At 40.5% G+C, this 144,179-nt stretch overlaps 1 protein-coding gene across 1 annotated transcript; it reads right to left on the reverse strand.

Annotated features, from left to right (window-relative positions):
• Positions 1–11,204: 11,204 nt before the first annotated feature.
• GIPC2 (GIPC PDZ domain containing family member 2) lies at positions 11,205–98,597 on the reverse strand (the record flags this gene model as incomplete). The annotated part of the gene is made up of 6 exons (XM_082652806.1): positions 11,205–11,617; positions 33,800–33,881; positions 39,247–39,353; positions 59,253–59,433; positions 69,215–69,400; positions 98,358–98,597. 6 exons carry the CDS (start codon positions 98,595–98,597, stop codon positions 11,478–11,480), a joined length of 936 nt encoding a protein of 311 aa, XP_082508932.1. The 3' UTR covers positions 11,205–11,477.
• Positions 98,598–144,179: the final 45,582 nt, after the last annotated feature.

Genomic DNA, 144,179 nt, shown 5'->3' on the forward strand with positions numbered 1-144,179 from the left:
AGCATCCATGCTATTCCTGGAACCAATTACTAATCTCTAGAGATTAAGAAATCCTTATTATCAAAACAACATGAAGAATTTGGACATTTAGGGGACTTCCCTGGTGGCTCAGTGGTTAAGAATCCGTCTGCCAATGCAGGGGACATGGGTTCCATTCCTGGTCCAGGAAGATCCCACATGCCATGGAGCAACTAAGCCTGTGTGCCACAACTACTGAGCCTGCGTGTCTGGAGCCTGTGCTCTGCAACAAGAGAAGCCACCGTAATGAGAAGCCCGCGCACCGCAACGAAGACCCAACGCAGCCAAAAATAAAATAAATTTTTAAAAAAGAATTTGGACATTTAAAATAAGATCAATGCTTACAGCAGGGCTTTTCAGTAGGTCTAGTAAAGGGAAATTTTCTAGAAGCCCCTGATTTCTTTCAACTTCCCATTTGCTTTTATATCTCTGCTATTCCCTGTGAGCCTCTGTTATACCATGACCAGTTATAAAGCCCAGAGAAAACAATTCGAGTTGAGGGTGTTGATTTGTGATTCAGCTGCTTCTCTCACGGGCAACTCTACCTCATACAGCAGCAGGAAATCAGTCATATATACCCTGGACCTGAATTGACAGGTATGACTGATAAGAAAGCAATTCTATATTATCATAATGATAGGAAACTATTTCAATTCCAACTTTAAAAACTCTTGTTTCTAACAAATGTCATTTAACTATAGTTAATGAGTCTTTCAAGAATATCAGATGATAATAGAGCTAATATATAATAAGAAGGAAATATCCTATGATAAGACCAAAGGACTTGATTTACCTCAAAAGTATTGGTAAATTATTTAAATGTGAAAAAATCAGAGAGAAGAAAAGTTAGTTCAAGTGATAGCTGTTGAAATAGTAACATATGGATCAATGTCTAGCCAGAATTCTATCTCAATGGAAACAAGGTTTTCAGTGATGTGAATCACCCACATGATATTAAGTACTAAGTCCAAAGAAGCTCAGTTTGTTTTATTTATTCATGCAAAGAACAAATAAATTCACAATTAACTGTTTGCTTGAAACTTATTTAAAAGTTTTGAAGCATGAATGAGGTTTTTAAAGTTTTTAATGTACCTATTTAATTTTATGTTTGGTATGAAGCCATCTATAACTTTCACAGGATATTAACCATAATTATCTCTGCAGCATTTCAGTGCTCAGTCATTTCTTTGCCTCTCAGGTCTAGAGGACCATTGGTTGGTTTTGTAGAATTAGTCATTCACTCTGAATACTCTCTGAAACCGCATGATATAATCCCCAAGAGTCAGAGGAGAAGCTATCTGGCTATCAAAGACACTTTAGCTGTCAAGGGGCTATGCTTCTTTGGATCACAGAGAGCTCAAAAATGAGACCCTGGACAAGTCAGAATGGATACAACAAAAATATAACAAATACGTGATTTGCTATTCAGGTTCACATAAGAGGAAGATAGACTCAAGGTAGCAACTAAGGCAGGCAATGCCACATAATGGACAGCCAAGATAAAATTTTAAGTTGCCTAGTGAATTCTGCCATATAGGACAAGGAGATAGTGGGAGTTTTATCAGTGAAATAAGCATTAGATTACCTGGAGGAATCTTTGTGGAAGCTAATGAATTTATATTTAAAGATTAAGCCAAGGTTATTAACAATGTTCATCAAGAAAATCAAAAAGGATAGCCACAGACATACTCCTTGGAATTTCAAAATAATCACTCTTGAAAATGCCACCTGTCTCTATTTCAGTCAGTATACCTTCCCACTTCAGAATTTCCTTGGATCTCATTTCAATAAAAATTCAATAAACATATCTAAATTACACATGAATATGTAATCCCCTGGAAGGAACATGGTTGATTTAATTTTTTAAATCACCACAGTTACAAATAGTCTTACTTTCAGTTTAATATTGAGGGAAGCCTTACAGATATTCCCTACTCATCAACTCATAAGTTAATATGTTGAAATTGACCACTCATGTATAGAAAAGAATTGAGTAGGGAATATGTTCAGGGAATTTATAATCATCTGTATAAACTCACCCCTTTGGCATATAAATTGAGTTTTAGTCCAGAAATAAGCCTTCTGAAGCAATATAACTTACCAATTCATTTCTCAGAACTGAAGTATCTTTGAGTCTTAAAAATGGTTAATGATACGATTCCATGCTCCATGAAACCTCAAATGCTAATGACATTTTCAAAGAGTAAGTGGCATGCAGAGCATTTGATAACAAGCTGCTACTTTTTTTTTAATTTGTTTCATCCTATTAAAAACAAGCTTGAAGAACACAGCAATCACCCCTTAATAGTTTACTGAAACATAAACAATAATGACTCCAGAAGCAAAATACCCACAGCCCAAGTCAAAACAACTAAACCATGAAATCACTTGAACTAGAAGAAGCTTTGAAGGATTTCTAAGGCAAGTCCTTATTCTCCAAAAAAATGCTCAGGTCCTTTCTTTCCTTAATCTTTTTTTTTTTTTCAGTCAAACTAGCAAGTGATTATTATGCCAGTGACTATAAAAAAAATCCAGACTTATTACTAATTATAATTTTTAACCTAAAGAACCATTACAATCCTTCAGCATATGGTTTCTAACCTAAAAATCTGTCACTTAGACATTTAAGTCTACTTCTTAGCCTGACCTCTGCATAGCTGCACCCTTACTCAGGCTGACGAGAGCAGTTAACTGGATCTATAACCTTGTTCCCCAAGTGTTGATCCCCTCTACATCTTTCTTCAGTTGAGTGACTCAGAACATTGCTCTGGTAAAGTATTAACAGGATCAATTTTACAGAGAGCTCAGGACTTAAACTCAAAACTAGGTTCAAATCCTGCCACTAACCAAATATATGTCCTAGAGCAAGTTATTTAATTGCTTTAGACCTGTTTCTTCATCTTTAAAATGGGGCTAATCTTTACCTACCTTGCGGGGTTGCTGAGAATTAGGTGAGGTGATCCATTTCCTGCGGCTGGACACACAGTAGGCACTCAACACACATTTGTTGAAATTCCTCATCAATAATTACTTTTTTAGTGCTTGATATATACGAGGCTCCATGATAAGTGCTGGGGATACAACTATGAGAGAGACGTTAACAATCCCACCCCCAAGAAGCTGACATTAAGGTGGGGAACATAGAATAAAAACAACCTAATAAAATAATCACAGATAATGATGTGTTGTGATGGAAACAAACAAGGGCTGAGATCAAGAATACGGAGAATAAGGGGAGGGAGAAGGTCAAAAAAGCCTTTTCCAAAGAAGTGGCATTTAAACAAACAACAGAAAGATGACAAGGACATAGCCATGCAAATAGGAGGAAGGGTGTTCAAGGCAGAGAAAATAGCAAGTGAAAAAGATCTGAGAAAGGTAAGAGCTTGGAAGTCAAAAGAAAGTTTAATGTAACCAGAGCACAGAACTAGGGGGAGTATGGCAATGGGGTGGGCAGGGCTTAGGGGGCCACTGTATGGAGCTTGAAAGGGAGTGATGTGATCCCATTAACACGCCATTTGCCGGTGTCCCAGCCAGGGGTCACATGCTAGTTCAGGTCAGCCTCCCAAGTACAGAAGCAAGGATTCCCCCACGCATCACCAGGTGTCCAAGAGACCATCTCTCTTTTCTAAAGCTTATGTGTCCTTTTTAAAAAAAGAGCCTGGGGGGACTTCCCTGGCAGTCCAGTGGTTAAGACTCCACGCTTCCACTGAAGGGGGCATGGGTTCGATCCCTGGTTGGAGAACTAATATCCAGCATGCCACGTGGTATGGCATGAAATGAAATGAAAAAAATAAAATAAATACAATGCCTGGGAATAGGGCAGCCACAAGAATAAGCCAGAGGTTCTAGCAGATAGGGGGACATTCCTGCTGTACAACAACAGGCAAGACTGCTGACAAACAATATCCTCACCGAACACTGATGACAGAAACAAATAGGGGATGGGAAGAGCTGTTCTATGAAGGCTGGTGCTCTCTGGTCAACGACTCAAGCTTCCTCACAGGTCTTGGGTGTTCAAACACCACCCCTCACTATGGGCCTTACTCCCTCTGTGCCATGATGAAAGATCAGGGATCTTTTGAAGACTTTTGTTCCTGTTGGTCTAAACACTCCATCTAACCATGATGTGCCTGAAGGAAAACAAGGTACCAATCTCCTCTGTTTGGGCCTTTAAAGACATTTCTCTCTCTCTCTGTGCCCTTCCTACACACACACACACAGTTTAGCCTTCACAGCCTTTAGTCTACACCTAAGAGATTTCTTCATTTTGCCTCCTTCCTCCTATTTCTTTCACAGTAGACTCTGTGGGCCCTTTAGTAGAAGCTGACTCATCCAAAAAGTAGTGTCCCTTCCCTCAAAGACAGAAAAGAGCTTAATATCAAACACTTCCAGAGAAGAAAAAATGAGGCGCTGACACTTTCATTTTAAAAGATGCTGAACACTCATGCCCTGCAGTAAATGTTTTCAGGGTACTCTTGTTACCGGGCAGCGCAGAGCCTGTTGCAGCAGCCACAGGAGAAATGACATGTGAATGAAATAGGTGACAGTGAAACTGGAAAGAAGTGGATGTATTCAGGAGGCATTTTAGGAAATACAACAAAAAGGACTTGCTGCTGAATTAGACACAGTAGGTAAAAGAGCAGTGAGGTGAATTATGAGCCACTCCCTGTCACAGAAATTGAAGAAAATAAGACTTCTGAGAAAAATCTAATGTTTCATGCTAGACATGTTAAGGTTTTGACACACCAAGTGGAGATGTCAAGGAAGCAGTTGAATATCTGCGTACAGAGCTCAGAAGAGAGGCCCAAACTGGTGATACAGATTTTGGGGTTGAAAATATAAAGATGTTTAAAGATACAGGATCAGATGAGTCTCCTAAGAAGAGGGTAGAATAGGGGATAGGAACCCAGGCCTGAGGCCTGAGGAGCACCATGGATGGAGGTTAGGTAGAGAAGAAAGAGCAAGGAATGGAAGGTGTGAAGAGGGAAGGACATTGCAGGAAGATGGCTACGATGTTCCCATTATCCTGTTATCCTAAATTTTCCCATGGTTTTGACTCCATTCCTTAAGTTTGTAAGATTTTATTTCTTCATTTTTCTCCAGCGCCATTGCAAAAGACGAAGTTTTCCTCTTGTTTTATGGGGAAGAAAATCTTTGGTTTATCTCATTTTTATATTTCTGTTTACTTTTCTGTTAAAATAAGATGAAATTCTGATATGTGTTGCAACATGGTTGAATCTTGAAATCATTTTCCTGAGATAACCCAGACATAAAAGGATAAATATTGTATAACTCCATTTATATGAGATACCTAGAGCAGGAAAATTCATAGAGACAGAAAGTAGAAGTTTCCAGGGGCTGGGCAGAGAGAGGAATGGGGAGTTGTTCTTTAATGGATATAGAGCTTCTGCTTGGATGATGAAAAAGTTCTGGAAATAGGGCTTCTCTGGTGGCGCAGTGGTGGAGAGTCCGCTTGCCGATGCAGGGGACACAGGTTCGTGCCCTGGTCCGGGAGTATCCCACATGCCGCGGAGCGGCTGGGCCCGTGAGCCATGGCCGCTGAGCCTGTGCGTCTGGAGCCTGTGCTCCGCAACGGGAGAGGCCACAACAGTGAGTGGCCCGCGTACCGCAAAAAAAAAAAAAAAAAAAAAGTTCTGGAAATAGATAGAGGTAATGATTGCACAACATTGTGAATGTACCTAATGCCACAAAACTGTACACTTAAAAATGGTTAAAATAGTAAATTTTGTTATATATATATATATATATACACTATAAATATATATAACATAAGTATTGTATATTATATATATGCAATATAAATAAAAAATTTTAAATAAACGAATCAAATTATTTTTACAAGAACTTATCTGAACAAGGGGGTAGAAATTCTAACTTCTAGAGAAAACACTTTTTCAAAGCCAAATTAATTCATTGGATGTATAACTTTTTTAATCATAAATATTATTTCTCACTTATTTTTAGATGACACATAAGATAAGGAAGCATGAATTACATTCTGCATTCTACCCTCTGCATAAAGGGACCTCAATAAGAGAAAAATTTATACAAGGAGAATTCAAGCAGCATTTTTACAAGATTAGCTTTTCCATAATCAAAACCACAGCATCCACTGAACTTACTCTAATTGAGAGAGGTCAGTCTTCTTATCACACATGTCAATTCCATTCTCCTAAAAGCGAAAATGTTTAGAAACCATTGTTTCAGAGGATCTTTATCTACAAAACTAGAAGAGGATAAAAAACCTAATAAGGGTAAGATAAATAGCCAATATTTACTTGTATCAACAGTAAGCATCAAACACTGCATGTAAACTGAGGCAAAACCATCACATGGGTTAACCAATAGTGTGCCACTTGGGGAGTCTATTTCTCTAAGATAACAAATTCTTCTAGCATACCAAGTAACGTTTAGAAAATTGCCCGCTTAACAAAATGCCTATTGTCATTTACGGCTTTTTTGCATACTACATCACATGCATTTGAGCACTTATCTGATTGCATTAGAGATCTCTTTTATACCTCTGTTTACCTTGATAGATCCTGAGTGCTCGAGTGTATCTATTGTTCCACCCTAGACTAGGCCAGCACCTTCAGAGAGCTCACAGTCAAGGTCCCTGATTCATTTCCATTTAGAACCATTTGGAGGAGGTGTCAAAATGCAGATTCCTGGGCCCCACCACCAGTACATGGAATTAGCACATTTGTAAGGATTTCTAACAGCTCTGATAGGGCCTTCAAACTATCAAGGAGATAATGAACCCAAAAGGCATAACTACCGAAGAGCTAGGGGCTGATGTCTTTTACTTACACTATTGTTTGGAAATTACTGCCATAAAAATTGGTTGAATAAAGGAGAAAGTGTCACCCTGGGTAAACCTCCATCTTATAACAGGAACAGCTTCTGACTGTTTTGTCTTAAGAGTATTGTAGCAGTGCCTATCTCGTGTATTTTTACTGAATCAAAGCAAATAATTTGGGGATTTTAAAACTAAGAGACCATGAGGTTATACCTTGTTACAAAATATGTTGAGAAAAAGATATACCAAGGTATGTTAAAAACACAAAGGCCTGGACAATCACATGTGTTATTCCCATTATTTATTTAGACAAAACTAAAAAGTCTGACATTTAAAACCCCAAATTTTTATTGTTTTCACGATAAAAACATTCATCACTTTTTTTTCCATGAAAACGATTTTTTATTTGAGTTCTATTTTAAATATAAGAAATATAAAGTTATGATAGCTTTACAAATAATTTACTTTTTGATCAATACATGAAGATGTATACATTATAAGTAGAAATACAGTAAATATTACATTTTTAAACAATGTATCAAAATATAATTTGTAATTTCACATATTAATAAATTTCCAAATTCAATCTCAAAAATACATTTTAAAGTATAAGCTATGATTTTTACAAAAGAGAAAAAAACTTCTTTATGAAAAAGTAGAATATTTTACCTGTATATAGTCAATGCTATATGCATGGCACAAACAGTTCAAAATACAAAACGTTTACTTAAAACTATCTTTCAGAAATTTTTTTTTTAATTTTTCTTCCTATAGCTTGAAAATATCTATGGCTATACGTAAGTCTCATAGAGATGTAATGTCTCCGATGAAATAAAGATGTCATACTCAACTTTTGTTCGCCCTCCTAGCAGATAATAACCGTGAATCATTTCTTAGAACTGGGTTTTCAGGTAATAGGTAGGGACAGGCTGTGCCAGTGGTACACTTCTCAATCTTAGAAATAGTTTATAACCATGATACATTACTCCGATATCTCTTTCAGTCTGTGTCAAGAAGATAATAAATGTGCATTTTACACAGAGCACTAATACGAGGGACTGTGAGTTGAATAGCATCTCCTATCTCTCTCTATTCACTCACAGCTTGAGTAAAACACTCAACTGTCTTTTTAACCTATTACTTCCTCCAGGTAACGGTACGCTATTGGTATCCATATGTTTTAGACGTATCACAGAGTGAAATGGTAATTATATGGTCACTCTTTTACATCTCTGGCAGATAACTGTACTCTATTTAGAAAAGTCATTACTTTGAAAAAAAACACCATTTGCAGGTGAAATTCATTTTGCTACTATGCTAGGAAGGCAATGATAACTGAAGGAACCAGGAAGGCGCTCTCTAGACTTGATGGAGGTCTAGCAACATGGACCCAAATAAAGTGCGCTTTACTTGGAAAATGTCTATTTGTTAAAGTTATGGGGGGAAATACTGCAAATTAAACATCATGTGGAAAAATTATCTCTATTTAGCTAATTATCTGTCACATTATACTATTGGCTATAGCAGCCCCAAGCAGAGGTTAACTGATTACAGCTTTTATAGTTGAATTCTTTCTTTAAATTATTTATTTATTTTTGGCTGTGTTGGGTCTTCGTTGCTGCATGCGGGCTTTCTCTAGTTGCGGCGAGTGGGGGCTACTCTTTGTTGGGGTATGTGGGCTTCCTATTGCAGTGGCTTCTCTTGTGGAGCACGGGCTCTAGTCATGCAGGCTCAGTAGTTGTGGCGCACAGGCTTAGTTGCTCCACAGCATGTGGGATCTTCCTGGACCAGGGCTCGAACCCGTGTCCCCTGCAGTGGCAGGTGGATTCTTAACCACTGCACCACCAGGGAAGCCCTATTAGTTGAATTCTTAAAGAGTTTCACATCATATAATTATATAATTGTATTTTTGAAACATCACAGAAACCCAAAATGTACCCATTTGTAGTCACCAGAATGTGTAGACCTGCTGGGAGCCAAGCTGTGCTCAAGACCCCATTGAACCCAACGTTCACTCATCCTTTGCATTCTTTGCACAAAGAAAACAGAGTGTGCTCTTAGTGGCCACTGAAAGATGCTGTTTTGCATGAAAGGAAATCAAGAATAAAATAATCAAAATCTTAAAAAGAATGAAACAATCATCCTCCACTTGGAGAAAAAAAAGTTCTTAGAGAACAAGAGAAAACAACAGAGGCCTTCTGAAAATGTTTAGTGTTGCCAATAAAATGGCACAGTTAAAAAAAAAGACTTCGTCTCATTGTAGCAGTAGAAGGGTAGCTCCCACTTGTAGACTGTGACATCCAAAAAGAAACCCTGTTCCTTTTGTGCACTGAGAGTTTTACCAAAAGGCACAAAGTTCACAAAGAGATATATTTTCAGGTAAGAGAACAGAGTGAAGAAACTTACTTTGTTATCAGTTTATCAGTAGAGGTAACAGAGAAAGACATTTCAAGAAAAAAGAAAACTGTTAGTAGTAAAACACCTGTGCCCAGCTGACACCCTTTATGCTCATTTGATGCTAACAAGCAAGTTACAGTTGCAGCTGTACATGGCCGTCAGTACCTTACACATCAAAACTCTAGAAAGATCATGGTAACCACTTTGTGAATATGAGATTGCACAAATCACAGGGAATTTGCACCAAGTGTCAGTGTTCATCCGTATCCAGAAGGAAAGGAGGATCAGACAGCCATCAATAATAAACAATGACTCATCATTTCAAATCTAACATCTAGTGCCAAAAATTTTATTTTTTGCTTCAACCGAAATATTTCTGTGGGCCTCTTAAGTCATCCAATAACTTTCCTATCCTATGAGAAGTGATATTAAGAATTAGTATGGGGGCTTCCCTGGTGGCGCAGTGGTTGAGAGTCCGCCTGCCGATGCAGGGGACACGGATTCGTGCCCTGGTCCGGCAGGATCCCACGTGCCGCGGAGCGGCTGGCCCGTGAGCCATGGCCGCTGAGCCTGCGCGTCCGGAGCCTGTGCTCCGCAACGGGAGAGGCCACAGCAGTGAGAGGACCACGTACCAAAAAAAAAAAAAAAAAAAAAAGAGTTAGTATGTATTTGGGGACCTCTGAAAGAAATTCACTAAACAAGTAGCAACAAATTACTACAGCCTGGGCTGAATGCTATTTCCAAATGATGGGCAAGGGCAATAAGACAATCCACATTCCATAAACTGCTTTTGTTACATGTTAATGACTGAAACAGTTTCTGTGCAGGTTTCAGATTAATGAGACAAAGAATACCAAGATTCATAGAATTAAATTTATGTGAAAAAGAGAGCGGAACGCAGCAAAAGTGAAGTTGCACCAGAAAACAAGAGTTATCTAAGCATCAACCCAGCATGAAAAGGGAATTACTTCTGATTTCCTAGAATACACCCCTCACAGGTTATTATTTCTGATTACCACGGCAGCATGCAGCATTTTCCATCTAACATTTTAGAAGAACACTTGGTCACACCATGCTCTGCCTTATTAAATGATCTATGTTGAAACCATTCATTTCCATTTCTCTTACATCTGTAAAATGTCAAGTTAAGAGTGATAAAACAGTCATTTACCCTCAATTTTCTCAATAATGTAAGGTTTCAGAGAGAGTGCATTAGAACTCTAAAATAATAAGCTAATATATTTTCTCAATTTTCCCTTCCTCCTGCATTTTTACTAGGGGGAAATCTACTGCTTATAGTATCTCCTTTTAAGTTCAGGAGGCTTAAAAGTGTTGCTCTTCCAAAAAAAAAAAAAGTGTTGCTCTTTAATCCTCAAAAATGTTCCCAAACATAGTTATTTTCTGAGTAAACATCTTTCAAAAGAAAAGTTCTACAGAGACTATAAAAACTTTCCCTGGAATGCTTCTAAAGGGTAACATAACAGTAGGTATGGATGGAAAAGAAATAGTGTTGTAAGAACTGCTAAAAAAAGAAAAATCAAATATAAGTGGTTTCTACTGTATCTGCCTCTTTTTCACCTTCTTCTACATGTGCAAATACATACACAACACAATAGATTTCAACAAGTTTAAGAAGCAAGGAAGCAATTACAAAGAAGCAAAAAATAAAAGTCAATCAATCCTTGTTTCACAAAGAGAGTAAGTAAGCCATAGACATCAACAGGCTATAGGAATCTTCCTCTCCTTATTCAGTGGATTTAAAAAAAAATGTTTCTAGACCTCTAGTAGGCATAATGCGTATTTCATGTCCTGAACATATCCTGTTCAAGCTAGTATAACAAAATGAAGATGCTATGAGGCAAATTATACTCCAATCCTCGTTTTCACTGCATTAAGATTTTGCAAAAGAACTACAAAGAGATTGCAATCAACTACTTATACGTAGAAAACAAAACATGGCTGTCAATGGGGACCAAAATAACCTATCTAGAAATACTCTCTAAAACTAACTTTAAAAAGCTTTTAAATGAGTATTAAATTTGATCACATTTTAGGAAATTTATCTTAAGCATACTACATACGCAACTGCATTAAAAAGTGCCCAGAAATCAAAATTATATTTCAAAAGAATGTATTCATACACATAAAACAAGCCAGAGTCCATAACAGTGTCTAAAAGCAGATTTTAACTTTTTTTTTTTTTTCATTCCTCCAGAGACGATCATTCACATCCTAATCATCCTCATTTGGCATCACCAATGACTCCCCAAACATCAAAGACAAACTCATCTGGGAACGCAAAGTCTCCAAGGGTTTCATCAAGTGCCACAGCAAATTCATCCGGATTACCTTTGTCCTTTCCAGCTTCAAACATTGTAGTAGCTATCAAAAATAATTTTTAAAGATTAATTAGCATCAGAAGACTGAGAAAAATGACACCAAGGCAAAATACTTTCTAAAAGTAACATGCATAAGTCTATTCCCATAGATATTCTAGAAGGAGATGCATGTCTATGTGCACCAAAATCCATGGGCAATAGGTTCATAGGCAGTATTATTCACAACAGCCCCAACCCAGGAAGACCCCAGGTATCTATCAGTAGGAAACTAAATAAACATAGTATAATCATACAATGAACTTATACACAGCAATGAAAGTGAAAAAACCACAGCTAATATACCAGAACATTCTCAAATCTCCGAAATGTGACATTAAGCAAAAGAAGCCGGACACAAAGGAATCATACTATATTATTCCATTTACATAAAGATAAAAAAAACTGGCAAAACAAATTTATGGCTAAGTTGGGAAAGTGGTTACTTTTGGAGAGGAGGGAACAGGCAATAATTGGGAGAAAGCATAAAGAGGGCTTTTGAGTACTGGCAGAGTTTTATTTCTTGACATGAGTGGCGGTTAAATAAGTGTTCACATTGTGAGAATTTTGTGTAGTATACTTATAACTTGTTCATTTTTCTGTATGCATGTGTATTTAGCATTAAAGAGTTTAAATAATAAAAGTCATTCATTCATTCAAAAAACTTTTTAATAAAAGGAACATGCATAGATACATACTTCTAGTACAAATTAAAATAAGTTACTCTCTATCATTACACATCAAGGTAGCAAAGATGTTTCAAACAATCTGTCTTTGGCACCCTGGTTTGCATCTTCTACCCCTGTCTTCTCCTCCATCTTGGAGCTCATCACGTGGGAGCCTCTGGTGTCCCTATGGGGGAGCAAGGGCTCCTGTGGCTAAGCCTGACGGGAGACCCAGAGTACATCTGCTCCCCACCCCCCATAGTCACTAGCTTTCTCCGTCCCCTCTTCCACTCCCCACCCCCAACTATAAAAAAGACAAAGGATAACAGTTTGCAACGGGGCAATCAAGCTAGGGAGAAGGGGAGGAAATCTGTCTCCTCGTGGAATCAAGGAAACTTTTTTTGAGCCCCTTTCCAGTTTGGGATAGAAAGCAAAGATGGTGCCCTTGTTCTGTTTTTCTAATAAGTTGCCTGGATCCCATATTTTATGTCTGGGGAACCAGCATCTTCAGGAGTACACATTCCCCTGGGACTTGTCCCTCCTGGCTGGGAGCTCATAAGGTTCAGCTGGGTTTTTTCTCAGCCCCCTATAAGCACTAGCTACCAGGAAGAGACAGTGTGGATGTGATGTGGGACTTGGGTGAAAAAAACCCAGGTAAAACGGAAACACCAAAGCCCAGCCTCTTTTTTCCCTCCCAAGTTAAGGTTAAACAAATCAAAGGTTGTATGACTTCTCTGAATGAGCCAAGAGGTCTGGTCTTTCCAGCTAAAATCCACTAGGGCTCTGGAGAGCATTTAAGAACTGTTCCTCACCTCGAACAGCTTAGTACTAACACAGGTAGGCTAAGGGGAAGGCAGGAGATGTGGCCAATAGAAGGGCACCACAATCAGAGCAGAAGTGGGATGTGGATGGGGTGACCTGGGGCAGGAGTCAAAGCCCTAGTTAAGGTGAGGAGGGCTTCCACATAGCTGGACAGGTTGGTGTAGGGTGGAGAGCCCAGGTGTGGTAAGGAGGGCATGGGGTGGGGGAGAAGAGGACAGCAGGCACACTGATGAGAGATTGGTTACATACAAGGGCATGCATCACATACATGTATATACACTGAATAATGGGAACCACGGTTTGTCACTGTCAGAGAAAGATAAATTGGAAAAGGGAGAAAACTAGAATGATTGCTGCTAAATTAGAATTGTAGAGATCAGTGAAATATTTTTTTTTTCAAAAGAGAGATTAAAAACTATAGAGGTAAAGACATGAACACAGGGCTTCCGTGGTGGCACAGTGGTTAAGAATCCACCTGCCAATGCAGGGGACACAGGTTCAAGCCCTGGTCCAGGAAGATCCCACATGCTGCGGAGCAACTGAGCCTGTGCACCACAACTACTAAGCCTGCGTACTGAGCTGCAACTACTGAAGCCCATGAGCCTAGAGCCCGTGCTCCACAACAAGAGAAGCCACCGCAATGAGAAGCCTGCACACCACAATGAGGAGTAGCCCCCACTCGTCACAACTAGAGAAAGCCCGCATACAGCAACGAAGACCCAACGCAGCCAAAAATAAATAATAAAATAATAAAATAAAATAAAATAAAAAGACATGAATACACACATTCCTCAATCCACTGTGGGGACCTGGGAGCAGTGACACCCCAATAGCAATGAGCACACAAAACACCCAGATCTTGTTTCCCAAATATCATTTTCCACTAAAAAGAATCAGAGTTCCTCAGAGAAATGGCTGATTCCAGGGCTGGAGGAGGAAAAGTACAATATGAACTAAGAATAACTTCTGCCAGAAAGTAAGAAAGTCTCAAAAAAAAAAGGTAGGAACATGTGAAAAGACATAGAAGTCAGAGTGGAATAATGCCCACTGACCGAATGAGGGACAATTTGAGCATCAGAATAAGTAGTGATGGTCATAGATTATAATCCTATTGAACAAAACAGCAAACCATGAATCCATAATGAAATGATTGGTTGACTGACAAATAGATGGATGAAAGGTTGGTTGGTTGATTCATGAGGAACAGGATATTTACATAGCCTCAAAATATCTCCTCACCAAATACTTATTATGAAGAGAATAACTTGACAGTGGAGAAGCTTAGTAAATATCACCTAAACAAGTCATCAAGATAAACAATATCATAAACAGAACAAATCAAAATCCCGCGCCTCCAGATAAGATGTAATGAAAAGAACACAGCACCACATTTGTGATATCTCTGCCAGAGGTGTAACCTGAATGTTATTATGGAAAAATAATCCAAAAATGAGGAACATTCTGCAAAATAACTGGTTTGTTCCCTCCAAAAGTGTCAAGGTCATGAAAATCAGGAGTGGAAATGCTCCAAACTGACACAAGTAAAAGTAACACATGATTTTGAACATGCTCTTTTGCTGCAATGGATATTAAGGCACTTGGTGAAACAAAAAACAGGATATGATTAGATGTTAGTAATGTATCAATGTTGATTTCATGATTTGGACAGTTATATCAGGGTTACACAAGAGAATACCTTTGTTTATAGGGAATACGCACTAAAGTATTTGGGGGCAATTGTATATCATTAATTTATTCTCAAATGGTTCAAGAGAAAAAAATTTTGTACTGTATAACTTTTCTCTAAGTTAGAGATTGCCTAAAAAATATATTTTAAGCAGTAAAAAGTGAGGAAAATTGAATCTCCTCATTATCATCTCCCTGTCTCTCACGTTGCCCCAGGCTTCAGCCATGACCCAAAAGCTCCTCAATTTACCATTAACCTAGAAGCAAACTTCAAAAGGGAGGAAGGTCCAGCTGCAGCTGGACCTTCTTCTCCAGCCCAAGGGCCTGTCAAGTTTACTAAAACTTTTATATATATATATGTGTATATATATATATATATATATATATATATATATATTTTAGTGATATGCCAAGGCTGGCCAGGATATAGTGAAGCAAACACTCAAATATACTGGTGTCGACTTTGTAAATTTGGCTTTTGAAAAACAATTTGGCAACAAGTACCAATCTTGAAAAATGTTCACATCCTTTGATCTACTAATATTTCCACTTCTGTGAATCTATACATTTTTTCTCCCAGCTTTATTAAGATAAAATTGATATATATCACTGCATAGGTTTAAGGTACACAGCATAATGATTTGGCTTATATATATATCATGAAATGATTACCACAATAAGTTTAGTGAACAACCAGCATCTCACATAGACACCAAAAGATATTTTTTTTCCTTGTAATGAGCTCTTCAAATTTACTCTCTTAACTTTCATATACACCATACAGCAGTGTTAGCTAGAGTCATCATGTGTACATTACATCCCTAGTACTTATTTATCTTATAACTGAAAGTTTGTATCTTTTGACCACCCTAATCCAATTCCCCTCCCTCTCACCCCCTACTTCTGGTAACCACAAATCTGATCTTTTTCTATGAGTTTGGTTTTTTGGTGTTCTGTTCTTAGATTCCACATGTAAGTGAGATCATACTGTATTTGTCTTTCTCAGACTTATTTCACTTAGCATAATGCCCTCAAGTCTCATCCATGTTGTCACAAATGGCAGGATTTCCTTTTTATGGCTGAATAATATTCCACTGTATATATATCTCAACTTCTGTATTCATTCATCTGCCAGTAGATACTTAGGTTATTTCCTAAGTCTATTTTCTTAGGCTATTGCGAATATGCTGCTATGAACACAGGGGTGCAGATATCTCTTCAACATAGTGTCTTCTTTCCTTCACACAAGAGAATCTACACTTTTTTTTTTAAATCTTAAAAACAGAAAAGAATTTAGAAGAACATTTTTATTTTTAAAAAACCTAAGATGTAGGAACTTTTTTTTTATTTAATAAGATACAGGATCATTAAGTGACCTCTAGTATGATGAAATATATTAGATGAAATATTTGATGAAATATTTTGAAGTAATTTTAAACAATGTTTATAACTTTGTAATAACTTGAGAAAATCTTTTTAATATTTACTGAAAAGGCAGTACATAAATTTTATATTACAATCACACTATGTTTTTTACAAAAATCTCTACATAGGATGGATAAAGGGAGAAGTGTATGTTAAAGCAATTATAATCAAATATTAACGGTAGAATCTAGGTAACAGGTATGAAGTACTAAAAAGTCTTTCAACCGTACTATATGTTTGAAAATCACCATAATAAAATATTAGGGAGAGAAACTTCTACACAGACAATGAAAGAAAAAAATTATTTTTTAAGGAGATGTTGGGGGTAGGAGTTTATTAATTAATTTATTTATTTTTGCTGTGTTGGGTCTCGTTTCTGTGCGAGGGCTTTCTCTAGTTGTGGCAAGCGGGGGCCACTCTTCATCGCAGTGCACGGGCCTCTCACTCTCGCGGTCTCTGTTGTTGCGGAGCACAGGCTCCAGACGCTCAGGCTCAGTAGTTGTGGCTCACGGGCCTAGTTGCTCCGCGGCATGTGGGATCCTCCCAGACCAGAGCTCGAACCCGTGTCCCCTGCATTAGCAGGCAGATTCTCAACCACTGCGCCACCAGGGAAGCCCGAAAGAAAATTTTAAATACAGTAGGTACATTCAAATTGGAGAGAAAGTTTTTGTTTTGTTTTTTTTAGCTAGGGCCTGTTCAATGCAGTAAAACTATGGCTGACTTACAACTCTGTGCCCTCATGGGTACCAGCTATATTTTGGAAATTATTTCCTAAGCCACTGAGAAACACTGTAATGCTCTAATGTCTATAAGTAATGCTTCTCTTTCAACAGCCATAGTATCATAGTCAAGAAAGGAGGAAAGCGGCCCTAAAAGCGCATTTCCACAGTGAGATAAGAAACCAAGTGTTCAGGAAATGGGACTCTACTGATGTTCTGTGTCCCTCCTCTCCTTAGGTAGGCTTGCCTTGGAGGTCTTAGCCACAAGCCCAGCTTAACCATGGCTGCTGCAGAGAAGTCCCAAACCTTCACTTCCATCCCTGACTTCTCTCACAAGTTCCAAATACCCCTTTCTGAATAAGGGGTGCACAAGTCTCCTAGCTTGTATTCTGTTAGCATCTCAACCAGCATGTCCAGAAACCAAACATCATGTCCCCTTCCGAAAAAACCACTACTCCCCTTCCCGTTGCCACCACTGTCATCAGTAGTACAATCACTGTCCCTGTTACTTTCTCTTCTTGCCTGTGTACCAAACACTGCCTCCCCTTGATTCTACCCCTGCAACCTCTCCAGCCTTGATTTCACTCGCACTGCCACCATGCTATTTCCTTAATCTCCAAGTGTAGTCAGCGAACCATCTCCCATAGGTACATTAGATTTCTCTTCCTAAAGCACAGCTCTGATCCTATTAGGTAATAAGACAAAAGGACCAGGAAGCTCCTTTCCACCTCTGAGACTGTCTGTGTCACTTGCATATATGAAAATATTCCTTTGATCTCCAACGCATATCTTAAAAACTCTAAACCCTGTCTGTCATTCTGATCCGAAGTACCCCTCGTTCCCACATGGCTTACTCCTGCACTAACGTTGTACCCTTAGAAATCTGACAACTCAAAAAGCCGTCTGTCCTCCTTCCTACCTTTGCCCAGGATAGCCTGCTCCTAATCACCAGCTCCACCATCAAAATCCTTTCTCGGGCTTCCCTGGTGGCGCAGTGGTTGAGAGTCCGCCTGCCGATGCAGGGGACATGGGTTCGTGCCCCGGTCTGGGAAGATCCCACATGCCGCGGAGCGGCTAGGCCTGTGAGCCATGGCCGCTGAGCCTGCGCGTCCGGAGCCTGTGCTCCGCAACGGGAGAGGCCACAACAGTGAGAGGCCCATGTACTATAAAAATAAATAAATAAATAAATAAATCCTTTCTCTCCTTCAAGGCTCCTTCCTCCATGAAATCCTGTGTCCCCAACTGGAAGTGACATCTGCATTCCCTAAAGCCTTCTACCAGTGCTCTTCATACTTGAGTATGCAAACATATTGGCTGAGATCTCGGCAAAGTGCAGATTCCGGTCCAGTAGCTCTGCAGCAAAGCCTGAGAATCTGCATTTCCAACAACCCCCAGGTAATGCCAGTCCCCAGACCACACTCTGAGGCATAAGGCCTTACGGTGCACATTTAACATTGTTCTGTGTTGTCATTATTTTCATCTACATATTGCCTCTATCAGAGAATAAACTCCCAACAGATCTTGAATAGCTTACTCAGTCTTTTATGCCCAGGGAAAACTAGTTCAGTGTCTTATGTACAGTAAATGCTGGTAGCTGGGTAGGTCCAGAAAGAGTCCTTGTAATTACACTTAAATAATTTTTGTACCCGCACAGTTAGCATGCACTCAAGAAAGTGAAGCCCAGAACTCTGATCCTGTAGCCAGGATGTGAAAGAAGAGCAGCCAAAACTTTTGCAAAAGTAGGACTCAAGTTCAGAAGTTTGCTTAGACTCCAATTCTAAATAGTTCTCATAGGGCCTACAGACAGCATTTATTGAGACAGTTACCTAAAGATCATACTGACATGAGGGTGATATTTCTTCTTTGAGGAAGAAATAAGATGCACACAAATAAAAGATATGAGAAAACCTACAGACAATTCAGAAGCAGAAATTAACAGTGCAGATGACTGATGCTCTTAAATGCTGGAGGAAACGGTGACCAGGATCAGATGTTCACTAATGGACACTGAATCAAACAACCTCCCTCCATCCCTCCCTCCCTCCCTCCCTCCCTCTCCCTCTCTCTCCCTCTCTCTCCCTCCCTCCCTCTCTCTCTCCCTCTCTCTCTCTCTCTCTCTCTCTCTCTCTCTCTATCTCTCTCTCTCTCTCTCTCACACACACACACACACACACACACATTGGCTGAAAGAAACAACTTGGTGCATGTTTTTTGGCACCTCAGGAAGTCAGCAGTACTGGCTAGCACCCTGAGCCCAGGAACAATATATCCTGGACCTGGCCGACTCTGACTCGCAATCTCTGGTTTGGGTTCCTTAGTCACAAATTGAGAAAAATGATGGCTTAAGATGCCCAGACAATAACCTTACAGTCCAAACTATATAATCTCACTCATGCTGGCACAGCAGAGAAGAAAACCTCCAATACACTAAACACAGCCCCAGAACTGCTCAGACCTCCTATATGTTTCTACCTCTACTACACCACTACCATTATTACTGGCAATAATTGTTAGTAATCATTGCTAAGAATGATAATAGCTATACCTATTATTTATGATGTGATAGAAACTTTATATATATTTAATTTAATGCCTTGCCAACCCAGTAAGGTTGTTTTTTATCATACCCTTTTACAAAGATACAGAAATTATGATTCAAAGTTAAATAATTTGCCCAAGGGCTAAAGCTTCAAAAATGATATTAGGACTCCATACTCCCTGTGAATTCACTATTTTTGTGCCTCTTAACAGACATTCGATCAATAAACATTTACCAAGGATTTACTCTGGGAGAGGCACTGTGGTAGGAGCTGAGATTAAAAACTGAGTAAGTTATCTCCCTTCAAGGAAACACGGGTCTTGTAGAAGCAACAAAAGTACCAATTAGGCAGCTTCATAGTTATGCTGGAAATACTGTATGTAATACAGTGCTCCAGAGATCTTTCCAAAATCCATAACTTGCTTATGTATTTTAAAAGAAATTAAGAATGGAGCATGCTCTGAACATGTTATGAATTGCTAACTCATAAAGTATAAACATAGATTTTAAATATTTTTTACAGGAGAAATAAATGGTATTATTGTATCCGTTTTGGTGAAAGATTGAACCTCTGATTTAAGACAAAAGCAAAAGAGGGCTTCTCTGGTGGCTCAGTGGTTAAGAATCCACCTGTCAATGCAGGGGACACGGGTTCAAGCCCTGGTCCAGGAAGATCCCACATGCCACACAGCAACTAAGCCCGTGCGCCACAACTACTAAGCCTGCGCTCTAGAGCCCACGAGCCACAACTACTGAGCCCACGTGCCACAGCTACTGAAACCTGTGCGCTCAGAGCCCGTGCTCCGCAACAAGAGAAGCCACGGCAATGAGAAGCCTGCAGACCGCAAGGAAGAGTAGCCCCTGCTCATCGCAACTAGAGAAAGCCTGTGCGCAGCAACAAAGACCCAACGCAGCCAAAAATAAGTAAATAAATAAATTTATGAAAAAAAAGAGAAAAGCAAAAGAAACTTTAGCAAAATGAAATACTTTTTAAAAAGTTTTATTACATTAACATAGTGACAGCTACTAAAATGCTTTTAATATGTTAACTATAATAGATCTGCAGTATGCCGCAATAATATTCAGCACCTGAATACAACCTGGCAAAAAATATTCCACTAAAATGTAGAATTGTTACACCACATATAGCAGCTAAGTGCTGACATCTAGTGGCCATACTGAGAATATCTTTATATTATTACCACTACTAAACAACTTTCACATCATTATTAATGAAAAACTTATATTGGTGATACAGGTCAATCTGTATTTTCCACTAAGTTTTTAAATACTTAAACATAACTTTTAGCTATAAGGTACTACTGAAGGTGAAAAATCTTGGTATCAAAGACCCAGAATTAAATCTCAGTCCTTGTTAGCTGACTGGGCAAGTTACCAAACATCTCTGAATCTGCTTGTCTCAAATCTATAAAATGGCACATAGCAGGGTTTAGATAAAGGTTAGTGACCACCATTGTTAATTTAACCATTAAATCTGTAACTGTACCTCTTTCTACGTAAAGTCTTTAACACCTACTTTCCCTAAGACTTTTCATAAATGTCGACCCATTTCAAGCAACTCACACATTAGTCAAACATCAAAAAATACAGGCAATACAGAATGTTTAAGAAAAATCTATTTCCAAAATTTCATTGGCTTTATCTGAGAAGGATGACTTTCACTGTTTTGAATTCAGTGAAAAAAGAAATCATCCTAGGAAAAATGTAATAACCTCTAAATAACATTATCATATACATTTAAAAGACCTATAAAAGATTTTACAGGAAAACTCTACTGAGAAACTATCATTCAAATTTCCTTTCCACATATTTCTGGATCTTTTTTTTTAAGGATTTTCATTTCTACTTTTAAAATGATAAACTTCATTAGCAATAACATTAATTTTTTAACATCTTTATTGGAGTATAATTGCTTTACAATGTTGTGTTAGTTTCTGCTGTATAACAAAGTGAATCAGCTATATGTATATATATCCCCATATCCCCTCCCTCTTGCGTCTCTCTCCCTCCCACCCTCCCTATCCCACCCCTCTAGGTGGTCACAAAGCTCCGAGATTATCTCCCTGTGCTATGTGGCTGCTTCCCACTAGCTATCAATTTTACATTTGGTAGTGTATATGTCAATGCTACTATCTCTCTCTGTCCCAGCTTACCCTTCCCCCGCCCCATGCCCTCAGGTCCATTCTCTATGTCTGCGTCTTTATTACTGTCCTGCCCCTAGGTTCTTCAGAACCTTTTTCTTTTTTTTCTTTTTTTTTTTTTTTTTGCGGTACGCAGGCCTCTCACTGTTGTGGCCTCTCCCATTGCAGAGCACAGGCTCCGGACGCGCAGGCTCAGCGGCCATGGCTCATGGGCGCAGCCGCTCCGCGGCATGTGGGATCCTCCCAGACCGGGGCACGAACCCGTGTCCCCTGCATCGGCAGGTGGACTCTCAACCACTGCGCCACCAGGGAAGCCCCCCTTTTTCTTTTTTTTTAGATTTCATATATATGTTTTAGCATATAGTATTTTCTCTTTCTGGCTTAACTTCACTCTGTATGACAGACTCTAGGTCCATCCACCTCACTACAAATAACTCAATTTCATTTCTTTTTATGGCTGAGTAATATTCCATTGTATATATGTGCCACATCTTCTTTATCCATTCAACTATTGATGAACACTTAGGTTGCCTCCATGTACGACCTATTCTAAATAGTGCTGCAATGAACACTGTGGTACATGACTCTTTTTGAATTATGGTTTTCTCAGGGTATATGCCCAGTAGTGGGATTGCTGGGTCATACAGTAGTTATATTTTTAGTTTTTTAAGGAATCGCCATACTGTTCTCCATAGTGACTGTATCAATTTACATTCCCACCAACAGTGCAAGAGGGTTCTCTTTTCTCCACACCCTCTCCAGCAGTTATTGTTTGTAGATTTTTTAATGATGATCATTCTGACTGGTGTGAGGTGATACCTCAATTGTAGTTTTGATTTGCATTTCTCTAATGATTAGTGATGTTGATCATCCTTTCATGTGTTTGTTGGCAATCTGTATATCTTCTTTGGAGAAATGTCTATTTACGTCTTCTGCCCATTTTCGGATTGGTTTATTTGTTTTTTTGATATTGAGCCGCATGAAATGCTTGTATATTTTGGAGATTAATCCTTTGTCAGTTGCTTCATTTGCAAGTATTTACTCCCATTCTGAGGGTTGTTTTTTCATCTTGCTTATGGTTTCCTTTGCTGTGCAAAAGCCTTTAAGTTTCATTAGATCCCATTTGTTTATTTCTGTTTTAATTTCCATTTCTCTAGGAGGTGGGTCAAAAAGGATCTTGCTGTGACTTATGTCATAGAGCATTCTGCTTACGTTTTCCTAAGAGTTTTATAGTGTCTGGCCTTACATTTAGGTCTTTAATCCATTTTCTGTTTATTTTTGTGTATGGTGTTAGGGAGGGTTCTAATCTCACTTTTTTTTTTTTTTTTTTTTTTTTTTTTTTTTGCGGTACGCAGGCCTCTCGCTGTTGCGGCCTCTCCCGTTGCGGAGCACAGGCTCCAGACACGCAGGCTCCGGACGCACAGGCTCAGCGGCCATGACTCACGGGCCCAGCCGCTCCACGGCATGTGGGATCTTCCCAGACCGGGGCACGAACCCGTATCCCCTGCATTGGCAGGTGGACTTCCAACCACTGCACCACCAGGGAAGCCCTAATCTCATTCTTTTACATGTACCTGTCCAGTTTTCCCAGCACCACTTAAGAGGCTGTCTTTTCTCCATTGTGTATTCTTGCCTCCTTTATCAAAAATAAGGTGACCATATGTGGGTGGGTTTCTCTCTGGGCTTTCTATCCTATTCCATTGATCTATATTTCTGTTTCTGTGCAAGTACCATACTGTCTTGATTACTGTAGCTTTGTAGTATAGTCTGAAGTCCAGAAGCCTGATTCCTCCAGCTCCGTTTTTCTTTCTCAAGATTGCTTTGGCTATTTGGGGTCTTTTGTGTTTCCATACAAATTGTGAAATTTTTTGTTCTAGTTCTGTGAAAAATGCCACTGGTCATTTGATAGGGATTGCATTGAGTCTCTAGACTGCTTTGAGTAGTAGAGTCATTTCCACAATGTTGATTCTTCCAATCCAAGAACACGGTATATCACTCCATCTGTTTGTATCATCTTTAATTTCTTTCATCAGTGTCTTATAGTTTTCTGCATACTGTTCTTTTGTCTCCTTAGGTAGGTTTATTGCTAGGTATTTTGCTCTTTTTGTCGCAATGGCAAATGGGAGTGTTTTCTTAATTTCTCTTTCAGATTTTTCATCATTAGTGTATAGGAATGCATAAGATTTCTGTGCATTAATTGTGTATCCTACTACTTTACCAAATTCATTGATTAGCTCTAGTAGTTTTCTGGTAGCGTCTTTAGGATTCTCTATGTATAGTATCATGTCATCTTCAAACACTGACAGCTTTAATTCTTTTGCGATTTGAATTCCTTTTATTTCTTTTTCTTCTCTGATTGCTGTGGCTAAAACTTCCAAGACTATGTTGAATAATAGTGGTGAGAGTGGGCAAACTTGTCTTGTTCTTGATTTTAGAGGAAATGGTTTCAGGTTTTCACCACTGAGAACAATGTTGGCTGTGGGTTTCTCACATATGGTCTTTATTATGTTGAGGTAAGTTCCCTCTATGCCTACTTTCTGGAGGGTTTTTATCATAAATTGCTGTTGAATTTAGTTGAAAGCTTTTTCTGCATCTATTGAGATGATAATAGGGTTTTTATCCTTCAGTTTTTTAATATGGTATATCACATTGAATGATTTGGGTATATTGAAGAATCCTTGCATTCCTGGGATACACCCCACTTGATCATGGTGTTTTGATCCTTTTAATGTGCTGTTGGATTCTGTTTGCTAGTATTTTGTTGAGGATTTTTGCATCTATGTTCATCAGTGATATTGGCCTGTAATTTTTTTCTTTGTGACATATTTGTCTGGTTTTGGTATCAGGGTGATGGTGGCCTCATAGAATGAGTTTGGGAGTGTTCCTCCCTCTGCTATATTTTGGAAGAGTTTGAGAAAGATAGGTGTTAGCTCTTCTCTAAATATTTGAAAGAATTCGCCTGTGAAGCCATCTGGTCCTGGCCTTTTGTATGTTGGAAGATTTTTAATCACAGTTTCAATTTCAGTGCTTGTGATTGGTCTGTTTATGTTTTCTATTTCTTCCTGGTTCAGTCTCAGAAGGTTGTGCTTTTCTAAAAATTTGTCCATTTCTTCCAGGTTGCCCATTTTATTGGCATATAGCTGCTTGTAGTAATCCCTCATGATTCTTTGTATTTCAGCAGTGTCAGTTGTTACTTCTCCTTTTTTATTTCTAATTCTGTCGATTTGAGTCTTCTCCCTTTTTTTCTTGATGAGTCTGGCTAATGGTTTATCAATTTTGTTTATCTTCTCAAAGAACCAGCTTTTAGCTTTACTGATCTTTGATATTGTTTCCTTCATTTCTTTTTCATTTACTTCTGATCTGATCTTTATGATTTCTTTCCTTCTGCTAACTGGGGTATTTTTGTTCTTCTTTCTCTAATTGCTTTAGGTGTAAGGTTAGGTTGTTTATTTGAGATCTTTCTTTAGGTAGGATTGTATTGCTATAAACTTCCCTTTTAGAACTGCTTTTGTTACATCCCATAGGTTTTGGGTCATTGTGTTTTCATTGTAATTTTTTCAGGTATTTTTTTATTTCCTCTTTGATATCTTCAGTGACCTTTTGGTTATTTAGTAGCATATTGTTAGCCTCCATGTGCTTGTATTTTTTACAGTTTTTTCCTGTAATTGATATCCAGTCTCATAGCGTTGTGTTCAGAAAAGATACTTGATATGATTTCAATTTTCTTAAATTTATCAAGGCTTGATTTGTGACCTAAGATATGATCTATCCTGGAGAATGTTCCATGAGTCCTTGAGAAGAAAGTGTATTCTGTTGTTTTTGGATGGAATGTCCTACAAATATTAATTAAGTCCATCTTCTTTAATGTGTCATTTAAAGCTTGTGTTTCCTTATTTATTTTCCTTTTGGATAATCTGTCCATTGGTGAAAGTGGGGTGTTAAAGTACCCTACTATGATTGTGTTACTGTCAATTTCCCGTTTTATGGCTGTTAGCATTCGTCTTATGTATTCAGGTGCTCCTATGTTGGGTACATAAATATTTACAACTGTTATATCTTCTTCTTGGATTGATCCCTTGATCATTATGTAGTGTCCTTCTTTGTCTCTTGTAGTAGTCTTTGTTTTAAAGTCTATTTTGTCTGATATGAGAATTGCTACCCCAGCTTTCTTTGCATTTCCATTTGTATGGAATATCTTTTTCCATCCCCTCACTTTCAGTCTGTATGTGTCCCTGGGTCTGAAGTGGATCTCTTACAGACAGCATATATACAGGTCTTGTTTTTGTATCCTTCAGCCAGTCTATGTCTTTTGGCTGGAGCATTTAATCAATTCACATTTAAGGTAATTATCAATATGTGTGTTCCTATTACCCTTTTGTTCATTGTTTTGGGTTTGTTTTTGTAGGTCATTTCCTTTTCTTGTGTTTCCTGCCTAGAGAAGTCTCTTTAGCATTTGTTGTACAGCTGGTTTCTTGGTGCTGAATTCTCTTATCTTTTGCTTGTCTGTAAAGGTTTTAATTTCTCCGTTGAATCTGAATGAGATCCTTGCTGGGTAGAGTAATCTTGGGTGTAGGTTTTTCCTTTTCATCACTTTAAATATGTCTTGCTACTTCCTTCTGGTTTGCAGAGTTTCTGCTGAAAGATCAACTGTTAACCTTATGGGAACTCCCTTGTATGTTATTTGCTGCTTTTCCCTTGCTGCTTTTAATATTTTTCTTTGTATTTAATTTTTGATAGTTTGATTAATATGTGTCTTGGTGTGTTTCTCCTTGGATTTATCCTGTATGGGACTCTCTGAACTTTCTGGACTTGATTGACTATTTCCTTTCCCATGTTAGGGAAGTTTTCAACTATAATCTCTACAAATATTTTCTCAGATCCTTTCTTTTCCTCTTCTTCTTCTGGGACCCCTATAATTCGAATGTTGGTGCATTTAATGTTTTCCCACAAGTCTCTGAGACTGTCCTCAATTCTTTTCATTCTTTTTTCTTTATTCTGCTCTGCAGTAGTTATTTCCACTATTTTATCTTCCAGGTCACTTATCCATTCTTCTGCCACAGTTATTCTGCTACTGATTCCTTCTAGTGAATTTTTAATTTCATTTATTGTGTTGTTCATCACTGTTTGCTTGCTCTTTAGTTCTTCTAAGTCCTTGTTAAACGTTTCTTGTATTTTCTCCATTCTATTTCCAAGATTTTGGATCATCTTTACTATCATTATTCTGAATTCTTTTTCAGGTAGACTGCCTATTTCCTCTTCATTTGTTTGGTTTGGCGGGTTTTTTACCTTGCTCCTTCATCTGCTGCATATTTCTCTCTCTTCTCATTTTGCTTAACTTACTGTGTTTGAGGTCTCCTTTTCACAGGCTGCACGTTCATAGTTCTCATTGTTTTTGGTGTCTGCCCCCAGTGGGTAAGGTTGGTTCAGTGGCTTGTGTAGGCTTCCTGACGGAGGCACTGGTGCCTGTATTCTGGTGGGTGGGGCTGGATCTTGTCTTTCTTTTGGGCAGGGTTGCATCCAGTTTTGGGTGTCTTGACTTAGTATGATTTTAGGTAGCCTCTCTGCCAATGGGTGGGGTTGTGTTGCTGTCTTGCTAGTTGTTTGGCATGGGGCATCCAGCACTGGAGCTTGCTGGCTGTTGGTGGAATTAGGTCTTAGTGTTGAGAAGGAGATCTCTGGGAGAGCTCTCGCTGACTGATATTATGTGAGGCTGGAAGGGTTCTGGTGGTCCAATGTCCTCAACTCGGCTCTCCCACCGCACAAGCTCAGGCCTGACACCAGGCCGGAGCACCAAGACCCTGTCAGCCACATGGCTCAGAAGAAAAGGGAGAAATAAAGAAAGAAAATAAAAATAAAATAAAATAATTAAAATTTAAAAATTAAAATAAAAAAATTTAAAAGTAATTAGAAAAAGAAGAGAGCAACCAAACCAATAAACAAATCCACCAATGATAACAAGTGCCAAAACCTATACTAAGATAAACATAAAAATCAGAAACAAGTCAGTTGCAGACAGCAAACCCCAAGTCTACAGCTGCTCCCAAAGTCCACCGCTTCAGTTCTGGGTTGATTCGTTGTCTATTCAGGTATTCCACAGATGCAGGGTACATCAAGTTGACTGTGGAGATTTAATCCACTGCTCCTGATGCTGCACAGAGAAATTTCCCTTTCTCTTCTTTGTTCACACAGCTCCTGGGGTTCAGCTTTGGTTTTGGCCCCACTTCTGCGTGCAGGTCGCCCTCAGGCTTCTGTTTCCACCCATACAGGAGGGGGTTAAAGAAGCGGCTGATTAGGGGTCTCTGGTTCACTCAGGCCAGGGGGACGGAGGGGTACAGTAGTTATAATTGGAATGCAGCGCGAGCCTGTGGCAGCAGAGGCCACCATGATGTTGCAACAACCTGAGGTGCACTGTGTGTTCTCCCAGGGCAGTTGTCCCTGGATCACAGGACCCTGGCAGTGGCAGGCTGCACAGGCTCCCGGGAGGGGAGGTGTGGATAGTGACCTGTGCTCGCACACAGGCTTCTTGGTGGCGGCAGCAGCAGCCTTAGCGTTTCATGCCCGTCTCTGGGGTCTGCGCTGATAGCCGTGGCTCGCGCGCATCTCTGGAGCTTGTTTAGGCAGTTCTCTGCCTTCTGTGGGCAGACAGGGAAGGAATCCCCTTCTCCTCGCACACCCTGAAACAATGGTCTCTTGCCTCTTAGGCAGGTCCAGACTTTTTCCCAGACTCCCTTCCTGCTAGCTATGGTGCACTAGCCCCCTTCAGGCTGTGTTCACACAGTCAACCCCAGTCCTCTCCCTGGGATCTGACCTCCAGAGCCTGAGCCTCAGCTCCCAGCCCCCACCTGCCCCAGTGTGTAAGCAGACAAGCCTCTCGGGCTGGCGAGTGCTGGTCAGCACTGATCCTCTGTGCAGGAATCTCTCCGCTTCGCCCTCCACACCCCTGTTGCTGTGCTCTCCTCTGTGGCTCCGAATCTTCCCCCCCACCCACCGCCCCCCCCCCCCCGTCTCCACCAGTAAAAGGTCTTCCTAGTGTGTGGAAACCTTTCCTCCTTCACATCTCCCTCCCAGAGTTGCAGGTTCCATTCTTATTCTTTTGCCTCTGTTTTTTCTTTTTTCTTTTGCCCTACCCAGGTACGTGGGGAGTTTCTTGCCTTTTGGGAAGTCTGAAGTCTTCTGCCAGCATTCAGTAAGTGCTCTTGAAGAGTTGTTCCACATGTAGACGTATTTTTGATGTATTTTGGGGGAGGAAGATGATCTCCAAGTGTTACGCCTCTGCCATCTTGAAGGTCCCCCCCCCACCTCTGGATCTCTTTATAAATTAGAAATCCTAAAATTCTGAAGTTGCTGGGATGATCTCCAAACTCCTAAGTTGGTATCTTCAGAAAATAGTGTAGTTCCGTATACAATTTACACAATGGCCTTAAATATTCATGAAGAAACTTATATGACACAACTTTCCTTTAAGTTAGGTCAATCCCATCTAGGGTCTTACAGGACTCAAAATCTTCCAGAAACCATTTTCCCCATTGGGTAACATTCCAAGGCAAGCCACGTCGGCTGGCATTGGGTTGGTTGTGAAATAGTTCACAACTTTACAACCAAATGAAGCACTATCCCCTTCAGGGTTACTTCTACATAAACCCATTTGAATTGTTTTCCATTTTCAAATGGTAAATACATCCCAATCCTTTTTTGAGGATAGTGTTTTGGGTTTTAGTCATTTTATTGCCATATTACTTTTTAAGTTTTCTAACAAAAACATATTAACTCGAATATAACGTGATATCAATGTAATTTGCATTAAGACAACATTTCTGAAAGCTAAGAAATGCTTGGAACACAAACAAGTAAATATATTCATTTGTCTGTTGAATCAGTGTCATATTTGTGAGTCATATTTCATGCTAATCAGATCTGAATAATGAGAGAAATTCCTAATTCAACAATGGTTCACATTCTCAAAATAATTACTTTCCTTAAACTTTACCTCCCTAGGTGACTAATCACGTTGCTAATCATGTATAATAATAATGATTTTTATGCCATTGGAGGAATTTGATTAATTAACTTTATAAAGGGATTACTAGTTAATTTACAAGGAATTTGTGAGGAATGTTTAGTGCTCTGAATTTGTCAGAGTGAAAGAAAATTGATCTTTAAAGAACTTTATTGGGCTTCCCTGTTGTCACAGTGGTTAAGAATCTGCCTGTGACTGATTCACTTTGTTATAAAGCAGAAACTAACACACCATTGTAAAGCAATTATACCCCAATAAAGATGTTAAAAAAAAAAAAAAAAAGAATCTTCCTGCCACTGCAGGGCACATGGGTTCGAGCCCTGGTCCAGGAAGATCCCACATGCCGTGAAGCAACGAAGTCCACGTGCCACAACTACTGAGCCTGCGCTCTAGAGCCCACGAGCCACAACTACTGAAGCCCACGTGCCACAACTACTGAAGCCTGCACGCCTAGAGCCTGTGCCCAGCAACGAGAGAAGCCATCGCAATGAGAAGCCTGTGCACCGCAATGAAGAGTAACCCCCCACTCGCCACAACTAGAAAAAAGCTGCGCGCAGCAACGAAGACCCAACACAGCCAAAAATTTAATTAAATAAATCTATAAAAAAAGAACTCTCTTAATTCATTTATAATTACTTGTACCATTGCCCAGCACTCTTCCCTGTATATCTGTATATTTTAATAACAAAAGATTTATTATTAAATATGATTTATTTAATTATGCCCAATTTATACTTAAGTAGCTATAAGACCTATGCCCAAAATTAAGTTCTAAAATTAAGCACTGCTTTAAGTTCTCACCTTTGAAAAGTATGATTCTCCTAAAGCTCAAGATCCAGCAACTGATACCCTAGTTCCTGAATCTTATAATATTTATACAGTATACAATTTTAAAACTTCTCAATTGAATAGAGATATTTCATATTACTTTCCTAACAAATACTACCTGAGTTTAAGAGCACTACCATCTCTAAATCCCCTTTACTCTCATTTGCAAGTTCATTTGCATAACTGCCACAGGCCCACATCATTTATGCAAATCTCTTTATTTTTCCAAATACAAACAGTTGGGAGAAACATTTTAAAACACTTGCTTTCTATAGGATCATCTCAGCTTTAACTTCGTGTCGTGTGTAGCAAGGATCTATTATGTGCAAATTTTATATTTCTCTTAAAGGAGCTAGAAAAGAGTATCACTTTTTTCAATTACAGACATCATCTGCACAGCCAACATAAACATTTTATTTTTAAAGTTCAGATAGGCTAGAAAAAAATAAGAATAAACTCTGTAAGGAAAAAGGAAAATGAGTAGAAGTAGAAAAGGAAGAATGAGTTTTAAATACTTCTAGCTAATGTAAAGTAAAATACTTTCCCTGGTAGCAAGTAAATAAAATAGTCCCAGTCTTTGACTTTAAAAAATTTATTAAGTACCTGATACAAATTCACCCATGCCCACACACAGATGCATGCAGGCACACACCCCACCACTAGCATGCCCATTCACTCTTTCCCCACCCAGCATCCACCTGCCCTTCTTAAGGGAACAGTTATCATCTTGCTTCTACACTGGAGGGACCAGGCCCTGCACAATCTCAGCCCCTGTATTTCAGAGTCACTCTCTGTTGCATAGGTAGAGCATCTGACCCAGACCTAACCACCTCCCTGGCCTCTGTGACTAGTTCACTTGAGACAATCAGAGACGATCCTGAACATTTTGTTTGAATGACTTGGAAAAGGCCCTCCCTCTCTCCCACCGTGCTTGCCACCAAGAAGATGTAGAGGGTGGAGCCATGGCTGTCATTTGGGTTCTATGAGGGAGGGCCTGAAGCTGCCAGGGGATACCATGGAGATCTGAAATGAAGCCAGAATTGAGAGAAGAGAAACCACATCCTGATGACAGCATGAGAACGCCACTTCTAACCATTTTTGAAGCCAAGATCTACCTCTGGAATTTTCAGCTATAAGAACCAGAACATTTCCCTGGCTTAACATTCCCTTAAGCCAGTTGGAATTAGATTTGTTGAGTTTTGTTTTGTTTCATTTGTTATTTGCAATTGATAGAGTCTTAACTGAGAGATCAAGATACTGACATCCTAATGATGACATAAGAAATACACAGAGAGCTTCCCTGGTGGTGCAGTGGTTAAGAATCCACCTGCTAATGCAGGGGACATGGGTTCAAGCCCTGGTCCGGGAAGATCCCACATGCTGTGGAGCAACTAAGCCCGTGTGCCACAACTACTGAGTCTGTGCTCTAGAGGCCATGAGCCACAACTACTGAAGCCCGCACGCCTAGAGCCCATGCTCCACAACAAGAGAAGCCACCACAATGAGACACCTGCACACTGCAACAAAGAGCAGCCCTGCTCACTGCAACTAGAGAAGCCCGTATGCAGCAACGAAGACCCATCACAGCCAAAAATAAAATAAATAATTTTTTTAAAAAATAAAATAAACAAATACACAGAAATTCAACTGCTCAAATGCCCTTGTTCGTCACATGCCAAGTGTGTCTGCTTTCTTCATATTTGATTCATTGTTCACAAGGTTTCAGTATTCTTATTAAATGGGGCACAACTTTAATACTGTAACAAATACACAATTTGTCCATTAAATCTGATGTATTCAATACTTTTCATATGTATCATTTACTAAATTTTTATATATATTTTAATATATGTATATATTATGAAATCATCACCACAGTAAGTCTAGTTAACATTTATCATCATATATATTTTTTAAATCCATAAAACTGCTTATGTAGGAAATATTATTTATAGGTTAAAAACTGAAGTTTAAAACAGCCTATACAACTCAATACCAAAAAAACAAACAACCCAATCAAAAAATGGGCAGAAAACCTAAATAGGCATTTCTCCAAAGAAGACGTACAGATGGTCAACAGGCACATGAAGAGATGCTCAACATCACTAATTATTAGAGAAATGCAAATCAAAATTACAATGAGTTATCACCTCACATCAGTCAGAATGGCCATCATCAAAAAGTCTACAAATAATAGGGGACTTCCTTGGCAGTCCAGTGGTTAAGACTCTGTGCTCCCAAAGCAAGGGGCATGGTTTCAATCCCTGGTCAGAAAACTAAGATTCCACATGCTGCAGAGCACAGCCAAAAAGAAAGTCTACAAATAATAAGTGCTGGAGAGGGTGTGGAGAAAAAGGAGCCCTCCTACACTGTTGGTGGGAATGTAAATTGGTGCAGCCACTTGGAAAACAGTGTGGAGGTTCCTTAAAAAACTAAATATAGAGCTACCATATGATCCTGCAATCCCACTACGGGGCATATACTGGAAAATATGAAAACTCTAATTCAAAAAGATACACGCACACCAATGTTCACAGCAGCACTATTTACAATAGCCAAGACACGGAAGCAATGTAAGTGTCCATTGGCAGATGAATGGACAAAGAAGATGTGATAGATACAGATATATTACTACTCAGCCATAAAAAATGAATGAAATATTGCCATTTGCAACAACATGGGTGGAAGTAAGATAAAGAAAAATATGATATTACTTATATGCAGAATCTAAAAAATAATACAAATGAACTAATTTACAAAACAGAAACAGACTCACAGACATAGAAAACAAACTTACAGTTACCAAAGGGAAAAAGGGGGGGAGGGATAAATTAGGAGTTTGGGATTAATAGATACACACTACTATACATAAAATAGATAAACAACAAGGATTTACTATATAGCACAGGGAACTATATTCAATATCTTATAATAACCTATAATGGAAAAGAATCTGAAAAAAAAATATATATATATATATAACTAAATCACTTTGCTGTACATCTGAAACTAACACGATATTGTAAATCAACTATACTTCAATTTAAAAAAGTAGAATGAACATTTTCCTGTAAAAAAAAAAAAAAAAAAAAAACCCTGAAGTTTAGGAAAGTTGACTTGGCTTTGAGGCCTCACAACTAATAAGGGGTAAGGGCCAGGTGTTCTTTTCATTTTTATTTATCTTTATTTTCATTATGCTTTTCATCACTACACAGATACTGTTTATCTTGAAAGATATAAGTGACAATAAATGCAAGCAAGACACAAATAAGCATTAAGTTCCATCAAACTAAGACATAAGACTTTTTTAAATAGTATGATCTTACCTAAATCGATATCTCGAATTCCCATGTACAATTCAAGAAGATCATCAACCTTTCCAATCGACTTTGCTTTGGTTTCAGAGGGCTTTATCAAAGAAAAGAGAAATAAAATCATATTTTTATGTATAATCTCTTGAATGTCGAGCCATACGTAGGGGGAAATCTGATGTGGAGCCAGTTCCTGGTTGTGTACTTCAGCTAATTTGAATGGAAATATATCTAGAATGTGCACTGCAACACAATACAAATCAATATAGTAAATATTTTTGGTGTTTGTGTTAAGTATTATAGATTCAAAGAAGAAAAGCAAGAACAGTCTCCAAGCGGCTAGCTGTCTAGAAGGGAGACAGATGTGAAAATAAATAGCTATTTAACAATAATAAGGACAATTTCTAAAGGATGTCAGAGGCAAAGAGGCATCACAGGGGAAGTAAATTTAAATCTCTAAGTGTCCAGGAAGACTTCAGAAAGGTGACTTAAGAAGTGTGTTTTCAAAATGAACTGGCGTCAGATAAGCAGAAGCAGGCACCGAAAGTAGAAGGCAATATATACACAAAGTCTATGTGAGGTTGCAGAGTCTGATAAAAGCATACAGTGGGTTAAAGGACTGCAAGAAGTCCCATGAGACGGGAATCATAGCGCCAGACATGACTAGATCTTAAGGAGTCCTGTATGCCTTGAATAGGGGTTTGGTCTTTATCATGCAGGCCACATGCATTAACAGCTCACCCCAAGAGTAAAACACTCTGAACACATACCCCTATTATTTATTTTTTATTAATTTTATTGAACAGAAGTCCCCCTTCATCTGTAGTCTTGCTTTCCTCAGTTTCAGTTTCCTCAGTCAATTGAGGTCCAAAAATATTATATGGAAAATTCCAGAAATAAACAGTTCACAAGTTTTACATTGTGTGCCATTCTGAGTAGTATGATAAAATCTCACACCACCTGCTCCATCCCAGAATCCCCAACCACAGACATCACCTGCTCCTGAGATCCAACCTTCACCATCATCATGGCTAGATGATCCAGGATCACCCAAGCAGATGATCCTCCTTCTGACTTAGAGTCAGAGGGTCAGTGGTAGCCTCACACTATGTCACAATGCCTATGTCATTTACCTCTCTCCATCCCATCACACTGGCATTTTATCATCTCACATCATCACAAGAAGGGCGAGTACAGTAAAATAAGACATTTGGAGAGATCACGTTCACACAACTTTTATTACAGTGTATTTTATAATAGTTCTATTTTACTATTAGTTATTATCATCTTTTACTGTGCCCAATTTATAAGTTAAACTTTATCATAGGTATGTATGTATAGGAAAAAACATAGTATATATAAGGTTCAGTACTATCCACATCACACATTCACACATCCACTGGGGGTTTTGGAACGTGTCCACTGTGGATAAGAGGGGACTACTGTATGCAATTTTTATCAATTACACACGTGTTACCACATTAATGTATTGAGTATGTTATAAAAATAGAAATTTTATAAGATGATGAAATAATATTTTTAAATAATTGTTGTTTTATGTATTAATGGTACCAAAATATTTTTGTTCTTCCTACAAGTTTCTATGAAAAACATGATTGGATATATTTTATTATTCTTTTAAAATCTTGGTTTAATATTTGGTGAAGTCTGGTTCTGTTTAGTTTATTTCAATACTTGGTTTTAAATGGCTTCATAGCTGAAATAAAATTTGCCCAAAGATGTTAAACACTCAACTACGGGTACAAATGTTGAATTCAAGACTACACTGCAGGGCTTCCCTGGTGGCACAGTGGTTGAGAGTCCGCCTGCCAATGCAGGGCACACAGGTTCGTGCCCTGGTCCAAAAAAATCCCACAGGCCGCGGAGCGGCTGGGCCAGTGAGCCGTGGCCGCTGGGCCTGCACGTCCGGAGCCTGTGCTCCGCGACGGGAGGAGCCCCAGTGGTGGCAGGCCCGCGTACCGCAAAAAAAAAAAAAAAATGGCTACCAAGATCTTACTATTCTAAATAGCTCTTGATCTCATCACCCCCTCTTCCATTCACATTCTGATTGCCTGTGTTCAGTCCTGACTTTTTTTAACTGAGATATAATTGACATATAACATTATCTTAGTTTCAGGTGTACAACATAAAGATTTGATATGTGTATACACTGTATGGAAAATCATCACCACAATAAGTCTAGTTAACATCCATAACCACACATAGTTATTTTCTTTCCTTGTGATGAGAACTTTTAAGATCTAGTCTCTTAGCAACTTTCAAATATATAATATAGTATTATAAACTATAGTCACCATGCTGTGCAGTCTATCCTCAGGACTTGTTTATAAGTGAAAGTTTGTACCTTGACCCTCTTCACCCACCCACCCCCAACCCGCTGCCTTTGGCAACAACCAATCTGCTCCATTTCTGTATGAGGTGGGGTTTTTTTTGGGGGGGGAGGGGAGAGGAGCATATAACTGAGGTCATCCAATATTTGTCTTTCTCTGTCTGACTTATTTCACTTAGCTTAATACCCTCAAGGTCCATCCATGTTGTTACAAATGGCAGGATTTTCTTCTTTTTTATGGCTAAATAATACTCCCCTCGTCTTTTCTTATTTGCAGAAGTCTCCTAATTGGTCTCCCTGCCTGAAATCTTCAGGCTCGGGACTTCCCTGGTGGCACAGTGGTTAAGAATCCGCCTGCCAATGCAGGGGACATGGGTTCAAGCCCTGGTCCGGGAAGATCCCACATGTCGCAGAGCAACCAAGCCCATGCGCCACAACTACTGAGCCTGAGCCCTAGAGCCCACGCGCCACAACTACTGAAGCCCACGCACCACAACTACTGAAGCCCGTGCGCCTAGAGCCAGTGCTCCACAGCAAGAGAAGCCACCACAGTGAGAAGCCTGCGCACCGCCATGAAAAGTAGCCCCTGCTCGCCACAACTAGAGACAGCCCGCACACAGCAATGAAGACTCAATGCAGCCAAAAATAAAATAAAAATTAAAAAAAAAAAAGACAAATCTTCACGCTCTCAAATCCACCCTGCTCAATATCCCATCCCCCAGAACCAAGGGGTTTTTCTAAAACACAAAACTGATTTGCTGTTCCCCTTGCAATTTTTAAATAGCCCCCCCGCTCCATTATCCACAGGCCCTTCACACCCTGACCCAGGCCTCTACCTCCAGCGTCATCACCCACCACCAGGTACTTGCAGCACACTCCAGTCCCGTGGACATTTCCATTTCATGCGTAGAACACTCTTCACCCCATCTTTGACCAACTCAACCATTTCTTCTGGAGGGAACTCTCCCTGATTTCCCTTTCCCAATCCCTGACTGTAGCTGATCAGCCAGCCCCTCCTTTATGACATTAACCTTGCCCTTCTGATTTGTAATAGCTTCTTTTCCTGCCTCTCTCCTTTTAAAGGAAAAACAACATCTTTATCCATCTTTGTATCACCAGCACCTGGACTGTACCTGTCTCAACAAACACATAGTGAATAAATTGTGAGGTTTGCAGGTGGAGTATAGTTCAGTTTTCAGAAATTGTGCTAGATAATGAGGGGCTGATTTGCTTCAAATCTGTAAATCCTTTGGTGTTTCAAATTAAATGGTAGGTCATTTGTATCAAATTTAATATTAGCACCAAACTAGTTTTTTTCCCCTTTATTACGAGCTATTTTAATTGCCCTATTTAATGAAGCAGGCTATGCAAATAGGAAGGGAGTTTTAGATGTTTTTCTTGGAATGAATCTTTCCCACCTCCTCAGGCAGATCTGCAGTTATTCTTTTTCATTCCAGCACCTTCTATATAGCAGCTGCTCATAAATAAACAGATATGTATTACCCATTTTAACTGTTAGAAGAGGGCGCTCCTCCTGAAGTGACATGGAGTTTTTCCTGCCGACCCCACTTCCTTTGCAAACAGTTTGAAGGTCTGTCCTTTTCTCCTCCACTTTAAAGAACACTTGGCATCCCCTAGCTCCTTCCCACTGTCCTTCCATCCTCTTACAGATTCCTTTCTTCCACTGAGGTTTGTTCATTTGTTCAACAATAAACATTTACTGGACTTCAGCAATATGTCTGGCAGTGTGCTGGGCATTGGAAAAATAAAGACTCAGAACAACCAGATGTCACTGCCCTGGGTTTTTTCACAAATCTTGTCATATCTCACTTTCAAAATGCTTTCAGCTCTCCCAGGCCTCTCCGTTGTCACTTGCCTCCAGATCCATCTTTTCATTCACCCAGGACCAAGGCACTCGACTCGGAGTCTTCCCCTGGATTCTCCAAAACAGACAACATCCTGGGTGACTCCAACATTCAAGAGGACAACCCTGGCCTCGTGGTTCCTTGAGGGTCTGCTCCGACCAACCACACCCATGACTGACCCTGACGTCGTCCCCCAAAAGCTCTGGATCCTATGAAAACAGCCTCCTAACCATTCATCTGTCTCACTCTCTTGCTCTTCAAACAGCTGGGAGCCCTAGGACGGTAGGCACACACAGACATGCCTTCCCCCCGACCCAGCCCCCCCACCCCACGCCAAGGAGCTCCAGAGCCTCAGAGGTCTGCCTGACCTCCCCAAAGGAGGGCTTCATCACCGCTGTCTTCCTGCTGTGAGCGGACCTGCCACTTGTAACTTTGAATCCTTACCACTGCCACCCTCTTCTTCCACCCTCCTTCCCTCCATGTGTCTCTTCTCCTCGTGTTTTTCACTCAAATACTGACATTTACATAGACATAGTCAATCAGCAAAACCCTTCCTCCAGTCAAGCGTAAGTGAATCACTCACTAATTCATTAAATTCAAAGATCTGAGCTCCTCTGAAGTGTCAGGCACTGTTCTGGGTGCTGGGAATACAGCTGTGAACAGGACATGTGAGAACAAGACATGGAACTGAGAGGAGACAAGGATATAAGTCCCACTGGGTTCAGCGCCTTAAAAAAAATGAAGGGCAAGGAAGATTGGGCAGGGGGCAGGGTGGTGGGACCTGCTATTATACCAGCTGCTCAGAGGCTAAACAGGGTAGGATGTGGACAGAAACTCAAGGCGGCAAGGGAGTGAGCAGTGCCCGTAAATGGGCAGCGCATCCAGCTAGAGGTAACAGCTCATGCAAAGGTCCTGAGGCAGGGATGTATCTGGAGTGCTTGCGGACAGAGAGGAGACTCAAGTAGCTGAAGCAGAGGGAGCCAGGAGGAGAGGGGTGGAGATGAGAGCAGAGAAGAGACGCAGAGTCAGATCGTGTTGGTCACTCTGAGGACTTTAGCTTTTACTCCGAGTGACGTGGGAAGCCACTGGAGGATTTTGAACAGATTGTTCCATCTCATCTGAGTTTCGAAAGGATAACTCTGGCTGCTGAGTGAGTAGAGGGAAAGAGGGCCTTTATTTCCAGCTCTGACAAACACGAACGTCCATCCATTTCCAAGACATATAGGGATTAAATGAACATAACATACCACTTCTTCCACAGTGGCAGGACCTTTTGATCTCAGGCGAAGTGTCTCCCTTCCAGTACCAATCCTCCCTGTTGATGACTTTCCAGCTTTTGACCTGGGCTCCATGTCTATAAACATACAATGGATGGGGAAACGTACATATATTAAGAATTCCAACCAGTTGCTATAAAAGCTAATGAGTTTCCATCACAAATTTCTGTACAGTTATTGAAGAGATTTGATAAAAGCTATGCCTTCTGATAAAATTTCCCAAAACAAAATAAATTCACCTGTCATCCATTATTCTCATATGAGAGTCTCTGTGAGGTCTGCCTACAACAAGAAAAGGAAATACGTGAAATGTGCTGATCGGAAAGACTGGAAGTTATAAGGAATAAAAAATAAAACAGTCGGTTTTATTGTAAGAGTAAAGAGGTATATGTGGCAGGAAAGCAGAGGTAGGTGTGTAGCTGGACTTCATTAAGGTCGTAAAGAAGGGAAGGAGTCATGTCTTGATAGAAGACAGAGATGGAGGCACTATTATTGGAGGACCTACCTTCTGCTGGATGCTTTCAATACAAAATCCCATTTAATTCTTGGGCCAACCTATGAGGCAAGTTAGAGCCGTCATTTTACAGAAAAGGAAACTGAACTCAGTAAGGATCAGAGCTGGTATTCAAATCCAGGCCTTGTGACCCCAAAGTCTCAACAACACTTCACCACCACACCTCTTGGAAGCACAAGGGATAAATTCAGAGGTAACGGACCTCAAGAGGCTGGGAACAGGTTCCGAGGAAGGAGTTCCCCTCACAAGGCAGACGACAACAGAGAGCAAGAGTCCACGAGAAGCCGCTCCTTCCCTTCGCTGGTTTTCTACGTGTGTGTTTTGGTTTGGTTTCGGTTTTCCAGCATACCAAGAGTCACCCCCACTCCCAGACAGTAACATAAATGAGTGGAAGGGTAGGGTGGAAACTGAGGATAACTCCCAGGACGTACCCTATCGAGGCCACTCCAGTAACTGCTCTGTGAGAAGGCAGGCCCTGCACAGCCAGATCTTCTACTGGTTTTCAAAGCAGATGAACACTCAGTTTTTTGCCAACCTCCTGATTTTTAACTTTTGGCAACTAAATCAAACTTTTAAAAACAACATCATGTGCTCCGCCACAAGAGAAGCCACCACAATGAGAAGACCGCGTGCCGCAACGAAGAGTAGCCCCTGCTCGCCGCAACTAGAGAAAGCCCGGGCACAGCGAGGATGACCAAACACAGCCGAAAATAAATTAATAATAAATTAAAGACAAAAACAACGTAATGGCAAAAATAAAAAATTTGTGGATCAGATTCTAATCACAGGCCACCGATTTATAACTTCTGCAGGTATCCCGAGTCCTCTTGACTGAGGACTCTGGCAGCAGTTTGGGGCACGGATAGAGGTGGGTGTGAGGAGACGCAGCACCAAGGCTGGGAGATAACTGAGCTGCAATGTGGAGTCACAGGGCAGGCCGCAGTGTACGAGCAGGTGGTGAGGTCCATACAAAGCTCTCAAAACGTGGACGTCAAGTGGCCTGCACAAACACATCCTTCCTTAGAATCTAGGATAATTCCCACCTTCAGCAAGTCCTGTTTCACTACTGGGGATCTATTCCAAGGTGACTAAGGATTTTACATGTTAATTTTAACCTGCATTTGAGGACAGAGCCACCAAAACATAAAACACATAAGTTTTCCTCTGAGAGTGAAATTATTCAAAATAATCATGCAATAAATAGGGTAGTTCCCCTAAGCCAGAACCTCTCAATGGTGGCTGACAGTGCTCATGTTGACCACGGTGACCAGAGAGATGCTCAGGAGACCAGAGCTGTGTCAGCACGTCTGCAGCATTTGCCTTGCCAGTCACACTGTGTCCCGTCTGAGGGAAGAACAGATTAACAGGAGATGCTCACTCAGCACAGGGTTTCCAAAAGAATGCCCAACGAAAAAGATGAGGCCAGTCTGTCACCAGCACTGTCCAGGATTCTATACTACCCAGTTTGGAGTCATGTACAGACCTACAGTGGTCAAGACAGCCTCACCTTAATGATGCTAACCTCCAAGATAAACAACCTTACACCCGCCCTCCCCCTATCACACACTCTACCCACCGCGATTTCACCAAGCAACCTGCTCTGTATAATCTGTCTTCCAATATAAATTTTCTACAGGGTGGCAAATGAAGCACTCAGCTAACACATGTCTTTGGTTTACAACTACATATACATTTCTAACTGTAAAGTAATACACTGGCATTCTGACTTAACAACGAGTCTTTTGTAAGTTTGGTAAGCAAGATATAACCCTGGAAAATTGCACAAGTTATGGATACACTGAAGAAATTAAAGGTTCCTGGGATGTACGAAGCTAAGGACCCAGACTCTGGAACGTGGGAACTTCATCCAGGCTTGAGAAGTCAGCCAGCTGCCCTAGATGATGTCTCTGCTTACCTGGCTCTTACCTGCAACACCAGTAGCTAAAAGGGAAAATGAAATGTAGAACAGAAGTTTTTTTACTTGGTTTTTTTTTTAATTTTTAATTCATTTATATTTTTAATTCATTAATTAATTTATTTTTGGCTGTGTTGGGTCTTCGTTGCTGCACACAGGCTTTCTCTAGTTGCGGTGTGCATGCTTCTCATTGTGGTGGCTTCTCTTGTTGTGGAGCACGGGCTCTAGGCACGCGGGCTTCAGTAGTTGTGACGCGTGGGCTTCAGTAGTTGTGGTGTGTGGGCTCTAGAGCGCAGGCTCAGTAGTTGTGGTGCAGGGGCTTAGTTGCTCCGCGGCATGTGGGATCTTCCTGGACCAGGGCTCGAACCCGTGTCCCCTGCATTGGCAGGCAGATTCTTAACCACTGCGCCACCAGGGAAGCCTCTAGGCTTTATTTTTTAAGCAGTTTTAAGTTCATAACAAATTGAGAAGACAGAGCTCTCCCATACACCTCTTGCCTCCACATATGCATCACCTCCCCCATGATCAATACCCCTCACCACAGGGCTACATTCATTATAATCAATGAACCTACATGGACACATCATATCACCTAAAGTTCATAGTTACGTTAGGGTTCACTCCTCGTGTTGTACATTCTGTGGGTTTGGAAGAATGAATAATGACATGTATCCACCATCAGAGTATCATTCAGAGTAGTTTCATTGCCCTAAAAATCCTCTGTGCTCTGCTTGTGCACCCCAGATTTTTTTTTTAATCATTACATGCTTGTCATCTTCTCCTCAAAAGTGTTATCTCAAAACTAACCACTTGGTGGCACCAAAACAAAAGTTAAAATTTCACTTCTGGCTTAGACCAGCCTCCAGAAAGGCAGTTCCTGTGGCTAAAGAAATAGAAGCCATGTTTCTCCACAATCCTGATTCAGGGAAGTAAATCAGCCGGTTTATACATGAAAACAGGCAGGATGGCCCTGTTCAGCCTCAGAGGGAAAAAAATTTTGCTTTTTTAATGCTTGCAAAGGTTGCTAGTCTGGCCTACTTTTAGGGTGCTGGCCGGTCTAAGCTTGTCGAACCAACCAGGCCAAGCCCTAGATCAGTCACTTCACTTCTCATGAACAGGTTTTCATGAGGCCTCTCTTGGGGCTGAATGATGAGAGGGATGCAGTTCACACAGGAGATGCTGGTAATCGGCCTGCAGCTCGAAGGATTCACTAGACTCAGGGCTCCCCTCCTGTGTCACTTAGGGCACAGGACACTCAGAGCTCGGGGTACACAGCTGCTCCCACAGCTGAGTGGGATGTCACCAAGAAGCAGTCGCCTTAGTTCCAAACCCTTTTGTGGCAACCGTATTTGTTACTTTAATTACATAATTGAATTTAAAACTACATGAGCTGATGAAATAAGTGTGAAACACAGAGTTATTATTGCTAGGAAAACTAGGTTAACTGCTTTGGAAAGACTCCATAAGGGCGAGTTGCAAAAAAAAAAAAAAAGGTGTGGGCAAAATGATTCTAGGAGATTAGGAAAAATATCTTTAAACATCCAGCATTTCACATATCTGGCTTTTAGATATCAAACAGAAACCATAGATGTGCGTTCAGGTTCTGATTACTAAAGCAAGACTTCATAGAACTCCAATTTGTGTCCTCTACTCAAAGAGCTTTTTACATCTAAGGAGTTGTAAAAGAACGCATATTTATATGTTTTAAAATAAAATGTTTATATCCACTTGTGTCATTCTTTATGATACCATTTTAACTGGCATTTTCAATAAACAGACCAACCCCCAGTCCCTGCTACAACGTGAAGGTCAGGGGAGAGATGGGGAAATGGAGAAGACAGCAAGATGTCTGTCTCTAGTCCCACCCTGAGCCCCAGGGCAGGGGAAGAAGAGCACGGACAGCGGCCAAGGCCCTATCTTCAGGTGGAACACATGCAAGTGGTTTAGATCCCCAACGGACACAGGGTGACAGTGAGAAGGGTAGGCATTCTCCTGCTTCTGCACAGAACAAGATCTTGTTCTGGTCCCACAAGGGCCTGAGTTGGCCTGGAGTACAATTCATAGCAGAGGCAGAGCCATGATTTCCGTGAGAGGGGGGCACATATGGACACCTCTGTGCCCAGCAAGAGATAGACTTCAGAATCAGAGAACTTGAGTTAAAACCCAGCTCCACCATTTACAAATTGTGAGAGCTTAAGGAATAAGTTCTTATCTGAACAAGAACACTACTGAAACCAAGTGAGGCCCTGTGGGACTCCCAAGCACAGAGGCTCTTTTGTCCCGTTTCTTGTGGGCAAGGCTCCAGCCTCTATGACCTTCCCTGAGTTCCAAAGGGCAGATTCCAACAGTTGTTAATCAAGGGAGAAGCAGCCATGAAACCACCTGAGGCCAGATTAAAGGGACCAGAGAAGCTCATCAAGATTAGCCGACCACCTGAGCTGAGATTAAGGGCGTGCAGGCCCTGCTCAACCCTAATCTTGTCACAGACCCTCACCTTTGAACCACTGTTATAAAACCCTCATCAAATCCTCCCAGGTTGGGACACATAGTTTTTCAAGGCAGAAGCCCGGTGTGTCTCCCTTTGCCTGGCAAAGTAATAAAGCTATCCTTTTCTACTTCACCCAGAACTCTGTCTCCAAGATTTGATTCGCACCCGTGTACAGAGAGGCCGATCTCTCGGTAACACTACCTACATAGGATGTTGTCTTAAGCATTCAAATGGCTGCCGTATGAAAGGTGCTTTGCCCAGTGGTCTGGCTCATACACAGAGAGCTGCTACTGCTGTTGGACTTGCTTCTGCTGACACGGTCCACACTGGACAGACAGCCATCTGCTCGTCCCATGCTCTCCCCAACAAAACCATTTGCACTGGTTTTCCCAGGATGAGAAACATGCAGAAGTCTCTCTTCAAATGTTCAGAAAACTGTCACTTCAAATACAAAGGTCTCCTTTTTATTCTACCTTCTATAGAACTGTGATTTTTTCCCCCTTCCATTTACAGGGGAGTAGAAACAACAGATGACCCATTACCCTACTCAGATTCGCCAAAGTGGCTGAGTTTAAGCCCAGCTCCTCGGGGGGATGGGGGCACTCAGCAGTGGGGGCCCTCCAGTGTCCATCTCATTGGACCTCTGACCCCCATTCAAAACGTCCTGTTAGAGTTACATGACACCGTGTGGGCAAGAGGGCAGACACATCAACACTCCAACCCGGAAACTTAGAGTCCCCTCCCCTAACCACCCGTGTAGGTGAACTAAGCTACTTCACCAAATTCACTAATCCATTTCTATAATTTCCACCTCTGCAGTTCGACAGCATCAAAAATGGTGGCCATATGGCAACTCGGGCAGGACTTTGCAGGATGTGTATACCAATGACTTTCAGCACTGCAGGCCCAGAAATGCTTTCTTCCAGTGTTCCCAGAACTGACCTGGGTCTTAGGGATTGATTCACACTAACCAAATTCACAAGAATAGACGTCATTCATCAATGTATTAATCATAGGGAGGGATGGTATCAAAGGTCCAAGTGGGCTCCCATGCTTCATTCTCATGAACCCAAAACTTCCTGGGGAAAATGTCCAAGCAGAGACCCAGCCATGAAGGTCTAAGACAGCAAGGCTACGTGGGAAAAGGGGAAGGGATCATGCTCCAGGCCATGAGTTCCAAGACTCCAAAAGCAAGGAGTGGAGAGTTGATGTTTTACAGTCCCTCCCAACTGGGTGACTCTCAGTTTACCACGCCTCTACCCCTCTTGGGAATAATTCACTTGAAACTTTCTTCCCATTGGGTACCTGAGAAGTTTAGTGTGCATGGATGATACCAGAGAAAAGGACTTGGGCACAAAGGATAACTCTCACAGTCCAAGGCTGCAAACAGGTAGTTCAGTGACATGTGGTCCACAGACATGTTTGTGAAGTGTGCAACGTTTTCAGATTTTTTAAATTAGTTGCCAACTTTTAAAATTTGGGTGATTTCTCATCAAAATTCAAATTTTAAGTTTCTCTTGGAGACTGACGCATGCCTACAAAACAGTAATAATTAGGGTCGACAACTTTACTTTGGGGTTTGCAGCTCTCTGCCCTCATTTTCAGACAATCTCTCAAGGTATAGAATTTCTCACTACATATGGCTATAAAGCGTTATATGCTGTTTCATATACTAGTGTTATTCTTAGACTGCAGTCTTATTTCAAAGGAATAAATATACATACATACATCTATACTATAATTCATCTAGGAGCAAAAACATAGATCATCTGGGAAAATTAAAGGTAACTTTTTTAACTGATCATTTAATATGTCCCAGGTACTAGAAATTCTGATAAGTTCTTTTATTTAATCTTCACAACACTATTACAAGGTAGGTATTACTCTAATTTTACAACTAAACTTACAGTTGAGGCTTGAAGAAGTAAGATGATTTCATCAAGGTCATAGACAACTGGTAAGTGGTAGAGCTGGTCTACCCCAGAGCCACTGCCTGATTTTATATTCTATTAAAGATTATGAGTTGCCATTGGTAACAGACATTAGTTGGCTGTCTTCTCAGTACCCAGTGGTCATGAGGATCACTGTGGTACAGGGGAAGCTGATTGCTCCCAGTTTCAGGAATGGGACACACGAATGGGCCAAGCTAACTGATCCCCTTCATCACAGTGATTGTTTCAGAGGTGGACATGGGAACAAAGGTAAGTCAGAAAAAAATCTAAGGACTTTTGCTAGAAATTCTGAGGCAAGGACACTCTCTTTTTCTGTTCTATGTAAATAAGGAAGCACATGGTCCCAGCCATTGCTGATCACCATCTTGGGATACGTTAAGGATGGATGGATGATGAAGATGATGTCTCAGGCAGCAGAGCACAAAGGAAGGGCAAGAAACAGGGTCCTGATCACATTGTACGGGCCCTACATAGAGCTTTGCTAATGCCGGCATCACTCACGGACGGTTGATTTATAAGCTTCCCTTTTCTGCATTAGCCAGGGTCATAAGGTTTTCCACTGTTTCCAAGTGAAAGATACCTCACAGATACAGAATTGTGTCTGAGCAATGAAGTAACCCTTCTAAAGAGACCTTCCAATGCTTGGACATACATAAATGACACTGTCCATAAACAGCTGGTGTGCTCACTTCCCTACCTCGACCCCCGACACTCCCTCCTTCCCTCCCTCCCTCCCTCCCTCTCTCCCTCCCTCCCTCTCTCTCTCTCTCTCTCCCCCCACCCCTCTCTCAGAGTAGCTGATATAAAATCTAGCTTTGCCCCAGAATTTAAAACTTGAACTATTCATTCCCTTTTTCTATGTCTCCTTCCTCTCTCCAACACTCTTCAGACTTCTTTAGAATAGCTATGCTGTTTTTTTTTGTTTTGATCGAGCTGGTAGGGTGCTGGGGTGGATACGAAGGAAAAGTAGATAAGTGGATGCCACATACACAAGGTGGCTATCGGATCAAAAGGGCTGGCAACACATGACCCAATCCACCCAAAAAAAAAAAAAAAAAAGGCTACACAAAGTTGCTCTTAACTGTTCCTTTAATGAGACTGAACAGTGTAAGACAAGTGTCAGAAGGGAAATAACTATGCCCAAAATCATCTTGTTCTCTAGGTAAGGTGTCATTTGAGAAAAACTCAACCCTATTTTCATAACTCCCTGAAATTACAGGCAAAAGTTAATGTGCATCTCTGGGATAATTTTAATCCAGAGGGGACTGTGTCACCAAAAATATTACAAACCTCGGGACTCTAATACGAGGAAGTTAAAAGGATGGCTAAAGTATTTTTATCCTTTTATACTTATTTTATTCCATAGTATGATTTTATGGGAATTCAAAAATCAAAAATTGTTCACTTTTATTCATGGTTTATTACACATATTTTTCCTCCACCTGTTAAAAAGTTTAGTAGTTACAAAAACAATCCTGCCAGGCTTCCCTGGTGGCACGGTGGTTAAGAATCCGCCCGCCAATGCAGGAGACAAGGGTTCGAGCCCTGCTCAGGGAAGATCCCACGTGCCGCGGAGCAGCTAAGCCCGTGCGCCACAACTACTCAGCCTGCGCTCTAGAGCCCGTGAGCCACAACTACTGAGCCCGAGTGCCACAACTACTGAAGACTGCGCGCCTAGAGCCCGTGCTCCACAACAAGAGAAGCCACCCAATGAGAAGCCCGAGCACCGCAACAAAGAGTAGCCGCTGCTCTCCACAACTAGGGAAAGCCCGCGCGCAGCAACAAAGACCCAAGGCAGCCAAAACTAAACATAAATAAATAAATAAAATAAAATAAAATGTCTAGTTCATATTAAAAAAAACTACAGGGGGCTTCCCTGGTGGCGCAGTGGTTGGGAGTCCGCCTTCCGATGCGGGGGACGAGGGTTCGTGCCCCGGTCCGGGAGGATCCCGCGTGCCGCGGAGCGGCTGGGCCCGTGAGCCATGGCCCACTGGGCCTGCGCGTCTGGAGCCTGTGCTCCGCAACGAGAGAGGCCGCAACAGTGAGAGGCCCGCATAACGCAAAAAAAAAAAACCAAAAAACACACAATCCTGTCAATTTAAAAAGTTGATACAATATAATCTACCACATTTCTAACATGGAACCATTTAAGATAATGTTAAAGAAAGCTGTTTAAAATAAGTATGATCATACAGTTAAAAATTATAAAGCTACTAAAAGTGGAATGATTCCGTTTCTCTACTTCCTAGACTAGGAATGCTAGACTTTTTTTAAAATAATTGTTTTCTGGTTATAAAAGTTAATATTTTGTATTTAAAACGTGAGAAACACAAGAAACCTAAAGAAACAAGTCATTCATAAACACACCACCAGAGATAACTGTTAACATTTCAATATACATATACAGCAAGTCACTTCTACATGTAAAGATAGTTTTTTACAAAAAACGGGATATTACTGTACATTGTTTTGTAATCTGTCTTTTCACTTAATATATCAAGCATTTTCCCATACACAAAGGGAACTGTTTATCTGCTTACATTTTTCTGAAGGCATACTCTGACAGTTTTGAGTATAATTTGTCAGATCCATTGTCTTACAATTACATGACACTTCCCATTATACAATGGGAAGAATGTGTATTATTAGAAATGTGTATTATTAGAAAAAGAGCAATTAGACCAATAAGTTATATTATCTTCACACTGTTCTACCATATTAAGGAAGCCACTTCCATGTTAGCATCAGTTTTGACCCCTTCATCCTATGTGGCTATTTTAATGATCAAGCTTACAGACAGCTGAGAACTATTATCTACCTTCCACTCATGGTTGTTATTAATTCCAAAGGCTCCTTAAACATTGTAGTTCTAAGAGAAATCAATCACTGTTTAGGGTAAGTGACATGGGAAATACAGATTACAGAGCTTTCAGTATTATAGATTATAATAATTTTACCTTTCTTAGATTAAAAACATGAGCATTTAATAAGTTTTCCCTTAGAGAGAGTTTATAGCTAGAGTAGAAAAGAGTGAATATTTAGCCTAGGTCTTTATCCAACTGAGTCTTTACACTGAAAACACATTTATCGGTTACACCCAGCATTCATCTAACACATTGCCACACCCCACAAAAGAGAACTTGGCTCTTCATTTATCTTCTTCCATAGTATTTTTGTGGTAAATGCCAAACCAATGTCTAGCTAGATATAAGAAAGGCAGAACAAACTCTATGACATGAAAAGATGATTAAGTGGCATGTTCTAGCCCCCAAATTTGTCACTGTGAGTGCTTTAAACCTTTGCCAAAACATACATGAGAGTGCCACTGTCACATAAAATGCAATACATCTAAAATTAAACTTCTCTCCCTTTCTCCCAAACCATTACTACATCCAATGGCCCCATTTCCAACGATCACTTTTATCACAGGCTCCAACGATAGAAACCTGGGGTTACATCTGCTTCTTCCAAACCTTCTCTCTCCCTCTTTTAGCTAAAGTGCATCAACCCATCTCTAACCTCTAGTTGTGCCTCTGCAGTATTACTCAGGCTTTCTTCTTTCATGCAAATTCCCACTGCTGCCTCCAATCCCAGCCCTTATTATTTCCTCCTGGACTACTGCAGCAGCTTCTGACGTGGTTTCTCCTCCAATCAAATACAGCCAACATTCCTCCTCCGGGCTTAACTCCCCAGAGTCTATTTCATCATTTCATTCTTCAGTTCTAATATCTCCATGATTCCCTATTATCCTCTCCGACAAGCTCAGGTTCCCCCCCTAGTTTTCAGAGGTCTTCTTAACATGGCCTGGAGCTGTTTTTGCAGCCTGATTTGCTGCAGTCCCTCCAAGACTCTTTTCCACAGGAAATCCTCCTTCCTTGTCTGTACTTCCCCTGCCATCCTGCAAGGCCAAGTTCAAGTGCAATCTTCTTCAGGAATCCTTCTCACCTACTCATATCTTTCCCCATTTAAACACCCACTTAAATGTCTGTAGTGGATTTAAATTTTTGCTCCACAGTTCTGGAGAAAAGAAATGTCAGGTTGAATCTGACTGGGAGCCCCTCACTCCACAGGTTTGGTGAGAAACTGAGTCTTGGTTTTTGCTTTGGGAGTCTCCCCTTCTCGGGATCCAGAGGGCTGATATGGTGCTCAGTCCAACATAGATCCTACTCTGAAGCTTGACCTCCAAGTCAGTGTGTCCAAGCCCAGGGCACAGGAGCTCTTTCACCTCAGATGGCAAGGTCACAGCTCTCACAGCCCTGATATCCCTTTGCAACTCTATCAGGAGTCCTATCACTTCTCATGGGGAGTTACATGGGAATGGGACACTGGTCCTTGATACTGGTGGGACATGCTATATAAGCCATCTGTCCCATGGCTTATCACTTTGGGAAAATTCCTTCGCAATCTTACCACTGCTCCCAGCCTCCCTCCCTCTCAGCTTCAGGACCCTTCTCCGTCATGGACAAATCAGCTCTCAGCTGAACTGCCCTTCGTTTAAATCTACATTACAGCACATATCATATGGTTTGCATTATAGTCTAAGAGGCAGTAACACATACTGTTAAGCGCAGAAGCCTCAGGAGCAAACAGGAATGGAGTACTATGACCTCAGGGAGGTATTCAACTGCCCAAAGCCTCAGTTTACTTATCTAGAAAACCTTCATAGGAATGACACAAGGATTGAATCAGGCCAGAATAGAAGTCCTAGTAGCAATGACTTACATTTATGCAGCACTGTGTGCCAAGCACTATTCTAAGTGCTTTACCTATATTAACACATTCAATCCCCACAACACTTTATGGATAAGTAAACAGGCACAGAAGGGAGTAAGTAAGCAGTCCAAGATCACATAGGAAGTAAGCAGCAGAGGTAGGAATTCAACCCAAGCAGTGTGGCTCAGAATCTATGCCTTTAACCATTATACCATATTGCTTCTAATAAGCAATTGCTTCAAATGGTAGCTATTACGGTTATTGGTAAACTACCTGATTCTTTTTTTTGGGGGGTGGGGTGGGTTCACGGGCCTCTCACTGTTGTGGCCTCTCCCGTTGCGGAGCACAGGCTTCGGACGCACAGGCTCAGCGGCTAGGCCATGGGATCTTCCCGGACCGGGGCACGAACCCGTGTCCCCTGCATCGGCAGGCGAACTCTCAACCACTACGCCACCAGGGAAGCCCAAACTACCTGATTCTTAATATATCTGCCTCCTTATGTAAACTGCAAGCTCCTTGAGGACAGTAAACATGCTGACTCATCCATTACAGCTGTTAGGGGCTGGCTCTGGAGGCTCACTGCAGGGGTTAGAAGCCTACCTCCCGCGTTCACTAGCTAACTCTAAAATCTTGGACAGATTGATTAACTTTTTAGAATGGCTGTAAGGATTAAATTATTTCCGACTTAGAAAGTACTTAGAAAAGTGAACGGCAGCTATGACAATGACATACTGATATAGTTCATTATTTGATATGAGATGTGATTTACCATCTGTCTTTCCACGATCCGGAAGAGTGCCAGAGTTCTCAACAAATATTTGCTAATCACCAACTCACCCACATTGTTTGTCTTGCTTCATGTGGGGTTCATCCTGTTTCTAAAATTACTCCTTAAAGAAAGGGCTACACCTTCAAGATAGTATCAGTAGTAATAATAGCAGCTAACTTCCACCAAAGACTTATATGCACCAGGGACTGTTCTGATTGTTTTTGTGTTTAATCATTTAATCCTCACAATGGCCCAATGTGGTCGATATTATTATCTTTACTTTTTGTGTGAGGAAACCAAAGCACAGAAAGGTTAATTTACCCAATGTCACATTAACACACAGCCCATATGTGGCAGAGTCTACGTACTTAACTACTTACACTTTGTTGTCCCTTTTGTAACTTTTTTCATATTCCACAGGATATTTAGTAGAATTCAGTATATATAAAAGTACCGGACTTCCCTGGTGGCACAGTGGTTAAGAATCCACCTGCCAATGCAGGGGACATGGGTTCGAACCCTGGTCCGTGAAGATCCCACATGCCACGGAGCAACTAAGCCCGTGCGCCACAGCTACTGAGCCTGTGCTCTAGAGCCCGTGTGCCACAACTACTGAAGCCCAAGAGCCTAGAGCCCATGCTCCACAACAAGAGAAGCCACCGCAATGAGAAGCCCGCGCACCGCAACAAAGAGTAGCCCCAGCTCGCCGCAACTAGAGAAAGCCCAGGCGCAGTAATGAAGACCCAACGCAGCCAAAAATAATTAAGAAAGAAAAAAAAAGTACCAAAAGCACTGTTGCTTGAAAAGTGTTCACTCAAAATAGCATGAATAGTAGAGAGTATTTTTTTAATGTTTGAAGTGTCTATCTAAGAAGTCATAATACTTAAAAGCCAAAGTTTCTCTTAATAGCAAATAGACTTAGTCTTTGAAAATGAGCACATTAGTTAAGCTGAATCACGAAGATGAGGTACAAGTTTTCCAGCTGTGAATGACTCAAGGGAATCGGACGTACTTCACATACTGAACATCCTATTCTGATGGGCACATAGCACAGAAATGAGGTCTCTAAAAGAAGACATAGCCCAGAGATCTGTAACAAAATCTAACCCCAAAACAACGACTATCGATGCTTTAGGAGGCCAACATTCTTTCAACTCCCTTTGTTTTCAAAACACTTTACTGATACATTTCATACCTCCTTCCACAAACCTCTTTCCATAAAGTGGAACAATTACAAATTAAAGAAATTCTCCAGGATAAGTTAAGTGGAGACTCATCTAAATAAAATCAAGGCCTCATAACATTTAATAATTAAAAGGCCTCGTAAGAAAACAAACCAGTTGAACTAGTCTGATCCTTCAGCCAGTTAAATGGAAGAATGAATTTTCACAGCCCTGGGAAAATCTAGGTTTACAGGGCAAACTCTGAAGGGTTGAGCTCATTGTGGAGACATGTTCCTTTTCACTGGCTAAAGAGAAAAGGAAGTGAGCCATGCCCTAAAAAAATTACCACTAGAGACATTCCAGCCGATACTTGATAAGAACTGGGAAGGCTGCCATCAACTCATGGCTAGAAGATGGAAAATTTGGATTGGAATGCAGCTGACCAGGAGAAACCATGTTAGGTATGAATAAGATTTCCCATTAAATTACAAGTTTTCAACAAGGGGGTCATTTAAACCAGTCGTTTTCAAATGTTTTTGTTTTTTGTTTTCTGTGGTTTTTTTGCTGTGACACAGTGACAAATATATATAATACATTATATCATGACATATATTACATATCTGAGACACCCATATGCATACACAGAAACATTGAAACTGAAACAATGCTTACCCTTACTAGGCACAAAGCACTGTGAAATTTTCAGTTCTATTCTACTTTGTGCTCCGAACACACTAGTTGAGACCTACTGGCTGAAAAACAGCTATTTAAACCAGCAGAGGAGATTCTGAGGGTATGTTTTATAATAGTGTTTATTCCTCCCTCAGAGTCCCATAGCCAACTTAAGAAAGCTGCGATGGCGCGTCTGCTCTTGGGACAAGTGACTTGTTCCTTGAGTGCTTGGGTAAAGGCCACCCAGAAGCTGGCTCTTCCAAGTCCAGCCATTCCTCACTGTGCTGACTCCTTCTCTTTCTATCCCTTGAATGTTGGGGTTCCCCCAGGGCTCTGTTTTTGGCCTTTTTCTCTTATTACTCTGAGTAACTGGATCTACTTCCATGGCTTCAAGTTACTCAGAAATCCCATTCCCTAGGCCCCAATTCTAAATGCCCATCTACGTCTAACGCATTTCCAACTGAACTGTCCCACAGATTTCAAACTTGTAAGGCCAAAATGGTACTGTAAGTACAATCTCTCTTCCCTGTCTCCTCGCCCAAATCTTTCTTTTCCAGTTTTCCTCCTCTCAAGGAAGAGCACCACACACAATCCACAGATCTGTGGATGATCATTTGCAACTTCTTTTCCTATACCTCAACATCCAATGCGTTACCAATTTTACCTTCTTAATATTCAGTGGTATGCAGGTAAATGTTTAACAGTCACCTTTCCAGGTTAAAAAAAAAAAAAAAAAAAAAAGCCCTGCCTTGCAGCACTTCTCTATTTCTGTGACGCAAATACCACACCAGAGCCAATTTCAAGCAACCGACTTGATGCCACTGAACATGGAATTGAAAAGAGACGGGCACTAATGGCTCCAGCGCACCACCATCTAATCCTCAGAACCATTTCTTATCTCCATGCCTACTGGCACTGTCTCCGGATTTCATCTTGCTTCTCCTCAACACAATAGAGTTTTTATTGACTTCCTGACCTTTTACTCATACCCTACCTCTGTGACATAGTCTCCAAAATACCTCTCTAAAATCCAGGTCTCATTATGCTTCTCCCCTGCCTAAACCCCTTCAGTGGTTCTCCACTGTCCACTCTTTATCTATATACATAAGGCCCTTGATAATTTGGTGCCCACTGACTCTCGGGCTTTGTCTCTTGCCACACCACAACCTATAACCTCTATTCCAATCACACCCACATACATCGTATTCTAAGGTATATCATACTGCTTCATGCTTCTGCACCTTTGTTTGTTCTATTCCTACTCCCTAGGACAACCTTCCCTGATTCGTTCCTTGAGTAAGCCTCTTAGGATTCAGCTCAAACTCCTTCTCCAGGAAGCTTTTCCTAAACTCCTTGGTTGGTTTGATGTATCCCACTTTTAGACCTCCAGTACATTCTATCACCTCTAACACCCTTTATTGAAATTTTTTCATATCCATCTCTTCTCACTAGACATGAGTTGTTTTTCTTTTCTTTTCTTCTTTTTTTTTTTTTTTTTTTTTGGCTGTGTTGGGTCTTTGCTGCTGCACTGGCTTTCTCTAGTTGCAGCGAGCGGGGGCTACTCTTCGTTGCAGTGTGCAGGCTTCTCATTGTGGTGGCTTCTCTTGTTGCAGAGCACGGGCCTCAGTAGTTGTGGCACACAGGCTTCAGTAGTTGTGGCTTGCAGGCTCTAGAGGGCAAGCTCAGTAGTTGTGGCACACAGGCTTAGTTGCTCCGCAGCATGTGGGATCTTCCCGGACCAGGGATTGAACCCGTGTCCCCTGCACTGGCAGGTGGACTCTTAACCACTGCGCCACCAGGGAAGTCCCTAGACATGCATTTCTTGAAGGCAAGAACTGGATCTTATTTATGGAATACCAAGTATGTAGTATGGTGATGGAACACAGTTGTTTCTCGATGAACAGTGACTCTTATCCCAGCAACTAACACCCTAAGACCAGTATATACTAATTACTCAAATATTCATTGAATGAAAACATATTGGTAAGTTCTTGCCATCTGCCCAAGGCCAAAGGACTGCTAAGACACCCAACCTATACCTTCTATATTGTCACGAAGTCCAAGATCTACTGCCATAGTCAAAGAACTTGCACTATATTTTCTTTTTTTGCTTCTTGGCCTCTGTATTAGTTTCCTGGGGCTGCCATAACAAAGGACCACATGGCTTCAACAACAAAAACTTATTTTCCTACAGTTATGGGGGCTAGACGTCTGTTACCAGGGTTACTTTCTTCTGAGGCCTCTCTCCTTGGCTTGCAGTTCACGTTCACAAGGCATTCGCCTCCTACATGTCTCCATGTCCAATTTTTCTCTTCTTGTAAATACACCAGTCATATTGGACCAGGGGGCCACCCTAATGACGTCATTTTAACTTAGTTACCTCTTTGAAGATCCTATCTCCAAATATTGTCACATTCTGAGGTACTGGAGATTAGGACTTCAACATACAAATTTTAGGGGGACACAATTCAGTCCATAACAGCTTCCTGCTAGACTGTGAGCTTCTCAAGAGGCAGGAGCTATAACTTAGTCTTTTTTTCTTAGTATCTGCTAGGCATAGCAGAGTACCTGGAACACAGCAGATTCTCAAATTATTTGTGGGATACATAAATGAAGGACCTTCAAGGAGTGTAGTCCAAATCTACGGAGTGAGGTCCCTTCCAAATGTGGTGGCCAGCACCAAGAAGAATATGGCTTTAGCCTTTCCCTGAAAGAAAGTTAGATACTGTCATGGTCTCCAGATAGCCCACTGCCAAACAGCCATCTATATAGCACCCAAAACTTAGTAGAATAATAAAATCCTTAAGACTAGACACCCAAAGCCAGTTGACAATACCCTCCTCCCTCCAGACTCATTCTGATACACCAGACTAACAGCATCATGCATGGATAGAGTCAGATTCAAAGTCAAGAGAAAACAAACACTTCTCTACCTAAAGAACAAGACGTAAAAGCTTAGAGAAATGGTTAAATGGACATCTGCCTTTTCCTACCCAAAAGGAAACTTCCTCCCCTTCACTGTTCTGTGTGATTTTGGTGGGCCTGTCAATTATGTAGTCTGCCTTCCCCACTATCAAGACAGACACATGACCTAATAAGTACCCCCCTCCCAGGAATTTGAATCCTAAGTGGGGTAACATGAAGACAGGAAATAACTGGAGGAAGTCAATTAAGCCAGTACCATGAAGGGCTCCTTGTTCACACATCCCTGAAACAGCCTCAGTTCCTACCTTTCCAAGACTTGATTGAACTTTCTTTGTTTCTGAGACCTACTTGATAGTCTTTCCCAAAAATGTCTTTTCCTTAAATTAGATAGTGCTTATTCCGTAGCTCTCAAAGAATCTTGACACATATAGTGGCCCCTAGAAGTGGAGTGTGGATAGTGGTGGGTGTAAAATATGGAAATAAAACAGGCAGTACGGATTCCCTCATCAGCGGTTAAGAAGTTGTGTTCATCATACCTGCTATGCCAGCACAAAGCAGCCAACTACATTATTCCCTCCTATATTTTGGGACACAGTCCACATGCCTCCCCAGGCTAAATCTTTGGGAAGCTGATAGGAAAATCTCAAGATACTGGATTGTGTGGCTATTTCTGACAGCTTTTGGTTAAGTCCAAGAAATGACTTAGGCCATCTTGGCTGAAGCTATCTGAATGCAAAGAAGAGAATTCTGCCTCATGTAGACTGGCCCTTTCTCCTGGTAGGAATCCATGATGACAGAGTCAGATCATGAAGGACTTTAAATTTGAATCAATGAATCAATGAAAATGCTAGAAAAACACAGGAAGGAAGGAAACATAGCAAAAGATAAGATGGGGATGGAGAGAATGGGGCCAAGACTGGTCCCCCAAGTACCTCCTGATGTATATTCCCTCCCTGGCAAAGAGCTAAGTGCTGGAATAAGGCCACAGGGTAAGGAACAAGCTAGCATTGCCTTTATCCTAGAGTCAAAAAGACAGGCACCAAAATTAAGGGCTGAAGGGTGGAAAGAGAAGCAAGGCCTACTTCTAAGAGAAATCCCCGGGCTAGGGCCCAGAGGCAAACCTTGATCTACAGAGTGAAAAATGCATATACACCAGCAGGTGTTACATTGAGTTAAGCTGCCATTGAAACCATGGAAAATAAAAACTTGTCACTGCCCCAAAATCAATCTCCAGGTATCCTAACTCATACCACCAGAATGTGAGCTGCCTGAAATAATATACCCCCATTAGGAAACTCCTTTTCAAATTTGTCCATGGAATTCATATGAAGCAAAAGAGCAGGTTCAGCCAATGCAGACACATAAGGCAGTGAAGTACACCAACCGTCCGTACATGTATCTCAAATACTGAAGGAAAAAAATCTAATCATGGAGCAATAATACCCAAATACAATGACCTCTGTAACATCCAAGACTATTACCAACCTAACATCCAAGTTAAGGTGTACCAGCAACTTTCTACAAAAGAACACAGGGACCACACAATTTATATGCAGACAAGGAAAAACAGGAAGAGATCGACTCTGGAAAACAGATTCTATGGTAGAAATAAATGTAGAAAGAAATTATATTTCTTGAGCTGTACTAAGAGAATAATTTTGATTTACAAAGAGTCTAAATCAGATACTGTTTATCTCAAACTGCCTACATCCTATCAGTTTATATGCTGTGATACCTGGGAAGTTGGTTACCAAATAAAGCCATTTCAAAAGGGGCTGCTGGATAGAACTCTGCGTGATGGCCCACCTTCCTCTGTGGGAAGTGAGCTCAGATGCTGTGATGTACCATGCAGAACCACGGTATCTGCAGCAGTGGTTCCTAGAATGGTCCCTCCAGGAGCACTACTGGCATAAGGCATCCTTTTCTTACATCTTCTTGGAACTCTGTCACCCACAAGCAATACCACCTACACTGCATTTCTATTAAATGGCACAGAATTGCTTGGAAGCAGAGAAAGTGTTTCAATTTCGTATGGCTAGGATCTGCCCCTTACTTGCTTAGGGTGGGGAAATATAATTGCCCAGACCCACTGCATTCACTCATCATTGTCATTAACTGCCCTGAGAAAAGCCATTAGAGACAAACTATAAGGAATATTTATGCTTTGTGAGCAAAGGAAAGAACATAAGGTGGGTGGAGTCACAGATGAGCAAGGGCAGGCTGAGAATGATTCTGCTGAAGATATTTTAACACTGATGAACACTAGGCCATCATTTGGCTTATTAAAATAGTTCTGGGTAGTGAGAGAGAAGCTGGCACATTTTCCTGTAGATGAGATAGCCCTAGGGGTTTGAACAGCAGTTGGAACACAGCTGCCATGGCTAAAACCAAGCAAGTACAGATGTCACACCAAAGTAGAAGCAATTTCATACCATTCCACACTGCCAAGTTTAAAATGCCAATGGAGGAAGAGTATTGAAGGAAGTCTTTAAAATAGACCAAATAACTACTTTAAATACCAATTCTGTGTGTAACTAAAATTTTTGCTATTGAGGTCCATGAGTGACAGATACCACTGTTCAGAGAGCTCAGTCAAAAATCTCCCTGCTCGGCAAGATGAACGCAATACAAGGTGCTGTTCTTCAAGCTTGGAGCAAATTGAGTCACTATACATGACACTTTATAACTCCAAAATGTCTTTTTAAGAAAATGTCCTTCTAGGTAATCTTTTTCTCCTTCAATGGTTGTTTTCCTTATAAGTAGAGCTTATCTATCACTTCCTATGTTCTTAACTGATATACAAAAGCACATGGTACCATATCACAGTACTCATTTCCCTGAGAAAGATAAACCAAACCGACTTACCAAAGGCCTTCTTAGGTTCTATTAACTTCAAGGTAAAGAGTTCCTCTTTTTTTAATTCCTTTAACTTCTTAGCAACATCAAAGTGACGCCACCCAAGGATAGTTTCTCCATTGATGGCTTCAATGTGATCCCCCACACAGATTGTTTTAACTGAGTCAATTATGCTGCCATCTTTAATTCTCTGAAAGAAAATGAAGGGTAATACTTAATATAAAATAGCACTGTGTAACATTACTTATCGTGCTCTTGAGACATTACATACAATATACTGACACATCAACAAGGCAGTTTAATGTTCAGTTAAAGACAGAAGCCCAAACAACAAAGACAACCATCCTACTCCCAACCATTCTTTTTTTTTTTTTTTTTTTTTTTTTTTTGCGGTACGGGGGCCTCTCACTGTTGTGGCCTCTCCCATTGCGGAGCACAGGCTCCAGACGCACAGGCTCAGCGGCCATGGCTCGCGGGCCCAGCCGCTCCGGGGCATGTGGGATCCTCCCGGACCGGGGCACGAACCCGTGTCCCCTGCATCGGCAGGCGGACTCTCAACCGCTGCGCCACCAGGGAAGCCCCCCAACCATTCTTATTTATCATTCAGAATTCAGCTTCCATCACAGTCACCACCTCCTCTGAGTAGCTTTTCCTGACACCTCCCAGCCCACTCCAAGACTAGGTAAGGTGCCACTCTCATGTAGTACTTTCTGCTACATAAGTTGAGCTCTAAGCTAGGTACTTTACATTCGCCATCTCAATTAATTTTAACAAACTTTATGAGAGTCTCATGTCTCGATCAGAAGATCAAGGAATTTGCCAAGTTCAACAAACCATACTGCAATTGTTCATTTATCTCTCAGTCTCCACTACTGAACTGTAATATCCTTGGGGACAGAGATGGTCTTCTTCACCACTGCCCTTTGCCTAGCACAACATCTGCACAGAAAAGTCCCTCCGTAAATGATTGTTGAATCATTTCAACATGAGGCCCATTACATCAGAATAAAGCTTGAGCTTCTTCTACCAGCTACAGTTTTTTAAACCTTAGTTACAAATGCAAGACAAGAATTGGTAGTTAAGAATATTGATACTTGGGCTTCCCTGGTGGCGCAGTGGTTGAGAGTCCGCCTGCCGATACAGGGGACGCGGGTTCGTGCCCCGGTCCGGGAAGATCCCACATGCCACGGAGCGGCTGGGCCCATGAGCCATGGCCGCTGAGCCTGCGCGTCCGGAGCCTGTGCTCCGCAACGGGAGAGGCCACAACAGTGAGAGGCCCGCGTACTGCAAAAAAAAAAAAAAAAAAAAGAATATTGATACTTAAGAGACAGGTGTGGTTACCAGTTGTGGAGCCAATGAGAAGGATGTTATACCATCGCTTTTCATTCATATATCTTAGGTGAGGAGAACTTAGGACCCAAGGAGAAATATCAAATTGGTCTTTCCTAACTCTATCATAGGTATGTACAATATATCAGTAGCACAGAGTTTCAAGATGAGGTGTAAGACTCCCTAACATAATCCTAAGAATTTCTGAAAAGATTTTAGGGACGGAAGCTCCAGAAAGCTCTGCACAGGTAACAGCCGCACAGAGGATGTACAAATTCTTCAACAGTGGTGAGGAACACGGCAAAATGCAGGCCACAGTCTGCCTCGGGCATCACAAATCCTTTGTGAGAATGACAGGCTGGAAATATTAGGGGCTGCTGCTATTGTGTAACTGAAGTGTGTGTATTCCCCACTCTTGCCAGGTGGAGTAACAACATCTTCTGAGGCAGCAGGGGATTGATTACTGCGTCCACGAGTTGAGAGACAAACCGATCTCAAGTACCCCAACATCTCCATAATACTGTCATAAGAAAAAACAAGTTGTAGAAGACTAACCTAGAAAGGTTGGGCATTTTTAATTTTTAAATTGTATTACAATTTTAAATTATACCAAAACTTACAGTGGGTTTCTTTTTCACCCCCCCCCCAATTTTAAGAACACTGATATGTTCATTGTAATAACTGTTAACAGGCTTTATGCAAATGACACAATAATGCTTATTCACACGGAGATTATTGTCATTACAGGTAGTTAATTTTAAAGGAAAAAAACCAGAAATTTCATAATCTAAGTGACAATGTTTTTTTAGTAAGTCCATATTTGACACATAAACTAGAGAAACAAACAAGGGTAACAAACACTGTACTGAGTGGTAACAAACCACTCAGTACACCTGGAGTTTTCAAACTGTCATAGAAACATAAGTGAGATTAAACAAAAGATTAGAGTTTAAAGAAACAAAGCAAAAAAATGTAATATTCTGTCATCTAACCTTTCTTAAGTCACTAGAGAATATGAAAATCTATAACTCTGACTTTCTTCATTTTTATTCTAAGTTGTTTCTTGATACATTCTGAACCTATTTTTTCCTTTGATCAACTATACCATACAAATTTCAGTTCCACATATTTTTAGTTTAAGACTTACTGTTGTAATTTTATTAAAAATAAGCACTATATAAAACTAAATGAAAGACTTTAAAGACATGTATGAATCTTACCAGTAAATTAAATGGCAGAGTAACAGAAATCTAGGGTCACCAGGACCTATGAGTAGCCACAGGTCACAGGAAAGGTGCCCAGAGAGAGGGAGGAAGGGCAATTACCAGAAGTCAGCAGGTAGCAAGGTGAGAATCCAGGTGGGCAAGAGAAAAGTCAATGCATATGTAATCATCAGGGCCAGTGGATAAGAATCTGGGATGAAGAGAGAGGAAAATCGACATAAGAAACTTGGAGAAAGGCACCATAGGTGAACCAGATATAGAAGCAAAGTGGGAGACACTGATGATATATTTTGTGGGTGACCTGAGCCTTAGCTTCCTAAATAGATAGAATAAAGAATGAGGTAGCGGGCTTCCCTGGTGGCGCAGTGGTTGAGAGTCCGCCTGCCGATGCATGGGACACGGGTTCGTGCCCCGGTCCGGGAAGATCCCACATGCCGCGGAGCGGCTGGGCCTGTGAGCCGTGGCCGCTAAGCCTGCGCATCCGGAGCCTGTGCTCCGCAATGGGAGAGGCCGCAACAGTGAGAGGCCCGCATACCGCAAAAAAAAAAAAAAAAAAGAATGAGGTAGCAACTGAAACAAGTTTCTGCAATTTAATATACTTTAATAATCATACCATAACTTGATATAGATTAATAATATTGCTAAAAGTGCTACTCGGGCACAAAGGACCAGCAAGAAAAAAGAGGCATTAATTCTATATTTATATTTACTGAGTTACTTAATATCATTCTCTTAAACACTTAGAACTTTCTCTCATCTGGCTTTGGAGCTTGATGCTGCAAAATGTGAAGACAACATTAAATATTTTTTGGAAGGTAGGATTTACAATATTATTAAACTTAGAGGTTCCCAAACATTTCAGACCGTTATTATATTAACTTCTATTAACTCATCCCATATAGTTACAAAATTCTATCTTCTCATCACAAATCCGCAGAACTCTAGGGTGGCATCCCACCATCCTCAAAGTCTTAAGCATTGACTCGAGGTTGTTTGAGCCGACCCTGCCCACATGGTCAGCAACTCTGAGTCTCTGCTGCTGACCCTCCAAACACTGTCCTCAAACCTTGTTCATAATAATAAACATGCAGACAACAATTGTAAATAGCTATTTCATTTAGTCCTAACACACCTGGGAGGGGAAATATTTAATATTCCTTTAGTGAATGAAGAAATCAAAGCACAGTGATGACATGGCTTAACCAAAATAACACAGCTAATAAATAAGAAAACTGGTTTTCAAAGAGAGGTGGTATAATTATGAGACATCATGCTCTTTCCTCAAAACACTCCCAATCAAACAGATCTAACTAACCCAAATGTCTGGTTAAGAAAGAAAGAAAGTCACATGAATAATTCAAGATCTTCTGACTCAAGACCGGAGTTTGGGGTTGTAGTTATCCAAGATGATCTATCACCTTGATAATCATTTTACGATACTAAGTGTATCAAATCAATACATTGTACACCTTAAATTTACACCATGTTATATGTCAACTATACCTCAATAAAGCTGGAAAAAGGTGACCTATCACCTTTGAACTTTTTTTTTTTTTTTTACAAACTCCACCCTCCTACTTTACTTTTTCTTACCTCTACTAAAGCTGTTCTTCATCTATATCATGGCCTCCAGATCTCAAATATTACCTCTTTTCTCAGATCACCACTTCTATTCTTGCTTTACATGCCTCTTCTCAGAGATCCTAGCTTCCATCCCAGAACTGCCCCCGCCCCCGCCCCCCGAGTCCCTTAATCTTGTACAATTATTAGTTCTGGATAAATAATCAAAATATTAGAAATATATGAGTACCATATTTCTCAAAGGATCATGCTAAAATGTGATTTAGTTCTAGGAAAGTAAAAGTATCCCAAAGTATACAGATTTCTATAAGATATTCTGAAAATGACAGTTCTGTGGTTATTTATAAGTTACTTCAATTCTAAATCAACTTAGGTTTTCATTTCTTAATTGCATAGTATAAGCCCTTATTTTTATTTTGAATCTATAAGTATTCTCTTCTGTTAAACTAGGGAAAAGGAAACAAGAGTTCGGAGGTCAAATCTGGCCTACCACTTGTTTTTATACGACCCATGAGTTATGAATGGTTTTACCTTTTTTAATGGTTGGGAAAAAATAAAAGAATATCTGTGACATGTGAAAATTATACAAAATTCAGATTACAGTGTCCATAAAGAAGATTTTACTAAAAGACATCTATGCTCATAGTTTAAGTATTGTATATAACTTCTGTGCTACAACGTTGAGTTGAGTAGTTGCAACAAAGATTGTATGACCCTAAAATTTAATGAAGCCTAAAATATTCACTACCTGGCCCTTTATAGAAAATGTACGCCAACTCTGGTCTTGAACTATTTTAGGAATTTGTAGAGTTTGTTGTAAGTATACTCTGATTTTTCTGATTAAGTTATTTATATATATTTTCCTGGGAAATGTTAAGACTTGGGTACAAAAGTTATACATGTTTAAGTCTGCTGTCTTTCCACCTGAAGAGGCTTATCAGTGAGAACCATGTGGTACTAGTAAATACATTTCTCTGCCATCGATCTCATCTCCTAAGTATGTGATGATTTGTTGTTGTTGCTATTTATTAAGTTATTAGCTATCAATTATAAGTACTATCAAACATTTCAGAGGTGTCATCAGTTTATACCCAAATAATCCTATAAAGTAGGTGCTAATATTCCATTTGAGAGAAGGCACAGAAATGACTTTAATGACTTGTCCAAGGTCACACAGCAAGTAAATAAATGGTTGAAGCAAGACCAAAAGCAGGCCTGATTCTAAAGCCCGTGGTCCTATACACCACTGCACTGCCTTCCTAATCATGGACTCCTTCCTCCTCACCCTTGTCTGAATCCCCACAACACTGTTCTCTTACATCAACCTTCACTGATTTGCAGCCACTGCTAAAAGCATATCAAGTACTCATTTCAGCAGCACATACACTAAAATTGGAACCATACAGAGAAGATTAGCATAGTCCCCAAACAAGGATGACATGCGAACTCTTGGAACATTACATTTTTTCTGCTTATCTTGGCAAAAACACTGGAAGAGTGAGCCAGAAATTAACAAAATTGATTACTTTAAGGAGTGGGGAAAATGAGTAAATGGGGATCACAGAAGGAGCGACATCTCTGAATACATCTTTTATTATAGTTTTAACTTTTGAAACCATTTTACATACTCAGAAAATTAAATCAACATGAGAGGAAAAACTCAAACTCAATTTGAATAGAAGCAAATGGATTCAACAGTATTTCAAATGAATAAAATTCATGGGGTGGGTGGGGGAGGGTTCCCTGGTGGCACAGTCGTTGAGAGTCCGCCTGCCGATGCAGGGGACACGGGTTCGTGCCCCGGTCCGGGAGGATCCCACATGCCCCGGAGCGGCTGGGCCTGCGAGCCATAGCCGCTGAGCCTGCGCGTCCGGAGCCTGTGCTCCGCAACGGGAGAGGCCACAACAGTGAGAGGCCCGCGTACAGAAGAAGAAAAAAAAAAAAATCATGGGGTGGGGGAAGGAGGGGCAAGTGAGAACCTATTCCAAGTTAACTTCTGAAGAGAATACTTTGTGTACATACATTTAAAGACAAAAAAATGCATAGAAATCTTGAACTCTTAATAGATTTTTCAGAGTACAAATACAGCAATTCTGAAACTATTTTATGTATATTGTAGAAATAAGGAAATAAGTAAATATTTCAATAATCTTGAGAGCAAATATTTTAGTGGGGAAGCCAAGGTAGCACCTTGTGGGGCAGGATTAGATTGGAGGCATAATTATGAAATCATAATTCCTAAAATACATGTTTTCTAACCCTTTCTGTGGTAACTGAAAGGACCTAGGAACACTGACACTCAGGTAGCAATGAATGCATGCGACCAGCTCAGATCTTGATTTTGAAATACCCATCCTCACTAAAAAAGAGAGCTCCTTGAAGAATGGTTGATTCCAAGCCTGGGGAAAACAAGATAAAAGATGATCGTAGAACATCTTGTTGTACCAGAAAGGAAGGAATTGCTCAATAAAATAATGGGAGGCAGGTCAAAAGGATACAGGAGCCAGCTGAAAAGGACTCCTGCAGGACAAATCTCAGGAAACTGGAGTATCAAAATAAATGATGGTAATGGACTCACTGAATAAGAAATTGACAACTAATAAGGACCTACTGTATAGCACAGGGAACTCTTCTCAATACTCTGTAATGACCTACATGGGAAAAGAATCTAAAAAAGAGTAGATTTATGTATATGTATCTGATTCACTTTGCTGTACAGCAGAAACTAACACAACATTGTATAATCAACTATATTCCAATAAAAATTAATTTAAAAATCATGTGTTCATTGCTAATAGATAATAAATAAGTGGAGTGCTTTATTATAATAGAATGTTTTAAAAATATATATAGGAAATGATGGAATTAGAAACACCACCATTTTGCAACCATTAAAGACCGAGTCAGGCAAGACTCATCAATAGATGCTAAGTGTGTGGGGTGTGACTAAGAGAACAAGATATATACATAATCTCAAAGTATCTCTCCACAAATTATTAATTACAAAGGAAAATATAACTTTGCAGTGAATAAGACTGGCAGCCACTACCTTACACAAGGGAAAAAATTAACATCATGAATAGTGAGACAAACCAATAAAATGCATCTTCTGAGGTAATACACTGAGAAGGACACAACATCACTTATCTAATTTTCCTGCCAAAAATGCGTAATAACCGGTTTCACAACATAAAGAGACATCAGAAAAGTCCAAATTGAGGGATATTCTATAAAAGGCTGAGGAACTATTCTAGAGTAAAGATGACTAAAAAGACATGATAACTAAATGAAATACATGATCCTGTATTGGACTTATTCCAGGATAAAAATGCATTACGAGGACAACTGATAAAATTGCAATATGGACATTAGATTAGTTTGACAGTATTGTATCGCTGTTAGGTTTTCTGAATTTCATAATTGTACTGTAGGTATACTAAAGAGAATATCTTTGTTCTTAGAAACTACATTCTGAAGTATTACTGGATAAAGAGACATAATACATGCACTCCACTTTTTCCAATGGTTCAGGAAAAATTACATATATGTATATGTGTGTTTAAGAGAATAAAGCAAATGTGGCAAATGGTAAAACTTTTTTGAGTAAAGGGTATCATGTGAGTTCTTTGTTATTACACTCTTTCAGTAAGTCTGAAATCATGCCCTCCACAATTTTTAAAACATCATATCAACCTTGTACACAGTATGATATTCATTTCTTTTCTAAGTTGAACTGTAAGTTGGAGGTTTGGCTTAGGCTCCACTTTCTCTTTGACACCATGTTCTCTGTCCCCACAGGGCTAGTGACTAGTAATCTGAGGCAGGCACATGTCTGAAGGGACATAAAAAAATAGAAACACAAGCTCTGGACATCAGAGGCTAAGATCTAAAAAATCCATGCGTGTTTGCAAAACTTCCAAGCCCTTCCCTTGCAAAACTTCCAAGCCCTTCCCTGCTGACATTAGAATGGCATTACTCCATGTACCTCATGTCCTGAGCTTCCCCCAGATAATCCCACATGACTTTCCCAACTCACGGATTTTCCATTTGGTCACCCGCTCAACCTTCAGCAGAGTCATATCTTTTGCAGAGCTAAAAATAGCCATTCTATCAAGTGGGAAGTTAATTAAAGTACTATTTACAGTTAAGAAGATAACTTCCCTAAGGCTATTTTTTTCAGTGATGACAATGCATCAGCAAATCAAGGATCTGGACCAAAAAAAGGCATGAAATTTTATCACTAATTCTAAGCTCAGTGGGTAGGATTGCCAGCTCTGGAGTCAGATCGCTTGGATTCAGATCCTGAATTTGTCCAGTTGCATTAACTCTGGGCAAGCTGCTTAACCTTCCCAAACCTGTTTCTACATCTATAACAGTTGATAATAGTGCCTACCCAGAGATGAACCTCACAGACATGTTGAGCAAAAGCCAGAAACAGCAGAGTACATAATATGTGATTCCACTTGCATGAAGTTCAAAAACAAGCAAAACTATGGTGATAGAGGTCAAAATAGTGGCTACCTTTGTGGGGGAAGGGTACTGACCGAGAAGGAGCACAAGGGAGTCTTCTGGGTGAGGGAAATGAAATTTCCCTTACTCTAGGTGGTGTTTACACAGATCTGTAAACATTCGTTAAAGGTGTACATCTGTTACATCTCAACAAAAAAGTAATTAAAAAGAAAACATGATACCAAATGGAATTGTTGTGAGCATTAAAAAAAAAAAAAATCCCACCATGTGAACAGTTCCCCATATTCACAGTTCCACATCCATAGATTCAACCAACCTGGACTGCATTACACTGTAATGTTTACTATTGAAAAAAATCTGAGTGGACCCACACATTTCAAACCTGTGTTGTTAAAGAGTCAACTGTATATGTTCAGATATTTTTGAAGAGCATTTTTTTTTTTTTTTTTTGGCGGGACGCGGGCCTCTCACTGTTGTGGCCTCTCCTGTTGCAGAGCACAGGCTCCGGACACGCAGGCTTAGCGGCCATGGCTCACGAGCCTAGCTGCTCCACGGCATGTGGGATCTTCCCAGACCGGGACACAAACCCGTGTCCCCTGCATCGGCAGGCAGACTCTCAACCACTGCACCACCAGGAAAGCCCACTGAAGAGCATTTTTTTAAAGAAAATAAGGTGGCCAAAAATATGTGCTCTTGGAAATAACACAAAATCAATGGCAATCAGCATGGAAGTCACATGCTGACGAGCAACAGACCTACAAGATCCCATGAGGATAAATAGGCACCAGGGCCAGGCTTTCCTTTTCAGTAAATGCTAAATTCTAGAGGAAGTTTAATCTGAAGGAAAAAAAAAAATCAAAAAAAAAAAAAAAAAATCAAGGAAAGAGTAAACAAAAGAATGGTGTTGGGACTTCCCTGGTGGTGCAGTGGTTAAGAATCCGCCTGCCAATGCAGGCGACGCAGTTCGAGCCCTGGTCCAGGAAGATCCCACATGCTGCAGAGCAACTAAGCCCACACACGGCAATTCCTGAAGCCCCCCGCTCGCCGCAACGGAGAAGCCACCACAATAAGAGGTCCGTGCAATGCAGCAAAGAGTAGCCCCTGCTCGCCGCAACTAGAGAAAGCCCACGCGCAGCAAAGGAGACCCAACCCAGCAAAAATGAATTAAATAAAATAAATTAATTTTAAAAAAAAGAATAGTGTCTTTGAAATATTTTTTAAAGGAAACATTACCAATCCATCCATCGCTGTCGAGTCAGCTCTCACTCCAAAGATCATTTCAAACTTTCTTTGACCTGGTAGAGTTTCATATAATATAGATTATATGTTACCCTCAGTTAAGTCACACAGTTATTTTTTAAGACTTACCTTTATAAAAGCATAGCCAGCACCATTATCTGTAATGGTGAGACCAAGTGAATCCTCAGATTTATACACATTCACTTCTTTTTTGATCCCTTTCACATGGGCAAATATGAAATCTTCAAGACCTATCTGTGCTCCTAAGAGTTTTCCCATGTCAACTTTAGGTGTATTTAAAGTGCAATATAAGATCTGCAAAGAGAAAGAAATATTTTAGGTCAGTTTCCACCAGGAAAACATTCTGATCATTAGTTTATTTAATACTTGAGTGAAATAGTCCTCAATTTATGATGTAAGCAGTTATATCATTAACGTTAGGTGATATGAACTGTTTCCTATAGGCCAAGCTCTGTGTTAAGCAATTTATATCCATTATCATATTTAATCCTCACAATAGCTTTATAAATACATTATCGTCTCCATATTACCAATAAGAAAATCGAGACTTAATGAAAGTAAGCAATTTGTCTAAGGTCACAAAGATATTACTTGTCAGAGCCAGGATTCAAGCTCAGGTCTCACCAACTTCGTAGTGGTTTACACTCCTATGTTACTTGCCATTTACAATGCTGACATCGAAGGTTGTGTTCCCAAAGGTGGGGTCATGATATGTATACCACAATGAAAACACAGGCAAGACTATTTTGGAAAATTTGCTTTTTTAAATGAGGAAATTTTTATTTATTTTGCATTTTTGTGCTTAAGAAAGTAATTAGTGGGTTTCCCTGGTGGCACAGTGGTTGAGAGTCCTCCTGCCGATGCATGGGACACGGGTTCGTGCCCTGGTCCGGGAAGATCCCACATGCCGCGGAGCGGCTGGGCCTGTGAGCCATGGCCACTGAGCCTGCGCGTCCAGAGCCTGTGCTCCGCAACGGGAGAGGCCACAGCAGTGAGAGGCCCGTGTACCGCAAAAAAAAAAAAAAGAAAGAAAGTAATTAATGAATGAGGTAGTAAAACAAAAATGTCTAAAACGGACTTTGACTAGTCCAATCCCTTGGCTTTTTTTTTTTAATAAATCTATTTATTCATTTTTGGCTGCATTGGATCTTCGCTGCTGCACATGGGCTTTCTCTAGTTGCAGCGAGTGGGGGCTACTCTTTGTTGTGGTGCGCGGGCTCCTCACTGCAGTGGCTTCTCGTTGCGGAGCATGGGCTCTAGGCACACATGCTTCAGTAGTTGTGGCACGTGGGCTCAGTAGCCATGGCTCACAGGCTCTAGAGCACAGGCTCAGTAGCTGGGGCGCACAGGCTTAGCTGCTCCCCAGCATGTGGGATCTTCCCGGATCAGGGCTTGAACCTATGTCCCCTGCGTTGGCAGGCAGATTCTTAACCACTGCGCCACCAGGGAAGTCCCAATCCCTTGGCTTTAAGAAAGGGGGAACTGAGGTCTGGAGAGGCTAATGCAACTTGATCAAATTCACTTAATGGTAGAAACAGAAAGACTGAAATGGCAAGAAGTTGTGTGGAGGTTTTAAAGGGACTTCTTACGTTTACCCAGTCTTTATTTGACCTCATTTTCCTTCAAAAATACAATTCATTTTACTAAAATCTGCAATGCTACTCTTAAGTTTGCCAACTGTAATTTGGGTAATTTGTGAGGCCCAGATAAAAAATGGAAGAGGACAAGGAGGGTTAAGAACATGCCATTGGTTTCAAGATTAAGTTCGGGACTTCCTGGGTGGCACAGTGGATAGGAATCCGCCTGCCAATGCAGGGGACATGGGTCTAATTCCTGGTCCAGGAAGACCCCACATGCCAAGTGAAGCAACTAAGCCCATGTGCCACAACTACTGAACCCGAGTGCCACAACTACTGAAGCCCATGCACCTAGAGCCCACGCTCCTCAACAAGAGAAGCCACCGCAAGGAGAAGCCTGCTCACTGCAACGAAGAGTAGCCCCCGCTCACCGCAACTAGAGAAAGCCTGCATGCAGAAACGAAGACCCAATGCAGCCAAAGATAAATAAAATTAAATCTTAAAAAAAAAAGACTAAGTTCAATAAATAAATATTTATTGAGTACCTTCTACATACCAAACAAAACTTTCTTTCTTTTGGTGGTAGGGGCCCTCGGCAGTGAAAGCACAGAGTCCTAACCAGTGGACCGCCAGGTAAATCCCTAATACAGGTTTTTTATATCAAAATGGCTAAATGAAAATTTTTACCTTTTGTTATCAAGGAACATTTGCCAAAGATATAGTCAGCCTTTCCTCCATCCCTGAGACTTGCTTCAGCCCTCACTTCCAACCCTCTCCCAACCTCCCTGAGTTTCACACCATTCCTGATTCCCCTGGAACCTTGAGTTTTAATGCATCCATAAGCCTCTGGAAGCCCAGAAACTGTGCAATTACTATTTGTTAAATGGCTTTTTAAGCCCTATCAAAATATGTCTGGGGCTTCCCTGGTGGTGCAGTGGTTGAGAGTCCGCCTGCCGATGCAGGGGACACGGGTTCGTGCCCCGGTCCGGGAAGATCCCACATGCCGCGGAGCGCCTGGGCCCGTGAGCCATGGCCGCTGAGCCTGCGCGTCCAGAGCCTGTGCTCCGCAACGGGAGAGGCCACAACAGTGAGAGGCCCGCGTACCGCAAGGAAAAAAAAAAGTCTGAATTGGAACAGCTCTCCCTGCTCTACAGTTAGAGGTCCAGCATGGTTGGCAAATCCCTTATCAAATCCCAGAGGTATATAAAAGGTACTAGTGATAAAGACAAGGAAGAGGCCAAAGGGTACAGAAGAATTAACGCCTACAGGGAAGAACTACTGCCGCTGCCCTTTCCTCTTTACACCCAGGTCTGTAGTGAGCTGTTCTAACTGGTGGGCCTTTAACACAAAGGGTTGTTAACCTTTGTATCCCGGTGAAGACATAATATATTCGGCTTTATAGTTACTCTTTGCAAATACTCACTGGTGTTAAATTTTTATTATTCACGGGGGGCGGCGAGTCATTTAAGCCAATAATGGCTCCTATTTCTTATTCCAGTTGTGAAGTCAGTGGTATAATTAGTCCACTAACAAAAATCATTAATCATGGTTAGTCAGGGGGAGGTAGTATGCATAGAAAACAGCTTTTCTGGCTTCCTTTCTCAAAAAGATGGAAAGTGAGTAGAACAGTTTTCTCATTGTCGTTTTTTTCCCGTGAAAATCTGTTAATGATGCTCATAGTGGATCCCAACCACCACTAATAAGCAACTTACCAAGTAGACCTATGATCTTATTTGCAAAGCAGAAATAGAGACACAGACGTAGAGATCAAACGTTTGGATACCAACGGGGAAGGCGGGGGGGGGGGTGAATTGGGAGACTGGGATTGACATATATACACTACTGCTACTATGTATAAAATAGATAACTAATGAGAACCTACTGTATAGCACAGGGAACTCTACTCAATGCTCTGCGGTGACCTAAATGGGAAGGAAATCCAAAAGAGAGGGGATATATATGTATACGTATAACCGATTCACTTTGCTGTACGGTAGAAACTAACACAACATTGTAAAGCAATTATACTCCAATAAAAATTAATTTATAAAAAAGCAACTTACCAAGTAGACAGGAAATAAAACATTAAAACATAATGATGATAAAACAGGGTAGGGGAAAAAGCCCCAAACAGGAAATCCCACACAAACTGAACTTCTAGCTACTAAGCTACTTCCTTTCTTTCAACCTTTTCACATGCTTCACTACAGAACAAATGTAAGATTTCCTGTAGATATAACCCTTTCCCACTGTGCTTCCTCCCCTGCAGAATAACGTTCCACTCCGGGCAGCCAGAAGTTGGCAGCCCAGACATCAGGGTTTCTTTCCTGGAAGGAGTAAAGCCATGGAATAGAGCTCCACAGAAAGTTGTGTTGAAAACCGGCAGAAATGTAATGGTCCCTGGGAGGTGGAGTAAGAGCCCTCTGTAGCAGCAGGTAACTAAAGCTCCGAGACTTCAGATCAGTTCCTCAAGGGAGGATAAAAACCTATCACTCACACGATCTCAATGCCCAGACATCAGCAAATACATCTGTATGTCATAAAGTCTAGAGATTCAAATACTCCTCGTAGATACTGCATTTTGAACTGAAAAATAAGAAATGCTTTCTAAATGTTGCAAAGTTCGTGCTCATTCATCTACTCACAATCATCTATTGAACACGTGCTTTTTGTCAGGTTCTGTGCTGCACGCTGGATGTACAAAGATGACTAGGACCAGTCCTCATACACAAGGAACTCCCAGGCTGGTAGATGCTCCACTGAGGTACAGTAGGGCAACACAACCCAATTGTAATATAACAGTCCTGGATATTTAAACCAAAAAGGAACCGCAGATACATATCATGAAGCTTCCGACCTCCATTCATACATTTTCTTCAATCCAAAATCTAAAAGGCCTGCCCGCCCACCCCCAACTCTACCCCCATGCTCTTGTCTGTTGAGACTCTGCAGGAATGTGACTGCCCGGCGGAATCACTCTTTCCACTTCACTCACAACGTTTAAATCTAGCACCTCATTCGAGTGTCTGAGTCACCTTGCCTTCAACTCCAATTGGTGTAACACGTATTTGTCATCCTCACTCAGAGAGGCGAGATCTGTCATCTTTCTCCTACGATGTCTAACACAGTGCACTGCTCAGTTTTTATCCGAATGTCACTGCACATTCACTTACCTCGTTTAATAAAACCCACCTGTGTACTAGGTTTTACTAACCTCATTTTGTGGATGAGAAAATTATGACTTCATCCAATTATCACAGCTAATAAATGTTTAGTGTTAAAAGAAAGAAAAAACAATACAAGAAAAGAAACACTGAAGTGGCTATATAATCAATGTTCCTCTAACAGATACCTGGCTACAGAGATATACTAGAGAAAAGATATACTAGAGAAAAGTAGTACGACATAGTACTTAACGTCATTTTTTTATACTCTGGTGCACAAACTAAATCAAAAGAAAGTAAACTCAGGGTAAGGTAGTATATAAGGAAAATTATCTATCCATTAGGTATACCTTTCTGATGTTTTTTCATTGTAAAATGAAATACTTAACATCTTCTGGGGTATCTATATTTGATGCTTTACCACCATCATTGTTAATTTTCATAAGATTGATGGAGTTCTCATGACTATTCCACTTTCTAGAGCAGTACTACTCAATATAAATGTAACACAAGCTACATAATTTTAAATTTTCTAAAAATCACATTAACAAAAGATATAGGTGAAACTAATCTAATTTCCTCATATAATCCCATATATCCAAAATATCATTTCAACATATAATCATTTTTAAAATGAAATTGAGAGTTTACATTTTTATTAAGTCTTTTTTTCCCCAATCGCCCAATTCAGCACACCACCACCACCACCACCACCACCACCACCCCCGCCACTTTCCCCCCTTGGTGTCCATACATTTGTTCTCTACATCTGTGTCTCAATTTCTGTCCTGCAAACTGGTTCATCTGTACCGTTTTTCTAGGTTCCACATATATGCGTTAATATACGATATTTGTTTTTCTTTTTCTGACTTACTTCACTCTGTATGACAGTCTCTAGATCCATCCATGTCTCTACAAATGACCCAATTTCATGCCTTTTTATGGCTGAGTAATATTCCATTATATATATGTACCACAACTTCTTTATCCATTCATCTGTCGATGGGCATTTAGGTTGCTTCCATGACCTGGCTATTGTAAACAGTGCTGCAGTGAACATTGGGGTGCATGTGTCTTTTTGAATTATGGTTTTCTCTGGGTATATGCCCAGTAGTGGGATTGCTGGGTCATATGGTAATTCTACTTTTAGTTTTTTAAGGAACCTCCATACTGTTCTCCATAGTGGCTGTATCAGTTTATATTCCCACCAACAGTGCAAGAGGGTTCCCTTTTCTCCACACCCCCTCCAGCATTTGTTGTTGTTTTTAAGATCTGGTGTATATTTACCCTTGCATTTTATCTCAGTTTGGACTAGCGACACTTAAAGTGCTCAATATCTATATCTGGCTAGCAGCTACCATATTAGGCAGCTCTGTTCTAGAATCCCATGTCTTTAACAATTTTATACTTTGTATTTTTCCCATCTCCATAAAACTATACATGTCATTCCCTCGACCAAAAATGCCATAGCTTAAACTCAACTTCTAAACCCAGTCATATCTGTCAAAATCTTCCGCATCCAATAAAGTCTAGCTAAACTACATTTTCTAGTAACACCCTAAGCTAATGTTATTCCTTCACCTTCTATATACCTATTAAATTTCATACGTTTGTTGTGGAACTTACCATGTGCTGCTTTGTAAACTTTTAGCAGGTGAGGATTCATCTTATTGTCATATTTGTCTTATTGCGTGCCTGTCACCATGATTTATAGGAGATGTGGTTTAATGAAAGGAGAAAGCTATTGCCCTTTGAGGCCAGATTTGTTATTGTGCTGGACATAAATATCTACAGTACCCATTCCCCTTCCCCCTCAAGTTTCATTCCTCATTTTAAGCCATATGGTAGCTTGGGTAGGAGTGACCCATCCTCAGTTCCATCAGAAATGAATCATAGTTAGGTTTAAATCAGTTAATGACTAATTCATAATCCAACTTAGGCCAATAACATACAAGAAAGAATTTGTTGGGGTTTCTGGGGAAGGAATCTTCTTTTCCACAGAAGCTCCTAGAGAGGTGTCTCTGTTCCTCTGATGTGAAGTCTAACTACTGCAGCTGTCACTTCAACATTAGAAGACTGACCCTGGGGACAAAGCTGGCACATGGAGAAGGGCAGCACCTCTAGATCCAGCCTCACCTAAAGACAGTCAGTAATGGACACTGGAAGTTGTCCACCCCTTTCACCTCCTAAGGTAATCTTCCGATATCAGGTAGCTATACTTTGTGTGTGCTTTGGAGGAAAATGATTCACCTCCTGTGTTACAGGCATAAGGCTTAGACTGGTAGAAGTGGTGATTTTAGGAGTAAGCATGTGGCCCGGTCCTGGCCAACAAGACATGGGAGGAAGATGTCCAGGAAGCCTCAGGGAAGTACTTTTTCATTCCTAAGAAACAAACACAGTAAAAGACAATCCCCTCTTCCCCGGATGTTCCCTTACCTGTATGTGATCTAGAAACTTCCATCACCACCTTACTACCAACGCAGGAAGAGATCAATGCTAAGAATGCAAAGATTTCAAATGAACCTAGGTCCTTGACGTTGGTGAGTTGCTCTGTTAGCCAGCTCTGGAACCCACTATGCCTCTTTTATGTAAAATAGAAAGTTATTTGTCTTAGGCAGTTGAACTAGCTCTGTGCTACTTGCAGCTGAAAACATCCAATCTGATACACAGCCTTATCCCAGAATGTTTAGTTACACAAGCCAATAATTTCACCAACCCATTGTGGGTTGGATTTTCTGTTGCTTTCAACTAACAGATTTCTAACTGATAGAATCATTATCCTTTGTATCTTCATAATTCACAGGGGGGGGTTTGTTTTGGTTTTGGCCACACTCCACAGCTTGTGAGACCTCAGTTCCTGGACCAGGGACTAAACCCAGGCCACGGCAGTGAAAGCACCAAATCCTAACCACCAGACCACCAGGGAACTCCCCATAATTCACAGTTTAAAAGTTCTTTCTACCTACTGTCTCATTTTATCCTTAAAAAAAAAAAAGACAACTCTGAGGTCTATGGTGAATCATGTTTCTTTTAATGCACTGAAGTGATATGCATTCTTATCCTAATTTCATATCCTATCAAAAATTTCAAGCATTGGGCTTCCCTGGTGGCGCAGTGGTTGAGAGTCCGCCTGCCAATGCAGGGGACACGGGTTCGTGCCCCAGTCCGGGAAGATCCCACATGCCGCGGAGCGGCTGGGCCGGTGAGCCGTGGCCGCTGGGCCTGTGCGTCCAGAGCCTGTGCTCCGCAGCGGGAGAGGCCACAACAGTGAGAGGCCCGCGTACCGCAAAAAAAAAAAAAAAATTTCAAGCATAAACTAAAGCTCCCCTGACTTCCAGTATCAGCAAAATGGATATCTAGAGAGGAGCTATGTTATACTTGTAATGGTTGTGAAAAAGAAAGAAAAATAGAAGTAAAGGAAAGAAGGAAACAATGGGTTAAGAGGTAAGAGACCTGGATCTAGTCCCCACTTTGTGCTCTCAGTAAGCTCAGTCATTTGACCTCCTTGGTCTTCATGTACATCCTGGCATTAGTAAAGCTTGGCCTACATCACACAGCTGTTACTAAAACTCAATAAGAGACTATACATAAAAGTGCTTTTTAAACTAAAAAGCTCTAAAGGTTATTATTAGTATTATTCCTGGAATACAGGTGCTTCTTGAATAATATTTACACCTATGCTTGACAGCTTAAATTGCATTACTTTTCCTGAAAATTAGATTTTGCTCCTTTTTAATGTCATAACCAGGATGGATTTCATGTTCCCCCATAAATTACATTATCCTTCAACTTTTTTTGTTGAGTGTAACTCATGACAGTATTCTTACCCTGCACTTATATTTCAATAGCTATTTTTCAGTTCTCATCACACGGTTACGATTATTCACCCCAGAAACTCAATACGGCCAGGATGATAAGAGTCTGAACTACTGTATAGAGCCCTTAATATAAATTAATATTGCTTTTTCTCTGATGGCAGCATTATACATGCCACGAGTGTGCTAGGTGAATAGGGTTAAATAAATCATTTGTCATTAGTGCTTCAAAAGATATTCTAGCCCACAGACAGGTTGCAAATCTCTCCAAAAACACATCTAATTCATTTTTAAAACTCCAGGAAGTCCACTTCCAACCTTTTGTTTAATGCTTTCCTTAAACAGGAACTGAGTTGGCCCAAGATTCCACATGTTCCAAAGATCTCTGGAAGAAATTATGGGCTTGTGTGGCTTGCATTACAGTATTTGGAATGTGATTTTAAATATAAGCAACTAAGGACTTCCCTGGTGGCGCCGTGGTTAAGAATCCACCTACCAATGCAGGTGACACGGGTTCGAGCCCTGGTCCAGGAAGATCCCACATGCCTCGGAGCAACTAAGCCCATGCGCCACAGCTACTAAGCCTGCACTCTAGAGCCCTCAAGCCACAACCACTGAGCTCGCGTGCCACAACTACTGAAGCCCACGTGCCTCGAGCCCATGCTCCACAACAAGAGAAGCCAGCATAATGAGAAGCCCACGCACCACATCAAAGAGTAGCCCCAGCTCGCCGCAACTACAGAAAGCCCACATGCAGCAACAAAGACCCAATGCAGCCAAACATTAATTAATTAATTAATTAATTTTTAAAAATAAATATAAGCAACTAGAATAGTTATCTCCTGTGGTTATCTAAAATAACAGTGTTACTAAATATTTTAATACAACTACTTTCCTACATCTCAATCTACCAAGAACCTTGCTAACTCTTTATATTTTTCTAAAATAAGCATTATAGAAATATCAATGTCATTATAGAAAATAAAGAGAAAGTGGATAATAATAAACATAGTAATTAACTAAACCATACTTTCATCAGGAGTTAATACCACCATCTTTATACACAAGAATACCACTTGGATTATGTTTTCTTCGTTAATGACCAAGGCCCTATCTGGGTTATTCTTATTATCTAAGCCTCACAGACTGTTTCTCAAAAAGAGAAAAAAGATTTTACTTCCGTTTAGTTAATTGCCCTTAAAATAGCAGGAATTAAGAACAACCTGAAACTAAGAATAATTACTGAGGAGAAAAGATCACCCACTTACCCTGTGTGCTTGAACAGAAGGAAGTAACTCTAGGCAAGCCAGAGTGACAGAATTATATGACTCAAAACTCTTCCCAAAAGCTGAGAGTCTCATCCTACATGATTCCCCCAAATATATGGTAGATGTGTTGTATAAAGGAAATTCTAGAACTCAAACAATTCTTCAATGACATTCATGGAATGAGACACCTGTTCAGCCCTCTCAGCTCTACACAGTTTGGAGACTGGGTCCCACTTCTATCAGAGCAGTAAGTGAAGGAACTGGGGAGATAAAGGTCTGGAAAAACAAAAATAAAATAAAAATTAAGGTCTCATAAACATTAATTGATCACTTATGTGTACCAGGTATTTTCACATACTACCTCATTTAATCCTACAAAAATTCTATGTGATATTTATTACTATACCCATATACTATACAGATTAGAACATAAAGATTTAAAGAGATAAAATAGTTTGTGATTAAGTAGTATTTGGTGCTAATATAACTCCAATCCTGCTTGTCCAGTTCCAAGCTCTTTCCCCTACAACGTTGCCTCTCTGACACCTAATATCTACATAGAGACATCCAAGTTACTGATCACTTCCTAAAGCATTAGCTCAGCTAATCCATGTGCATCAGGTCATAAGGACAAGCATCACTACATGCTGTGTAGAAGAGAAAACCAGCTCAAACCCCCTTACATGATTTGTCTAAGGTCACATAGCTAGTGAATGACAGAGACAAAACTGGAATTCAGACTTTTGTGCTTTCTCTAACCCCATGATACCATAGCTGTGATGTAAATATAAATTTGGCTTTAAACTTAAAACTCCTAGAAGGCAGAGACTACAAAGTTTTTGCTCTATATGGAGCCAAATACACTGTTTATTTATTAAACCACCCACTTCTTAAAAGGAATGAAGACAGCTTACAAAAAGGAGCTATTTGTAATTGGACTTGAAAAGTCAGATGTAAGACTTCTCTGGTGGTGCAATGGTTGCAGTGGTTAAGAATTCGCCTGCCAACGCAGGGGACACAGGTTTTGATCCCTGGTCCGGGAAGATCCCACATGCCGCAGAGCAATTAAGCCCGTGCACCACAACTACTGAGCCTGAGCTCTAGAGCCCGCGAGCCACAACTACTGAGCCCGTGCACCACAACTGCTGAAGCCCACACGCCTAGAGAAGCCACTGCAATGAGAAGCCTGCACAACAAAGAGTAGCTCCCGCTCGCTGCAACTAGAGAAAGCCCGCGCACAGCAACAAAGACCCAACGCAGCCACAAATTAAATAAATAAATAAATTTAAAATAAAAAATTTTTTAAAGTCAAATGTATTAGGTGATTAGTAAATATCAAAATATTAATACATTGTTTAATTTGATTTACTGTAAAATAAGTATTTTTAAATGATTTCTTCCAGTTAATTTTAAAACTGACCATAACGCAAAGAAATGAATGTAACAAAACACAGACATTTAAGATCCATGCCTATTATCTTCCCAGTATAACACATGTAACAAATTTCTAAGATTTGTTTTTTTAAATATACATTATTTTATAAATCCAGTGCCTTTGCCTTCACCTTGTCAATGGCTACAGTCATCTAGAAAAAAAGTTTCAGTTTGGAAAAGATATAAAATTGGCAACAAGACAGATATTTAGAAACCTGATACTGTATGCTCTATTTAGACCTTCATGAGGATATCGTACAAAGCCCTGCCTCGGAACTATGTAGAACTTTCTATAAATGATTCACTTCTAAATTAGCTGTCCTGGGTCAGCAGTGGCAAGTCTTAAATAAAAGGTGAATCATCCTTTGTACTGTTCCTTCTCTGGTACAACCACATTTTTTCCCAGTGTTTTCAATGGGCAAAATAATGTGACAAAAATAATTTTATCCCCTCCTCCAAAATCAAATCACATTTTTTAATCTACCAAATGACTTCCCAGAGTAACAGAAAGAACGTTTTCCTTTGTTAATGAAATCTAATCAAAGCAACCACATAACAAAGAAAGGCAATCTCAAAGCAATTCTTGAAACAGTAAAAGGTTAAAAGAATAGAGATAGGTTTTAGTCTTGCTTTTGTGGACATTACACCGACACTAACCCGAGGAGTAAGATAAATCAAATGTGTGTAGCTATATATATCCATCCTCTTCCAAACTATAATTCAGGTCAGAGGAGATATCTGAGCTTTAGCCTGGTCTAATAATGCTGCAAGGTTACATGCCAATTTGAAAGACATCATAAATCACTGCTGTTCCCCTTGTCAGGCGCTGTCCCAAATTTTCCAGGTTTCTAAACCACGTATCTTCTTTTTTTTTTTTTAAACCACTTATCTTCTTAAAAGCGTCCTCTTGTTTGACACTTAAGATGGAAGAGAACCTCAAAAGGGAAGGAGAAACTCGATATAACAGGAGACATTTTACATCCGAGAATGCAGTAGAATGGTTTGTGAGACATAACGTTATAAATTATTATTAGTAAAGAGACCTGTGATTAAACTTTCCAGTTTACCAAATATACAAATATAAATTATATTATTTTTTAAAAAGCCATTAGATCCCCAAAGGGTCCTTAAACAAAATTCTAAAATTTGTTTGGCAGAGTGCTCATGTAGCAAGCACCCTCTTCATATTAACCAGGAAGCAGACTTATTATAACTCTTACAATGAAATGTCTACAAGGTATGTGATATTTAAAATCCACCCAAATGGCACAACATTGTAAATGAATTATATTTCAATAACTAACTAAATAAAAGCTACCCAAATAAATCATGAAAAATTGGAAAGCAAGCATGGGGAGCCACTCAGGGGTTAAGACGGGAGTGATGCAGGAGGGTGGTCTATTCCTTCCTACTCCCCAGAACAGAAATTCTGACAGAAAGAGATGAGCACTTTATGAAGAAAATGGGTCATGCAAGAAACTATCAACAACTTGAGGGAGTGAAAGATTGCAATTGATTTTTATTCTAAACTAGGACACCTGAAAGATGTTAGAAAAACATAGTGCAGAGTGACAGGGCAAGAGGGGACAAAGGAAAATGTACTATAGGGTTCCCTAGATGAGAGGTGACGAAGGGTTGGGGTGAGGGAGTGGAGGCAAACTCAGTGACCGCCTTAGACCCTTATTGATTAGAAAGCCTGAGAAGCATAGAAAAGTTCACCCATGGGTGGGGCTGGTGTGACGCAAGGGAGGTTAGCCGAGAGTCTGGAGACGGTGAAGATTCATCTAGGTTCAGGTTGTTCAATTTCAAGCCACCTCCCACCCCAGGGGTAGACAGCTCCAAGAACAGAGACCAGGAAGACACGGAGAGGAGTTGCCAGGAATAGAATCCTGTCACAGAATCGGAGACCCTTAGTCACAGCCCTGGCTGAGAGCCTCTCACCTTTGCTCCCAGGGGTTTATGACCAGCTCGGGCTCCCCACTCTCCCGAGCAGCTTCTTCCCACCCTCTGCTTGCCAACATTCCTGCCCTTCCTGCCTGTAGGACTCCTGCGACTGGAGCAGACAGAGCAGTTAGAGAAGAGGGGAGGAGGACCCAGCAGTGTCAGGAAGCTTCCCGAAGAAGCTGGCAGGGCTCCATCCTCACTCCCAAGAATGTGTCACCAAGCCAGAGCCAGGACGAGGAGTACCAGCATCTCCTGGCTCCAAGCTTAGAGCTGACGCTGTGCCTTCACTACCTGCTTCTATTTTTATGCCCACACCCTCCTCTCCCCACCCCCTCCCTAAATGCCTACCATTCAAAACTTTCCTTACTGCCTAGGAAACTGGCTTGTGTGTGGTGCGTGCTTAATTAGCAAATGTATGATAAACTTTCTCACATAGCATTTTTTTTTCTCCTTTTCTATAATTAGAGGGACTCTGGATCCTAGTTCACCGCTGCTGTCCCAGAGTAATTATTACAACCTTCCTTCTCACTCTGTGAAGTGTCTGGGCAGGAAATATAAGTTACATGGCCATCTATTTATAATGCTTCTTCTACTAAGCAGATCAAATAAGCACGTTCCCTTTTCAGGATGATAAGACTAGACAACATGGGATAAAAGGAAAAACATGATTTGCATGTTGAGGAAAGGCAGTGGTAGAGTTCTTCCTCTATCCCTTAGCATGTAAGTAATCTTCCCCAGAAGCTTCTTGGAAGTCAGTGTCCGTGACTTGAGCACAATTAAGAATCTAGGAGGGACTTCCCTTGTGGCGCAGTGGTTGGGAATCTGCCTGCCAGTGCAGGAGACACGGGTTCGAGCCCTGGTCCGGGAGGATTCCACATGCTGCGGAGCAACTAAGTCTGTGCGCCACAACTACTGAGCCTGTGCTCTGGAGCCCGTAAGCCACAACTACTGAAGCCCGTGTGCCTGGAGCCTGTGCTCCACCATGAGACAGGCTACCACAATGAGAAACCTGTGCACCGCAATGAGGAGTAGCCCCCGCTCACTGCAACTAGAGAAAGCCAGGGCGCAGCAATGAAGACACAACGCAGCCATAAATAAATAAATAAATAAATTTAAATTAAAAAAAAAAACAAACTTCATTATAAAAAAAAAGAATCTAGGAGACTCATGTACACAGTATTATATTTAAAATAAATAACCAACAAGGACTTAATGTAAAAATAATAATAATAATAAAGACATTTAAAAAATAAAAAATTTTAAAATAAAATTTGTTTTTAAATCTCCAACTAACTTTAAAAAAAAGATTCTAGGAGATTTAACAAGTGTGGGGAGAGTTGAAAATGAGCTCTAAATGTTCAGTGGGAGAATGGAGTAGAATAATAGAATTCCATGCTGAGAAAAATTCTGTCACAGATACGTCTAGAGATATGACACAAAGAAACATGGGTATTCCTAAAGAGTTATTTTTGAAATAACTCTTTTGAATATGAGTTCAAGAGAAATAAGCATTGACAAATGCAATGCAAAATAATTCTGAATAAATTTGTATATTTAATATTTCAAGTTTGAGATCTTTGACTGTGTTGACTGAAATAGTTTATTAGGTTTATACTAAACTTTATTGAAGAAGCCCTTGTCAGAAGAGTCCACGTTAGTTACTGTAACACAGAATTCCACACTGAGATAGCTTAGTTTGAGGATCATGTATAGAGATAATCTTTTAAATTTGCTTTCCTTATTTTCTGGGATTAGGCAAAAAGTAGGAGACTGAAATTGTACAGGTCTAGAATAGAAAAACTAAAAAGACAAAATTACCAAAAAAGTACTCAAAAATTGCCTAAAAAGCATCTTTTTTGAGGAAAAGAGGGAACGAGAACTAACATTTATTGAACCGTTGTTCTAGATACCTAATATGCTATTTCATTCAGTTCTCGCGACACTCCTATAAGCCAGGTATTATTTGTACATTTTCCAGGTTCAATTCCATTGTTCAATTTTCCAGGTGAGAAAGTTGAAGCCACTCGGTGGCACCTCCAAGCATCAAACTCGGGGCACACCACGCTACTCTGAAACCCATCTCCCCATCAGATTGACGTAAAGCATTGCTGTCATGCCACCCTGACTCTCCATCTATCATAGGACCCTATAAGCCTGTGAAATAGCCACAGCAACATGTGTGGCTTTGAGATATTGCAAAAGCTTGGAATCTCACTAAATTAACCAGCCATGTTTCACTTTGTATAATTACAATCCTATAATACTGATCCTAAAACTGTAAGTATAAAACAAGAGGTCTTTCTACTGCTTTTCCCTTCTTGTTGCTTTCCCATTTTGCCCCCCTTTACATCCTTAATTCACAGCTTAGAGCAAGTGATTAACCTCAAGCAAACTGGCATAAAGCAATGTTGCCAGCAGGTAGGGTGATACTGGAAAACTTTGAAATCTTGTGGGAGCTTTTTTGGTTGTTACAATGATTATGTACACCACTGGCGCTGGCAGAGATAGGGGATGAGGCAGGGATACGGTATGAACTCTAGTGCTCAGAGAGGCTCAGCCTGGTGAGCCTAATGCTGATGATTTTCAAATGTCCTACTAGAGATTCATGTTGGGAAGAGAATATATATATTCTCTTGTTTGTGTAGAACCTTATCAAGAGTTGTTCATCATTTCAGAAAATCAAGTCACTGACAGCACCGTTGTCCATGTTATTTGAATTTAACATGAAATATTTATACCATTTGCTCCTATTATTGTTACATTCATTATATAGTTCTATGAATACCTACAAATATTTAGATAACAAAAGGTAACAGAAAGGAGTCAACAACAATCAAGTGACTATTGTCTTACTTTTTTTCTTCGTTTCCTTATTCTTTTTAAATCCAAACTTATTCACTGTAAGTAGGTAAATACAAGCAACTGACTGCTTCATTATGTCTTCTGAGATAGTTTTCCCAAGTATTTGCATTGAAATCCATGTTTGTTCCTAATAGTTTTAAAAATTACGTGTATAGGTAGGTATTATTGTTTAAATTTTTATTTCAGGATAAGTAAAAGTGGTGCCACAAAATATTTGTTATTACAGGGGAACTTTGGGTCCAATAAGGTTAAGAACCACTTGTGTAAAGGAAAGAACATGGGCTTTGGAGTCAGACAAACCTAAGACAGAAGACGTCTCTTTGGACTGCATGATTTGCATACTTTACTTTTTTTTTTAAGTCTTTATGGAACTTGTTACAATATTGTTTCTATTTTATGTTTTGGTTTTTTGTCCCCAAGGCACGTGGGGTCTTAGTTCCCCGAGCAGGGATCAAACCCACACCCCCTGCGCATTGGAAGGTGAAGCCTTAACCACTGGACCGCTAGGGAAGTCCCTTGACTAGTTTACTTTTTCTTTTTTTAATTAATTTATTTTATTTTATTTACTTTTGGCTGCATTGGGTCTTCATTGCTACGCATGGGCTTTCTCTAGTTGTGGCGAGCGGGAGCTACTCTTCATTGCGGTGCGCAGGCTTCTCATTGCGGTGGCTTCTCTTTTTGCAGAGCACGGGCTCTAAGCATGTGGGCTTCAGTAGTTGTGGTGCCCGGGCTCAGCAGTTGTAGCTCGCAGGCTCAGTAGTTGTGGCACACTGGCTTAGTTGCTCCACAGCATGTGGGATCTTCCCGGGCCAGGGCTCGAACCCATGCCCCCTTCATTGGCAGGCGGATTCTTAACCACTGCACCACCAGGAAAGCCAGAGTAGTTTATTTTTGTTCTGAGCTCCAATTGCCTCATCTATCGATCACAGCCATTTCTGGGGGCTCTGTTAAGAATTGCTATTTAGGTTAAGTGGTAATGATAGGTATTCAACAATAATTCCCTTCTCAATGCTCAAGCTATGCTTCCCTCCCCCACTTACCTTTACAGAAGGCAGGAAAATTAAGATAGGAAGGGGGAAGTATAAAGAATACAGAAGGAGGGACTTCCCTGGTGGTCCAGTGGGTAAGACTCCACGCTCCCAGTGCAGGGGGCCCAGGTTTGATCCCTGGTCAGGGAACGAGATCCCACATGCATGCAGCAACTAAGAGTTCTCATGCCGCAACTAAAGATCCCATATGCCACAATGAAGACCTAACACAGCCAAAAGTAAATGAATTTTTAAAAAAGAATACAGAAGAAGAAAGGGAGTAACAAATCATGATCTGTACTTAATACCTAACTACACCCAGAACACACTGTTAGTATCAAATGTGAAAAGGTTCAGGAGGTTCAAGTTACATTCTGGCCCTGGATCATGAAGAACATGTTGTTAATGCCAATCAATCACACAAACACTACTACAAACACTACTACTTAATGCAATATATGGATATGTAAATTGTTCCAGGAATGGGTACAGAATTATCATTTCCTCAACCTTGTTACTGTGTATCCCTTTAAGACCACTTAAAGTTAACACTGTAACTTAAGAACCTGTAGAGGTTGAGATGTAGATCTGGATTTTAGCCTTTCTAGCCTTTCTTTTCTTTTTTTTTTTTTTTAAGTTGGAACTCTTCCTCTACACGTAGTTTGATTATCTCCAGGGAGATTTTTATACAATAGCAAATACACTTTCTGAATGCTGGATCTTGGGCCTGTTTAGCCACTACTAACTGGGGGTCAGATATGTTCCTAAAAGGCAAATATTCTATCACTGACAAGGTCTAAGGTCCCTTCTTCCCTTTCGCTTATCTGTAGAAGCCATAGGACCTCCCTGGTATTAGTCATGTCCAAGCTTCAACTTCATACTCCACATTTTAATCACCAAAATTTCAAAATACTCAGCATACCCCAAACAGAAAGGCTAGAGTTTCTAAGACAGTGAGAAAAAAGCAGTTTTTAGATCCCAATCCAGAGAAACAGTGACAGTCATCCACTCTTTGTTGGCTTCCTCTTTTCTTTATCTCAGCAAGTATCTAGCCCAAAGGTATTTGTTAGTTACTTTATCTGAATACGTAGTTTCAAGAAACAGCTTTAGATGCACCCCAATGTTCACAGCAGCATTATTTATAACTGCCAAGAAGTGGAAACAACTTAAGTGTCATTTAACTGGTGAATGGATAAGGAAGATGTGGTATATTCACACAATGTAATACTACTCAGCCATAAAAAATGAAATTTTGCCACTTATAGCAACCTGGATGGACCTGGAGCGTATTAAGCTAAGTGAAATAAGTCAGACAGAAAAAGACAAATACTGTATGATACACTTATATGTGGACTCTTAAAAAAGTACAACAAACTAGTCAATATAACAAAAATGAACAGACTCACAGGTATAGAGAAAGAACTAGTGGTTACCAGTAGAGAGAGGGAAAGAGGGAGGGGAAGAGTGGGATAGGGAACTAAGAGGTACAAACTACTATATATAAAATAAATAATCTACAAGGATACATTGTACAACATCAGGAATATAGCCAATATTTTACAATAACTATAAGTGGAATATAACTTAAAAATTGTGCATCACTATGTTATACACCTGAAACAATACTGTACATCAACTATACTTCAATAAAAAAATGAACACCTTTGGTTACCTTAGGTGATGGGGATTTATTATAAGGAAACACAGGGAAACAAAAGAAGCACAGGAAACCTTCTCTAAAAATTGGCTCATTGCCATTAAAGACACAGTGTCAGCTCTCCTAGCATGAAGGACATTCTGATGGCCCTCTGTGACCTTGAAAGGACCCCAGTGACTCTGTCATCCCCAGGCTTCAATGTTTTTTTCTTAGGTCCACTTCTTCGCTTCTGCTACTACCAACTGTACAGAACAGATACATGGTATGCTCCTAATCTGTTAAAAGTAGAAGGGAGGTTTACACTTACACAGATATGCATTTACTTTCACACAAACACACACTCATAAATTCACAAATTTTATTTTTCTGTAATGACGGTCAAGAAAGTGGCCCAAGCAGACGCTTCTGGGGAAAGAGGACTAGGGAACCGTGGTTCACACTTTTTTCCCCACACACAAAAAAGTGGTTATCCACTTTTTAAAATTTTTTACTATGTACATATATTATTTTTTCAATTAAAATAAAAATTGGCGGATTTCCCTGGCAGTCCAGTGGTTAAGACTCCATGCTCCCAGTGCAGGGGGTCCAGGTTCAATCCCTGGTCAGGGAACTAAGATCCCACATGCTGCACCACATGGCCAAAAAAAATAAATAAAAATAAAGACACCAATTTCCAAAAAAATTAAAATAAAAAATAAAATAAAAATTGGTTTTAAATAACATTTACTATGTAGCTCCTCTGTGGACTTCTGCTTCACAGAGAGTAATTTCTGCTAGGAAATTTAGTGAATGAATAAAACAAAACCACAAAAGCCATTTTCCCTTGGTGGTCTTTGGTCAAACATCATGGATATGCTCACTGAGAGCCAACAGGTGGAAAGAAAGAGGAGGACCTGAGAGGAAGGTTACAGTTAATAACACTGAGGAGGGGACTTCCCTGGTGGTCCACTGACTAAGACTCCACACTCCCTATGCAGGGGCCCAGGTTCGATCCCTGGTGAGGGAACTAGATCCCACATGCTAAAGATCCCACATGCTGCAACTAAAGATCCCACACATGGCAATGAAGATCCCGTGTGCTGCAACTAAGACCCAGTACGGGCACATAAATAAATAAATATTAATATTAAAAAATATATATATATATAGGACTTCCCTGGTGGCACAGTGGTTAGGACTCCACGCTCCCAATGCAGGGGGCCGGGGTTCGATTTCTGGTCAGGGAACTAGATCCCACATGCATGCCACAACTAAGGAGCCCTCGAGCCACAACTAAGGAGTCCGTCTGCCACAACAGAGACCCGGCGCAACCAAATAAATAAATATTTATAAATAAATAAATAATTTTTTTAAAAAAACAGTCTTTGATTTGAAGTCATTCTCTTTATTCTAGTTTGTTACCACACTTTCCTGTATAATTACAGTTTTGTATTTGTGGAATCAAAATTACATGCTAGGTATGTACACTGAGCAGTAAAGGTACACACGGCTCAATACTTTTGGGGCTCTGCCACAATTTTCTCAATCAAATTCCATCTCACTCTTCTTTGATCTCTGCCTACCATATCCCTACCTGCATATTTGGTATCTCTGGCAGCATCCTTCATATTCCACCTTGTATTATCAGCATATACATACTTGTTTACTCATATGCCTTAGTTTACTCTTACCACCACTCCTATACATTGTAAGTTCCATGAGATAGGCAGTTGGTAACATTTGTATGCATTTCAATACTTTTTACATAAAAATGACACTCCAATATTTTCAATTGAGTGCACAAGCTCTGGAAGACCGTTCATACCGGAAAAGACCTTGGATCTTCTCATTTAATCCAGTGGTTCCCAAAAACATATCTGCCAACAGATGACAGACCAACTGCCTAGGGACACCAGGGAAAAGTTAAATTACCAACATTTTTCAGGCCCTAGCCCAAATCTGTAGAAGCGGGGCCCAGAAACCTGCATTCTTGGAGTACTGACTCACACGCCTGAGCATAAGTAGGAGTTGTTAATTTTTAAAGGAGGCCATTAGACTGAGAGCGTTCTAATGAACTTGGCAGCCTAGGTAAGCAAACCAAAACCTAGGCCAGCAAATGCCTCAACGTTAAGAAACTTAAAGGACAACCAATCACAAACAGCCAAGTAGGTTTTCCCAAATAAGGCAACCACTTAAGCTAGACCCAATCAAATAACTTCCTCACTTTGCCTCCACATCTCCTCTAGAAAAACCTTGCCCCTAACTCCTGTCTGCTGAGCACTCCTAACCCCTTCTGGTTTGCCACTGCCCAAATCGATTTTTGCTCAAATATACTCAATTTAAATATGCCTCAGTTTATCCTTTAAAAGAATTAACAGGGAAAGAACAGGGGAAAGATTTCCAGGTAAAGAGAAGAACAACAGATAAATGTCAGAGAACCAAGAATAGTTTCATGCTCTCTACAGGCCGTGGAAGATGTCTGCCACATCCCTAATTCAAGAAGTCTCAGACGATCTGTCCTGCCCACTGTCCTCTCCAACAGGACTCCTTATCCACTGTTCATCCACCTTAGTACCACCTACACACTGGACCAGAGACGAGCCCTGACCCACAAGCCAAAGGGCCTGCCCCACCTGTCCTGTACCCTGACTCAACAACAGAGACTCACTCTCAGGGAGTTCAAGTTTGAGACAGAGTGCGCGCACGGAAAGTACAGAAGCAAAGGACTAAAAGACAGAGAGGAGGCAATAGGGGCCTTAAAGGAGCAAAGTCAAAGGATAAAAAGAGGGAATCAGTCAAGAACACAGTAAGAAGTAGGGAGACAGGTTGAGAGGAAAGGGGAAGAGCAACTGGACTTGCTCTTGGTTCTCCAGAGTCTGAAGTTACTGCTTTCACCCAGACAGCATGAGTGATGTTCCAGTTGTCCACGGAACCTGACTGCCCAGCTACAGAGGTGATCCTGGGCTTCCTCACCCCCCCATACATCCTAACAAATACACACATACACGTTGTCCAAGGTAACCTGAGTGTCTCCATCTCTTACAACCCAAGAGCCTCCCATGTCCACTCAGGATGGCTGGAGGGGTGGGAGTAGGTGAGGGACGGCAAAGGGGACACCATCTGTCTATGAGGTAGCAGAGGCTTGGGGAGGGGTTCAGACTTGATTCTAGAGTTGTTCACACACCTACTTGGGGGGGATCTCCAGCACACAAATCAACAGTCTTACCCATTTCTTATCTTCCTGAGAGCAATGAGGTCTATAAGGCAGCTGGTGAGACTATCTTCCCACTTCTCAAAATGAGTCACCGTTCTAGGGGGAATTTTTTGGTGTTTTGTTTTTTACTTGAGCTTTTCATAGAAAACAGAGGCTGATGATCATGAGGGATAGTAAGCATACATAATGATCGTAGTATATTTAGAACTTCTCAGATGGTACTGTGCAATTCCAGAAAATACCATCCTATTTAACTTAAACTAAACTTTATAAAGGAAGCATAGCAAAGGAATGGTCGATTGTGTTTCAACTTTATAAAACACCAGTCAGGGGTCATTCCCCTGCTGAAAAATACTTGGCTTACTCTTACTGCCTACAGAATAGAACCCATATAGCTTCAAGGACATTTGTAGTCTCACTACTGTTTACATCTTCAGCTTCATCTCCTACCAGATCCACCATCTACTTTTATTTATTAAACTTTTATGGGGCAACTAAGCAATCTAGCAACTCTGGAAATGAGATTTTTAAGGGAAAAAACTCTCCCAGCCCTCAGTAAGAGATAAGTAACTAAATTCAATTCAGTGTGCTAATGCTATGTTAAAATCATGCAGTACTGGGTATTAAACATATCTAGGGCTTCCCTGGTGGCGCAGTGGTTGAGAGTCCGCCTGCCGATGCAGGGGACACAGGTTCGTGCTCCGGTCCAGGAAGATCCCACGTTCCACGGAGCAGCTGGGCCTGTGAGCCAGGGCCACTGAGCCTGCGCGTCCGGAGCCTGTGCTCCGCAACGGGAGAGGCCACAGCAGTGAGAGGCCCACGTACAGCAAAAAACAAACAAACAAACAAAACGTATCTAGATTGGCAGATTCACAAGGAAGGCTTCTTGGAGGAGGTGACAGTTGAGACTGGAGAGGTAGGTAGGAGCTACCAGAACAAGGAAGTGAGAACATCATGAGAAAAGGCATAGAGGAATGAAACAGTTAAACATTCTGGAATAAAAAGGGGATTGTTAGGAGATGAGACTGGAGCAGTAGGCACGGGGCAGGACTAAAGAGGCAGGTGGGACTAGGAGACGTTGTCTGGCTTGTGGGGGTTATTTGTAAGTGCTATGGTCTGAATGTTCATGTCCCCTCCCCCAAAATTCAAATGTTGAAATCCTAGTGTTAATGGGTGGGGCCTTTGGGAATTGCTCAAATTATGAGGGTGGACCCTCACAAATGGGATTAGTGCCTTATCATAGAGGCTCCAGAAAGACCATTAGCCCCTTCCACCAGATGAGGACAGAGAAAGAAGTGCCAGCTATGGACTAGGAAATGAGCCTTCACCAGAGGTAACCATGCTGGCACATTGATCTTGGACTTCCCAGCCTCCAGAACTGTGAGTAATACGTTTTTCTTGTTTATAAACTACCAAGTTGGTGGTATTTTTTTAATAGCAGCCCAAAAGGAATATGACAGTAAGTAACAGGGAGCCTTGTAGGTTTTTGAGATTGGTATGATGAGAATCAATATTAAAATAGAGGATGCGGGACTTCCCTGGCAGTGCAGTTGTTAAGAATCCACCTGCCTATGCAGAGAACACAGGTTCGAGCCCTGGTTCGGGAAGATCCCACATGCTGCGGAACAACTAAGCCTGTGAGCCACAACTACTGAGCCTACGCTCTAGATCCCACGAGCCATAACTACTGAGCCTGCGTGCCACAATTACTGAAGCCTGCATGCCTAGAGCCCATGCTCTACAACAAAAGAAGCCACTGCAATGAAAAGGCCATGCACCACAACAAAGAGTAGCCCCTGTTCGCCACAACTAGAGAAAGACTGCACGCAGCAATGAAGACCCAACAGAGCCAAAAATAAATTAATTAATTACTTTTTTAAAAAAATAGAGGATGGGTGGAATCAGGGAAACCATATTCAGGGTACCATTTAGAATCTGCATTGTAGAAATCCAGCAGTGACAACTGTCAATGCCTTCCAGCCAAAAACCACCAGGAATTCTCATTTCTAGTTTACTGTTCCTTGCAACAAGGAGGCAGCACACCATGGAGAACCGTGGAGGAGGGTCTGAGTAAGAGGGCATTAGAAAAGATTTGGGCTTATGTTAGGTGATGTTAGGACAGCATAGGTTTGCTGTCAGGAACTGGGGACAAGTCTATGACTCAGTATCTTAATAAAACTATCTACAAGGTGGGGAAAACTGTCAAAGCTAAAACTGTAGGTGGTAAAAGGAGCAGCAGTCATTTATATCAGTCAAGACAGGGGGATAAGAACTTCCCCAGTGACACAGTGGTTAAGAATCTGCCTGCCAATGCAGGAGACACGGGTTCGAGCCCTGGTCCGGGAAGATCCCACATGCCACAAAGCAACTAAGCCCGTGCACCACAGCTACTGAGCCTGAGCTCTAGAGCCCGTGAGCCACAACTACTGAGCCCGTGTGCCTAGAGCCCATGCTCCACAACAAAGAGTAGCCCCGGCTCACTGCAACTAGAGAAAAGCCCACACGCAGCAACGAAGACCCAATACAGCCAAAAATAAATAAATAAATAAATTTATTTTTTATAAAAAGGGAATAGGGAGTGCTATAATTTGGGGTGTTTTGTTTTTTCTTTTCGTTTTTTGTTTGTTTTGTTTTTAGGGGGTGCTGTAATTTTAAATGGGATGATCAGTACCAGCCTCACTGAGAAGATGACATTAGACCAAACTTCAGGAAGAGCATTCTGGGAATTCCCTGGCTGTCCAGTGGTTAGGACTCGCACTTTCACTGCTGAGGGCTCAGGCTCAATACCTGGTCGTGGAACTAGGATCCTGAAAGCCACAAGGCGTAACCGAAAAAAAAAAAAAAAGATCATTTTGCCAAGGAGAGGATCTGGTAGAGAAGACAGCCAGTGCAAAAGCCCTAAGGCTCCAGAGCTCAAGGAACAGCCTAGAGGCCAGACTAGCTGGAGCATGTTAGAGAGGCCACAGGGCCTGTAAGCATCATTGGATTTTGGCTTTTACTCTAAGTGAGCTGAGGAGCTATCAGCCTTGAGCAGAGAGATGAGATGCAGAATATATCTCATTGGAGACAGCAACTTCTGAGTTTTGCTATAAAGGAGAAATGGGGTAATAGCATAAGAGATGGGGGCAGGTGACAAGAGAAGGTTTTTTTTTTTTTAAGAGAAATAGCATAATTGCATGCTGAACGTTTGGCTTGAAATTAAAATCACAATTCTTGACTCTTCTGCTTCCCCAGTGCACTGCTTTATTTGACTGCTCTATGTATTGAGAGAGAAGGGGCTGTACTTGCTTGATCCATTCATTCAATGAATTACTTAGTATCACAACATATACAAACTAATGTAACCAAATCGAAGTTAATAATTTCTGAAATCTATAGTTTTCAGCTTCCGGACAAGTATCTAGCTATAAAAGTGATTTCTTAATAAACTCTTTCAAATTCACTCTTTCCCCACAATCTTTCCACATAATAGAGAATTAAGAAAATATGTCATGACACAAACTACTCGTCAAACAATTACAGTAGTAAAATATTCAAAAGGCCCCTTCAACAAATTTTATGACTACAGCTCAAGAGTTTAGTAATCAACGCGTACATGAATCCTGAAATTTTTCCTTTTTTTTTTGGCTGTGCACGGCATGCGGGAGTTTAGTTCCCTGACCAGGGATCCAACCCATGCCCCCTGCAGTGGAAGCGCGGTGTGCTAACTACTGGACTGCCAGGGAAGTCTCTGAATCCTGAATATTTTAAAAGATGGTATCAAATGTTTTGTAAAACTGTCCCAGCATTTATGACTTAACTGTTCTTTTAACTGTTCTTTTAGATGAGATTTACTTTTTTTCTTTTTGCTGAATTGCTCATTTAGGTGTTTAGAAAAATGATATCAGCTGTAAGGGATTTTTGCATAATTGGCCATCTGTTTCAAGGTAATGATTACAGACTGCACCCTGCAAGTGATTCATAGGTTTCGTTAACTTCCTCCTTCAGAAACCAGGAAATAGGTGAAATCCATAATTATCAGTTTCACTACAGCATCTTTTTGAGGTAGTAAGTATTTTGGTGGTTGAGTCTGAGGGTTTACTTGAAAAGATCATTTGTTTAAAAAAGAAGTTTTGCCGGTTTGTATTTGGAATCTGAATATAGTTACCAAGAATCCCACAGCTGCTATGCAATGAACTTGGAACCAGGAAACCTTGATTCGAATCCCGACTCCGCCACACATGAGTCCAGTGACTCTGGGCAAGCTACTTGACTTCTCAGAGCCTCATGTAGCTCAACTGCAAAATGAGAAGACTCCTTGCCTCAGTGCTATGGTGAGGATGGAATGATCACCCTGTAGCCTTAAACGCCTCGCACAGCCAGGGACACATTACAGACTCCCTGCCATCAGGTCAGGCCAACTCCTTCCCTCTTTTCCTTAGCAGAAAGAGTACAGCTCTTCATACAGTGCCATTTGTATCCTTATAGCCACCTCTCTAGAGAAAAGGCAGGACTTCTGATATAGTCATATAAAGGGGGAAAATTTTTGTTTTTTTCCCACTGACATCTCAAAAGTTTATACCACTATTCCTCTTGCTGGGGGAATGGGATGAGAAATGGTATCTCACTAGTGTACATTTTATTTTAATAAATTACTCGTTTCAAAAGTAACTATTGAGGACTTCCATGGTGGCGCAGTGGTTAAGAATCCACCTGCCAATGCAGGGGACACAGGTTCAATCCCTGGTCCGGGAAGATCCCACATGCAGCAGAGCAACTAAGCCCGTGCGCCACAAATACTGAGCCTGCGCTATGGAGCCCGCGAGCCACAACTACTGAGCCCGCGTGCCACAACTACTGAAGCCCGCGCGCCTAGAGCTCGTGCTCTGCAACAAGAGAAGCCACTGCAATGAGAAGCCTGCGCCCTGCAACAAAGAGTAGCCCCCGCTCGCCACAACTAGAGAAAGCCCGCGTGCAGCAGTAAAGACCAAACGCACCCAAAAAATATTCATTCATTCATTAAAAAAGTAACTATTTAGATACTTTGACATATACTATGATGATCAATACTTTACCTTGAATATACTTAACTCTTTTTAGTCTAGATGGAAAACCTGCATTAATGTTGATTATATGCATAAACATACTAATATATATATCTAGGGTTATAAAAATGTATGAACTTTGATAAAGCACATCAAAATACCTAATGTTTATCTTGAAATTTTAATGCAAGTCAGCACATTGTAAACTTAAAATGCTGAACGTGGTTGCCAAGTTATTGCTGAGACACCCTGGAAAACTTGGGAAGCAATATAACTTCATGGAATTTGGAGCCAGAAAAAAAACCTGGGTTTAAACCCAGGCTCTGGGACTTCCCTAGTAGTCCAGTGGTTAAGACTCCGCACTTCCAATGCAGGGGGCATGGGTTTGATCCCTGGTCGGGGAACTAAGATATCACATGCCGCACAGCATGGCCAAATAAATAAATTAATTAAATAAACACAGGATCTGCCACTTACTATATGTAATTTTGAAAATTTTCTGAACCTCAAAGCATTAGTTTCCTATCTGTGAAGTAGGGATAATAATAATACTTCTCAGGGATTAAGTGGATTGAGTAAAGTCATGCATCTAGAACTCAAAATAGTATTCCATTATGATGAGGAAGACTTAATGCAAAGTAAATAAATCTGGAGTCCCTGGTTACAGGACAGATATTTAAAGTTGTCAGTTAAGAATGCTAACTAGCTCACTTAGCTTAGAAACAAGAAGATCCAAGTTTAAAATAACGGCCCAGCTTTTTTGTTGCTAGCTATGTGACCTTGGCCAAAGGCCAGACACATTGTACCTCAGCCCACTCATTTAACTGTTAGGTATTAATGATATTAGGTATTAATGATATTAGTTACAATTTGTAAAGCACTGACCATACACCAATGCAATCTGATAGGTTTACACATGCACTCCAGTCTTTACAATAACCCTTCAAGGTAGATATCCTTATCTCTATTTTACAAATGGCTGAAATTGAGAGAAGTTAAACTTGTTCAAGGCCACCCAGCTAGTAAGTGGTAGAGCCTGGATCCACAGTGGGGTTTGTCAGTCTCCAAATCCTGTCCTTAACTACCCAATGAACTCTCTGCCACCTACCTCTCTTAGAGAAGATCAAATAACATTTTTCCTGCAAGAGTGCTTTTTGAATTGAAACGTCCTATACAAACGTGAAGTATTATCTTTAATACTCTATATCAATCTAAATAATTCATAGAATGGGTCTGTGATTTGCCCCCTCAGTGCCTGGGAACCCTGAAAGAATAAAAGGTTAGCTTCAAGATCTCTTTCATCTCCTCTTGGAATTTTGTCTTGACCTCAATTTCGCTTGAACTGACCTGATAAACAACATTAAAGAATAGATAGCCAAATGCTGCTCTTTGCCACCCAAAGGCAGCTCTCTGCACTCTCAGGAGTCCAGGGCAACAAGGTCTTGTGCTTTTCCTTGAAATATGGACAAAATATTTTCTTGGACTGACTTCTCAAACCTGCATTTGCAGTTAGCTTGGGAAAGCATAAATAAAAGTGGTCACACAAATGTCCGCCTAAACTAGGGCTTTGGAAATCACCCTATAACAAACTCCAGTTCCTGGCACACATGCTATCGATCTAATAAAAGCAAATTTCAGTCCCTTTTCAAGGATATGGGGTAAAATTTAGAGGGGCTTTTCCCTCTGAAATTTTTGTCAACTAGTCCCGCATAGTTTAGTATAACTCTCTTAGTTATCCACCCTTAGAATAATAAGCTTCCCGGAAATACCAAAGCGTTGATGACATGTGACATGATATATGCGGGTCAAAATGGGGCTCGGTTTGGTATCACCCGGAAGGCACCCCCTAGCCCGCCAATCCCGGAGATGCTCAGCGTGGCCCGCTCACCCCTGCAGAGGAAGCAGGAGGGCAAAGTCCAGACAAAGTGAAGGGTGTTAATTTGCCGAGCCAGATCTCGACGCTGGGAAGGCGCCGAAGCTGCTGAATCTCGGGTTACTAGAGCATGCTCATTTACATGAGGAAGAAAGGTCGTCCCGGGTTTCCCAGAGGCCAGATAGAGACTGGAGAGTGTGACTTTCTCCAGTCCTGGGACTTACCTCTTCCCTTCCCTGTAAGGCCCTCTCGCCCCCCCTGGGGCGCTCACAGCCGCGGACCCCACCCCGCTTCCGACTTCGGGATCCGGGAAGCGCAGCTCAACCAGCCGGAGCCAATTTAAACCTGCGCGGGGCGGTGGGAGAAGCGGCGAGAGGGAGCGAGAGGCTGAGCCCCAGCCCCCGGCGCTTACCTCCGACGGCGAAATCTCAAACACGCTCGCGATCTTGGCGTAGAGCTCCTGGATGCTGGAGAAGTTCTCCACTCTGCCCGTGGCGCTGCCGTGGGCCAGCTGCGTGTGGAAAACCAGCCTGCAGGTGGGCGCCGGGAGGCTGGGTAGGCTGCCGCCAGCCGCATTAGTCTGCTCACCCTCCACCAGCCGGGAGGTCTCCTTGGTATTGAATTTCTTTTTTCTCCGCAGCCGCAGGGGCATCTTGCCTGGCCGAGGGCGGGGACCCACCTGCACTCCACGGACTGCTGCCTCCTTGGCCTGGGCCCGCGGACTTTGTGCTATGGGCCTGCCGGCTCCGGGCAGGTGCAGCCTGGGCTGGGCCAATGGCAGAGGAGCTCCCGCCAGGCCCCGCCTGCTCAGGGCCCTCCTCCACTGAGAGGAGCTGCACCTGCAACCCACCGAGCAGCCACCTGCCCTCCGGATGGATCAGGGAGAAGAAAAGTTGGACCCTGAGGAAGGGGAATGTTGCCTACCATTCCAGTTCTACAAGGATCAAGCCATCAACCATCGCAGCTGCCCCGGATGGTGTGCCCTGAGGGGAATTCAGGATGGAGAAAACAAGGAAGCATTCTGTTATTTGGATACTGGCCCTAGATAGTTAAGATGCACATCTAAGGAATCATTTCAGTGAACTCAGACTCTTGCATCTTCCCCTACATAGGAAAGCACTACAATCATTAACTTGAGACGTCTGTCCTTTGTGATTAGCAGTAATCTTTTCATGTTCCATAACACGTTTTTATCCAACAAAAACACCCATATATCCTGGCTCCTCCCTTACCTCTTCTGAGCAGTTCCTCAGAGCTATCTGAGAGGCTCTCCTCCGCTATAGTGCTCAGTAAGGTCCCCGAATGAAACAACTCAAAACGTTTAGGTTGTGCAGGTTCTTCAGTCGATAGCCCATTCCCTCCTCTCATCTCCTGGCTTCTTTCCCCTCCTTTAAAAATGGTTCAATTTCTAGGGATTTCCCTGGTGGTGCGGTGGTTAGGAATCCGCCTGCCAATGTGGGGGACTCAGGTTCTAGCCCTGGTCCGAGAGGATCCCACATGCCCTGTAGCAACTAAGTTCATGCACCACAACTGCTGAGCCTGCGCTCTAGAGCTCACAGGCCACAACTACTGAGCCCACGTGCCACGACTACTGAAGCCCGCACACCTGGAGCCATGCTCCGCAACAAGAGAAGCCACCGCAGTGAGAGGCCTTTGCACCGCAATGAAGAGTGGCCCCCACTCGCCGCAACTAGAGAAAGCCCGCGCGCAGCAATGAAGACCCAATACAGCCAAAAATAAATAATAAATAAATAAATTTTGTTTTTAAATGACTCAATTTCTATAAAAGCCTTAGGATTCTGATTCTATAGAACAACACGTCTTAGAATACAAACATGCTGGCCCTTCTGGTGATGGTCATAAACGTGTGGTCGGCACTCACACACGACTGGGCCACATGACTTCGTAACTATGTGTCTGGGCCATTGAGAATAGGAATTTAAGTGGAAGTCAATCTCCATCTTTCTTCTCTGTACCTTACACCCTGCAAGGCAGAATTGGAAGAAGTTTTGAGATTAGTGCCACATTGAATTCATAGTTAAACACCCTCAGCCATGCCCTCAGCAACTCTCAGTAATCCTTTTTACTTCTTCCTGGGCATCTTTCTCTCCCAAACGTTCAGCACTCTCCCAAGGTGATTTACTCCACCTCCGCCCTCCTTGGTCTCTGTAGAAAACCCTGTCTCTTATTCTACAGAGGAAATTGAGGCCACTCAGTGTGACTCCTGAACTCCCTCAATTCCCCACCCTTTGTCTGTAATTCCACCAACCTCCCTTCTCCAAACTCTGAAGAAATCTCTTCTTTTATTTGACCCTTGAGCTGATCTGTTCATTCCTTGAGAATCTCTATGTTTAAGCTACCTGTTGACTCTCATCTTTCATCTCCCCACCTGATACCATCCACTGATGGTCAAAAGCCCAAATCTTTTACATTGTTTTCAAGTCCTCCACCCCTCCGCCCCTGCAGTCACCTCTGCATTTTCACAGCAAAGCAAAACAGTCTTGAATTAGCTGCATTTCCTCAATTCCCCCTTTGCTCTTAGACTCACTGTGATCAGACTTTGCCCTCACTCTTCACTGAAATTGCTCTTACTATGGTCAGCACTTAATCATCAGATATGATTAATACTTTTCCGTCTTACTTCACCTTTTGGAATATCTGACTGCATTGACCATCTTATTCTTAAATCACAGCTCTGTTTTGGCTTCTACTGAAATAAAAACATACAACATGAGAGTTCTGAGTTTCAGTTTTATTTGGAGATTTACTGAGGACTATAGCCCAAGAGGCAGCATCTCAGATAGCTCTGAGGAACTGCTCAGAAGAGGTAAGAGGGAGGTCAGTATCTATGTGCTTTTGGCAAAGGGGGTACATGCACCCAAGCACACATCTCAGTAGAAGGTTAACAAATATCTTCATAAATGGTTTTAGTGCTTTTCTAAGTATGGGAAGGCACAAGAATCCAGGTTTATAAAAAATTTCTTCTGAAGATATTTAACTATTTGAAGCTTTGTTCTACCAGTTTTCCCAGAGTCTTATTCCTAATCTCTGTCCTGAACTCCTTTCAGGGTGTGTTAAAGGTCAGCAGCTGCAGTGGCTAATAACTCAATTCCACTTATGATATCAACAAATTTGAATGCATTCCTCTCTTGAAGCTTCCAAGATATCTTGAGATTCCTGCACTTGTCAGGAGATGGCCTTCATTATTCACCTGATAAGTCTGCTGGGAACCTAAGAGTTTCCAATTTCTGGAGGGATGAGGTAGAGAGAAAAGATAAAAGTTTCAATTCTGCTTACAAGGATATAATTTACCAAATTGCTGTAAGCCATAATTAGCTTAAGGGGAAATGTTTCCTTATATCTGGAAAACACAGAGTAAAAGCCAGTAACATTTCAGACAAAAAATTTTTAAAAACATAAAAATTATAACCATATTCAGTAGTTCACTCAGTCCTATGTAACTAATCCTTGATCTCTTGTTAACAGTTTTATGAAGCCATCAGGGTTTCCATTAAAATTCTTTAATTCCTTACCCAGTTCAGCTGTATGATATGAAATTTATCAGAAACCTGTACTTGTCAAACAGTCCTTTCTATGAATCTTGAAGATGAAGCTTTATTTTTTTGCAAAAACATCAATACAACAATAACTGTCTATAAATGACAAAAGATTTTAAAAGGCATAGTTAAAGATCTTATTTCAATGCAATTGACAAGGAAGCTTGGTTACTGCTGTGACATACAACATTTTAAAATAACTAGAATTATGACTGATAACATTTTGCCAGGACATACCAGATTTTTAGGAATTCCATATATTTCTAGAATACCTGTATTAATAATATTTACCCCAATATAACATAGGAAGGTTTATCACTCATTTAATGATGCTTCCCATGTAATTTAACATACCAAATAAACCTAATTAATTTAATACCTCTTTTTGGAGTTTCATGGCGGTCCAGTGGTTAAGACACTGCAGTGTCAATGCAGGGGGCACGGGTTCAATCCCTGGTCGGGGAACTAAGATACCACATGTTGCGTGGTGAGGCCAAAAGATAAATTAATTAATTAATTAATTAAAATTATTTTTTAAAAAGGGCAGACCTTCCCTGGCAGTCCAGTAAGCCTCTGCACTTCCACTGCAGGGAGCATGGATTCAATCCCTAAGATCCCGCATGCCATGCAGCGCAGCCAAAAAAATTAATTAATTAATAAATTGAAATTAAATAAAGAAAGAAAGATTTCAAAGGCAAATTCAGAAAGTTATGATACATTACTTAAAAGGTAAAGAGAGACTTCCCTGGTGGCACAGTGGTTAAGAATCTGCCTTCCAATGCAGGGGACACAGGTTCGAGCCCTGGTCCAGGAAGATTCCACATGCTGCAGAGCAACTAAGCCCGTGCGCCACAACTACTGAGCCTGCGCTCTACAGCCCATGAGCCACAACTACTGAGCCCATGCGCTGCAACTACTGAAGCCCGTGCGCCTAAAGCCTGTGCTCCACGACAAGAGAAGCCACCACAATGAGAAGACCGTGCACCGAAACAAAGAGTAGCCTCCACTCGCTGCAACTAGAGAAAGCCCATGCTCAGCAACAAAGGTCCAATGCAGCCAAAAATAAATAAATAAATAAATAAATAAGGAAAGAAACTTTACAATCTGTTACCGAAAGCAGATCAACTTCCTAAGAGAACTTTGTTTTCTTCACAGAGAGAGAAAACCAAATTCAAGTTTTGTACCACTTTACCTTTAATCTTAAAATGTATCTACTCAATTAAATTCATTCTAATCTAAGTCAGTCCTGACCACACATAGGATTCCTTTCTAAGGACTCTTTTTTAATTTCTTCCCCAGGAACCTTCCACAATTTGCTATATCCATATTAATTTGTCCCTTATTTTCTTTCTTATGCAGAAATAACCAGCTTTAAGACAAAATTACTTTATTTTCCCTTAACAAAATGCATTTCCATTCCTCATATCTTCTTTTACTGAAAACACAACTCTTACTTTCCTTGCATAGTGAAATGTTTCCCTTATTATTTCAATTAGCTTTAAGTACGTATTTTAATTAGAATTCTCAACTCTTAAAAATCTTAATTTCTAGTGAAAACAAAGAAGTAAGCACTTAGGAAATTTTACATTACCATTCTGTAGATTGGCAAACTTATAAACACTATTTATAATGTCTAAAAACATGCTTTCTTATAGAAAATGTCTCAGTGTGGCACCAAACATATTTATTAATCGTCCTTAAATATCTTTAGTTTCTCTGTAAAAGAAAGCAAGTGTTCAGTAATTAATGTTTCAGTATCTTATTTTATTTGGAAATGACCTAGATAGTCAATAAACTTCCATCATTTAACTTAATTTAGCAAAACTGTAAAGTTTCAAGTTAGCAAAATCTGGAGAGACTATTTTTAGGTAGACATTCCTAAAACATAATTATTCCTAAAGAGTTTACCTTTAGGTTCTTAATCTCATTTACATTTAATTTACTTATTAAAAACTTCATCATACCAAGTTATTTTTCTTGGTAAATAAAAAAGCTGACAAACTTTGGTAAAGCTAACAAACTTTGCACCAGATACAGTAAGATCTTATTTGACTTCTAGTAAACCTAGGTACAATCATACTATTATATTTAATGTTGATGACTCTAAAGACATGTCTGTATTGATTAAACTAAATTTAATACCAAATATTAATTTAATACTGAATATTTCCCAGTTCACATGAACCTGAAATTCATTTGGGTTAGCTTCTTTTATACTTCTGAGAATTTAAATAAGCACTTAATTTCCTTTAAGTCAATTAAATAGAACTCATTTGCAAATTAATTTTGGTAATACCATCTGGAGGTAGAGACATATCACATCTCTAACATACACACAGCCATACATATATCCGTATAGACACAGAGAGATCTCACAGTTGGATTTTAAAACTTAGTCATGAATCATGTGTTACAATATAAAACTCACTAGTTCATAAGTAACAATTGGAATAAGTTAAGTTTACTCGTTTGAGTTTAAAAAGGCCTCCCCCCCACACACACTTTTTATTCTCAGTCTCAGGAATTGAAGATGGTTTAGATAAGACATGAATTTCTAAGAGCCCTAGTAGAACATTTACATCTCAAGACACAGAGAGAGAAATGTAAGCTTCTCCTAGAAGGACTTTCCCTTAGGATCAGAATTCTGAAAGGATATTTTATCAAGTTGGCTTTCTTGAACTTAACTGCATATGCAACGAAAGAGCCCCATCTTGGCCATTTTGGAAGCAAGATTTCCTTTAATTCCCAATTAAGTTGGTGCTTGTAAGTATAAGTTTTGTATGTACATAACCTGGCTCGGGTGTTAGTTGGAGGCTGGCTTTCTTTCTTTTTTTTTTTAATTTAATTTAATTATTATTTTTTATACAGCAGGTTCTTCTTAGTTATCTATTTTATACATATTAGTATATATATGTCAATCCCAATTTCCCAGTTCATCCCACCACCACCACCCCTGCCCCTGCTTTCCCCTCTTGGTGTCCATAGGTTTGTTCTCTACATCTGTGTCTCTATTTCTGCCTTGCAAACCTGTTCATCTGTACCATTTTTCTAGATTCCACATATATGCCTTAACATATGATATTTGTTTTTCTTTTTCTGACCTACTTCACTCTGTATGACAGTCTCTAGGTCCATCCACGTCTCTGAAAATGACCCAATTTTGTTCCTTTTTAAGGCTGAGTAATATTCCATTGTATATATGTACCACATCTTCTTTATCCATTCATCTGTTGATGGGCATTTAGGTTGCTTCCATGACCTGGCTATTGTAAATAGTGCTGCAATGAATATTGGAGTGCATGTGTCTTCTTGAATTATCGTTTTCTCTGGGTATATGCCCAGTAGTGGGATTGCTGGGTCATATGGTAGTTCTATTTTTAGTTTTTTTAAGAACCTCCATACTGTTCTCCACAGTGGCTGTACCAATTCACATTCCCACCAACAGTGCAAGAGGGTTCCCTTTTCTCCACACCCTCTCTAGCATTTGTTGTTTGCAGATTTTCTGATGATGCCCATTCCAACCAGTGTGAGGTGATACCTGATTGTAGTTTTGATTTGCATTTCTCTAATAATTAGTGATGTTGAGCAGCTTTTCATGTGCCTCTTGGCCATCTGTACATCTTCTTTGGAGAAATGTCTATTTAGGTCTTCTGCCCATATTTTGATTGGGTTGTTTGTTGTTTTAATATTGAGCTGCATGAGCTGTTTATATATTTTGGAGATTAATCCTTTGTCCGTTGATTCGTTAGCAAATATTTTCCCCCTTCTGAGGGCTGCCTTTTTGTCTTGTTTGTTGTTTTCTTTGCTGTGCAAAAGTTTTAAGTTTCATTAGGTCCCATTTGTTTATTTTTGTTTTTATTTCCATTTCTCTAGGAGGTGGGTCAAAAAAGATCTTGCTGTGATTTATGTCAAAGAGTGTTCTTCCTATGTTTTCCTCTAAGAGTTTTATAGTGTCTGATCTTACATTTAGGTCTGTAATCCATTTTGAGTTTATTTTTGTGTATGGTGTTAGGGAGTGTTCTAATTTCATTCTTTTACATGCAGCTGTCCAGTTTTCCCGGCACCACTTAATGAAGGGACTGTCTTTTCTCCATATCCTTGCCTCCTTTGTCATAGATTAGTTGACCATAGGTGCGTGGGTTTATCTTCGGGTTTTCTATCCTGTTCCATTGATCTATATTTCTGTTTTTTGTGCCAGTACCATATTGTCTTGATGACTGTAGCTTTGCAGTATAGTCTGAAGTCAGGGAGTCTGATTCCTCCAGCTCTGTTTTTTTCCAAGATTGCTTTGGCTGGAGGCTGGCTTTCTAATGCCCCTCGTTTAGTAATGGTGTTAGGCCAGCCTCCCATCTAATCACCCAGTCCAGACCTCTCAGTGTCTTTCAACTGAGCAAATCCATGTATCTTTCAACTGGAGAGCCAGGTACCTGTTATATACCACTAAACAAAACTTAGGCTCATCAACCAACAATTGGGAGAGCCAAGAACCAGAAGAGGCTTACTCAAATTCGTCTGGGTTCACCAAGGAGGCAGACAAGCACAAGGGGCCCTTCTGGTACCAAGGATCCAGATCCACATAAAGTTCAGGCAAAGGAGAGAAGTCTGCTCTGAGTCACTTAATGGTCACCAAAACTGTCAACTGAAATAAAAACACACAAAATGAGAGCTCTGAGCTTCAGTTTTACTGGGGGACTTACTGAGGACTACAGCCCAGGAGACAGCCTCTTGGAAAGCTCTGAGTAACTGCTCAGAAAAGGTAAGGGGGAAGGTCAGTATCTATGTGATTTTTGGCAAAGGGGGTACATGCAACTAAGCACACATCTCAGTAGAAGGTTGCTGCTAGTCATGAGGAACAGATATCTTCATTAATGGTTTTGGTACTTTTCCAACTATGGGAAGATGCAAGAATCCAGGTTCATAGAAAATTCTCCTGAAAATATCTAACTATCTGAAAGCCTATTCTGCCAGTTTTCCAGAGCACAGAGTACCTCACTCCTGATCTCTCCCCTGGCCTCCTTTCAGGATGCTAAAGTTCAGCAGCTGCAGCGGCTAATAACTCAATCCTTGTAGAGCCGAATGGCGATCAACCTTCATTAGTTGGCACTTCCTTACCTCTCCCCATCTTTGCTAACTGCTACTCTGCAGGAACTTTTTTCTGCAAGGAAGGCGTTTTTCTTTGGCCATCTTGTCTTCTTACCCTACATGCTCTCCCTGAATGACCACATCTATTCTTCTGGTTTCAGCAGATGTTGTTGATCTCCAAATTTGTATCTACAGCTCCATCTACCAGAAAGGGAATGTACTGTAGGAAACTAAAATTGAGATTGTACAAGTTCATCCCTTCTCCTGAAAAATATCTTTTTTTTTCTCCTGATTTCAGTAAACAGGATCACGTACTCAGTGGCCCAGACCAGACATATTTGAGTCATCATACCAAGCTTTTTTATTTTCCCTCACCTCTCTTATCATTTCAGTCCTGAAAATTCATGTTTTCCTAATTAAGGTTAGCAGAATTACAGGGGGAGACAAAGAAAGTCTACTAATTCCTTAGGATAACTTAACATTTTTTGTGTTTATATTTCTATAACTTAAGAAATTAATATAAACATATTATGATTCATAGTCTGGTTCATACTCCCTCAAAATGGAATATTGCTACAGGATCTCAAGGCTTGAATTTACCTTTGTACTTATGGTTGTTATAGCACCAAATAGCATTACCTTGTCTTGAGCTAATGAGAAAAGATTAGAGAAAACCTAGTAAGTACTATAAATAATGCATTCCCATCAAGTGAAATAATGTCACAATATATTGCCTGAGTAAAAAGCTTACTGAAATTTGATTAAAGAAAAGTAAGAAGAGAAGTGAGTCATCGTAGGGTATACGGCAGATACATTATCAATATCTACATGTGATGTATGAGGGATTAGTACAAGGGAACACAATAGGGTGTGAAGTTAAGAAAAACTTCAAAGATAAGAATCCCTTTAAGCTGCATCAAATAAAATATCAAATAAACAGGTAAAAATATTGGCATAAGGTGGGAAGTTTGAATTCTACAGTCCTTCTTTCTTTTTTTTTGTATTTATGTTTTTTATTATCATTTAGTTCTGGCTGCATTGGGTCTTCGTTGCTGCACGTGGGCTTTCTCTAGTTGTGGCAAGCAGGGGTTACTCTTTGTTGCGGTGCGCAGGCTTCTCATTGCGGTGGCTTCTCTTGTTGCGGAGCACGGGCACTAGGCACGCGGCTTCAGTAGCACACGGGCTTAGCTGCTCCACAGCATGTGGGATCTTCCCGGACAAGGGCTTGGACCCGTGTCCCCTGCATTGGCAGGCAGATTCTTAACCACTGTGCCACCAGGGAAACCCTCTATAGCCTTTCAATTCCATTTATTTTTCTTTGCCTAGAGAATGGAAGTTTCCCTTAAGGTCTACATCAAGTTCACCTTTACCGTAAAATCTCACTTAAGCATGCGATATGTCAATTATATCTCAATAAAACTGGAAGAAAAGAAAATCTCACTTGAGGCACCAGCTGTATCAGCCATAGTAATAGAAGGAAATAGATGGTACACTCAAATTAAGAATATATGGTGATGGTTTAATAAAAGGAATGGACAGGTAGCAGTCAGGATATACTCATAACATATAGTATAATACCCCACAGCCCTTTCTATTCCCAAGTCCAAAGAAATGAGGAATTAGGAAATTCTGTAGAGAGAATCACCTTAAGAGGAGCTGTGACATTTGCTTGAAGGAAACAGGTAGCCAAAGGCAATCTAGAAGGAAAGAAGCTAGGGAAATGAATAGCCTGACCTAATATTACCCTTAGACCTGAGCAAAGGGAGCACCTACTCCAGCCCTCCTTTAGCTGCAAAAAATCCTATAAGATATGGAGTCCACAGGGTCAAGGGGCATGGTCACCCAGAACTCATGCCCTCCCTTCTAGACCATGCTCTGGATACACAGGATCCTGGGTTTCCCTGCTCAAGTGGCCCCAAGTCTTGTTCCAAAAACTGCATAGGCTTTCCCAGGGTCAAGGCAGGTCAGCACCTGATGTGCACAACCTTATGCCTGGGGGGTGGCCCAGGAGCAGCTCTTCGCCACAATAAGAGGTGGGGGGTGGGGAGCACAGAGCAGAGCTGGGTAGGAAAAGAATGAGGTAGGCTTCAGGCAGAGACCTGTTTCTCCCCATGTCCCTACATTCCTCTGTGTAACTCTGATGATCTGGAGACCTCAAATTTTGAACCTGGCCTTTCAGATCATTATTAAAATATATTGGTCAAAATAGGAGGCTAGAACATATATTATTTGACAGTTTGTTTCTAAGCAATTAGTTTTCAGTAGTTAAGATATGGTAACTGGGCCTCCATGTGTACTCTTGCCCCGCATCTCACACATGTGCCTACCCTGACTTCATTCTCCTCCCCAGGTCACCTGCCCAAATGCAACCTTGAACCAAACCAGATGTCAGAGGGAAGAGAGTGTCTGTTGACATTGTCCAGGCTGCAGATGTCTCCAGGAAAAATTGGAAAACATGAAGTTTGTGTCTAGAGAGGCTGGCATACCAGCCCACCTAATCCCATCTATTGTACCAGAAATATTTCTCCGCAACAGAGTTCTGAATTTGCATATATGCTGACTTTTTTCACATATGGTGAATTGTCTACCCAACCACACAGTTCCTTGAAGTTAGAGAACATGTTTCATATTCCTCTTTGGTATCCTTTCCAGATTCTCAAGTAGTGTTATATATGTAATATATATCAGTAAATATTATTGGATAAAATAAACCAATCTTTGTTCCTACCTAAGACAAATGAATTAACTACAATTAATCAAAAATATTGTCTGGGGCTTCCCTGGTGGCGCAGTTGTTCAGAATCCACCTGCCAAGGCAGGGGACATGGGTTTGAGCCCTGGTCCAGGAAGATCCCACATGCCATGGAGCAACTAAGCCCGTGTGCCACAACTACTGAACCTGCGCTCTAGAGCCTGCGAGCCACAACTACTGAAGCCCGCGTGCCTAGAGCCTGTGCTCCACAAGAGAAGCCACCGCAATGAGAAGCCCCTCACACCACAATGAAGAGTAGCCCCCGCTCGCCACAACTAGAGAAAGCCCGCACACAGCAATGAAGACCCAAGGCAGCCATAAATAAATAAATAAATAATTTTTAAAATATATATATTGTCTTTGCTTTACATCTAGCCGTAGAGTTCAACCCAGTTATCAATCTACAGTACTTCCACTCACTAGCATTTTGTGTTGCTACAGCCTAAAAGTATCAACAATAAAATCAAGTATGAGTTGAGTCATAAAAAAAAAATTCTAGGATTAAATTAATATAACTTTATATGCCTGCCAAAAGCAATAATATTACCTTGTTTGTAAGAAAACATGTAGTCATCAAATGAATCATAAGACAAATTTACTAACTTGTTTTTCCCAGCAAATATAGCCTCTAATTACATGTAACATTAGTAGTTCTGAAGAAACACACACCGCCCACCCCACTCAACACTCTTTCCCTCCCGCACACCAGTTATGTATGTATCCAGTAAGCAAATACTTGGGAGAAAATAAACACAGGATTTGTTAAACCATAGGCAGTTTTCCCTGGAAGTAAAGATAGCATGTTTTATAGTTGCATGGAAACAATGAACAACTGAAGATGACAAGTAGGCAAGGAAATAACCCTTATTTAGCTGAAATTCAGATAAATCCTTTTAGGAATAATTGGAAATTAAGAACTGGAAAATGGGAAGAGGGAAAGAAGGTGAAGTGATATAGTGGGAAGAATAAGATAATAATATGTAGTTGTTCGCTGAGCACCTACTGTGTGTCTGGCATAGTGTTCACTATGTTACATGCATTGTCTCATTCATTGATACTTGGAGGAAACCCTCTGGCTTGGAATCCAACTTACTCTGCATCTCTAAGGTTATGGTAAATAAAACAGTAAAGAAACAATAATAGATGTGAACAATAAACTAATTTAACATAAGTCCCTCTATAATAATACAAATATGAAAAAGCTGCATGGGATTTAGAAAGTAGTCTCATTCAAAAGTCACATATTTTAATCACTCGAGAACTGTATTCAGAACTGAAAATAGTAATTAGTTGGCCTATAAGCCCTTGATGACTCTTCAGAGTTGGGCAAATAATTTCCTTTATATAGAATCCAAAATAGTATTTAGAGTAAAACAAATATTCTTGATGAAATTGATAACTAAGTAACCTTTGAAGATAACCATTATAGTGATTTGGAGGTCAGGATACAGCAAAGGCTAAAAAATGTAATTTCTCTAAGGAAAAATATCTCACATAAGAGTAGAAATAGTGGAGCAATTATATTACATATCAAAAATATGAAATCTGGGGTTGCTTCCATTTGCTGGGAGAAAAGGGTGACAGATTGTCAGCACCTGATAGTCATTAGTGGTGATGAGATAATTGTCTCCAACTGTTCCATTTTTAATTTCAAATACATGCAAATAATAGGTTCTGAAACAGGGCCAAATATTTTTCATTTTGTTCCTCGGTTTTATTGGAAAAATTATACAGTAAATGTCATCCAGAAATATTTTGCCACATTTGATAATTAAAATTAGAATACTGAACCTACCCAGAAAGTTTTAAAACTAAGAATTTGATCTGAAAACTAATCAGTATAATATAACCTCCGTCATTTAACGTAACATATTTCAGGTTTTGCTGTAATTTTAGCAGAGACAGGGCTGAAGTTTTTATCTGCCAAGCAGAATGCAGAGAATGTTGTTTTACATGACATACATATAAATTCAAAATCCAAATGGAATTTTTTTTTTTTTTTTTTTTTTTTTTTTTTTTTTTTTTTTTGCGATACGCGGACATCTCACTGTTGTGGCCTCTCCCGTCGTGGAGCACAGGCTCCGGACGCGCAGGCTCAGCGGCCATGGCTCACGGTCCCAGCCGCTCCGCGGCACGTGGGATCTTCCCGGACCGGGGCACGAGCCCGTGTCCACTGCATTGGCAGGTGGGCTCTCAACCGCTGCGCCACCAGGGAAGCCCCAAATGGAATTTTTAAGTGGGCATCCTGCTTTCCACTTTCAAGAGTCAAGTAAACAAATAGAAATTATGAGTTTATATATTTTAAAAAAGGAAAAAAATCAGCCATAAGGGAATGTTACACAGCGATGGTATTACTTTCCATACTTTCCACAACTGTTATAAATCAGGGAAACTGTTCAGGATACCGATTAAGTACATGAGTATTGGATTAAGTGACCTGATTCAAGTCATCAAGACATTATATAACAGTAATTGACTATGATTTGGAACAAATCTTTTAATCTCTTGGCTAATTTTTCATACTTGAAGATATTTACTTTTCTTTTTTTTTGGCCTCGCAGCATACAGGATCTTAGTTCCGCCACACCCGCTCCCTCTGCATTGGAAACATGGAGTCTTAACCACTGGACTGCCAGGGAATTCCCTGAAGATATTTACTTCTTATGGATACTGTGAAGGTTATATGAAATAACATGTAGATCTGGTGGCATAACACCTAGCATATAGTAAGTGATTAAGGAATATTAGTTATTCCTTATTGCATAATAGATAATCATAACGAAAATGAATGACATGCTAAATCAAGTATGTGTTCTATGTTTGATAAGCTTTCAGACGGAGTATTTCATTGTACTCAAAGTTTGATAATAGGCTATCTGAACATGGTATATATTTAATTATTCAAAATAATGAATCAGACTAGTTTATTCCAAAAATTTTGGATGAATAAAAGTTGGTTTAAATAGTGAATATAAACTATAAGAGAAATCTTAAGAAAAGACACTTTCAATCCAATCATTTTAAAATATAATAGGAAATTTCAACAGCTTAATTATGCTTATTATTACATGTTTATCTGCTCATTAAATCAAATCCTGAAGTACATTTATTTGGCAAATGAGTATTGCGAGTTATAAAATAAACTGGAAAATTATCAAACGATCTGTCTTCATGATTCATTGTATTTAATATTTCTTTAATTCAGAATAGTCTATTTCTAAATTATTTCAGTTTATTGTGTTTCAAAGACATGTTGCATTATCTCCCTCCTTGGACATTTTTCTTAAATAAAAATATTAACAAATAGATTCCACAAGATATCTATTTAAATTATTCAGCATAAATTCAGTCCAACATGTATTGAGAAATTGTTTTGTATAAGGCCTGACCTAAATGTTGGGAAAGAAAAGTCTATTTTCAGGAAGACCCAGTCTAGTGAGGACGAGTTACATAATTGTGAATTATACAAGGCAGATTTTAATGAGCTCTACAAGGAAATAAGCAGAATGAGGGAAAGATTGATTCTGATCAAAGAGATCAGGAATATCTCACATTTTAGGTTGATCTCGATTTTGACAGAAGATGGGATTAGAATGGTATAAGAACCACATGAGGAGAAAACCTGAGGGGATTTCTTTCTGCACAGGCCAAATATTAGATGTGAATGGCTTATGTTATATATGTGCCTAAGTTTGGAATAAATATATAAAACTGAAAAAGCAGGTCAATACTAGATGATAAATGATCTTGAATACTAGGAAGAAGTTTGAATTTTATTTTGTAAGCAATTGATGATAACCAATGATGTGATTAATGCAGAACACCAGACCAGCAATAAGGACACCTGGCCCAAGCTCTACTGCCACTTAGCTCATGTGCACATCATTCATCAACTCTGGGCATCAGTTTCCTCACTTGCATTTTAAAAAACAAAACTGAGAGTTGAACTGAATCATCTAAGATTCCTTTAAATACAAAAGTAATGTAATTCTGGTGAGTTCCCTGGTGGTCTAGTGGTTAGGATTTGGTGCTTTCACTGATGGGGCCCAAAACTGGGCCACTGGTTGCAGAATTGAAATCCCATTAGCAGTGAGTCGCGGCCAAAAAAAAAAAAGTAATATAATTCTATGATTCAATATAAAACTATGGGACTACTTTAACCTTTTATCATTCTGTATAATTTACAAGCTGAAGATGGATTATTCCTATTTAAATAGAACATAGAAAAATTTAAATCATATCATCCTCATGGTTGTTAAATGATGATTCAATTTTGCTGAAATCTGGTTCTAAATCTATAACAAATAAATATTTTCTTTCTGGAAATTAAATAAAATATATTCTAGCACAGGGAACTATACTCAATATTTTGTAATAACCTACAAGGGAAGAGAAGCTTAATATATATATATATATATATATATATATATATATATATATATATATATATATATAACAATCACTTTGCTGTACACTTGAAACTAACACAACATTGTACATCAACTATACTTCAATTAAATAAATGAAGACATAAATACATAAATAAAATAAATTCCCCCAAAGAACGTTTATCTCCTCTTCTGCCATTATAGCACTTTCTTCTCTGCCAGGATCTCAAATGCTTTGAAAAAATACAGACTGCCATAAAAATTCCAGGCAAAATATTTAGGCACAGTATCTGTCATTTCCGAAAAATGCCCTGGTATCTATTTACTTTGGCCACATTCCCCCAGGTACTCTAGCTGATATGTAAATTAACAAAGGGAATGGGTGAGTTTAAAGTCATGTGAGGAGCCCAAGGGCACAGAACTACAGGCACTGCCTAAGCACTATTGATCATTCTGGTTTGCTGCTTATCCATTAAGCAACTTTTTTATCAGAGTATTACCTGTAAGTCCTTAGTGAGAAGCACACTGGGAGAAGTAATTCAATAGTACAAGGATTTTAAAGGAAAGGTGGAGGAGGAATAAATATCCAAGGCCTACCAGTCAGTCTACATTCATTTTCATCACCACCTCAACAACGAGGCTTTGCATTGCCCAGGTAATACTCTACAGTTATCAGTATCTGCAACCTGGACTGTTGCATCCATTTTCAGAAGTGAAGCTGGGGCTTCCCTGGTGGCGCGGTGGTTAAGAATCTGCCTGCCAATTCAGGGGACACAGGTTCGAGCCCTGGTCCAAGAAGATCCCACATGCCGCGGAGCAACTAAGCCTGTGTGCCACAACTACTGAGCCTGCGTTCTAGAGCCCGTGAGCCACAACTACTGAGCCAGCATGCTGTAACTACTGAAGCCTGAGCACCTAGAGCCCGTGCTCTGCAACAAGAGGAGCCACCGCAATGAGAAGCCCACGCACCACAATGAAGAGTAGCCCCCGCTCGCCGCAACTAGAGAAAGCCCATGTGCAGCAATGAAGACCCAACATGGCCAAAACATGAAATATAATAAATAAATTTATATTAAAAAAAAAAAAAGAATCCACCTGCCAATGCAGGGGACACGGGTTTGAGCCAGGTCTGGGAAGATCCCACGTGCTGCAGAGCAACTAAGCCCATGAGCCACAACTACTGAGCCCCAGTGCCACAACTACTGAAACCCGCACTCCTAGAGCCTGTGCTCGCAACAAAAGAAGCCACTGCAATGAGAAGCCCACACACCACAATGAAGAGTAGCCCCAGCTAGCCGCAAGTAGAGAAAGCCCACTCACAGCAACAAAAACCCAACGCAGCCCAAAAATAAATAAATAAATGTATTAAAAAAAAAAGTGAAGCTGCAAGTAATATCTATTACAAGGTAATGCAGGAGAAAGATAAGTGCAGACTTAAGCTTTCCGCCAACTAGTCTTTTCACTGCTGCCTCACCAGCCTGCCACCCGTCAATCCTGACAACGTAGTTCAAGACAGTTCAAACTCTATAGGGTTCCTCTTATTTTCACCTAGTTCTATAGTTTCTCTAGGGTTGATTATCAGAGAGGGAGCTTGCAGCTCCTGCTGTTATCCTATCTTAGCCAGGAACTAGAAACTCTCAAATTCTCATGAATGCAATACCTGGCATATAGTTTGCTCTTAAATGTTTAATTACTATTGAATGAATAAACCCTGGCACTAAGGCCTGAAACTAGAATTCTAAGTTCATTTCCAGTTGAAAATATGCTATGATTAATAATAACTAATATTTATTATTGAGCCAAACATGATTATAGGTGTTTATTTCTTTAATGAAGTAATGCATGTAATAGATGAAACAACTATGATTTCCTTTTGTGTTCTGAGAGGGGACTAAGAAAAAGAAGCATACAGTAAGACTTGTGCACCCACAGGTTCCACACCCACGAATGGAAAATATTCAAAAAAAATTCCAGAAAGTTCCAAAGATCAAAACTTGAATTTGCTAAGCTCTGGCAACTATTTACATAGCATTTACATTGTATTTACAACTATTTGCATAGCATTTACATTGTATTAGGTATTAAAAATAATCTAGAGATGATTTAAAGCATAGTGGAGGATATGCTTAGGTTATATGCAAACACTACACCATTTTATATAAGGGACTTGAGCATCCCCAGATTTTGGTATCCATGGGGATCCTGGAACCAATCCCCCATGGGCTATACTTTTTTACAATAATAACTTATAACTTAAATGTTCATTATGTGTGATGGTTAACTTTGTGTCCACTTGACTGGGCTACGGGATGTCAAGACAGCTGATAAAACATTATTCCTGGGTGTGTCTGTAAGGGAATTTCTGGAATACATTAGCATTTGATTCAGTAGACTGAGTAAAGAGATCTGCCCTCACCAATGTGGGCAAGCATTATCCATATTCAATCTTAACCAGTCATTGAGGGCAACAAGGGAACTAAAAGGGGAAGAAAGGGCAAATCACACTCTCTCTTCTTGGGCTGACACATCCATCTTTTCCTACCCTGGGACGTTGGAGCTCCTCATTCGAGGGCCTTCATACTCTGGACTACTCCAGGGGGCCCTGATTCTCAGGCTTTTGGACTTGGACTGAATTATACCACTGGCTTTCCTAATTCTCAAGCTTGTCTATGGCAGACTGTGGGACTTCTCAGTCTCCATAACTGCATGAGCCAATTCCTACAATAAATCTCATCATATATATATATATATATATATATATATATATATATATATATATATATATATATAGTAATACAGATATATATCCTATTGATTCTGTTTCTCTGGAGAATCCTAACTCATACACTAGGCATTATGATTTACCTAATAGAGCTAATAGCTTCCAAATAAATTTAGTCGACTAGTACTTTGATTTTTTTTCCTAGGAAAAAGAAGAAGGTTTCGTTTTTCTGAAAATGTATTTTCATGAATTTAGCGTGTGGTTTTTTTTGTCTTTTTGTTTGTTCTATTATATATTTATTTATTATTTATTTATTTTGGCTGCACCTGGTCTTAGTTGCGACACTCAGGCTCTTAGTTGCGGCACTCAGTCTCTTAGTTGCAGCCTACAGACTTCTTAGTTGACGCATGTGGTCTCGAGGTTGTAGCACGGATATGGGATCTAGTTCCCTGATCAGGGATCGAACCCAGGCCGCCTGCATTAGGAGTGTGGAGTGTTACCCACTGGACAACGACGGAAGTCCCTAAATTTGTAAATTATGCATATACACAAAGCACCTAATGCAAATAAATTTTCTAATAATTCCCTTTTTTTTTTTTTTTGCGGTACGTGGGCCTCTCACTGTTGTGGCCTCTCCCGTTGCGGAGCACAGGCTCCGGACGCGCAGGCTCAGCGGCCATGGCTTACGGGCCCAGCCGCTCTGCGGCATGTGGGATCTTCCCGGACCGGGGCACGAACCCGTGTCCCCTGCATCAGCAGGCGGACTCTCAACCACTGCGCCACCAGGGAAGCCCCTAATTTCCAAATTTTTATAAGAACAGTTATTATAGACAATTTCTTGGCTGCTGCCTTAGAGATATATGTATGTGGCCCATTTATTGTTATCCCAGAAGCATACCTTATACTGAAATAGTGGTAATAAAGAGGACACTTACAAACATGGGTGTGGAGGCTTCTGGGAAGATGGCGGAAGAGTAAGACGCAGAGATCACCTTCCTCCCCACAGACACACCAGAAATACATCTACACGTGGAACAACTCCTACAGAACACCTACTGAACGCTGGCAGAAGATCTCAGACCTCCCAAAAGGCAAGAAACCCCCCACGTACCTGAGTAGGGCAAAAGAAAAAAGAATAAATAGAGACAAAAGGATAGGGACGGGACCTGCACCAGTGGGAGGGAGCTGTGAAGGAGGAAAGGTTTCCACACACTAGGAAGCCCCTCTTCGCGAGCAGAGACTATGGGTGGCGGAGGGGGAAAGCTTCGGAGCCGCGGAGGAGAGCGCAGCAACAGGGGTGCGGAGGGCAAAGCGGAGAGATTCCCTCACAGAGGATCAGGGCCAACCGGCACTCGCCAGCCCGAGAGGCTTGTCTGCTCAGCTGCCGGGGCGGGCGGGGCTGGGAGCCGAGGCACGGGCTTCGGTCGGAGCGCTGGGAGAGGACTGGGGTTGGCGGCGTGAACACAGCCTGCAGGGGGTTAGTGTGCCACAGCTAGCCGGGATGGAGTCCGGGGAAAAGTCTGGACCTGCCGAAGAGGCAAGAGACTTTTTCTTCCCTCTTTGTTTCCTGGTGCGCGAGGAGAGGCGATTAAGAGCGCTGCTTAAAGGAGCTCCAGAGACAGGTCCGAGCCGCGGCTAAAAGCGCGGACCCCAGAGACGGGCATGAGATGCTAAGGCTGCTGCTGCCGCCACCAAGAAGCCTATGTGCGAGCACAGGTCACTCTCCACACCCCCCTTGGGGGGAGCCTGTGCAGCCCGCCACTGCCAGGGTCCCGGGATCCAGGGACAACTCCCCTGGGAGAACACACGGTGCGCCTCGGGTTGGTGCAACGTCACGCTGGCCTCTGCAGCTGCAGGCCTGCCCCGCACTCCGTGCTCCTCCCTCCCCCCGGCCTGAGTGAGCCAGAGCCCCTGAATCAGCGGCTCCTTTAACCCCGTCCTGTCTGAGCGAAGAACAGACACCCTCCGGCGACCTACACACAGAGGCAGGGCCAAATCCAAAGCTGAGCCCCTGGGAGCTGTGAGAACAAAGAAGAGAAAGGGAAATCTCTCCCAGCGGCCTCAGAAGCAGCGGATTAAAGCTCCACAATCAACTTGATGTACCCTGCATCTGTGGAATACATGAATAGACAACGAATCATCCCAAATTAAGGCGGTGGACTTTGAGGGCAAGATTTATGACTTTTTCCCCTTTTCCTCTTTTTGTGAGTGTGTATGTGTATGCTTCTCTGAGATTTTGTCTGTATACCTTTGCTTCCACCGTTTGTCCTAGGGTTCTATCTGTCCGTTTTTTTTTTTTTTTCTTTTTTTTCTCTTAATAATTATTTTTTATTTTAATAACTTTATTATATTTTATCTTACTTTATTTTACCTTATCTTCTTTCTTTTTTCTTCCTTCCTTCCCTCCTTCCTTCCTTCCTCCCTCCCTCCCTCCTTTCTTTCTTTCTTTCTACTTCTACTAATTCTTTCTTTCTACTTTTTCTCCCTTTTATTCTGAGCCATGTGGACGAAAGGCTCTTGGTGCTCCAGCCAGGAGTCAGGGCTGTGCCTCTGAGGTGGGAGAGCCAACTTCAGGACACTGGTCCACAAGACACCTCCCAGCTCCATGTACTATCAAACAGCAAAAAACTCCCAGAGATCTCCATCTCAACACCAGCACCCAGCTTCACTCAACGACCAGCAAGCTACAGTGCTGGACATCCTATGCCAAACAACTAGCAAGACAGGAACACAACCCCACCCATTAGCAAAGAAGCTGCCTAAAATCATAAGTCCACAGACACCCCAAAACACACCACCAGATGTGGACCTGTCCACCAGAAAGACAAGATCCAGCCTCATCCACCAGAACACAAGCACTAGTCCCCTCCACCAGGAAGCCTACACAACCCACTGAAGCAACCTTAGCCACTGGGAACACACACCAAAAACAATGGGAACTACGAACCTGCAGCCTGCAAAAAGGAGACCCCAAACACAGTAAGGTAAGCAAAATAAGAAGACAGAAAAACACACAGAATATGAAGGAGCAAGATAAAAACCCACCAGACCTAACAAATGAAGAGGAAATAGGCAGTCTACCTGAAAAAGAATTCAGAATAATGATAGTAAAGATAATCCAAAATCCTGGAAATAGAATAGACAAAATGCAAGAAACATTTAACGAGGACCTAGAAGAACTAAAGGTGAAACAAACAACAATGAAAAACACAATAAATTAAATTAAAAATACTCTAGATGGGATCAATAGCGAATAACTGAGGCAGAAGAATGGATAGGTGACCTGGAAGATAAAATAGTGGAAATAACTACTGCAGAGCAGAATAAAGAAAAAAGAATGAAAAGAACTGAGGACAGTCTCAGAGACCTCTTGGACAACATTAAACACACCAACATTTGAATTATAGGAGTTCCAGAAGAAAAGAGACAAAGAAAGGGACTGAGAAAATATTTGAAGTGATTATAGTTGAAAACTTCCCTAATATGAGCAAGGAAATACTTAATGAAGTCCAGGAAGCACAGAGAGTCCCATACAGGATAAATCCAAGGAGAAATACACCAAGACACATATTAATAAAATTGTCAAAAAATAAATACAAAGAAAACATATTAAAAGCAGCAAGGGAAAAACAAGAAATAACACACAAGGTAATCCCCATAAGGTTAACAGCTGACCTTTCAGCAGAAACTCTGCAAGCCAGAAGGGACTGGCAGGACATATTTAAAGTGATGAAGGAGAAAAACCTGCAACCAAGATTACTCTACCCAGCAAAGATGTCATTCAGATTTGATGGAGAAATTAAAACCTTTACAGACAAGCAAAATCTGAGAGAGTTCAGCACCACCAACCCAGCTTTACAACAACTGCTAAAGGAACTTCTCTAGGCAAGAAACACAAGAGAAGGAAAAGACCTACAATAACGAACCCAAAACAATTAAGAAAATGGGAATAGGAACATACAAATCGATAATTACCTTAAATGTAAATGGACAAAATGCTCCCACCAAAAGATACAGATTGGGGCTTCCCTGGTGGTGCAGTGGTTGAGAATCCGCCAGCCGATGCAGGGGACGTGGGTTCATGCCCTGGTCCGAGAAGATCCCAAATGCTGTGGAGTGGCTGGGCCCGTCAGCCATGGCCACTGAGCCTGCGCGTCCGGAGCCTGTGCTCCGCAACGGGAGAGGCCACAACAGTGAGAAGCCCGCATACCGCAAAATAAATAAATAAATAAATAAAATTAAAAAACACAGATTGGCTGAATGGATACAAAAACAAGACCCATATATTTTCTGTCTACAAGAGACCCACTTCAGACCTAGAGACACATATAGACTGAAAGTAAGGGGATGGAAAAAGATACTTCATGCAAATGGAAATCAAAAGAAAGCTGGAGTAGCAATTCTCATATCAGACAAAATAGACTTTAAAATAAAGACTATTATAAGAGTCAAAGAAGGACACTACATAATGATCAAGGGATCGATCCAAGAAGAAGATATAACAATTGTAAATATTTATGCACCCAACATAGGAGCACCTCAATACATAAGGCAAATACTAACAGCCATAAAAGGGGAAATTGACAACAACACATTCATAGTAAGGAACTTTAACACCCCACTTTCACCAATGGACAGATCATCCAAAATGAAAATAAATAAGGAAACACAAGCTTTAAATGATACATTAAACAAGATGGACTTAATTGATATTTATAGGACATTACATCGAAAAACAACAAAATACACATTTTGCTCAAGTGCTCATGGAACAGTCTCCAGGATAGATCATATCTTGGGTCACAAATCAAGCCTTGGTAAATTTAAGAAAATTGAAATTGTATCAAGTATCTTTTCTGACCACAATGCTATGAGACTAGATATCAATTACAGGAAAAGATCTGTAAAAAATACAAACACATGGAGGCTAAACAATACACTACTTAATAACGAAGTGATCACTGGAGAAATCAAAGAGGAAATAAAAAATACCTAGAAACAAATGACAATGGAGACACGACAAACCAAAATCTATGGGATGCAGCAAAAGCAGTTCTAAGTGGGAAGTTTATAGCAATACAATCCTACCTTAAGTAACAGGAAACATCTCAAATAAACAACCTAAACTTGCACCTAAAGCAATTAGAGAAAGAAAAACAAAAAACCCCAAAGTTAGCAGAAGGAAAGAAATCATAAAAATCAGATCAGAAATAAATGAAAAAGAAATGAAGGAAATGATAGCAAACATCAATAAAACTTAAACCTTTTCCTTTGAGAAGATAAACAAAATTGATAAACCATTAGCCAGACTCATCAAGATAAAAACGGAGAAGACTCAAATCAATAGAATTGGAAATGAAAAAGGAGAAGTAACAACTGACACTGCAGAAATACAAAGTGTCATGAGAGATTACTACAAGCAACTATATGCCAGTAAAATGGACAACCTGGAAGAAATGGACAAATTCTTAGAAATGCACAACATGCCAAGACTGAATCAGGAAGAAATAGAAAATATGAACAGACCAATCAAAAGCACTGAAATTGAAACTGTGATTTAAACTCTTCCAACAAACAAAAGCCGAGGACCAGATGGCTTCACAGGCAAATTCTATCAAAATTTAGAGAAGAGCTAACACCTATCCTTCTCAAACTCTTCCAAAATATAGCAGAGGGAGGAACACTCCCAAACTCATTCTATGAGGCCACCATCACCCTGATACCAAAACCAGAGAAGGGTGTCACAAAGAAATAAAACTACAGGCCAATATCACTGATGAACATAGATGCAAAAATCCTCAACAAAATACTAACAAACAGAATCCAACAGCACATTAAACGCATCATACACCATGATCAAGTGGGGTTTATTCCAGGAATGCAAGGATTCTTCAATATACGCAAATCAATCCACGTGATACACCATATTAACAAATTGAAGGAGAAAAACGATATGATCATCTCAATAGATGCAGAGAAAGCTTTTGACAAAATTCAACACCCATTTATGATTAAAAAAAAAAACCCTGCAGAAAGTAGGCATAGAGGGAACTGTCCTCAACATAATAAAGGCCATATATGACAAACCCACAGCCAACATCGTCCTCAATGGTGAAAACCTAAAAGCATTTCCACTAAGATCAGGAACAAGACAAGGTTGCTCACTCTCACCACTCTTATTCAACATAGTTTTGGAAGTTTTAGCCACAGCAATCAGAGAAGATAAGGAAATAAAAGGAATCCAAATCGGAAAATAAGAAGTAAAGCTGTCACTGTTTGCAGATGACATGATACTATACATAGAGAATCCTAAACATGCTACCAGAAAACTACTAGAGCTGATCAACGAATTTGGTAAAGTAGCAGGATACAAAGTTAACCACAGAAATCTTTTTCATTCCTATACACTAATGATGAAAAATCTGAAAGTGAAATCAAGAAAACACTCCCATTTACCATTGCAACAAAAAGAATAAAATATCTAAGAATAAACCTACCTACGGAGACAAAAGACCTGATGCAGAAAATTATAAGACACTGATGAAAGAAATTAAAGATGATACAAATAAATGGAGAGATATACCATGTACTTGGATTGGGAGAATCAACATTGTGAAAATGACTCTACTACCCAAAGCAATCTACAGATTCAGTGCAATCCCTATCAAGCTACCAATGGCATTTTTCACAGAACTAGAACAAAATATTTCATAATTTGTATGGAAACACAAAAGGCCCCGGATAGCCAAAGCAATCTTGAGAACGAAAAACAGAGCTGGAGGAATCAGGCTCCCTTACTTCAGACTATACTACAAAGCTACAGTAATCAAGACAGTATGGTACTGGCACAAAAACAGAATGATAGATCAATAGAACAGAATAGAAAGCTCAGAGATAAACCCATGCACATATGGTCACCTTATCTTTGATAAAGGAGGCAGTAATGTACAGTGGAGAAAGGACAGCCTCTTCAATAAGTGGTGCTGGGAAAACTGGACAGGTAGATCACTCCCTAACACCATACACAAAAATAAGCTCAAAATGGATGAAAGACCTAAATGTAAGGCCAGAAACTATCAAACTCTTAGAGGAAAACATAGGCAGAACACTCTATGACATAAATCACAGCAAGATTCTTTTTGACCCACCTCCTAGAGAAATGGAAATAAAAACAAAAATAAACAAATGGGACCTAATGAAACTTAAAAGCTTTTGCACAGCAAAGGAAACCATAAAGAAGACCAAAAGACAACCCTCAGAATGGGAGAAAATGTTTGCAAATGAAGCAACTGACAAAGGATTAATCTCCAAAATTTATAAGCAGCCCTTGCAGCTCCGTAACAGAAAAACAAACAACCCAATCCAAAAGTGGGCAGAAGAGTTAAATAGACATTTCTCCAAGAAGATATACAGACTGCCAACAAAAACATGAAAGAATGCTCAATATCATTAATCTTTAGAGAAATGCAAATCAAAACTACAGTGAGATATCATCTCACACCAGTCAGAATGGCCATCACCAAAAAATCTACAAACAATAAATGCTGGAGAGGATGTGGAGAAAAGGGAACTCTCTTGCACTGCTGGTGGGAATGTAAATTGATACAGCCACTGTGGAGGACAGTATGGAGGTTCCTTAAAAAACTACAAATAGAACTACCATATGACCCAGCAATCCCACTACTGGACATACACCCTGAGAAAACCATAATTCAAAGAGTCATGTACCAAAATGTTCATTACAGCTCTATTTACAATAACCCGGAGATGGAAACAACCAAAGTGTCCATCATCAGATGAATGGATAAAGAAGATGTGGCACATATATACTATGGAATATTACTCAGCCACATAAAGAAACGAAATTGAGCTATTTGTAATGAGGTGGATAGACGTAGAGTCTGTCATACAGTGTGAAGTAAGTCAGAAAGAGAAAGACAAATACCCTATGCTAACACATATATATGGAATTTAAGGGAAAAAATGTCATGAAGAACCTAGGGGTAAGACAGGAATAAAGACACAGACCTACTAGAGAATGGACTTGAGGATATGGGGAGGGGGAAGGGTAAGATGTGACAAAGCGAGAGAGAGGCATGGACATATATATACACTACCAAACGTAAGGTAGATAGCTAGTGGGAAGCAGCCGCATAGCACAGGGAGATCAGCTCGGTGCTTTGTGACCGCCTGGAGGGGTAGGATACGGAGGGTGGGAGGGAGGGAAATGCAAGAGGGAAGATATGTGGGAACATTTGTATATGTATAACTGATTCACTTTGTTATAATGCAGAAACTAACAACAAAAAAAAAAGAGGACTCTTACGTGAAGGTCTATGAATTCCAACAGGCTACACATAAGTTTTATGTATAGTCTCTTAAAACATCAAGATTACACTTAATGCTTACAAATGAAAACCACTGAATATAACAACTTGGGAAACATACTTTTTCCTACACTACTTTTGTGGTCACTAATGACAACCAAAAAATTTTAAAATAATGTGAAAATGGAATTTAATCAGACACTTTTAATGGTATTTTGTTTTCTCATATGTAATCCTGAGATAAATTATTGTGATGCTGACAAACATAATGAAATTTTTAAAGTAAATTTTAAATATTTACTTTAAAATTCAAAGTAAATTGTAAAAATTTAAGTAAAAATGTGCTATTTTAAAAATTACCTTCCTGGGATTTCCCTGGTGGCACAGTGGTTAAGAATCCAGCTGCCAGTGCAGGGGACATGGGTTCGATCCCTGTCCAGGAAGATCCCACATTCTGCAGAGCAACTAAGCCCATGTGCCACAACTACTGAGCTTGTGCTCTAGAGCCCGGAAGCTACAACTACTGAAGCCCGTGCGCCTAGAGCCTGTGCTCTGCAACAAGAGAAGCCACTGCAATGAGAAGCCCAGGCACCACAATGAAGAATCATCCCCGCTCGCCATAACTAGAGAAAGTCTGCGTGCAGCAACGAAGAGCCAACGCAGCCAAAAATAAATAAATAAATAAAAATAATAAATAAATAAAATTTTTTAAAAAAATAATCTTCCCTCAATTGGGGTAAAACAACACATCAGAATTAAGCTCACTCAAGTCCATTCCAAATATTCCAAATACAATAAATCTAATGAGAAATTTAAGACATTTCTGTTTCTTACTAAAACACCATCTCTTTATGTAGGATCTTCATAAAGTTTTTGGTGCATAAACTTAATTTTTAAAAATGTCACTAATTGGTTTGCTAAAATAACGTATAAACAGAATTTGAAGGAAATCTTAATGTTATTGTCACAGTTATGAGCCTTTATGTGGGTATATTTAATACAAATTTACTTTCTTATCTATAATTACCTTAAGTTCTGGGGGAGGGAGAGGAATGAACACCGTCTATAAATTAACTGGAAATATGGTCTTTTATTAGAAGTTGTCTCATGACCAAGAAAAAGCTATATCTATTGCTGTTCCAACAATTAAATAATGAGTTAAAATCTTCCAATCAATAGCTTAAAAGTGAATTTAAACAACAGTTAAGTTTTAATTTTTGTCAATTACTACTTTTATGTCATTACAAGAATACCTAGGGACTTCCCTGGTGGTCCAGTGGTTAAGACCCCTAGCTTCCACTGTTGGGGACACAGGTTGATCCCTGGTTGGGGAAGGTCCTACATGCCCCACTGCATGGCCAAAAAAAAGAAAAAAAAGAATACCTACGAGTGTTTTTCAAATTGTAGAGCTATTCCACAAATGTAAATCATAAAAGAAATGTAGTGGGATATCATCAGAAAAAGAGTAATTAGAGTAAAATAGAAAATCTCTGGGTCTTTGATATTTTATGAAACTCATTTCATATAAATATACGCATATGAGATTATTTTCATAGGGCAAAAAATCAGGTAATTTCTTATTGCTATTTTTATACGTCAAAAAAGTGAGGGCTTCCCTGGTGGTACAGTGGTTAAGAATCCGCCTGCCAATGCAAGGGACACAGGTTTGAGGCCTGGTCCAGGAAGATCCCACACGCCATGGAGCAATTAAGCCCGTGCGCCACAACTGATGAGCCTGCGCTCTAGAGCCTGTGAGCCACAACTACTGAAGCCTGTGGGCCTAGAGCCCATGCTCCCCAACGAAGAGTAGCCCCTGCTGGCTGCAACTAGAGAAAGCCCGCACACAGCAACAAAGACCCAATGCAGCCAAAAATAAATAAATAAAAATAAGTAAATTTATTTTTTTTTAAGAGTATTTCTTTAAAAACACAGTTGAATATCTATAATTTCTTAGGGTTCAAACTCAAACATTCATGCACAAATGTAAGCAATTGCAAAATGTATCCTTACTGGCAAAGAGTAAAAAACATAACAAAACAAAACACTGCTACGCATTATGTAGCTTTAGAAAATAGACTAATATTTAAGAATTTTTATTTCTATTAAATTACAGTGCAGTTGTACTCAAAATTATGAAATTTTTGTTGTTTATTAACTTTTTATTCTACTATGAAGTGGGTTGATATTTGACAATGAACTTTAACAGGCTTCATATATATATACAGATACTGTAAAATTTCTAAGCTTCTCTGATTTTTATTATCTCTAGTAACACCTTTGAGGAAAAAATTGGGGGTTATGTGAAGAACAATCAAGAAAGGTAGAAAAACTGATTTTCTAACATTGTTCCCATATCAATATTTCAAAACCATATTATTTCTATTAAATAGTTTAAATTTCAAAGTGCTATTAAACAGTAACATTAACTAATTTAAATTGCAGACATCATTTAGTATGATTTGTTATAACTGTGAAGACCATACATTATTTTTTTATAACCTAACACTATTTGTTCTTTTTTTTTAAGAAATTGCAGGACCTTCCAAAGCTGTTAACCGTACAAATGAGCTTTTGGACCATGATTTCTAAAAAAATACATACTAGTGAATTAAATTTATGGTACAATCACTCAAGGCAGTTTCATCTATGGGAGGATAGACCTCATCTAACGTCATTGTCATCTAACAGCAGTCACCAAAATTACAATCAAAGACAGAGGCTAATGACTCCTAATCTGAGGTCTCTAGGGTCCAAGGAAATTACAGTGGAAGTAATAGGAATAAGTCAAGTTACTTTTGATATCCCAGATCGCGTAGTGGGACTCACATATCCTCAAACGGGTAACTAAGGATAATTTTTAAACATCAAGTTTTTGCTTCTATTTGTTTACCTCCTGTTTATCAGTAGGTGACCAGCAGCTGTATTATGTTTGATACATAAAAAATTATTAATAAATACAATCTGTTCAGCAGAACAAAAATATTTGAAAAGATTTAATGGGGGAAATAATATAATAAAAGGCCAATTTGGTATAGAAAGGTTGAAACAAAGAATATGAAATAAATTGTTTTTATGATAATATACTCAGGTTCGTTAAAACGGTTTTTTTGGACATCTTTATTGGAGTATAATTGCTTTACAATGGTGTGTTAGTTTCTCTTTTAAGACAAAGTGGATCAGATAAACATATACATATATCCCCATATCTTCTCCCTCTTGAGTCTCCCACCCACCCTCACTATCTCACCCCTCTAGGTGGTCGCAAAACACCGAGCTGATCTCCCTGTGCTATGTGGCTGCTTCCCACTAGCTATCTATACACAGGGAGGGGGTAGTGTATATATGTCCATGCCACTCTCTCACTTTGTCCCAACTTACCCTTCCCCCTCCCTGTGTCCTCAAGTCCATTCTCTACATCTGCATCTTTATTCCTGTCCAGACCTTTTTTTTCTGTTTTAGATTCCATATATATGTGTTAGCATACGGTTTTTGTTTCTATCTTTCTGATATCCTTCACTCTGTATGGCAGACTCTAGGTCCATCCACCTCACTACAAATAACTCAATTTTGTTTCTATTTATGGCTGAGTAATATCCCATTGTATATATGTGCCACATCTTCTTTATCCATTCATCTGTCAATGGACACTTAGGTTGCTTCCATGTCCTGGCTATTGTAAATAGAGCTGCAAGGAACATTGTGGTACATGACTCTTTTTGAATTTTGGTTTTCTCAGGTTATATGCCCAGTAGTGGGATTGCTGGGTCATATGTTAGTTCTATTTTTAGTTTTTTAAGGAACCTCCGTAGTGTTCTCCATAGTGGCTGTAACAATTTACATTCCCATCAACAGTGCAAGAGGGTTCCCTTTTCTCCACACCCTCTCCAGCATTTATTGTTTGTAGATTTTTTCATGATGGCCATTCTGACTGGTGTGAGGTGATACCTCATTGTGGTTTTGATTTGCATTTCTCTAATAATTAGTGATGTTGATCATCCTTTCATGTGTTTGTTGACTATCTGTATATCTTCTTTGGAGAAATGTCTATTTAGGTCTTCTGCCCATTTTTGGATTGGGTTGTTTGTTTTTTTGATATTGAGCTGCATGAGCTGCTTGTATATTTTGGAGATTAATCCTTTGTCAGTTGCTTCATTTGCAAATATTTTCTCCCATTATGAACGTTGTCTTTCACCTTGTTTATGTTTTCCTTTGCTGCGCAAAAGTTTTTAAGTTTCATTAGGTCCCATTTGTGTATTTTTGTTTTTATTTCCATTTCTCTAGGAGGTGGGTCAAAAAGGATCTTGCTGTGATTTATGTCATAGAGTGTTCTGCCTATGTTTTCCTCTAAGAGTTTTATAGCGTCTGGCCTTAAACATAGGTCTTTAATCCATTTTGAGTTTATTTTTGTGTATGGTGTTAGGGAGTGTTCTAATTTCATTCTTTTACATGTAGCTGTCCAGCTTTCCCAGCACCACTTATTGAAGAGGCTGTCTTTTCTCCATTGTATATTCTTGCATCCTTTATCAAAAATAAGGTGACCATACATGCGTGGGTTTATCTCTGGGCTTTCTATCCTGTTCCATTGATTCATATTTCTGTTTTTGTGCCAGTACCATACTGTCTTGATTACTGTAGCTTTGTAGTATAGTCTGAAGTCAGGGAGCCTGATTCCTCCAGCTCCGTTTTTCATTCTCAAGATTGCTTTGTCTATTCAGGTTCTTTTGTGTGTCCATACAAACTGTGAAATTTTTTGTTCTACTTCTGTGACAAATGCCATTGTTAGTTTGATAGGTATTGCACTGAATCTGTAGATTGCTTTGGGTAGTATAGTCATTTTCACAGTGTTGATTCTTCCAGTCCAGGAACATGGTATATCTCTCCATCTGTTTGTATCATCTTTAATTTCTTCCATCAGTGTCATATAGTTTTCTGCATACAGGTCTTTTGTCTCCTTAGGTAGGTTTATTCTTAGGTATTTTATTCTTTCTGTTCCAGTGGTAAATGGAAGTGTTTCCTGAATTTCTCTTTCAGATTTTTCATCATTAGTGTATAGGAATGAAAAAGATTTCTGTGGTTAACTTTGTATCCTGCTACTTTATCAAATTCATTGATCAGCTCTAGTAGTTTTCTGGTAGCATGTTTAGGATTCTCTATGTAGAGTATCATGCCATCTGCAAACAGTGACAGCTTTATTTCTTCTTTTCTGATTTCCCTTTATTTCTTTTTCTTCTCTGATTGCTGTGGCTACCACTTCCAAAACTAAGTTGAATAATAGTGGTGAGAGTGGATAACCTTGTCTTGTTCCTGATCTTAGAGGAAATGGTTTCAGCTTTTCACCACTGAGAATGAAGTTGGCTGTGGGTGTGTCATACATGGCCTTTATTATATTAAGGTAAGTTCTCTCTATGCCTACTTTCTGGATCGTTTTTATCCTAAATGGGTGTTGAATTTTGCTGAAAGCTTTTCCTGCATCTATTGAGATGATCATATGGTTTTTATTCTTCAGTTTGTTAGTATAGTGTATCACATTGATTGATTTGTGTATATTGAAGAATCCTTGCATTCCTGGGATAAACCTCACTTGATCATGGTGTATGATCCTTTTAATGTGCTGTTGGATTCTGTTTGCTAGTATTTTCTTGAGTTTTGCATCTATGTTCATCAGTGATATTGGCTTGTAGTTTTCTTTCTTTGTGACATCTTTGCCTGGTTTTGGTATCAGGGTAATAGCGGCCTCATAGAATGAGTTTGGGAGTGTTCCTCCCTCTGCTATATTTTGGAAGAGTTTGAGAAAGATAGGTGTTAGCTCTTCTCTAAATGTTTTGTAGAATTTGCCTGTGAAGCCATCTGGTCCTTGGCTTTTGTTTGTTGGAAGAGTTTTAATCACAGTCTCAATTTCAGTGCTTGTGATTGGTGTGTTTATAATTTCTATTTCTTCCTGGTTCAGTCTTGAAAGGGTGTGGTTTTCTAAGAATTTGTCCATTTCTTCCAGGTTGTCCATTTTACTGGCATATATTTGCTTGTAGTAATCTCTCATGATACTTTGTATTTCTGCAGTGTCAGTTGTTATTTCTCTTTTTACATTTCTAATTCTATTGATTTGAGTCTTCTCCCTTTTTATCTTGATGAGTCTGGTTAATGGTTTATCAATTTTGTTTATCTCCTCAAAGAACCAGCTTTTAGTTTTGTTGATCTTTGCATCATTTTCTTCATTTCTTTTTCATTTATTTCTGATCTGATCTTTATGATATCTTTCCTTCTGCTTACTTTTGGGGTTTTTTCTTCTTTCTCTAATTGCTTTAGGTGTAAGGTTAGGTTATTTATTTGAGATGTTTCTTGTTTCATAGGGTAGGATTGTATTGCTATAAACTTCTCTCTTAGAACTGCTTTTGCTGCATTCCATAGGTTTTGGGTCATTGTGTTTTCATTTCCATTTGTTTCTAGGTATTTTTTGATTTCTTCTTTGATTTCTACAGTGATCTCTTGGTTACTAAGTAGTGTATTGTTTAGCCTCCATGTGTCTGTATTTTTTTACAGATTTTTTCCTGTAACTGATACCTAGTCTCATAGTGTTGTGGTCAGAATAGATACTTGATACGATTTCAATTTCTTAAATTTATCAAGGCTTGATTTGTGACCCAAGACATGACCTATCCTGGAGAATGTTCCATGAGCACTTGAGAAGGAAGTGTTTTCTGTTGTTTTTGTATGGAATGTCCCATAATTATCAATTAAGTCCATCTTGTTTAATGTATCATTTAAAGCTTGTGTTTCCTTATTTATTTTCATTTTGGATGATCTGTCCATTGGTGAAAGTGGGGTGTTAAAGCCCCCTACTATGATTGTGTTACTGTCGATTTCCCGTTTTATGGCTGTTAGCCTTTGCCTTATGTAGTGAGGTGCCCCTATGTTGGGGGCATAAATATTTACAATTGTTATATCTTCTTCTTGGATTGGTCCCTTGATCATTATGTAGTGTCCTTCTTTGACTCTTGTAATAGTCTTTATTTTAAAGTCTATTTTGTCTGATATGAGAATTGCTACTCCAGCTTTCTTTTGATTTCCATTTGCATGGAATATCTTTTTCCATCCCCTCACTTTCAGTCTGTATGTGTCCCTAGGTTTGAAGTGGGTCTCTTGTAGTCAGCATATATACGGGTCTTGGTTTTGTATCCATTCAGCCAGTCAATGGCTTTTGGTTGGAGCATTTAATCCATTTGCATTTAAGGTAGTTATCAATATGTGTGTTCCTATTACCATTTTCTTAATTGTTTGTTATTGTAGATCTTTTCCTTCTCTTGTGTTTCTTGCCTAGAGAAGTTCCTTTAGCATTTGTTGTAAAGCTGGTATGGTGGTGGTGCGGAATTCTGTTAGCTTTTGCTTCTCTGTAAAGGTTTTAATTTCTCTGTCGAATCTGAATGAGATCCTTGCTGGGTAGAGTAATCTTGGATGTAGGTTTTTTCCTTTTGTCACTTTAAATATGTCCTGCCTCTCCCTTCTAGCTTGCAGAGTTTCTGCTGAAAGATCAGCTGTTAACCTGATGGGGATTACCTTGTATATTATTTGTCGTTTTTCCCTTGCTGCTTTTAATATTTTTTCTTTATATTTAATTTTTGGTACTTTGATTAATATGTGTCATGGCATGTTTCTCCTTGGATTTATCTTATATGGGACTCTCTATGCTTCCTGGATTTGATTGACTATTTCCTTTCCCATATTAGGGAAGTTTTCAACTATAATCTCTACAAATATTTTCCCAGTCCCTTTCTTTTTCTCTTCTTCTTCTGGGACCCCTATAATTCGAATGTTGGTGCGTTTAATGTTGTCCCAGAGGTCTCTGAGACTGTCCTCAATTCTTTTCAATCTTTTTTTCTTTATTCTGCTCTGCAGTAGTTATTTCCACTATTTTATCTTCCAGGTCACTTATCTGTTCTTCTGCCTCAGTTATTCGGCTCTTGATTCCTTCTGGAGAATTTTTAATTTCATTTATTGTGTTGTTCATCATTGTTTGTTTGAGCTTTAGTTCTTCTAGGTGCTTGTTAAACATTTCTTGTATTTTCTCCATTCTATTTCCTAGATTTTGGATCATCTTTACTATCATTATTCTGAATTGTTTTTCAGGTAGACTGCCTATTTCCTCTTCATTTGTAGGTCTGGTGGGTTTTTATCTTTCTCCTTCATCTGCTGTGTTTCTCTGTCTCCTCATTTTGCTTAACTTACTGTTATTGGGGTCTCCTTTTCACAGGCTGCAGGTTTCTGGCTCCCATTGTTTTTGGTGTCTGTCCCCAGTGGCTAAAGTTGGTTCAGTGGGTTGTGTAGGCTTCCTGGTGGAGGGGACTGGTGCCTGTGTTCTGGTGGATGAGGCTGGATCTTGTCTTTCTGGTGGGCAGGTCCATGTCTGGTGGTGTGTTTTGGGGTGTCTGTGACCTTATTATGATTTTAGGCAGCCTCTCTGCAAATGGGTAGGTTTGTGCTCCTGTCTTGCTAGTTGTTTGGCATAGGATGTCCAGCACTGTAGCTTGCTGGTTGTTGATGGAGCTGGGTCTTAGCATTGAGATGGAGATCTCTGGCAGAGCTTTTGCCGTTTGATATTACATGGAGCCAGGAGGTCTCTGGTGGACCAATGTCTTGAACTTGGTTCTCCCACCTCAGAGGCACAGGCCTGACACCCAGCCAGAGCACCAAGACTCTGTCAGCCACACGGCTCAGAAGAAAAGGGAGAAAAAAAGGAAGATAGAACAAAAAAATAAAATAGAATAATGTTATTAAAATAAAAAATAGGGCTTCCCTGGTTGCTCAGTGGTTGAGAGTCCATCTGCCGATGCAGGGGACACGGGTTCGTGCCCCGGTCCGAGAAGATCCCTTATGCCGCCTAGTGGCTAGACCTGTGAGCCACGTCCGGAGCGTGTGGTCCACCACGGGAGAGGCCACAACAGTGAAAGGCCCATGTACCGCAAAAAAAAAAAAAAAAAAAAAAAAAAAATTATTAAAAAGAAAGAAAGAAGAGAGCAACCAAACCAAAAAACAAATCCACCAATGATAACAAGCACTAGAAACTATACAAAAACAAAAACGGACAGCCAGAAACCTAGGACTAATGGTAAAAGCAAAGCTAAGGAGACAAAATCACAAAAAGGAGCATACACACAGACACTCACAAAAGCAGAAAAACAAAAAATATACCTATATCTATATATTAAAAAAAAGGAAGAGAGCAACCCAATCAATAAACAAATCTACCAATGATAATAAACTCTAAATACTAAACTAAGATAAACATAAAAGCAGAAACAAATTAGATGCAGAAAGCAAATGCCATGTCCACAGTTGCTCCCAAAGTCCACTGCCTCAGTTTTGGGATGATTCGTTGATTATTCAGGTATTCCAGAGATGCAGAGTACATCAAGTTGATTGTGAAGATTTAATCCACTGCTCCTGAGGCTGCTCGGAGAGATTTCCCTTTCTCTTCTTTGTTTGCACAGCTCCTGGGGTTCAGCTTTGCATTTGGCCCCGCCTCTGCATGTAGGTCCCCTGAGGGCATCTGTTCCTGCCCAGACAGGGCGGGGTTAAAGTAGCAGCTGATTAGGGGGCTCTGGCTCACTCAGGCTGGGCGGAGGGAGGCGTATGGAATGCGGGGTAGCCTGTAGCGGCAGAGGCCAGCATGATGCTGCAACAGCCTGAGGCGTCATGTGTTCTCCCGGGGAAGTTGTCCCTGGATCACAGGACCCTGGCAGTGGCGGGCTGCACAGGCTCCTGGGAGGGGAGGTGTGGAGAGTGGCCTGTGCTTGCACACAGGCTTCTTGGTGGTTGCAGTAGCAGCCTTAGTGTTTCATGCCCGTCTCTGGGGTCTGCAGTGACAGCCACAGCTTGCGCCAGTCTCTGGAGCTCGTTTAGGCGGTGTTCTAAACCCCCTCTCCTCACGCACCCGGAAACAATGGTGTCTTTCCTCTTAGGCAGCTCCAGACTTTTTCCCGGACTCCCTCCCGGCTAGCCGTGGTGCACTAGCACCCTCCCGGCTGTGTTCATGCAGCCAACACCAGTCCTCTCCCTGGGATCTGACCTCCAAAACCGGAGCCTCAGTTCCCAGCCCCCACCCGTCCCAGAGGGTGAGCAGACAAGCCTCTCAGGCTCGTGAGTGCTGGTCAGCACCAATCCTCTGTGCAGGCTCTCTGCTTTGCCCTCTGCAACCCTGTTGCTGTGCTCTCCTCCGTGGCTCTGAAGCTTCCCCACCGCCACCCCCACCCCCCACCCCGTCTCCGCCAGTGAAGGGGCTTCCTAGTGTGTGGAAACATTTCCTCCTTCACAGCTCCCTCCCACTGGTGCAGGTCCCATCCTTATTCTTTTGTCTCTGGTTTTTCTTTTTTCTTTTGCCCTACCCAGGTAAGTGGGGAGTTTCTTGCCTTTTGGGAGGTCTGAGGTCTTCTGCCAGCATTCAGTAGGTGTTCTGTAGGAGTAGTTCCACATGTAGATGTATTTCTGATGTATTTATGGGGAGGAAGTGATCTCCATGTCTTACTCCTCTGCCAACTTGAAGATCTCTCCTCTTTAAAACTTGTGATTGTAAATCTTTACTTTTTTTTTATTTTTAAGAGGTAAGAATTTCAATTTACAAGAATATGCAGGAATATTTTCTACTATATATAAATCAGCAGCCTGAGAGCTATAGAACCATATGTCCTTTAAAATCTTCATTTGAGAAACTTTAGCCAAAGATAAATTTTTAGTTTAACATAACTTAAAATGTCTAAGTAAACTTTTCTTTTAATATCATCCTATCCATACCTAGTATTCTTTATACAGTATCATGTTCTATTAGGAAGCAATAAGTATTCTCCATTTACAAATAGGTAAAACAAGCCTGAAAAGAAATATGATTGAGGCTCTATAGCTCTGAAAACCAGGATCAGAGGTCAACATTTGACATCTTCTAGTTCCATTTTCTTTCTTTGACATTATCTTCTGCATTTTTGGTGTGAAATAGGAAACATAATATTAACACTATTTGAAAATTAGGAAGTAAATCTTAATTAAATGTATTTTTCTTGTTTTCAATAAAGGTTCCCATCTCAGGACTTTTGTAATTGCTATTCTTTTTCCTTAAATGCTCTCCTACCAGGTCATGGACAGCTGCCCCCTTTGCATCATTGAGGTCTAAGTGCAAATGTCACTCTTCCCAAAGAGACGTTCTTTGAGTGCTCTACCTAAAAAGTAGCACTCTTCTTTCCCTATCCATTATCACTTTTTTTCTTAATGCTTATCATCATCCAAAAAAATACATTATTCTTTAACTTTTTAAAAATGTTCTGCGATTAGAACATAAGGTTTTTAGTGGTAGGACTGTATCCCAACACCTACAACAGTGATATACACTCAGTATGCTCAGTAAATACTTGTTTAATGACTAAAGGAAGGTTTTTTTAAATAAAATTATAAATCTTATTTTGATACCTTGACATTTTAAAAATAAAAACAATGTGTGAAAATTAAATCTTTTGTTAGAACCCATGAGGTCAAATTTTTTTGTTAGAAAAGGTAATCATAGGCTCCAGCTCAGGCTGGGCTGGGGCTCCAGACACGAATGCTCACTGGTTGCCCCCACCCTACACCCTCTTTCCTGTTGCTCCCTCTGTCCCACCCCTCCTTCCCTCCCTCCCTCCAGCTCTTCAAGTTCCCTGTTGCCTGAACCCAGAGCTGAAATCTGATGGAACCACCACCATGTTCACTCCTAGACTCCTGGTTTTCCAGAAGATGAAATATCCAAGGTGGCATTCCTGATCAACTGAGGCAAGGACGATCTCTTGAATAACTGATACTGAGACAATTGGTTATCCGGATGGAAATAATGAAACTGGAGGCCTGCCTCACACCATACAGAAAAAGTATATCTAAGTGGATTAAAATGTTTAAAATGAGATTTTTTAAAACCTTGAAAACTCTTAGAAAATATAAAAGAATATCTTTTGGACTTCAAGGTAGGTAAAGATTTCTGAAGACACAAAAATTCCAAATCATAAAAGAAAAGATTGAGAAACCAGATTACATTAAAAATTAAGAGTTTCTATTCACCAAAAAATGCCATGAAGAAAACAGAGGACAAGCCACAAACTTGAAGGATATATTTGCAACACATTTAGCCAACAAGTAATTAATATCCAGAATATAAAGAACTACAATAAGAAATAACCCAATAGAAAATGTAAAAGACAGGGATAGTGATTTCACTAAAGAGAAAATACAAATGAGGAATAAGCATGTGAAAAGCTGCTCACTTGCTGGTAATCAAGGAAATGCAAAACAAGAGCACAATGAGATGCTGGTTTTATATTCAGTATATAAGAGATCTGACAATACAACTTTAACTACTTTGGAGAACAGAAATTATCATGTGAGCTTGGACACGTCCTAAGACATGTGGGTCTTTACCCTAGAGAAATCTGTGCACATGTGTGCCAAGGGCAATGGACAACAATTTTCTCAGCAGCATTATTCATGGTAAGCTAGGCCCGAAGACAACCCAAATATTCATCTTTGGTAGGTGGTGTGTGCTCATACAATGGAGTAGTATCCTGCAATAAAAACGAACTCCAGTTCCAGGAAACAATATGGATAAATCTCATAGACATATTAAGCAATAGGCAAAACACAAAAGGAAGTATGAATCCCACCATGTAACGCTGAAAAACTGACAAACCAACTATGTTGTTAGAATGAAGAGGAAAGTATACAAAAAGCCAGAAAAAGATTATTGTAAAATCAGGTCACTGGTTACCTGTAAGGGAGGGAAGGAAGAGGTTAAAATTGGAAAGGGCACACACGGTGTTTTGGTGTCCTAGCAATGTTAGAATTCTAGACTTGGTAGGAAAAACAAGCCAGGTTCTATGTGCCCTAGAAGGTAGCACACTGCTCACATTCCCTGGAGGAGACTTACTCACATGGCCACACCTAATTGCAAGGGAGGTTGGGAAGTGTAGTCCAGCTGTCTGTGTCCACTGCTGCCTTTCCCAGGCCCAGAACAGCACCTGGCATCTGAGTAGGTACCAGTCAAAATGTGTTGAATGAATACTGGCTGTGAGACTTTGGACAAGCAAATCAACCTCTGAAGACATTTGTCCCCTCTCTTGTTTAATACAATGTGACTTTAAACAGGGGTCATTATAAAACAACTTTATGTCTATAAATGTAGCATGTGCTCCTTGAAGAAAATATATTTTTTAATTTAAAAATTAAAATGAAAGCAACAGTTATCCTTAATCTCATGGTCTCAAGATCATCACTGTTAAACATTTTGGTTTCTTTTCTCCAATCTTTTTTCTATAGATACACTATAAATAGCATTGTACCCTAATTTTAAAAATTTGACCTGTTGAAAAATAAATAATTTGAAAACAAAATAAAATTTGGAAGTCATCACTCCATAATTCTCCTTGTTAGAAATACAATATTTTTCAAGTGTCCTAGGACTTAGAGATCATCTTACTAAACTTTTTATCAATGAAGAACACCTAAAGCAGAGAGGTTAAATTACTTGCCCAAGGGCTTCCCTGGTGGCGCAGTGGTTGAGAGTCTGCCTGCCGATGCAAGGGATACGGGTTCGTGCCCCGATCCGGGAAGATCCCACATGCCGTGGAGCGACTAGGCCCGTGAGCCATGGCCGCTGAGCCTGCGCGTCCGGAGCCTGTGCTCCGCAACGGGAGAGGCCACAACAGTGAGAGGCCCGCGTACCGCAAAAAAAAAAAAAAAAAAATTACCTGCCCAAGGTTACAAACGTTAGTTATTGATAAAACCTGATACCTAATAGTATTCTTCCCACCAATATTTTGCTTTCCTTCATTAGTGGATCATATTTTAAACAGACCACCCTCTAGTATTATATTATTATGTACTTTATTTCAGCTTTCAGAAGTAAGCAAAAAAATTACTCATAAAAAAATAAAGGCATATCCATTTTCCTTCTCCAAAGACATTTGTTAAAACACATCATTACTAGATTAGGCATTTTAATAATTGCACTAATATGAACAACTAATGCATATTACAGGCCTTCCCTGGTGGCGCAGTGGTCAAGAATCTGCCTGCCAATACAGCGGACACAGGTTCGAGCCCAGGTCCAGGAAGATTCCACATGCCGCAGAGCAACTAAGCCCGTGTGCCACAACTACTGAGCCTGCGCTCTAGAGCCTGTGAGCCACAACTACTAACCCATGTACCTAGAGCCTGTGCTCCACAATGAGGGAAGCCACCGCAATGAGAAGCCTGCACACCGAGAAAAAGCCTCTGCTTGCTGCAACTAGAGAAAGCCCGTGCGCAGCATCCAAGACCCAGCACAGCCAAAAATTAATTAATTAATTAATCAATAATAAAAACATATTACAAGCAACTTACCTATCACCCTTTCAAGAAGGTTTTTTTAATCTGTTAGGATTTAAACTTTATGAGGCTCCGGTATGAGACAGTAATGTGCCGCTCCACAGTCCTACTCCCCAGTGAAACTGGTGAAAATTACTTTTTAAAACAACTATTTCAAATCTCTAGAGGGAGGGACTTCCCTGGTGGTCCAGTGGGTAAGACTCCAAGCTCGCAATGCAGGGGACCTGGGTTCAATCCCTGGTTGGGGAACTAGATCCTGCATGCATGCAACTAAGAGTCCAAATGTCACAACTAAGTCCCGGCGCAGCAAAAATAAATAAATAAAATATTTTAAAAATAAATAAAATCTCTAGAGGGAATTCCCCTGCACTCCAGTGGTTAGGACTCTGCACTTTCACTGCCAAGGGCTCAGGTTTGATCCCTGGCCAGGGAACCAGATCCCGCATGCTGCAACTAAAGATCCTGCGTGCTGCAGCTAAGACCTGGCTCAGCCAAATAAATAAATAAAAAGAAAGAAACAAAGAAAGAAACAAAGAAAGAAAGAAAGAAAGAAAAGCTACTAAAATTTTGTAAGAATAGTGAGAACTTGTGGTATTTGAACAAAGACCCACACTATCCCTCCCCCTTCCAACTCAGTGAGATGGAAACTCCACTCCAGACGGGCACAGCCAGGAGTATCCTGTTCCTCCAGTGGGAGGAATTATAACCCAGTCAGAGGGTTATCTTCCTGGGAAGGCAGGACATCAGTATTTCTCATCCTGTCCCATTATCTGTGGCTGAGGCTAAGTTCTGGGTGAGTGTGAGGGAGAGTTGGGGGATCCCTTCTTCTACTCCCACATTAGGATGGAGGATCTACCTTGGGAGCAGCACAGCTGAGGTCACTGGAGCCCTCAGGGCCCTTATACTGGTTCATGGGGCAGAGTTTCCATGCTTGGAGAGACAAACTGAGGAAACCTGGTGTCACTCTCAAATTGCCCCCCACCCAGCAGCACTAAGCTCCTAAAGCAGGGGTGTCACTCAGAAAAATCGGCAACATTGTTCCTACCTGCCAGCACTAGTTTGCCTGAGAGAGGAAAGAGAAAAGTGGGAGGAGCCCTCCTGGGGTCAGAACAAATCTCAAACAAAATTGTAGAACTATCCTTTCAAAGGAATCTAATTTGATCAGTTTGTGGAGCAATTTATGGCCCAAGGGCTGTTGTTGAAAACAATAGGGTATCACTCAGCAGTTAGTGTAGCTTAACAGCAGGGTGTGGTGAGGGAAAGAGACAAAGAAAGCCTTATTAAAATCACTGTCATCCCAGGGTGACTGAGCATACTGAAGGCTGCAACCTCTGAAGAGCAACACCAGAGGCTTCCTATCACAGGGGAAAAATAGACTTTACTAAATTTTTCAGCCAGTCGCTAAAAATGTAAATAACAAGTCCTAAAAGAAGGTGGAGACCAGTACCTAGAGTTGCTCTAATATATTGTTGAAAATGCTTAATATAAAAATAAATAAATAATAAGACATACAAAGAAACAAAATATGACCCCTACACTTGAAAGTAAGAAGGCACAAGAACTGCATGTGAAGCAGCCAGATGTCGGATTTTAAAACTTCAAAGTAGACAATATAAATATGTTCAAAGAACAAAAGGAATCCATGATTAATTACAGAAGATATGATGACCATGTCTCATCAAATACAGAATGTCAATACAGAGAAATTATGAAAAAGAACCAAGTGGAAATTCTAGAGCTGAAACAACAATAACTGAAATAATCAACTCACTAGAGGGGCTCAACAGTAGATGTCAACTGGCAGGAGAAGAAAATTAGCAAACTTGAAGACAGACTGATGAAGTTTATGCAATTCAATGGAATAGAGAGAATGAGGAATGAATATAGAGAAAAAACAATGAAGGAAAATGAACAGAGCCTTGGAGAAATGTGGAACACCATTAAATGCATCAATATATGCAAAACTTGAGTACCAAAAGGAGAGGAGAGAAAGAAAGGAGAAGAAAAAATATTTAAAGAAATAATGGCTGGGGACTTCCCTGGTGGTCCAGTGGTTAAGACTTTGCCTTCCAATGCAGGGAGTGCGGGTTTGATCCCTGGTTGGGGAGCTAAGATCCTACATGCCTCGTGGCCAAAAAACCAAAACATAAAACAGAAGCAATATTGTAACAAATTCAATAAAGACTTTAAAAATGGTCTACATCAAAAAAAAAAAATCTTAAAAAAAGAAAGAATGAAAGGAAGGAAGGAAGGAAGGAAGGCTGGAAACTTCCCAAATTTATTGAAAAACATTAGTCTATATATCCACTAAGGTCAACAAACTCCACACAGGATAAGCATGGAGATCCATAGACATCATAGTATAAATGCTGATGGCCAATGACAAGGAGAAACTCTTGAATGCAGCAAGAGATAAACTACTCATCACTTACAAAAGAACCCCAATACAATCAGCTTACTTATAACTGGAAATAAGGGAGACCAGAGACAGTGGGATAAGATGTTAAAAGTGCTCCAAGAAAAAAATCTGTCAACCAAGAATCCTATATCCAGCAAAGCTATCTTTCAAAAAATGAAGGCAAAATAAAGACATTCTCAGATAAACAAAAACTGAGAGAATTTGTTGATAGCAGACCCACATTACAAGAAATACTAACAGAAGATCTTCAGGCTGAAAGCAAGTGGCCGCAGACAGTAACTCAAATCCACATGAACAAAGAGCCCTGGTAGAGGTAATTATGTAATTATAAAACACAATGCAAATCCTATTTCCTCTCCTTTCTTTCTCTTAACTGATTTAGAAAGCAATTGTATAAAACAACATACATATAACGTAACGACCATAATATATAGAAATGTAGTATATTTGCCAACGACAACACAAAGAAGATGAGTGAGAACAATGCTGTATTGGAGAAATTACAAATACTAAACCAGTCTTGCACTCCTAGAAAAAATCCCACTTGGTCAGCGTGTATACCTTCTACAAACTTAATGAGAATAAACGTATATAAGCCAGCAACTAATTTTTAAATAATACTAAGGCCCCATTATCAGTTAAGTGTTCCAGTTTTAACTTCTGAAAAATTTCCTTCAAGATTGATGAGTCAAATATTTTGGAAAAAGGGGCTTCCCTGGTGGCGCAGTGGTTGAGAGTCCGCCTGCCGATGCAGGGGACGCGGGTTTGTGCCCCGCTCCGGGAAAATCCCACATGCCGCGGAGCGGCTGGGCCCGTGAGCCATGGTCACTGAGGCTGGGCGTCCGGAGCCTGTGCTCCGCAGCGGGAGAGGCCACAACAGTGAGAGGCCCGCGTACCGCAAAAAATATATATATATTTTGGAAAAAGAGGCATAAAATGTTTAACTAGTCCTATTGTATAATTACTACTCTGAAGTGGGCTGTGCCAATTTTCCAGGTTGTTTTAATAAGTAAGGGAGTGTAATTTATAAAAGCCAGAGTAAAATATAATTTCCCCAGTTGAGAGAGGTATGTTTCTGAAAGCATTCGGTAGGAACACAATTAGCTGAGGAATTTCAGTTGTTATAGGAAAAAAAAAATGTTTTAGGCAGAACCCTAAGAAGTCAGATTTTTCTTTTTCTTTTTTGGATTTGAGACTTTAAAATCCAAACTTGAAAATACCGGGGTTCCTTTCTTTTCTAGTTTATGCTTCCTCCCCCAGCTCTGCCCCACCCTCGCCAAAGGCAAAGCAAGGTTATTACAGAAAAGTCAGAAAATCCAAGTAAGGCAAACAGGAATCTCTCTCTCTCTCTCTCTCTCTCTCCCCTCCCCCCCCCCCACACACAAACACACACACCCTCCCAATACAGATGCAGGGGCAGAGACTGATCCGGGCTGTGTGGGTCACACCTGGGCACCTGCTGGCCACCCTGCGGTTTGTAACTGACCTTCTGTCCTTAACAGCCCGCAAACAGGAAATCTCTGGATGGTTTCAAACCCCACTCCCAAACCCCGCCCCGCCACAAACACCACAGAACGGGAACAACTTGCTGGAAGTTAGAAGCTTGTTCAGAAGCAATCCAACTCAAAGAAAGTTTCTGAAGAAACGGACAAAAATAATCAAAGCCCCCGCCCAACTGAAGCTAGCCCACGGAAGAATAGACTCTCAGAAACCCCTGCCTGGAGCATACGCGGTTCCAACCCAGTTGTCATCTAGTCAAGCGGTTTTTAGATTAACGCTTTTCCGGGACTCTGACCTGGGGACGCCGGGGTTGGTAGCCCAGCAGCAGCGGCCAGGCCCTCTGAGAAGGCCCAGAGCCCCGCCCTCCCTTCCGGCCGGTGAGTCGGTCCGGCCGGCCTGAGCCAGGCTGAGGCGCTGGGGAGTGCGGGCCTGGGCGCTGCCCCGGGAGAGCCCGTGAGTGCGCGGGATGGGGTGGGTGAGGAAGTGGGGATCCCACGCACCGAAGGGCACGAAGAACCCGGGGATGCGAGAGGAGAGGTCTGGGCGATGGGGTCGCCGGAGGTTGCGGTGGAGGGAGGTGGTCGGCGCGTGTGTTCCGGGGCGTGGGGTGGGGAACTCAACCGGAGGGACGCGGCGGGGAGCGCGGGAGGTGGGTGGGCCCGGAGCTGGCACCCAGTCCTACAGGAGGCTGGGGAGGGGGGCCGCGCAGAGCTGGGGAGAGCGGGGACCCCCTGTCGGGGCTGGGGGCCGCACAGCCCTCGGGTGGGCTGCGCCCGGAACTCAGCGTTTATGCTCACTAAAATGAAGGCTGCACGAAGTCAAAAGAGTGATAGTCTTTAGCTAGGAATAAATATGGCTTGTCAGTCCCTGCTTCCTAGAAACTCTTCAGGATCGCTCATTCTCACAGCTTCAGTAAGATGCTTGCAAATTTATTTTCCCTTTGTTAGACATAACAGGTATATGAAGAAAGGCAATTAAGAAAAAAAGAAGCCTAGCGTCATTCCAAATGTTTCATATTTTTCAGGTTTTAGAATTCTCACTTAATCCCATCTCTTGAACCCCTTCATTCCCAGTCCCAGAGATGCAAAATAAATACTGATTAAAAATATTGTGCAACCTT

The sequence above is a fragment of the Grampus griseus genome (genome assembly GCF_964374135.1).
Source record: "Grampus griseus genome assembly, chromosome: 1".
NCBI classification, from domain to species: domain Eukaryota; kingdom Metazoa; phylum Chordata; class Mammalia; order Artiodactyla; family Delphinidae; genus Grampus; species Grampus griseus.